The 144,179-nt window shown below is 38.8% G+C and overlaps 1 protein-coding gene and 1 long non-coding RNA gene across 2 annotated transcripts in view; both read right to left on the bottom strand.

The window, feature by feature from the left end:
* LOC128662772 (uncharacterized) overlaps window positions 1-8,651 on the bottom strand; it is a 22,482-nt gene extending 13,831 nt beyond the window's left edge. Inside the window, exon 1 of the long non-coding RNA XR_008402810.1 lies at window positions 8,582-8,651. This is a non-coding gene — a long non-coding RNA (uncharacterized LOC128662772). The remainder of the gene's footprint in view (window positions 1-8,581) is intronic.
* A 35,992-nt stretch (window positions 8,652-44,643) lies between these two features.
* Window positions 44,644-105,238, bottom strand: LOC128665000 (uncharacterized). The gene is made up of 5 exons (XM_053719777.1): window positions 105,120-105,238; window positions 74,341-74,983; window positions 69,033-69,175; window positions 47,715-47,923; window positions 44,644-44,749 (listed from the first exon to the last, which is right to left on the bottom strand). Exons 2-4 carry the CDS (start codon window positions 74,617-74,619, stop codon window positions 47,911-47,913), a joined length of 435 nt encoding a protein of 144 aa, XP_053575752.1. The 5' UTR covers window positions 74,620-74,983; window positions 105,120-105,238; the 3' UTR covers window positions 44,644-44,749; window positions 47,715-47,910.
* Between the last annotated feature and the right edge of the window lie 38,941 nt (window positions 105,239-144,179).

Here is a 144,179-nt window from a genome sequence, read left to right as displayed (position 1 = left end):
CCTTGCCACAGCTCCCAGAATTTTCTCAAAGGTTCTGGGATCCCTGTTAGCGGTGCTCCGATTACGGGCATTGCAGTGGCGCCCTATCTGGACGATATCCTGGTCCAAGCGGCATCCTTTCAACAAGCAAGATCCCACACGGAAATGTTATCTTTCCTGCGATCTCACGGATGGAAGGTAAATTTGGAAAAGAGCTCTTTAGTTCCAAATACAAGGGTAATTTTCCCTATCAATTAAATTCTTTTTGACAGATGCCAGGAAATCAAAGATTTTCTATTCTTGTCTAGCGCTTTAGTCCTCTCCTCGGCCATCAATGGTTCAGTGCATGGAGGTAATCATTCTGGTGGTAGCAGCTATGGACATCATACCGTTCGCCCGGTTCCACCTCAGACCTCTGCAGTTAAACATGCTCAGTCAGTGGAACGGAGATTATGCGGACCTGTCTCTGCAAATACAGCTGGTGGTTGTCTCAGGATCATCTCTCCCAGGGAACCTGCTTTCACAGACCCTTTTGGGTGATTGTGACAACAGACACCAGCCTTCTGGGATGGGGAGAAGTCTGGGGCTCTCTAAAGGCTCAGGGAACTTGGACTCGGTCGGAGTCTGTTCTGCCCATAAACATTCTGCAGATGAGAGCAATCCTCAATGCTCTTCTGGCCTGGCCCCAGTTGGCCTCGGCCCGGTTCATCAGGTTCCAGTCAGACAACATTACTTCAGTGACTTACATCAACCATCAGGGAGGAACGCGGAGTTCCTTAGCCATGACAGAGGTAGCCAAGATAATTTGTTGGACGGAGACCCACAATTACTGTCTATCGGCAAACCACATCCCAGGGGTGGACAACTGGGAGGCTGATTTCCGTAGCAGGCAGACCTTTCACCCAGGGGAGTGGGAACTTCATCCGGAAGTGTTTTCCAGCCTGATTCTCAAATAGTGTCAGCCAGAATTGGATCTCATGGCATCTTGGCAGAATGCCAAGCTTCCGAAGTATGGGTCAAGGTCAAGGGACCCTCAGGCTGTACTGATAGACGCCCTGGCGGTACCTTGGACCTTCAGTCTTGCATACATATTTCCTCTGTTCGCTCTTCTGCCTCGGGTCATTGCTCGAATCAAGCAGGAGAGGGCGTTGGTGATCCTCATTGCACCGTCGTGGCCTTGCAGGATTTGGTATGCAGACCTGGTGGACATGTCATCTCTTCCACCATTGAGGAAGGACCTTCTACTTCAAGGGCCCTTCCTTCATCCAAATCTAGTTTCTCTGAAGCTGACTGCTTGAAAATTGAACACTTAATTTTATCCAAGCGGGTATTTTCAGAATCGGTCATAGAGACCATGATTCAGGCTCGTAAACCTGTGACTAGAAAGATTTACCACAAGATATGGCGTAAATATCTATATTGGTGTGAATCCAAGGGCTACTCTTGGAGTAGAGTTCGTATTCCTAGAATTCTGTCCTTCCTCCAAGAAGGTTTGGAGAAGGGATTATCAGCCAGTTCCCTAAAGGGTCAAATATCTGCCTTGTCTACTTTGTTACACAAACATCTGGCGGACGTACCAGATGTGCAATCGTTTTGTCAGGCCTTGGTCAGGATCAGGCCTGTGTTCATATCAGTTACTCCTCCCTGGAGTCTTAATTTAGTTCATAAGGTTCTTCAAGGGGCTCCGTTTGAGCCTATGCATTCCTTAGATATTAAGTTGTTATCTTGGAAAGTTTTGTTTCTTGTTGCTATTTCATCTGCTCATAGAGTGTCAGAGCTCTCTGCATTACAGTATGAGTCTCCTTACTTTATTTTTTATTCGGATATGTTAGTTTTACGTACAAAGTTAGGGTTTCTCCCTAAAGTAGTTTCTGACCGCAACATTAATCAGGAGATTGTTGTTCCTTCCTTGTGTCCTAATCCTTCTTCTCAGAAGGAACGGCTTCTGCACAATTTGGACGTGGTACGTGGTCTAAAATTCTGTTTACAGGCGACTAAGGATTTTCGTAAGTCTTCTGCCTTATTTGTGGTTTTCTCTGGAAAACGTAAGGGACAGAAAGCTACGGCTACTACTCTTCCTTTGTGGTTGATGAGTATCATACGTTTTGCCTATGAAACTGCTGGACAGCAACCTCCAGAGAGGGTTACGGCTCATTCCACGAGGGCTGTTTCTTTCTCATGGGCATTCAAAAATGAAGCTTTGGTAGAACAGATTTGCAAGGCTGCAACTTGGTCCTCTCTTCACACTTTTTCAAAATTCTATAAATTTGATTCTTTTGCCTCTGAGGCCGCTTTTGGGAGAAAGGTTCGTCAAGCAGTGGTGCCTTCCATTTAGGTTACCTGTCTTATCCCTCCCTTATCATCTGTGTACTCTAGCTTGGGTATTGAATCCCATTAGTAATTAGATGATCCGTGGACTCATCGTGTTATTAGAAAGAAAACAAAATTTATGCTTACCTGATAGATTTCTTTCTTTCTTGACACAATGAGTCCACGGCCCGCCCTGTTTTTTAGACAGGTTGTTAGTATGTTATAAACTTTAGACTCCTCTGCACCTTGTTACTTCCTTTCTCTCCTTTACTTTGGTCAAATGACTGGGGTGGGAGGGAAGGGAGGTGATATTTAACAGCTTTGCTGTGGTGCTCTTTGCCGCCTCCTTTTAGGCAGGAGTGATATATCCCATTAGTAATTAGGTGATCCGTGGACTCATCGGGGGGTAGTTATCAACGTGTCAACTTTCCTGCCTTCGCCGGCCCAATACGCCCGCCTAAGCTCGGCTCACATCGCCGCCGCGGACCTGAAAAAATTCACCTAAGTTATCAAGTAAAGCTGTCAAAAAGCCGCGGGGCGATGAGCAGCGGACTGTGAGAGTTATCACTCATCCGATCTCGCTGCTCTTCGGCTGTTTGACCGCTTTCTTGCTAGCCTGTCACTAAGCACTCACACTAAACTACACTGTTCTACCCCCTATACCGGCGCCTCCGGAGCCCCCCGCAACTAAATAAAGTTACTAACCCCTAAACTGCCGCTCCTAGACCCCTCGCCGCAAGTCTTATAAATGTATTAACCCCTAAACCGCCGCTCCCGGACACCGCTGCCACCTACATTATACCTAGTAACCCCTATCCTGCCCCCCCCCCCATACCGCTGCCCTCTATAATAAAGTTATTAACCCCTATCCTGCTGATCCCGCACCTTGCCGCAAATAAATAGTTTAACCCCTAAACCGCCGCTCCCTGAACCCGCCGCAACCTATATTAAATTTATTAACCCCTATCCTGCCCCCCCTACACCGTCTCCACCTATAATACATTTATTAACCCTTATCCTGCCCCCACTACACCGCCGCCACTGTAATAAAATTATTAACCCCTAAACCTAAGTCTAACACTAACCCTAACACCCCTCTAACTTAAATATTAATTAAATAAATCTAAATAATATTTCTATTATTAACTAAGTTAATCCTATTTAAAACTAAATACTTACCTATAAAATAAACCCTAATATAGCTACAATATAAATAATAATTATATTGTAGCTATCTTAGGATTTATTTTTATTTTACAGGTACCTTTCAATTTATTTTAACTAGGTACAATAGCTATTAAATAGTTATTAACTATTTAATAGCTTACCTAGCTAAAATAAAGAGAAATGTACCTGTAAACTAAAAACTAACCTAAGTTACAATTACACCTAACACTACACTATACTTTAATAAATTATTCCTATTTAAAACTAAATACTTACCTGTAAAATAAACCCTAAGATAGCTACAATATAATTAATAATTACATTGTAGCTATCTTAGGATTTATATTTATTTTACAGGTAACTTTGTATTTATTTTAGCTAGTTAGAATAGTTATTAAATAGCTATTAACTATTTAATAACTACCTAGCTAAAAGAAATACAAAATTACCTGTAAAATAAATCCTAACCTAAGTTACAATTAAACCTAACACTACACTATCATTACATTAATTAAATAAATTAACTACAAATAACTACAATTAAATACAATTACATAAACTAACTAAAGTACAAAAAATAAAAAAAGCTAAGTTACAAAAAATAAAAAAAATAAGTTACAAACATTTAAAAAAATATTACAACAATTTTAAGCTACTTACACCTAATCTAAGACCCCTAATAAAATAACAAACCCCCCCAAAATAAAAAAATGCCCTACCCTATTCTACATTTAAAAAGTTCAAAGCTCTTTTAACTTACCAGCCCTTAAAAGGGCCTTTTGTGGGGGCATGCCCCAAAGAATTCAGCTCTTTTGCCTGTAAAAGAAAAATACAACCCCCCCAACATTAAAACCCACCACCCACATACCCCTAATCTAACCCAAACCCCCCTTAAAATAACCTAACACTAATCCCCTGAAGATCATCCTACCTTTAGTTGTCTTCACTCAGCTGAGCCACCGATGGAACTGAAGAGGCGACCCAGACCGGCAGAAGTGATCCTCCAAGCGGAGCTGAAGAAATCTTCAATCCGATGAAGTGATCCTCCAAGCGGCGCTGAAGAACTCTTCCATCCGGGCGATGTCATCTTCCAAGAGGCGCTGAAGAAGTCTTCTATCCGGGCGAGGTCATCTTCTAAGCCGGGTCTTGAATCTTCATCCCGCCGACGCGGAACATCCTTCTTTCCCGACGGACTACCGACGAATGAAGGCTCCTTTAAGGGACGTCATCCAAGATGGCGTCCCTTCAATTCTGAGTGGCTGAAAGGATTCTATCAGCCAATCGGAATTAAGTAGGAATAATCTGATTGGCTGATTGAATCAGCCAATCAGATTCAAGTTCAATCCGATTGGCTGATCCAGTCAGCCAATCAGATTGAGCTCGCATTCTATTGGCTGTTCCGATCAGTATTTAGTTTTAAATAGGATTAATTTAGTTCATAATAGAAATATGATTTAGATTTATTTAATTCATATTTAAGTTAGAGGGGTGTTAGGGTTAGTGTTAGACTTAGGATTAGGGGTTAATAATTTTATTACAGTGGCGGCGGTGTAGTGAGGGGCAGGATAGGGGTTAATAAATGTATTATAGGTGGCGACGGTGTAGGGGGGCAGATTAGGGGTTAATAAATTTAATATAGGTTGCGGCAGGGTCAGGGAGCGTCGATTTAGGGGTTAAACTATTTATTTATTTGCGGCGAGGTGCGGGATCGGCAGGATAGGGGTTAATAACTATTATAGAGGGCGGCGGTATAGGGGGGGCGGGATAAGGGGTTACTAGGTATAATGTAGGTGGCGGTGGGCTCCGGGAGCGGCGGTTTAGGGGTTAATAACTTTAGTTGCGGCGGTGTAGGGGGGACAGATTAGAGGTGTTTAGACTCGGGGTACATGTTAGGGTGTTAGGTGTAGACAGCTCCCATAGGAAAGAATGGGATGTCTGGCAGCAGCGAACTTGTACTTTCACTATGGTCAGACTCCCATTGATTCCTATGGGATCCGCCGCCTCCAGGGTGGCGGTTTGAAAACCAGGTACGCTGGGCCGTAAAAGTGCCGAGCGTACCTGCTAGTTTTTTGATAACTAGCAAAAGTAGTCAGATTGTGCCGCACTTGTGTGCGGAACATCTGGAGTGACGTAAGAATCGATCTGTGTCGGACTGAGTTCGGCGGATCGAAGTTTACGTCACAAAATTCTACTTTTGCCGGTCTCTAGCCTTTGATAACTAAGGCGAATCAGCCTCGCCACAAATACGCTGCGGAATTCCAGCGTATTTGAGGTTGACGGCTTGATAACTACGATAACTAAGATAACTAAGAAATACATTTATCAGGTCAGCATAAATTTTGTTTTTTCTGCATACCATGCATGCTTGGCCAAATGGTTTTTGTTTGTCATTTTGATTAACTCTGCAATACTGGTCTATGTTCCATTATGCATTCTCAATTTTCTAGGTCTCTATGACCTAGGAGACTCGGAGAGGCCATTGTTAACTTCTCAGGTGGAGTTACTATTTTTCCTTAGAATTTAACAAATAAAAAAAATTATCTTTAAACTCTGCTATACAGCCTTCATCTATTCATAGATGTAAGCATGATTTTTTCAGTTCAGGGGAGGTAGCTGGGACAGTTTCCGCCACTGCAGCTATAAACCACTTCAGATATTTGATTCTGTTGCTTCTTCCTTTCTGAAGATGATTTGTCTTTCTTACTTTTGAAGACCTGTGTCCTGCTGAGGATGAGGTTTAAAGGCAATTAGATGTTCGCTTGAAATTTAATCCATATAATTTTTAAGGAATCAAGGTAAATTGGGCAAATTCGTTTTGCTCCAGTCACCAATCTAGGATAAAACTTTTTTCTTCTTTTCAAATCCAGATTCTTCAGGATCTACCTGGTACTTATTCCATAATTGAATCAGTCCAAGCAAAATAAAATGTCTACCTCCAGTGCTAAATCTGATCATGGTCAGGTTATGCGTTTTCAGAATGCCTGTTATCCTTACAAGGGGTCTTTTTTGGGGGTAGTCATATATTCAATCTCCATGTGATTGTTCCTGTGAGACCAATTGTATTGCCAGAGTTTTCAATCTCTATCTCTAGTTACCATATCTCAGTGTATAGCATCAGCTGCTCTTACATTTACTGGGTTTTATTTGTGTCTACTGCAACTATGCATGCAGTGGCAGTGGTATGGAACCACATAAACCTATTCCAGTACAAGCTTCTGTTCTGTTAATCGGACAGTCTTTCCCTTGGTGGATATTTCTTATTCCGTTGTTTCAGGGGATGGCTTTTGGTCTTTTTAGGAGGTGAGACTACCTATAACTGCTTTTGAAACTCCATGCAATGTTCAGAGCTCTTCATACCTGGCCTGTTCTCAAATGTATTCCTTCAGTCGCTTCCAGTTAGTCTACGTCATGGTGGTTACTTACTTCAATTATGAGAGTGGTAACCACAGTGCTCTGGAGATGACAGAAGTTTCTTGTAGAAAGAGTTGGGCAGAGTTTTTTTCCCTCAGCGTTCCATCTTGGTGAATTACGTTTTTTCTGGTATCCTCATCTGGGAAGGGTCTTTTATGAGTGGTCAGTCTTTACAGCAATCCTTTGGACTTTTCATTTACTTTACCTTTCCCAATATTGTGCTTCTACTGGTGGTACAGGCTTGTCTCCAACAGGAATCAATCTCTACATGATAATATCTCCAGCCTATCCCTTTTTTTATCATTCTCAGTTTCTCTCTTGACTTCTTCGAGATTGATTGTTTAGTTCTTCTTCAGAATATTTTTCTTCTGATTCTGTAAAAGTGTCCACTTCAGGTTTGTAAGCCTTTTGCTAGAGGATTTACTGCAAGGTGCGGAAAGTGTCTTTCCTAACTATTTTTTGATCAAGGTAGTATGGTATGGTCTATCATTTAACTATCCGAAGGTGGCACATTTCAGCTCTTTCTGAGTTGTTTAGGCAGTTTTGTCTGTCTTCCAGATATTTTCAGACTGGCTAAAGTAAGACCGGTTCTCAGTCCTATCTCTTCTCCATGGATTTTTATATCTGATTCTAGGTTTCATTAACTTCCTCTTTGGAACCTATACAGTCTTTGGATGTTCAGTATCTTTCTGTAAGTGTTATTTTTGTTAACAATTTCTTCGGCTAGGAGAGTTTCTGCTCTCTTTGCAATTTGCAGTTTCTGGTGTTTTCCTCAGGACAAAGCAGTTTTTCTGTATTTGTCTGATTTACTAAAGTGGTTTTCAGAACATTAGTAAGAATCTTCTGAAGGGAGATTTTTGCACAATTTGGACGTGGTCAGGGCGTTAAAAATTTTTTTTGCAAGACTACTAAAAAAAATGTGTTAGGCTACTGCCTTGCTTGTTGCCTTTTCTGGTTAATGTAAGTGCCAGGAGGCAGCTTCTGTTTCTTTAGATTTTTTATTTTGGAGTTTGATTCTCAAAGTTTTCTTTGAGGACGGTAGTCGACTTTGCATATTCTTTTCAGTTTGCTGTTTTTACAACAGTTGTGACAGTTTTGGAAGGAAGGTTCTTCAGTTGGTGGTTCCTGGTAAATAGGTGCCTGCCTTTCCCCTTTTTTTTTCACCCGCTTTCTTTGTGAACTTCACAGCTTGGGTATTAGTTCCCAAAAGTAAGGATTTTTGTGGACTATCACCACCTCAGAAAGAAAACAATTTATTCTTACCTGATAAATTACTTTCTTTCTAAGTGGTGATAGTTCACGAACCCACCCATTTTTTGCTAGTTGGCGGCAGTCTTGTTTGCACCTCTTTACATTACTATCTTTCTTATTTCTTCCTCCTTTCCTTGGCTAATTGTACTACTGGGAGAGAGTGGGAAGTAGGAGGGATACGCCTCCTCCTGGTGGCCAGGAGATGAATTCCCACAATTAAGGATATACGTGAACTATCACCACTAAGAAAAAAAAGAATGTTTCAGGTGAAGAATTAAATTGTTGTTTTTTTTTTTTACTAAAAACATATTGCTAAAGCATGGTTTGTTAGTAATATTCTCAGTGGTCCAAAATAGTCCAGACCTATATACCTTGCATAGAAGAAGTGGGTTAGTTGCACAAGAATTTAATTGTTATTGTGCTTTTAGTCTAAAAGGCAAATTTCATAAATGAAGATGGGTACCTTGGCATGACCACTGAATGAAGGCTGAAGAAGGTGGGTAAGCTTTGAGTTTCGGTATGGCACGTGCATGGAGTTAGTCTTCAAAGCCATGAAAACCTGTGAACATAAAAATTATGTGTTTAACCAGGAACAGGGAGGGTGCAGACCACTAAGCTTAAATATTTATTTTACATTAAAGAAAAGTAATTAAGGGTAAATATACTGTTACAAGTTTTAACTAATTATAATAAATATATATGATCAAAATTGTTGTTTTTGAAGTGGCTATTCTTATCATAAAGCAAACCCCAAAAAAAGTGCAAAATACCAAAATATGAGACATCTTACTTAGCATGATTAAAACAAAAAAAAATCACATAATTACAAAATAGTATAATTAATCATAACAGATGAGAACTAGTGTTACCCATGAGATTCAATAAAAACCAGAGAGAAAAAAAGGACTAACTACAGTCTACTAGAAGGATTTATAGATGATATAAAAAATAATCTACAAAAAAAGTCCTATTATCTGAGCATAAAGCTTTGCCAGTCTACAAGGGGAAAGTGTTGTATAAGCTAATATTTAAAGCCAAAAAAAATGTTTTCACACACATCTGTTATTTGCCAGTAAAACAGTGGCTTTCAGAGTAAAGCCAGCAGAGGGATTTATTACTATACAATGAGATGTCCAAAAAGGCTTTCTACCAATAAGCCAATTGGTAAAAGGATATCACAAAAAAAATATTGATAAATATAAACCAAGAAAAAAAATAGTAGCAATAACAAAATGGTGTATCTAGGATGCATGACTAGAGTTTAACCCCTTAAGGACCAGCGACCTGTATGTCGCTGGCCTTTTTTTGGGACTTGATTGTTTTATAGCACGGTCTTGCCACCAGCGTTGAGACTGCTCTATTCCACAAAGCCTGCTGGAGGGAGTGCATTAATAGTGTGTTCTTGCTAGACTTGTGCTTTTATGTCCTGAAAAAACCCTTAACGACCAGTGACATACAGGGTACATTGTGGTCATTAAGGGGTTAAAGTGGTATCTTAGGGTTAAAAACATTGTGGTAATCTGTTTGCTACAAATGCATTACATTTCCAGCTAAGCCAATTTGTTTATTTTTTATGATCGATTACAAAACCTTCTAAGCGGACTTAAGATTTTTCATATTCCGTATACAAATATATTTTTCCCTTAGGCGTATATGCATGGCAGCTTATGATGAGATCAAGTATTGTACTATTCTCTTGAATTCAGACTTTTTTTTTTTTTTAACAGCATTACACCTGCAGTATATGAATAATTTACCAGCATATACGTTTGAATTAAGGTATCCATCTGTTTCATTTTTTGTAAGACCTAAAATGAACCTGCTACTGCAACTGAATGTTATAAACTAGGTAACTATACGTGAATACTTAGGTTCTTTATTTATTTAGTATTTCTTCTTATGGAAATTTCAAACGAGATACATTGTATAAAAACTAGTTATTAGCTCATTAAAAACATAGAAATCAATGGCAATGCATATCCAACAACTTATTAAATGACTATAAGGAATACTTATTATATTGTTTGAGTATTCGAGGTAACTTACAAATAATTAGGTGTCCTTAAAGGGACATGCCACCCACATTTTTTCTTTTATGATTTAGAAAGAGAATGCAATTTTAAACATCTTTCTAATTTACTTATATTATCTAATTTGTTTTATTCTCTTGATATTCTTTGATTAAAAGCATATCTAGATATGCTCACTAGCTGCTGATTGGTTGCTGCCCATAGAAGCCTTGTGTGATTAGCTCACCATGTGCATTGCTTTTTCTTCAACTAAGGATATTTAAAAAATGAAGCAAAATAAATAATGGAAGTAAATTGTAATGTTTTTTAAATTTCTGTTCTCTATCTGAATCATGAAAGAAAGATTTTGGGTTTAGTGGCCCTTTAACAATTGGTAAGTCTATAAGCACTATGGCTAAAGAGACAAAGGTATGAGCAGTGCATTTTAGAATTTGTTTTTAAGTGTTTTTTTTATAGCTGGGTGGATATTCTGAATCATTTTTTTTGTGTGTACATCTTATTATATATTAAGATGTACAAAGATTTTAAAAGTGGGTAAGAGACCTATTAAGAAAACGTTGCAACTGAAAATATCTAAACACGTTGTAAATATTTCTTCATCGATATCTGTGACTACAAGTTTGTTTGCCCTGAGATAATAAGAGATAATATAGGCATAGAGGTTTGAGCTATGGATAAGATGGGAAAGTATTGCGGTTTTTAAAAGCAAAATGCTTTAAAAAAGAATCCAGAAGAGAATATGGTATATATACCAGAAGACTGATGAATTGTTTTGTTTCAGGATGGTGGCTTAATGATAAATGTGGAACCATAAAATGCATGTTTTGAATATTTAGGGAATAATTATTCCAATGCTGCTATTTCAATTTCCACTTTTTTATACGTAGGTATGGTCAGCATTTAAAGGGACAGTATAAACCAATTTGTATATAACTGCGTGTAATAGACACTACTATAAAGAATAATATGCACAGATAATCTAAACAGCCAGTATAAAACATTTTAAAAACTTACTTAGAAGCTCCCAGTTTAGCACTGTTGATGAGGTTAGGCTGGGACACCCACTGAGAAAGCAGGAAGAGCAGACATTCCCCCCTCCCCTGCATATGAAAAGACCCATTACACAAACCGGAGCAATCAGGAATCTGTACACTTCAGTCTGCATCTGATGCTTTGGGGCTTGGTTAGGAGTAAAAAATATGGGCTATATAAATAGATCTACAAAACATTTATGCAAAGAAAAATCTACTGTACTGCAATGCGATAGACAATAAATCAAACTAGAGGCATAGCCCCTGCAACCCCTTTATGCAAGCAAAATTCCCAAATGAAACCTCATATAAGACCTGCAGCCCCATATAGTCTGCTGCATTTTACAGCAGTATTGATCTGTGTGCTGTATGCCGATTAATGTGACAGATGAGCTATAATGGTAAGGAAGTAGGAAGCGCAATGGTTAGGAACACTGATGGAAGAGGGAGTGGAACTGAAAGCCCAGACAAGCCTTGTAACACCCAGCACTGCCCATTTTTCCATTGCTGCATTTCCCTATATACACCACAACTTATACCAAAAAGTAAAATATTGCACTCTCAAAAGATCTATGTTCACCTCACTAGAGGAGCAGAAAATAAGCACTTTATTCTGAGATAAATTACAGGAAAAAACTATTCACATAAATAATGAATGTACATTGCATTGTGTTTTTACTCTGTTTAATTAAAATCCTAGATTACAAGTGGAACTCACACATCAGCCCTATTGTGCATTAAAGGGACAGTCTACTCCAGAATTGTTATTGTTTAAAAAGATAGATAATCCCTTTATTACCCATTCCTCTGTTCTGCATAACCAAAATGGTTATAATAATATACTTTTTACCTGTGTGATTATCTTGTATCTAAGCCTCTGCAAACAGCCCCCTTATTTCTGTTCTTTTGACAGACTTGCATCTTAGCCCATCAGTGCCCTCTCATAAGTAACTTCAAGTTTGTGAGCACAGTGTTATCTATATGGCACACATGAACTAACTCCCTCTAGCTGTGAAAGACTGTCAAATGCATTCTGATAAGAGGCGCCCTTCAAGGGTTTAGAAATTAGCATATAAGCCTACCTAGGTTTAGCTTTCAAGTAAGAATACCAAGAGAACAATTATGATGATAAAAGTAAATTGGAAAGTTGTTTAAAATGACATGCCCTATCTGAATCATGAAAGTTTCATTTTGACTAGACTGTCCCTTTTACATCACTCGAGTGTCATCAATAGCTATTCTAGTTTTGCATTAATTTCACAAATCCAACGTTATTTTTTATCGCTCGAGCTATAGTATATGGCACGCTAACATCTGCATGTCGGATTGTGCAAGTGCGCCAGATCCCTCACACAATAGACTTCTATAGGGGCCTGCAGTAAAATTAATGATAGATATCGCTCACTTAGCCGAGGGTACACTAAGATGATGCAGCACAAGTAGTGAAATTCTTCAGGTATTTCTATTTTGTACTTAATAATACTTTTTAAACATCGGCTTGCAATACCAGATTGTGCGTTATTCTTAGTGCAAGATCAGTTGCAAGATAATGCACCCTGTGGAATCAATGGTGTAGTTCTAGATCTGTAGATTATTCCCAGAAAAATCAATGCAAGAAGAAAAAAAACTCTCAGAGCTTTAATGATTCATTATAATATGTTAAGTAATCTGCCCTTAATCGTACATTGCTCTTGTGTAAAATTTGGGCTTTATCCCACGTTCCCTAAAGAGGTCAAAAAGCAAAATCTGTAACCTAGGTTTTCAAAAAGTTGCAACAGTGATTAGACTTGCTGTATTTGGTTTTTGCCTTCTAGGGAGCGTGGGACAAGCACAATTTTTGTCACAAAAGCAAGAAATGTTCAATGGGATTTTTTACATGAGGAAAACATACAGAGCAACTCTTCAGCCCTGGAAATACATTTAGCTTGAGAAATGTATAAAACTTATTCTACAGCCAGGTCTCAAGCAAGTGTCTTGTCTTCCTTTCTAATGGAAAATAAAATACACCTTTTTAGAAAGACAAGAATGAAAGTACATTTAATGTCATAAGCATTAGACTTTGGGAACTGGCTTCACAGAGGGGGGGAAAAAAAGACTTACTGCAATATTTTATGGTGATGCAAGTTATTTACTGTGTTACTAGGTGGTGCTATTCCTTAAGATAAATTAAATCACATTGATATGTCATGCAGTGCAGTATATGTTTTGAAGAAATAAAATGTAACTAAGCAGTAAATATAAACAAAAATTCTTTATAAATGATGTATTTACATGTTATTTAACAATGTAATAAGAATAGCACACATCCTATGTCACTAAAGAGAAACATTACCAATTATTAGCTATTACATAAGAGACAGCTACTTAGCCCACATAGGCTGTTACTTTTAAATTGATCTTCATTAATATTTCTAGGAGACTGAAAATATCTACTTAGATATGTCTGTCCTTACTTCAGAATATAGCAAGAGGAAATACAGTAGCTTCTATTTATATTTAACCCCTTTCACAGCTTAGTCATTTCTCGCGCCTGTGCTAAAGCTATTTTTAGCTATTTGTACTTACTGCATTTAAACCTAGAAAATAAATTTAGTTTACAGAAATACTAAGCAATGACAAAAAGGTGTAGCACATTTTTTGTGTGGTTTTCTACAGCAGCATGATTGTTATTATTTACTAAATAATTCAGACATATTTTATGGTTCTGGATTTAGCATGATTTCATCTTCCCAAAACAATACATTTTAGGATTTTATATTTGCATTATTCAATTAAAAATTAGAATACATTTATGTGGCATTGCAATTTTTTGCAACTTATGCAGAAAATAAGTAGAAATAAAATCTCTAAGCATTAAAATATGATATATTTTGAATGAAGCAGCAGCACTTGTGGAGAGCTCTGTGTTATATACTCCATTAAACTGATAAAAAGTGCTTTTTGAGACCTAATAAAGCCTTAAAAGGATAAGGAGCAACATCCCCAAGCAGAGGATTATCAATACAAGGAGCCTTTTTTAAGATTGGGAAAAACTGAACTCAATCCGGTTTTGAGAACCAGAACAAAACCAGGAAACCCCCCGGCTTCGGCCTGCACCGGATCGAAAGGCCTCACAAAAAGTTCTTTAAAGATCACCAAACTACCTAAGGTCAGTGTAACAGATGTGGTCAAGCACTAGTGGGGCTAATTGACATCATAGCTAAGAGAAAGGGGCACTTTATAAAGCAGAGAAAGGGCCCTGGGCCTATTCACATTTTCGGCCGAAGCTGGGTGGGGGAGAGACATTCAAGACCCTGCATCATAACTCTTTAATAACTGGAGAGGTGTCCCAAGGTGGGCCTTCCATTACAGGAAGATCTGCTCAATTGAAAAAGAGAAAAAGCCCATTGTGATTTAGCCATTTTAAAGACACTTTTTCTCTTCTTTTTTTTTTTTTTCTTTTTTTTTCTTCATTACCACTTTTCTCTCCTTTTGCATTTTTTATGGAGTGGAAAAGGTGGGGTTGGCACATTATATATTGAGGGGGCCAGAGAGGTTTAGTGCAGCTAGAGCCATTAATAACAGCACAGCATCCTAATTACAAGTGTGGAGAAAGACTTTTGAACTAGGTGCATTTCCATGCTGCAGCACAATAATATCACAGCTACCATCCCCCACTCAGGCTTTCATTTAAAGAGTATTTGCAACTTTGCTCCCCAACTTTATCAGGCAGACACATCTAGAGACTATAAGGAGAGACACTGAATTAATCAGTCCTGGAGAGTTGAAGCGGTCAGAAACTGCTTTGTTTGGCTACTACTGATTGACAGTTTTGGAGAAATATCTACAGCAGACACTAGCACTCTCTCCCCACCCCTTTCCTGCCAGTCCCAGTACTGGTGGGTCATATCCAAGATTCCCTCTCCGTGATGGTCCTGTGAGGACAGCTTCCCTGGGGAGTTGAGTGCTTTATTTTTGCAACTGCTCATATTTTGGACTAAAGTGAAGCATAATTACCATCCTACATGACGATCATCTAACAGATGGTCCACAGATAGGGTAATACAGTACTTACAGGGGCTTTTTCCACTCGCTGATCTCTCATCCTCTAGCCTAAAGGCCTTTGGGCAACAAGGAATACAGGAGAGGTATATTTAGCCGGCCCTGACACACAATACCCTATTCAGACCCTCTCCATCAGTCCAGATAATTCGCCCACTATTGCAAGTTTTTGCAGAGGAAGACATGATGTGGGACTAAATGGTTAATGGATGAACCTTTCGGACATGACTGAGTAGATAATAATATAGGTGGATATCTAAAAAAGATTTCGGGCTGTGAGGCTGCTATATTGGCAACAAAGTGGTATTGTTCTATGCAACAGAAGCTACAAAACCACTAAGCAGGTTCTATACAGAATAAATTTCAGTTTTTCTGTTTGTTTCTCTCTTCTCTCTATTAATACATCATTCCTAACAGTGCCCTCAATATGAAAAGCCGTACGCAGTCAGTCAAAGAGTGTTTATCAAAATCACAACAGAAAAAGAAACTAGCTATGTTAGATTCCTCTCAACAGATGGAACCAGTTGAAGATATAGCGGATTCCTCTCCGTCTCCGCCCAAGTCAAATACCTCAAACGAGGCCCTTTTAAAGCAAATAAAACAAATGTTTCATGAGGAAATGAGATCAGCCTTATCAGAACTAAAGCAAGATATCGCAGACATAGGTGAAAGAACTTCGGCTATAGAAGATAAAGTTGATGAAATAGTAGAAGAAATCCCGGAACTACAGGCCACAGTAAGCTCCCAACAAGCTCAAATACAGAAATTGGAAGATCATCTGGAGGATCTGGAAAACAGATCGCGCAGATCCAACATCCGCATACGCAATTTACCAGAAAAATATAACAATCTCTCTGATACTGTAACTCAGATCTTCCAACAGTTATTGCCGGATGAGGAGACATCATTTCTCCTTATGGACAGAGTACATCGGGCTCTAACCAAGCCTCCAACTCCGGGAGCTCACAGAGATGTTATAACAAAACTCCATTATTATCACATCAAAGATAGAATCATGCAAGTTGTCCGAGGAGTTCAAGAAATCACCTATGAAGGCCACAAAATACAAATTTTTGCTGATTTATCGCCTATTACTTTGAGGAAAAGGAGAGAATTCAAACCAATAGTAGCAGCCCTAGCCAATGCCCAAATCAAATATAGATGGGGATTTCCTTTTCGATTGTCCTTCACAGTAGACAAAACATCTTTTTCCTGTGCCACAGTTGAGGAAGGACAGTCGATTTTGAACAAACTTCACATCGGTAGAGGAACGCCCCCTCCAGCACAATCGCCCAAACCTCAGCGAAAAGCTCTGACACGTACCTGGACACCAGTTCTCAAAAATGGGAAAACTCCAAGGAGAAATCATGATTCGGAAAGCCCAACCTGAGTCAAAGAGACAACTTATAAGTATTCTTTCATGTCCCCAAACGGGGGAGTCAGAGACCTCATTGGATTTTTCTTATGGGGGTTAACTCAAGAATCTTGTCACAATTGATGAGATCTGACGCAGAACTCCTGTGTGTCATTGTTTAAATAGTTAGTAAGGATTAGTCAGAAAGAGATCCACCTTTCATTCATTCATTCACTCATGCATTTGGGTCATTCCAATGATTCAAATGTTGGACATTTCTGAGACATGTATCTAATGTGCTGATATTATATGTCCAAAGTTCATATTGTTTTTCATGTTCTTTATTATTTTTCATGATGTTTTGTTCTTTATCTTTAACTTTACAGGATTCCTATTGCTAGTTATGACCAATACTGGTTCTTTGTTGTTTGTTTTCTTGTTGTTTGAACTAATTGACAAATGTTTTTCCACCTCGACTACTTGTGCACTACAAGCAGGTAAACCTATGCCTTCACGTACATTGCAAAAAGTGGCTGATAGATCTGTATTTGCCGGGGGAGGGAGACCCAGCCGTACTGCAGTTGGTGAGTCTTTCAACATGTGTAATAAGAACATCTTTCACATGACTAAGAAATGTCTATAAATATAGTCTCTCACAATGTTAGAGGGTTACACTCAAATGTTAAGAGACGTAAGGCTCTAGACACATATAAATCCCTGAAGGCCCACATAATCTTATTACAGGAAACCCATTTTACAAAAGTGAAAACCCCGAAGTATTGGGATAGAGGTTTCCCCACCCAATTCCATGCCACATGCCAATCTAAAAAATGCGGAGTGTCCATCTTAATCCACTCAGACCTAAATTTCAAAGAGGATGAGGTAATAATAGATAAGTCAGGCAGATTTATTATTGTTAAGGGCAGAATACATGACTCACATGTAATTCTTGGCAACATATATGCTCCAAATGAGTCTCAAGCCCTTTTTATGTCTAAGATAGGTAAATTGCTTACTACTTGGAAGAAATCAAGGCTAATCATAGGGGGAGATTTTAATTTGGTACTTAATTCAGAATTAGATAAATCATCGATCCCACACAAACCTTCTTCCCAAAACTCTAAAAAACTCATGTATGACTTTCTATTAGATCATAATTTGGTGGACAGCTGGAGATACATCAACCCGAAAACCAGAGATTACTCATTTTACTCTAGTGTACACAATGTGTATTCTAGAATTGATTATATTCTACTTAGCCAGATCATGACTCCTTTGATAATGGCTTCGGATATTTTGCCTGCAACATGGTCAGACCATAATATAGTGTTGACAAGAATATCTGGCTTGATTGACCCTTACAGGGGCAGAAGCTGGACAATAAATCCAACTTTATTTAGAGACAAAGTTTTCACACAAAGTTTTCAGACAGAAATAGCACACTTTTTAGAGACAAACCATGACTCAGTGACTAATCCTATGCATATATGGGGGGGACTAAAGGCCTTTGCGAGAGGCATCTTGATAAAAGAATCCAATAAGCAGAATAGGGGTTATGTAGCACAGATTGAGCACTTAAAACAAGATATACAGAATCTGCAATCCCAACATCATTTAACACATGATGACAGGACACTCAGATTGTTGAAAGACAGAAAATATTCACTAGATAAGTTGCTGACAAGCGAGGCAACCAGATCCTTGAAACTTGTGGATGCTCAATATTTTATACAAGCTAATAAACCAGACAAGATGTTGGCTTTTAAATTAAAAGAAATATCTAGGATAACTTCTGTCCCACAAATTCAAACATCGAATGGACAGGTTTCTAATCACCCGCAGATCATTGCGAATACTTTTGCCCAATATTATCAAAAACTATACACTATACCGACACAAGGTAACCCACTTGATTTAGCCTTAGATACCAATAATTTTTTGCAGGCCTGTAAACTACCTAAAATTGAGGAGGGAGACTTAGATAAGTTGAACGCGCGAATAACTACTCAAGAAGTGAAACAAGCAATCCGTAGTCTAAAGATTGGAAAGGCACCTGGTCCTGATGGATACTCGGGTATTTTTTATAAAACACTTATGCAAGATATTAGCCCCATCTTAGTTACAATATTTAACCATATGCTAGAAGGTGGAGAGATCCCTAAGGAACTTCTAGAGGCTCGTATATCAGTGTTGCCTAAACCTGGAAAATGCAAGCAACTTTGTAAAAATTACAGACCTATCTCGTTAATTAACTTAGACATTAAATTGTTTACCAAAATCCTGGCAGTCAGGCTAAATGATATTCTCCCAAAACTTGTCCATCAGGACCAGGTGGGATTTATTCGCAACAGGGAGGCTCCAGATAACATTCGGAAGGTAATAGATCTCATAGATTACTCATCCAAGCAGGCTGTGCCTTCTCTGTTTCTTTCCCTGGATGCAGAGAAGGCATTTGACCGTGTAAGATGGGGCTATTTGGACTTAGTATTAAAACATATGGGCTTTACGGGAAATTTTTGTGCGGCTATTTCTACAATATATTCTAACCCTTCTGCCTTTATTAAAATAGCTGGGTATAAGTCTTCATCTATAACAATTCTTAATGGAACCAGGCAGGGCTGCCCTTTATCACCACTACTATTTGCACTGTGCATCGAACCATTAGCAGCCAGCATCAGGCAAAACGTAGATATTACAGGCATTAAAATACAAGACCAGGAACATAAGATCAGCCTGTTTGCAGATGATGTTATTCTGTCTGTCACTAAACCTATGATCTCTCTCCCCCTAATATACTCGACTATTGGCAAATTTGCCAATATCTCGGGTTACAAGATTAATAATGATAAGTGTGAGGCTATTAGTGTACATCTTCCAGAACACACTAAAAAACTTTTAACACTGAATTTTGACTTTACTTGGTCTGACAGGGGTATGAAATACCTGGGCATTAACATTCCAAGCAATCTGGATCATCTATATAAACTAAACTACATACCTTTGTTCACGCACATTAAAAATTTACTATCCAGATGGAACAAGCTTAATATCTCCCTATATGGCAGATTGACTTCGGTCAAGATGACAGTTCTGCCTAAAATTCTATATCTTTTTCGGTCATTACCTATAAATGTACCCACCTCAACACTACAGAAAATACAAAAAGACATAATAGCTTTTATATGGAAATACCAAAGATCTAGAGTAAACAAACAAACCCTTAGTAGACATAAGGTGGGAGGAGGGATGGGGCTGCCGGATTTAACATCCTATTATTACGCGGCTAGAATGGCACAATCCACCCTGTGGCATAATCATTTAGATAAAATCCAATGGGTACAGATAGAATCAGACATGATGAAGACATACCCTATTTATAAACTCTTGTGGTCTAAAAAAAAAGATAGACCCACTAATTGGAGATCCTTTATCACCATAGCACATACATTGATAATGTGGGACACCTTGACAACCAAATACCCCTTGCTTCAGAGGGGATCGAAAGCGACCCCGCTGGTAACGTTATCCACTAGTTATGACCAAGATACACAGGAGAAATGGGCAAACAAGGGACTATATCGAATTGCAGATGCTCTTGAGGGGACTAAGGTTATAACTTTCCATCAGTATGCTGAACTCAAAAGGTCGGGGGTTGCCAGTTGGTTTCACTACCTTCAGTTGAGAGCCAGGGTAGCTGAAGTTTTAGGTAACGATAAGATGTCTGCTAGTTCTTATGTAGAGAGGTTGTGCTTGGCCACCAGTAGGATTAGAGGAGCAATCTCCGACCTTTATATTCAATTCAATACACCTCCTAAGTTAAATAAATTACCATTCATGATAAAATGGGAGTCTGAATTAAATTTCACCTGGTCAGCAGAAAAGTGGTGTGACACTCTTAGGTCTGGCACTTCTTTTTCGATATGTGCCCATTTAAAAGAAAATTTCATAAAAGTGGCATTCCGATGGTACTTTCACCCCTCCAGAATACATAAGATTCAGGCTAACACAAATTGTTTACGAGGTTGCAATGAAAGAGGGACATACTCCCATATGTGGTGGCATTGTTGTCATGTAATTAATATATGGTCCCAAACGTCATCTCTTCTGAGTGAAATTTTGGAAAGACAAATTAATTTATCCCCTACTCAGGCACTGCTACATGAACCCCTACCAGGTCTGAATTCAAGAGTTAATAAATTAATAGCACTTATCTGTATGATAACTAAACTAAACATAGCTAGATACTGGAAGACATCGGTGCCATCATTTTTGTTAATCAAGAATAAGATTGATTTCTACTATCAGATGAGTAGTGCTTCTGCAGACATACTAGACAATAAGGAGCAATTTTTGAGGATATGGGAACCCTGGATAATGTACTCCGAAGCTAGAAATAGAAATAGACAGCAAAGATTCAGAACACCTGACTAAAACCAAAAGAGTTATGAAGTGGGTGCCCCCCTGCCTCTCCCGCTCCTGCCCAGCTTGTCTGGGTGGGTCACATCCCATTACCCTTCCCCTCCCTTTGGGATGTATCCAGTCTCCCCCGGGGCAGGGGGGGGGTGATAGATAGAGCACCATGGGTCTTCTTACTGGCTGGGTCCCCTCCTCCACAGGGTTTTGAAAGGTTATTACTGATAATAATATATTATGCTTAATTTGTGCTTTTGTATATGAGGTATGTGTAACCATGTTCAATGACTTAAAATTTAGCAGAGATGGAATTCTTTGTCAAATGTAAATTATACGCTGTAAAACTCAATAAAAACTTTTGTTCATTAAAAAAAATATGATATATTTTAAACAAACATAAATGTTAATTTTCAATTTAGCACAGTAAGAAATAAAAATAAAAAACACCAAATATAAAATACTTTCACCAAAAATCATCCTATTCTCAAAATATATTTTTTATACTAATTTCTCTCATTTATTTGAATTCCAGCAATTATTAAACACTAGATAAAATGATGTATTCAAAGCCAAGATTCGTCTGACAATAATATGCAGAACTGAATTTAAAAAAATCTTGAAAAATAAGTGTAAAATTCCATTGTTCATTAATCAGAGGGTACTGCAATATTGTAACCTAGGGTTCCTTCTCTTCTGAGGCAATTAGGGCCAGTTATAAATAGGTAACTAGAGAGTGCAAACGATGAATGTGTGGAATATAGCAAGGTTAAAGGGACACTAAACCCAATTTTTATTTTAAGCAACTTTCTAATTTACTCCTATTATCAATTTTCTTCGTTCTCTTGCTATCTTTATTTAAAAAGCAGGAATGTGATGTATAGGAGCCGGCCCATTTTTGGTTGAGAACCTGGCTTATGCTTGCTTATTGGTGGGTAATTGTAAGCCTCCAATAAGCAAGTGCTATCCATGGTGCTGAACCGAAAATGGGCTGGCTGCTAAGATTTACATTCCTGCTTTTAAAATAAAGATAGTAAGAGAATGAAGAAAAATTGATAATGGGACTAAATTAGAAAGTTGCTTAAAATGTCATGTTAAATCTGAATCCTGAAAGAAAAAAAATGGGTTCAGTGTCCCTTTAAGTCTGTCTGCAATTTTACTTTTATCTGAAGTTGGAAAGCCTAGAATTTTCAGAATTAAAATTATATGAAAATGGGACAGAATAAACAATGAAGGTATAACACAGTTATTTAACAACATTTAATTAAACATATTATAATAGAATCTCAAAGTATTTAATGTCCCTTTAAGAACACAACAAGTTGTAGCTAACAGTAGTTATTTTAAATGATCGGTCTTATGATAGCATTCTGTAGGCAGGGGATGGAAAATAACTTTCTTTCATGTAATTAGCAAGAGTCCATGAGCTAGTGACGTATGGGATATACACTACCAGGAGGGGCAAAGTTTCCCAAACCTCAAAATGCCTATAAATACACCCCTCACCACACCCACAAATCAGTTTTACAAACTTTGCCTCCTGTGGAGGTGGTGAAGTAAGTTTGTGCTAGATTCTACGTTGATATGCGCTCTGCAACAGGTTGGAGCCCGGTTTTCCTCTCAGCGTGCAGTGAATGTCAGAGGGATGTGAAGAGAGTATTGCCTATTTGAATTCAATGATCTCCTTCTACGGGGTCTATTTCATAGGTTCTCTGTTATCGGTCGTAGAGATTCATCTCTTACCTCCCTTTTCAGATCGACGATATACTCTTATATATACCATTACCTCTACTGATTTTCGTTTCAGTACTGGTTTGGCTTTCTACTACATGTAGATGAGTGTCCTGGGGTAAGTAAGTCTTATTTTGTGACACTCTAAGCTATGGTTGGTCACTTTTATATAAAGTTCTAAATATATGTCTTTAAACATTTATTTGCCTTGATTCAGGATGTTCAACGTTCCTTATTTCAGACAGTCAGTTTCATATTTGGGATAATGCATATGAATAAATCATTTTTCTTACCTTAAAATTTGACTTTTTTTCCTGTGGGCTGTTAGGCTCGCGGGGGCTGAAAATGCTTCATTTTATTGCGTCATTCTTGGCGCGGACTTTGTTGGCGCAAAAATTTTCTTGTCATTTCCGGCGTCATACGTGTCGCCGGAAGTTGCGTCATTTTTTTTACGTTTTTTGCGCCAAAAAATGTCGGCGTTACCGGATGTGGCGCCATTTTTGGCGCCAAAAGCATTTAGGCTCCAAATAATGTGGGCGGCTTTTTTGGCGCTAAAAAATTTGAGCGTCATTGTTGTCTCCACAATATTTAAGTCTCATTATTTATTGCTTCTGGTTGCTAGAAGCTTGTTCATTGTCATTTTTTTCCCATTCCTGAAACTGTCATTTAAAGGGACACTGTACCCAAATGTTTTCTTTTGTAATTCAGAAAGAGCATGCAATTTTAAGCAACTTTCTAATTTACTCCTATTAGCAATTTGTCTTCGTTCTCTTGCTATCATTTTTTGAAAAAGAAGTCATCTAAGCTTTTTTTTGGTTTCAGTACTCTGGACAGCACTTTTTTTATTGGTGGATGAATTTATCCACCAATCAGCAAGGACAACTCAGGTTGTTCACCAAAAATGGGCCGGCATCTAAACTTACATTCTTGCATTTCAAATAAAGATACCAAGAGAATGAAGAAAATTTGATAATAGGAGTAAATTAGAAAGTTGCTTAAAATGTCATGCTCTATCTGAATCACAAAAGAAAAATTTTGGGTACAGTGTCCCTTTAAGGAATTTGATAATTTTTGCTTTATATGTTGTTTTTTCTTTTACATATTGCAAGATGTCTCAGATTGACCTTGAATCAGAAGCCACTTCTGGGTAAACGCTTAACTGAGTTTCAGTTCTTCCAAAGCTAAGTTCATTTATTTTAAATGTTATAAATGTTTATCTTTAGCTATGGTTTGTAATAAGTTATTATGATATACTTTTACATGCAGAATCCATTAGTATTTATGCTTTATATATTTCCATTCTTACATCTTATGTACAAGAAATATTTAGAAGATTTATAAGAAATATTTTTCTGATTCTATTTTAAAGGCTTTGTCTGACTTCATGACTTCTAATAAAAATGTTTAGGTCTTTTTCACTTCTTTTTTAATTATTGAAGTTTCAAATGACCAACAACATACTGATTTATCCTTCTCTGATGATGTTTTTTCTCTTTCAGAAATTTTCTTCATCAGATATTGACACTAACAAATCTACTTTTTTATTATTTTTCTATTATTAAAGTACATTTGTTCTTTGTTGAAAAGGTGTCGATTATTTTGGATATTAAGGTAACTAGTTCTTTAAGACTAGCTGACACTATTTCTGCCTATTTATTTCTTCTGTGTTTTCAGAGGTTTTCTTTCCAATTCCGCATTCTAGGGAATGGAATAGGCTGAGAATTTTCTTTTATTCCTTCTTCGAAGGTTTTAAACTATATTCTTTGCCAGCAGTTAAATTCAATTTGGAGGGTTCTCCAATTTATTGGGGCTATCTCTACTTCTACTAATTATGCTATTGTTTCTTTAGCAAAATAGTATTTATTTTCCTTTAGATAGTTGTATCTTATTTATGGAAAATTATTTAGTTTCAGGTACTTTTCTTGGTCCTGTGATTTATTTGGATATTGCAATTGCTTCATTTTTTCTGTTTACTTTAAGATCAAGTATCAGATTATGATTTATTTTAGCATTGTTAAGGGACAACATTTACTAGACTAGGTGCTGTTGCATTTGTCTTGTTGTTTTGCATTTATTGATTATGCAAGTCCACTGTATTGACTGGTCCTTTAAACTGGACTATCATGCTAATAATTTCATTTGTGTCTTCATTTTATTGAATATTTTCGCAAATGAGGGTTAATCTATGTCTTTAGCTATTTTAGCTAGAAGAATTTTGTGATTTTTAAAAAAAAAATAAAAAAAAATCCATATTTCTTTTGTTCTAAGATAATCAATTATTTGTTTTATAATTGGATTCAATTCTTAACTGTTACTCTGGGCTTCAAGATTGAGTTCTAAGACTAAAAATTTAAGCTTATACTAGTTTGGTTGTTCTTATTAAGGAACGAATTCCTGAGTTCTTTCCCAAGTAACATGTTTATAATTGGGGTTCGAAATCAGCTCCCTATTGCGATGTACGTGCCGTATTCCAGCTTGGCTGGTAAGGGGCAGGTTAAGACTTCTTTGAAATTTATTTGGTTCTATTTTGTCCAAATTTCTTTGATTTTATTCCAGTAAGGCTAACACTTTCTTTAAGTGTGTTTCTGTCCTATATATTTTGGGTACTGTTGAAGCATGGCTGGGCTCCCATGGGGTTCAAGCGCTGCTCAGACCTGGAATCTTCTGGGGTATTTCTTCCAGTTCCTTTTTTAGGAACCGGGTTTGGAGTTTTATTCAAACTATTTTGCCTTTTTATGGTCATTGATAGCATTATTTGTTTTCATTAGATACAATAAATGCATATTTTCATTTTTCTGTTTTCATTCAGATTATTTTATGAGGATGCGGAATCTCATATGATTCACTTGCTCTTCAGGACATAGTTAGAGGATCTTTTTTTCGAAAGCTCTTGATTCCTCACACAAGGGTCACCTTTTTTAGGTTTCCAGATAGTTTGTGTCACTGTCTTTGTCTCTATCAGACAAGGGATAATTCTATTGGGTTCCGTCTGTCGGTACCTTTAGTCTCTATTATTTCCTTCAGTTGCTATATATGCACAGAAGTTTTAGGTCTTATGGCCACAGCATTGGATTCAATTCCCTTTGCTCATTTTCACTAGAAAGAACCTTTCCAGTCTTTCCAGGTTTCCTGATAGATTCAGTGTCCTTGACTCTGTCTCTGACAGACAAGAGACGTCTGAAATTGGTTTCAGCTTGTCGAAACCTTCAGTCTCAATCTTTCCCTTCGGTAGCCTTATGCATGGAAATTCTAGGTCTTATGACTGCTGCATTGGACGCGGTCCCCTTTGCTCGTTTTCACATGCAACCTCTTCAGCTCTGTATGCTGAACCAGTGGTGCAGGGATTATACAAAGATATCTCAATTAATATCTTTAAAACCGATTGTACGATACTCTCTGACGTGGTGGACAGACCACCATCGTCTAGTTCAGGGGGCTTCTTTTTGTTCTTCCAACCTGGACTGTGATTTCAACAGATGCAAGTCTGACAGGTTGGGGAGCTGTTTGGGGGTCTGTGACAGCACAAGGGGTTTGGGAATCTCAGGAGGTGAGATTACCAATCAATATTTTGGAACTCCGTGCAATTTTCAGAGCTCTTCAGTCATGGCCTCTTCTAAAGAGAGAGTCGTTCATTTGTTTTCAGACGGACAATGTCACAACTGGGGCATATGTCAATCATCAAGGAGGGACTCACAGTCCTCTGGCTATGAAAGAAGTATCTCGAATTCTGGTATGGGCGGAATCCAGCTCCTGTCTAATTTCTGCGGTTCATATCCCAGGTATAGACAATTGGGAAGCGGATTATCTCAGTTGCCAAACGTTACATCTGGGCGAATGGTCTCTTCACCCAGAGGTATTTCTTCAGATTGTTCAACTGTGGGGACTTCCAGAAATAGATCTGATGGCTTCTCATCTAAACAAGAAGCTTCCCAGGTATCTGTCCAGATCCAGGGATCCTCAGGCGGAGGCAGTGGATGCATTGTCACTTCCTTGGAAGTATCATCCTGCCTATATCTTTCCGCCTCTAGTTCTTCTTCCAAGAGTAATTTCCAAGATTCTAAGGAGTGCTTGTTTGTTCTGCTGGTGGCTCCAGCATGGCCTCACAGGTTTTGGTATCCGGATCTTGTCCGGATGGCCACTTGCTAACCGTGGACTCTTCCGTTGAGACCAGACCTTCTATCACAAGGTCCTTTTTTCCATCAGGATCTCAAATCCTTAAATTTGAAGGTATGGAGATTGAACGCTTGATTCTCAGTCATAGAGGTTTCTCTGACTCTCTGATTAATACTATGTTACAGGCTCGTAAATCTGTATCTAGGAAGATATATTATCGAGTCTGGAAGATTTACATTTCTTGGTGTTTTTCTCATCATTTTTCTTGGCATTCTTTTAGAATTCCTAGAATTTTTCAGTTTCTTCAGGATGGTTTGGATAAAGGTTTGTCTGCAAGTTCCTTGAAAGGACAAATCTCTGCTCTTTCTGTTCTTTTTCACAGAAAGATTGCTAGTCTTCCTGATATTTATTGCTTTGTACAAGCTTTGGTTCGTATATAACCTGTTATTAAGTCAATTTCTCCTCCTTGGAGTTTGAATTTGGTTCTGGGGGCTCTTCAAGTTCCTCCGTTTGAACCTATGCATTCGCTGGACATTAAATTACTTTCTTGGAAAGTTTTGTTTCTTTTGGCCATCTCTTCTGCTAGAAGAGTTTCTGATTTATCTGCTCTTTCTTGTGAGTCTCCTTTTCTGATTTTTCATCAGGATAAGGCGGTGTTGCGAACGTCTTTTAATTTTTACCTAAGGTTGTGAATTCTAACAACATTAGTAGAGAAATTGTGGTTCCTTCATTGTGTCCTAATCCTAAGAATTCTAAGGAAAGATCGTTGCATTCTTTGGATGTAGTTAGAGCTTTGAAATATTATGTTGAAGCTACTAAAAATTTCCGAAAGACTTCTAGTCTATTTGTTATCTTTTCCGGTTCTAGGAAAGGTCAGAAGGCCTCTGCCATTTCTTTGGCGTCTTGGTTAAAGTCTTTGATTCATCATGCTTATGTCGAGTCGGGTAAAACTCCGCCTCAAAGGATTACAGCTGATTCTACTAGGTCAGTTTCTACTTCCTGGGCATTTAGGAATGAAGCTTCGGTTGATCAGATTTGCAAAGCAGCAACTTGGTCTTCTTTGCATACTTTTACTAAATTCTACCATTTTGATGTGTTTTCTTCTTCTGAAGCAGTTTTTGGTAGAAAAGTACTTCAGGCAGCTGTTTCAGTTTGATTCTTCTGCTTATAATTTCAGTTTTTTTCATTATAAGATTTAAACTTTATTTTGGGTGTGGATTATTTTCAGCGGAATTGGCTGTCTTTATTTTATCCCTCCCTCTCTAGTGACTCTTACGTGGAAGATCCACATCTTGGGTATTCATTATCCCATACGTCACTAGCTCATGGACTCTTGCTAATTACATGAAAGAAAACATAATTTATGTAAGAACTTACCTGATAAATTCATTTCTTTCATATTAGCAAGAGTCCATGAGGCCCACCCTTTTTTGTGGTGGTTATGATTCTTTTGTATAAAGCACAATTATTCCAATTCCTTATTTTTTATGCTTTCGCACTTTTGTCTTATCACCCCACTTCTTGGCTATGCGTTAAACTGATTTGTGGGTGTGGTGAGGGGTGTATTTATAGGCATTTTGAGGTTTGGGAAACTTTGCCCCTCCTGGTAGGAATGTATATCCCATACGTCACTAGCTCATGGACTCTTGCTAATATGAAAGAAATGAATTTATCAGGTAAGTTCTTACATAAATTATGTTTTTTCAGTCACCAGACCTGACAAAGGAGGATAAACACTGTGAGCTGAACAGGCACAAGACCACTCATTTGAAACATGAGGATTACCTCTTTCCATGGGACCTCACAAGCATTGATGCTCCCTAGCAGGAAACCACTAATGAGCCAATCAAGAGCAGTAGTTGTACATGTTCTCAAATGACTGATGGTCTGGTAGACTCTGAGACTGGAGTATGTGCCCTCTTGTCTCAACGTCCTACGCCTGACGGTTCCTTGCATCCGTGTGGTTTCTGCTCTAAGAAATTGTCTCCAGCAGAGTGCAATTATGAAATTGGCGACAGGGAATTACTGGCCATAATTTTGTCACTCAAGGAATGGAGGCATCTTCTCAAGGGTACTAGCGTGCCAGTGCTCATTCTTACTGACCACAAGAATTTAACTTATCTATCTGAAGCAAAACGTTTGTCGCCCCTACAGGCCAGATGGGTGCTATTTTTGTCTTTTAATTATGTGGTCTCCTACCTGCCTGGTAGTAAGAATGTTAGGGCTGATGCCCTCTCTCGACAATTTTTGCCTCTGTCCAAGGAGGAGTCTGTACCTACTCCTGTTATAACTCCTGACCATATTTTTGCTACCTTACGTACTAATTTGACTTCTCCCTTGGGGGAGGAGATCTTGGCTGCACAAACCAATGCACCTCCTGAGAAACCTAGTGGTAAGTGTTTTGTTCCTTAGAATCTTCAAACTAAACTTTTGCACACTTACCACTATCCTAAAGCCGCAGGTCACCCAGGCAAGAACCAAATGATTTGGTCTGTCACTCGACAATTCTGGTGGCCAGGTCTTCGTTCTGATGTTGCTGCGTATGTTGCCTCCTGCTCAGTTTGTGCACAGAATAAGACTCCTCAAGGTCTTCCTGTGGGTCTTCTTCAACCTATTGCTAATGGTGAGCGTCCTTGGACACATCTTTCCATGGACTTCATTGTCGAGCTCCCTGTTTCCAATGGCAATACTGTTATCCTTATGGTGGTTGACCGTTTTTCTAAAATGTCACATTGCATTCCCTTGATGAAGCTGCCTACCGCTCAGGAGCTTGCTTCAATTTTTGCCCGGGAGGTCTTCCGTTTACACGGGTTACCCAAGGAGATAGTGTCGGACCCGGGTAGCCAGTTTGTCTCAAGATTTTGGCGTTCCTTTTGTGCTCAAATGGGGATCCAGCTTTCCTTCTCCTCGGCATAGCACCCTCAATCCAATGGGGCTGCGGAACGGACTAATCAAGCTCTGGAACAGTTCCTCCGTTGCTATGTCTCAGATCACCACAATAATTGGTCTGAACTGTTACCTTGGGCAGAGTTTGCTCGTAATAGTGCTATTAATGCTTCCTCCAAGTTATCCCCGTTCATGGCAAATTATGGGTTTCAAACATCCTTGTTGCCCGATTCATTCATGTCTCAGGATATTCCGGCTTTGGAGGAGCATCTCGGGCAACTCCGTTCCATGTGGGTGCAGATTCAGGATTGCCTTCATCGTTCTATTCAGCGCCAAAAGTTCCAGGCTGATCATAGGCGTCTGCCCGCACCTTTTTACCAGGTTGGTGAGAAAGTTTGGCTGTCCTCCCACAACTTGAACCTTCGTGTGCCTTCCAATAAATTGGCTCCCCGTTATTTTGGTCCTTTTCGAATACTCCGACGGGTTTAACCTGTGGCCTATGCTCTTGACCTTCCTCCTGCTATGCGCATCTCCAATGTTTTTCATGTCTCCTTCATGAAACCATTGGTTTGTAATCGGTTTACCACTGTGTTGCCTCGTTCCCGTCCTATCTTTGTTGACAACCATGAGCAGTATGAGGTTAGCAGCATTATTGACTCTCGTATGTCCAGGGGCCATGTACAGTATTTGATTCACTGGAGGGGCTACGGTCCGAAGGAGCGTTCTTGGGTTCCCTCCTCTGATGTTCATGCTCCCGCCCTCCTCCGTGCCTTCCATGTCCGTTTCCCCAATAAGCCTTTTGTCCTCCCGTGGGGGAGGGGTCGTTGAGGGGAGGGTACTGTCAGGGTTTTTTCCCTGTTGTGTTTGCCATGTGCTGCTGGCAGCCATTTTACTCACCTCTCTTCCTGACTATGGTACATTGTGGGGGATGCTGCTCATTTCCTGCACTTCCTTTTATGGCCAGACTGGTTTGCATCATCCATGTGAGACAGGATGCAGTCTCAGACTTGTGATGTCATCACTTATTATTTAAAGGGCCTCTGTTCAGTATGCTTTGCCTTTGCATTGTCTCAGACCTGTTTGTAAGAGTTCCTGTGTATTACCTGGCTGCCTGACGTCCTTCCTGGTTCCTGATCCCTGGCTTGTTCCTGACTCTGCTGTTTTCCTTGTTCCTGATTCCGGGTCGTCTGACTATTCACTTGTGCTCCTGACTCGGCTCGTCTGACTACCAGCTCTGGTTTTGACTCCTGGTTTGTTATTTGACTTGTGGACTTTTTTTTATTATTTTTTGCTATTAATAAAGGTGTTATTTTTGCACTTCTCGTCTCAGTCTGATTACAGGCACCCTGACAGCCAAGAGAGGTTTCTCTGATAGTGTCATTGATACTCTTATTCAAGCTCGTAAGCCTGTTATTTGGCGTACCTACCACAAGGTTTAGAGGTCCTACTTATTCTGGTGTGAAGAGCTTGGTATTTCCTGGCACAGAGTTAAGGTTGCCAGGATCTTATCTTTTCTTCAGGATGGGGTGGAGAATGGCCTTTCTGGTAGTTCCCTGAGGAGACAGATTTTGGCCTTGTCAGTTTTTTTGCATAAGAGACTGGCTGAGCTTCCAGACGTGCAGTCCTTTGTTAAGGCTCTGATTAGGATTGGACCTGTGTTTAGATCTGGGGCTCCTCGGAGCTTAAATCTTGTTATTTGGGTTTTACAACAGTTTTAGATTAAGCCTTTGCATTCTGTTGATATTAAAATGTTATCTTGGAAGGTTCTCTTTTTATTGGCTTTTGTCTCTGTGCGCTAAATTAGGTTTTCTTCCTAAGGTTGTGCCAGATCGCAACATCAATCAGGAGATTGTGGTTCCTTCCTTGTGTCCTAATCCTTCATCGAAGGAACGCTTACTTCACAATTTGGATGTGGTTCGCGCCTTGAAGTTCTATCTTAAGGCTACTAAGGAGTTAAGACAATCTTCCTCTTTGTTTGTTGTCTATTCGGGAAAGTGTAAGGGGCAGAAGGCTACTTCGACTTCCCTATCTTTTTGGTTAAGGAGTGTCATTCGCTTAGTTTACCAGGCAGCCTGACATCGTCCTCCTGAGAGGATAATGGCTCATTCCACTAGAGCAGTGGCTTCCTCTTGGGCCTTTAAGAACGAGGTCTCTATGGATCAGATTTGTAAGGAGTCTACCTGTTCCTCCTTACATACTTTTTCAAAATTTTACAAGTTTGAGTTTCGGGAGAAAAGTTTTGCAGGCTACGGTGCCCTCATAATAGGCTCTGCCTCTTCCTTTTTGTTCCCTCCTGTTATTCATTCAGTCTCCTCTGGAGCTTGCGTATAGTTTTCCCAACAGTAAGGAATGAAGTCGTGGACTCTCCCTATCTTAGGAAGAAAAACATAATTTATGCTTACCAGATAAATTTCTTTTCTTCCAGATAGGGAGAGTCCACGGCCCCCGCACGTTTTTTTCTTGTCTATGCGCTGTCCACTATTTATTTTATTCTTCTGGCACTATTTATACCCTAATGTTTCTCCTACTTTTCCTTGTTCCCATGGCAGAATGACTGGGGTAATGAGGAAGTGGGAGGGATATTTAAGCCTTTGGCTGGGGTGTCTTTGCCTCCTCCTGGTGGCCAAGTGTTGTATTTCCCAACAGTAAGTAATGAAGCCGTGGACTCCAGTAGGAAAGGAATTTATCTGGTAAGCATAAATTATAATTTTTTCGCTCGTCGGATTGCACTCATATTATGAGTTCAAGTTAACTGTTTTTGTTTACGCACTAACCTGACGAGGGCAAAAATCCGAAATTACAATATTGTGTGCCGTTGAAAAAAATCACCCCACTCTCGCTCAAATCCGATCACATATTCTCATATGCACTAACCCTACATGAGACTATGAATATCTCACATTCCAATGTTCTTTATATATATATATATATATATATATATATATATACACATGATTATATATAGGTATAGATATATACAGATATATATAGGATTATCTTTTTCAAAATACTTAGAACATATTTTGCTATGCGCAGAACATTGTAATGTCAAATATTTAAAGTAAATACATAGTTAAAGGGACAGTCTACAAAATAATCCCATCCACCAGTTTTGCATAACTAACACAGTTATATTAATATACGTTTTACCTCTGTGATTACCTTGTATCTAAGAACCTTCTGACAGCCCTTATCACATGACTGTGACTATATAAAATCTATTGACTTACATTTAGCATTGTGTTGTGCTAACTCTTAAATAACTCCCTGTGCCTGAACACAGTGTTATCTATATGGCCCACAGTCTCTTGTTGTGAAAAGCAATTTAAAAAACGTGATAAGAGGCAGCCCTCAAGGGCTTAAAAATTAGCATATGAGCCTACCTAGGTTTAGTTTAAACTAAGAATAACAAAAAAACAAAGCAAATTTGATAATAAAAGTAAGTTGGAAAGTTGATTAAAATTACCAGTCCTATCTGAATAATGAAAGTTTAATTTTGACTAGACTGTCCCTTTAAAACCTTTATTAAAAATGAATATTGCATAAATATGCTTTCTTTCCTAAGGCATGGAGAGTCCACAACGTCATTCCAATTACTAGTGGGATATTCACTCCTGGCCAGCAGGAGGAGGCAAAGAGCACCCCAGCAAAGCAGTTAAGTGTCAGTTCCCTTACCCATTACCCCCAGTCATTCTCTTTGCCTCTGTCAATGGAGGACTTGAAGTTGATGTCTGAAGATATTTATTCCTTTTTCTGATACTTTTCCCTGCAAGCAAGGATTTGGGTTTAGCTGTGTCCACATCAATCTCTTGAGTAAGAGTAGTGGTGGCTTTTAAGCAGTTAGAAAGTGGCGGGGTGGTCCTTGCTTTATTTTCTAACATATTTTCTGCCTTCAGTATAGAAAGCCAGAGTTGGTTACTCTGTTCTTTCTTTTTCTACAGGTCTCTGTAAGTAGTATGTGTCATTTTACACCTTATGAGCTGTCTTCTTGCCTGACAGCTAGATTTGCAGGTAAGTGCTTTTGTCGTCTAGGTACAGGAGACTTGCACTATCTATTTTAATTCTGCATTCATTTCATGGGACATTATAATCGTTTAGTAAGGATTGTGTGGGGCAGTTTGCAGGCACTATTTGTATGTGAAAAGAGACTATAGGGTTAACCGCCTTCCTTATAGGTTTGAGAGGGCCTCTAACCTTACGTCTATATGATTCTAATTTCATAACATTTTATGTGGGGAATGTTTTAAACGGTTACTTCGTTTTTCACTTCAGAGCATGAAACACACTCTTTTTTTCTTATTGCGCAGTTTCTTTTATGCCGCTCATGTGACCTCCCGATCTTCCGCTTCTGAGAGCGGAGCAGTGTCATTTCTGTGAGTTTCTCTTCGTTGCGGCTGTGAAATATCGTTTGGTCGACTGGAGAGTCCTTAGTTTGTTCAGTCTCTGAAGGTTACGGTAGGGCACCTCAGCTTCTGAGGTGTAGAGGTGTATTTTTTATTTATTTGCCTTGCGTTTTGAAGAAAAAACTTTTTTTCTTAAAGTGACATACTTTACTTTTTGGACCTTTATCAGCTATAGATAATGAACAGGAGTCTGTTCCTTTTGATAAATGCTTATTATGTTTGGAGGCTCAAATTGTCTTACCTATGCCATTTTGTTCCTCATGTTTAGAAAAAGCTTTAAAATGTAAAGACAAATTACTTGTTTCTGAGCCTAATGTCTCTCAGGATGATGCTGTTCAGGCAGTGCCACAGCTTTCTCCTTACACGTCCCAAGCCTCAACAGCTTCACATACAGGGCCCTGCAGTTCCTCTAAGTCTTCTGGAGGAGTTTATTTGCCGATAGATTTTGCAGTATCTGCGGCTTTATCTGTTTTTCCATGATGGGGAAGCGCAAGAGGAAATCTAAACATTTTTTTGAGTGTAAGGTGTCTGTGCCGTCTGCTGCTGCGCAGGTTGACCTCCCTCATAAGTCTGATGCGGAGGATATCTCAGTAGCTTCTGAGGGTGAAATTTCAGATTCAAACAGTATAAATCCTTTGACTTAAATCTGAACAAGTAAACTTCAGATTTAAGCTTGAACACTTTTGTTTACTGCTAAAGGAGGTACTGGCTACTTTGGACGACTCTGATTGCTCTGTCGCTGTCAACCCTAAGAAATCTAGTGAGCTTAACAAATAGTATGATGTTCCTTCATCTTTGGAAGTGTTTCCTGTTCCAGATCGTGTTTCTGAGATCATTGCACAGGAATGGGATAAGTCAGGGATACCTTTCTCCCAGTCTCCCGTTTTTAAAAAGATGTTTCCTGTTGCTGACTCCATTCGAGACTCATTGCACACGGTGCCTAAAGTAGAAGGGGCTATTTCTACTCTGGCTAAGAGAACCACAATTCCTATTGAGGATTGCTGTTCTTTTAAGGATCCCATGGACAAAAAGCTGGAGGCTTATTTAAAGAAAATGTATGTTCATCAGGGTCTACAATGGCAACCTGCAGTTTGCATTGCCACAGTAACAAGTGCCCAACTCCAAAGTCAGACCAGCACTATTCAATGGAAGCTAGTAACAGCCGTGAGCCACTGCCAAGCCCACAGAAAATACAGCAAACAACAGAAAGGCTGTGTCCATAGCATTAAAAATCCATTTATTGTTAAAACATGAGGATCATCATCAAACACTCAGTTTTGGGGTGCTCCCCTTAATCATGTGATGCTAGTGTGTCATACATTGCCTTAATTTATAGCACTCTCAATAGGTTAATTGTAACAATTAATCAATTACATCATTATTTGTTAATCTCAATATGGAGCAAAAAGTATACAAAATCATGTTACAAAACCACACAGATTATATACAATATTAAAAAATTAAAAACAATATTGCCAAACATCATAAATAATACAGTGCAACCAGATGAGTATATTAGAATTCATACCTAAAGACCATATAAATTCATTCTAATTGTAAATTGTTAAGTGAATCTACTCTTAAATTGTAAAGTGTCAATTTAGTAAAAAAAACTAACCAATTAATTTCCTTGTTCATTCCTTTAGGTTCCATGGTATCTAAGCTAAAGTTCCAAAAGACCTCACGTTGCCCGGTGAAATTCTGTGATTTTTTTCAGCTGCAACAGGACTTACATACATTCTTTAGGTCCATAAGACTAAAACATTGGCACACTAAATTTGGGAGACCTATTAATGACCAGGAAATCAACAGGAGGGTACCCAGTATGACACAGATGTACTTGAATATTAAAAAATGGGGACTTTACAATAAAATAATTTTTTTTCCAAGTGCAACGTATTATGGTATAGAAACCTTTGAGAATTTTTATTTTGAGTTATATTTCTAAATTAAAGCAGAAAACCCAAAGAGCTCATACTCAGGTATATGGTAGTTTTGTTAACTTCACCTCAGTGGAGCGTCAGGCCCTTAATGAACTAAAAGATAAGAAGGAGTTAAACCTTAACGCTGCGCATAAGGATGGTGCTACTGTGGTGATGAATAATCATGACTTATTTATGAATTTATTCTCAGCCCAATGTGGGTCAGGTCTATGCCTTAATTGAATATAATCCTGTCTTTAATATTTCTAAGGAGATTTTGAGAATTGTTCAGTTTGCACAAGTGAATAATATTATTGAGAGGATATGGCTAAATTTTTGGTAGTGCAGAATCCCAGAACACCGGTGTTCTATGCACTACCCAAAATTCACAAGTAACTTACAAACCCCCCCTGGTCTCCCAATTGTGGCTGTTACCAATTCTATTTTCACTCATATAGCTGTCTTCCTTGACAAGATTTTGTGCCCACATGTGGAACAGTCCAATACCTTTATTAGGGACACAGGTGATTTCTTGAAGAAGTTACATAATCTACAAATGTTTACTGAAAAGTTTATACTCTACACCTTAGATGTTACTAGCCTCTACACAACCATTACACATGAGAGTGGTTTAGAAGCTGTTAGATCTGTATTATACACTTGTGGTCTGTACAGTGAAGGACAAATATATTTTCTTTTGCAACTTTTGGAGATTGCTTTGTACAATAATTATTTTCTTCTTGAAGATTCCATCTTTCAGCAGTTGCAAGGGACAACCATGGGTTCCAATGTAGCACCCAATTACACCAACATTTATATAAATTCCTTTGAGGAAAAATTTGTTTTTGAAAATATTCTGTTTTGTCAATGTCACTTGGTGGCGCTACATTGACAATATATTTGATGTGTGGGTAGGCGACATTGGAACCCTGGTACAATTTGTGGATAAACTAAATTTTTCCCCAAATCTCATTAAGTAGATTCACTTAACAATTTACAGTTAGAATGAATTGATATGGTCTTTAGTTATGAATTCTAATATATTCATCTGGTTGCACTGTATTATTTATTATGTTTGGCAATATTGTTTTTAATATTGTATATAATCTGTGTGGCTTTGTAACATGATTTTGTATACTTTTTCCCCATATTGAGATTAACAAGTAATGATGTAATTGATTAATTGTTACAATTAACCTATTGAGAGTGCTATAAATTAGGGCATTGTATGAAACACTAGCATCACATGATTAAGGAAAATGCCCCAAAACTTTGTGTTTGATGATGATCCCCATGTTTTAACAATAAAGGGATTTTTAACAGCCTTTCTGTTCTCTACAGGAACAAGTGCAGCATATTATTGGTGCGATGCTTTGTCCGAATTGATTTTAGAGGAGACTCCGTTGGAGGAGATCCAAGATAGGATTAAGGCTCTCAAACTAGCCAATTCCTTTATCTTTGATGCTAACATGCAAATCATTAAACTAGTAGCCAAGATGTCTGGCTTCACTGTCCTAGCCCGCAGGGCTCTGTGACTGAAATCTTGGTCAGCTGATGTTATCTCCAAGTTCCAGCTCCTGTTGTTACCTTACAAAGGTAAGACCCTGTTTGGTCCTGGTCTGGCGGAGATTATTTCTGAAATTTCGGGTGGAAAGGGGTCCTTTCTACCACAAGACAAGAAGAATAGACCTAAGGGACGTCAGAGTTCTAATTTTCGTTCCTTTCGTAACTTCAAAAGTCTTCCTCTCCCTCCTCTAAGCAGGAGTAGTCCAAGTCCTCTTGGAGACCCAATCATCTGAGACTAAGTCAGCATGAATGGTCTGCCCCTGGTCCAGGATTGGATCAAGTGGGGGGCAGACTTTCCTTGTTTTGTCAACCGTGGATATTAGATGTCCCAGATCCTTGGGCTGTGGACATAGTATCTCAGAGTTACAAAATAGAATTCCAATCTCCCAGGGGCAAATGTCTCCTCTCAAAGTTTTCTGCGGATCAGGTAAAAATAGAGGCATTCTTAAGCTTTGAGGATCTTTCCTCCCTGGGAGTGATTGTTCCAGTTCCAGTGATGGAACAGGGTCTAGGATTCTATTCAAATCTGTTTGTGGTTCCCAAAAAAGAGGGAACTTTTCGACCCATTTTAGACCTAAAGTGTCTCAACAAGTTTCTCAGGGTACCGTCCTTCAAAATGGAAACCATTCCTTCCATTCCTCCTTTGGTCCAAGAGGGTCAGTTCATGACGACCATAGACCTGAAGGATGCGTATCTTCATGTTCCCATCCACAGGGATTATCACCAGTTCCTGAGATTTGCTTTTCTAGACAAGCACTTTCAGTTTGTTGCTCTTCCGTTTGGCCTTGCCTACTCCCAGAATTTTCTCAAAGGTTCTAGGGGCTCTCTTGGCAGTTGTCAGGTCTCAGGGAATTGCGGTGGCGCCTTACCTGGTCAACATATTGGTTCAGGCGCCATCTTTTTAACAAGCAAACTCTCATACAGAGATCTTGTTGTCTTTTCTACATTCCCACGGATGGAAACTGAATCTGGAGAAGAGTCTCCTTGTTTCAGCCACAACGGTGTGTTTCTTAGGGACCATGATAGATTCCCTATCTTTGAAGATTTTTCTGACTGAGGTCAGAAAATCCAAACTTCTCTCTTCTTGCCTCTCGCTACAGTCTACTGTTCGGTCATCAGTGGCTCAATGCATGGAGGTAGTTGGTCTGTTGGTCGCTTCCATGGACATCATTCCCTTTGCTCGATTCCATTTAAGAGCTCTGCAGTTATGCATGCTCAGATAATGGAACGGAGACCATTCAGATCTATTTTAGAGAATAGATCTGGACCAGTTGACAAGAGACTCTATCTCGTGGTAGATTTCTCAGGATCATCTGTCTCAGGGCAAATGTTTCTGGAAACCCTCCTCTGTGATTGTGACCACGGACGCCAGCCTGCTAGGCTGGGGAGCAGTCTGGGACTTGTTAAAGGCTCAGGGTCTATGGACTCAAGAGGAGTCTTCTCTCGTCCATAAGCATCTTGGATTTGAGAGTGATCTTCAATGCTCTGATGGCTTGGCCTCAATTGTCCTTAGCCCGGTTTATCAGGTTTCAGTCGGACAACATCATCTCAGTTGCTTTCATCAACCACCAGGGAGGAACTCAGAGTTCCTTGGCCATAAAAGAGGTGGCTCAAATTATTCAGTGGGTGGTAGCTCACAATTGTCTTCTATCTGCCATCCACATTCCAGGAGTGGACAACTGGGAGGCGGATTTTCTGAGCAGACAGAGTGGGAGTGGGCTCTCCATCTGAAGATGTTCTCCAGGTTAACCCTCAAGTGGGGGGGGGGTGCCGGAGTTGGATCTGATGGCTTCTCATCAGAACGCTAAGCTTCCAAGGTACGGTTCAAGGTCAAGAGATCGTCAGGCCACCCTGATAGATGCTCTGGCGGTTCCTTGGGATTTCGGTCTAGCTTACCGGTTTCCTCCGTTTGCGCTCCTTCCACGAGTCATTGCTCGTATCAAGCAGGAGAGAGCGTCTGTAATTCTAATAGCTCCTACATGGCATTGCAGTATCTGGTTTGCAGACCTAGTGAAGATGTCATCTCTTCCTCCTTGGAGGTTACCTCTGAGGAAAGACCTTCTAACTTAGGGTCCTTTCCTCCATTCAAATCTTTCTCTGAAGCTAACTGCATGGAGATTAAACGCTTAGTTCTGGCTAAGCATGAGTTTTCTGAGTCAGTCATTGATACCATGCTTCAGGCTTGCAAGCCTGTTACTCGTAAAATTTACCATAAGGTATAGCGTAAATACCTTTTATTGGTGTGAATTAAAGGGCTACTCTTGGAGTAGGGTCAGATTACTAGAATTTTGTCTTTTCTCCAGGATGGTCTGGAGAAAGTGTTGTCAGTCAGTTCTCTGAAAGGTCAGATTTCGGCATTATCTATTATTTTACAAATGCATCTGGCAGATGTGCCAGATGTTCAATCTTTTTGTCAGGCCCTGGTCAGAATTAGGCCTGTGTTTAAACCTGTTGCTCCTCCTTGGAGCCTTAACCTCGTTCTTAGAGTTTTGCAGCAGGCTCCGTTTGAGCCAATGCATTCCATAGATATAAAGCTGTTATCTTGGAAGGTTTTGTTTTTTATCGCTATTTCTTCTCCTCAGAGAGTTTCTGAACTCTTGGCTTTGCAGTGGGATTTGCCTTACCTTATTTTGCATGCGGATAAGGCGGTCCTTCGTACTAAATTTGGATTTCTCCCTAAGGTGGTTTTGGATAGAAATATTAATCAGGAAATTTTTGTTCCTTCTCTCTGTCCTAATCCTTCTTCTCATAAGGAACGTCTGTTGCATAACTTGGATGTTGTGTGTGCTCTCAAATTTTACCTACAGGCTACTAAGGATTTTCACCAGTCTTATGCCCTGTTTGTTTGTTTCTCTGGAAAGCTTAAGGGTCAGAAGACTACTTCTCTTTCCCTTTGGTTGAGAAGTATGATTCATTTTGCTTATGAGACTGCTGGACAACAGCCTCCTGAGAGAATTACAGCTCATTCCACTAGGGCTGTCTCCTCTTCTTGGGCTTTCAGAAATGAAGCTTCTGTGGAACAGATTTGCAAGGCGGCAAAATGGTCCTCTCTGCATACTTTTTCCAAATTTTACAAATGTGATACTTTTGCCTCGGCTGAGGCCTCTTTTGGGAGAAAGGTTCTTCAAGTGGTGGTGCCTTCTGTTTAGGTCTACCTGTCTTGTTCCTCCTCCCTGTTCATTCCGTGTCCTCTAGCTTGGGTATTGATTCCCACTAGTAATTGGAATGACGTCATGGACTCTCCATGTCTTAGGAAAGAAAATAAAATTTATGCTTACCTGACAAATTTCTTTCTTTCCGGACATGGAGAGTCCACGACCCCACCCTTCAGATTAGACAGTAATTTTTTACTAAACCTCAGGCACCTCTACACCTTTGTGTTATCTTCTTTTTTCATTTCCCTTCGGTTGAATGACTGGGGGTTATGGGTAAGGGAGGTGACACTTAACAGCTTTGCTCGGGTGCTTCCTCCTGCTTGCCAGGATGAATATCCCACTAGTAATTGGAATGATGTTGTGGACTCTCCATGTCCGGAAAGAAAGAGATTTATCAGGTAAGCATAAATTTTATTTTTACATGTTTTCATCTACTTAACTGCAAAGGGCTCCAATGCACTTGTATATATATATATGTACATATGTATTTATGTGTATATATGTCTGTAAATACATATATACACATATAAATACATATGAAAACACATATAAATATATATACTGTATATATTTATATAAGCACATAAATATACATATTTAGACATGTATGTATCTCAATGTTAAAGCCCTCTGTCTGCCTTTTTTTCTAACGCCTCATATGTTTGAGCCCTTATAACTTTCTTAAATAATTTGTATTAGATAGTGTGATTATTAGTATAACTTTACTTTGTAATGTATTTTTGATGTGTTTTGTTTCACAAAACAGTTAAGCAAAGCTCTGAGGACACCGTAATTATTCTAGCGTAAATCACGTAAAGCGATCGCGTTTATTTTAAACTTGTAATACCAGCTGTAGACCCGACAAGTGCAAACACCTATGATAAATCCCTTATTGTTTGTTCATAGCTTTTAGTGCTCCACACATAATCTTGCTCAAACTGGTTTATCACAATCCTTTAGAAACATTTATCTGAATAATCCACAAGCATCATTAGATAAACTTTTCTTAAGGTTTGTGATAGACCCCATGGTAAACTAGATACTCTAATTTAGCATCAGAACATCCCTATGTCTATGTATTTAATCCTTTTGAGGGGCTAAACACAGTGAAAAGGGAAGATTACAAATCAACATTTGATTTTTACCCATTTATGTCCCTGTAAGTCAGTTGGATAAAACCCTTTACTGCTTGTAGGGAATTTAAAATTCCAGTATATTTTTTGTCTCTTTAAAACAGTATTTAAGCTCTGTTGATACAAAACAATAAAAACACATGAAATTAATAATTTTTTCTCTGTCTCCAGCTATTTAAAGGGAAAGTAAATCCTAGCATTTTACAAATGCTAGGATTTACTATTGAAACAAATAAAGGGGACTTTCATTCATGAAGAATAAGATACTTCATGTAGAACGCTCCTTTATTTGATCCAATCGATCGCCGTGTTTACCTTGTACAGCAGCCCACAGCAAAAAAAAATTTGGACGCTCCCATGGGCGCCAAGCCGGATTTACCGCACGGCTATTGGCTAAGAGGTGAAAACGTCACCTCTTAGCCAAATGTTATACTTCATGAATGAAAGTTCCCTTTATTTGTTTTAATAGTAAATCCTAGAGTTTGTAAAATGCTAGGATTTACTTTCACTTTAAGAAACATTGCAAGTGGTCTGGTCACATCACAAGGAAGGTAGATTAAAGGGACACTGAACCCATTTTTTTTTTTCTTTCATGATTCAGATAGAGCATGACATTTTAAGCAACTTTCTAATTTACTCCTATTATCAATTTTTCTTTGTTCTCTTGCTATCTTTATTTTAAAAGCTGGAATGTAAATCTTAGCAGCCAGCCCATTTTAGGTTCAGCACCATGGATAGCGCTTGCTTATTTGATGCTTTCATTTACCCTCCAATAAGCAAGCATAACCCAGGTTCTCAACCAAAAATGGGCCGGCTTCTATGCATCATATTCCTGCTTTTTAAATAAAGATAGCAAGAGAACGAAGAACATTTTATAATAGGAGTAAATTAGAAAGTTGCTTAAAATTGCATGCTCTATCTGAATCATGAAAGAACAATTTTGGGTTTAGTGTCCCTTTAATTACTACAATCTGTAACATAAGCATGTACAAAAGGGAAGTACTTTGTAAATTTATTGTTGCTTAAAGTGAATGTAAAGTTTAAAGGGACAGGAAACCCCAACATTTTTATTTCATAATTTGAATAGAACACACAATTTAAAAAAAAACTTTCCAATTTACTTATATTATCAAATGTGCTTCATTATCTTGTTATCCTTTGCTGGAGGAACAGTATTGAGGTACTGGCAGCTAGCTGAACACATCTAGATAACCATCACAAGAGACAAATGAGTGCAGGCACCAATCAGCAGCTAGCTCCCACTAGTGTAGGATATGTGCTTATTCTTTTTCAATAAAGGATTCCAAGAGAATGAAGCACATTTGAAAATAGACGTGAATTTAAAATTGTCTTAAAATTACATGCTCTATCTGAATCATGCAAGTTTAATTTTTACTTTCCTAAACCTTTAATGAATAAGCGGCACTTTCATTCCGTAAACTTTACAAACACGCTTAATTTTTAAAAATACCTTTCTTTATGTAGTTAGCACAGTGATGACGAATCCGGCTTCTTCCAATCATTGTGTGTCCCATTTGGCGTCCAGCTCATGGGGTCACACAACGATAGGGGGAAGCCGGATTCGCCATCACTGGGCTAACTACAGCAGTTTTCAAGATTTGTTTTAGATACTGGGCACTTATTCATTAAACTTTACAATGTTGTGCCATACAACAAATCTGTTGCCAATTTTAACATTTTCTGCTAACAAAATGTATTTTTAGTAAATAAGTATATCTACTGATACGTTATTAAAATTAGTATTATTTTGCTTATAAGTGTGATACCCCATCAAAAATGCCATCTATATTACGCACCACACACTTTTTTCTCATGCATAAGCAATTGTTTAGATTTTTGTTGGCAAAAATGTATATTAATTTATTGTGCTGATCTTGCACCACAAATCCTATGTTATCTAACGGATCTATTGCTTTAAAGATACACAGATTGATGGATTAGACCATAATTATTGTGAAAGAGGTACCTGTTACATCAGTTTTTTCTTTTATCAAAAATGGATTAGATTTTAAAATTATATTCTAAATTTAGCATTAACTAAATTGATCTCAATGATCAATGTATTTATTTTGTATTCTGGGCTCCAGCCATGTGATCAGGGTGTATAACGTATAAGGAATTACCTAGAAACGTTCACTGTAGACAGAGAAACGCTGGGAAATTTTTATATATTTTACATCTGTTGTCATGTGATGACTGGTTGAATTTGCCAAAACACGAACATGAAGACTTTGGGGCCGATTTATCAAGCTCCGTATGTTTCCCTGTTTCCGCGCGATCCTTCAGGCTTGCCGGAAACAGCCGTTATGAAGCTCGATAACTTGTCCGCCTGCTCTGAGGCTGCGGACAGAAATCAACCAGATCGAATATGATCTGCTGGTGCAATGATAAATGCCGAAAGAGTATGCTGTCGGCATTTATCGATGTGCAGCGGACATGATACGCTGCATTGTATTATGTCCGCTCGCACTATGATAAATATACCCCCTTGTGTTGTCAATTAATGATAAAGATTATTATAGTTATTATTCTATTAAAAAACAATAGCTTTGTTTTGAACCTTTTAAAATTACACACTGAAACAGTAGAATGTTAGTTTTCTCTTTGATAAAATTGGAGTCTTTTTTTTTTTCTTTAAGATTTAATACCTGTCCTAATGCAGTCAGCGACTTGTTGATTGCAGCAGCCTCCACCAACCTCTGCCCTGTCGCTTCAGTCTTAGAAATTCGTTCAGATCCAGCTAAGTCGCATAAGGTGAGCGTAGACGCAGATATCACTCCAGAGATGCTATCGACACCATTAACTCGCAAGATCACCATGAGATGAGAACGTGAACTTAGAGAGCACAAAATAAAAATGCAGTGCCATGTAAAGGAAAAAGATCTACATTAATTATCATGAAAAATAGTATTAATGATTCCTTTAACACTAGGGATTTGTATTTGGATCCTTCGCTAGGATCCGAAGACGGAAGAAGGTGGCCACTTGTGGCATTCAGCTCTTTTTGCAGCGGGATTTCTTCTTCTGAAAGTGCAACACACTAAGATCTGGATTTGCACAGCCGAATGCCGAGTGGCCACCTTCCTTCGCATTAGTATCCTAACAAAGGATCCAAATACATATCCCTATTTAACACCAAAGTAACTGAAACATCTAATTGAAGGGACATGAAGCCCAAACATTTTCTTTCATGATTTAGGTAGACATTCAATTTTAAACAACTTACCAGTTTACTTCTATTATCAAATGTCCTTCATTCTCTTGTTATCATTTGTTGAATGAGCAGCATTGCACTACTGGTTTCTAACTGAACACATGGGTGAGCCAATGACGGTTTATATATGCAGCCACCAATCAGCAGCTAGAACCTAGGTTCTTTGTTGCTCCTGAACTTTCCTAGATAAACCTTTTAACAAAGGATAACAAGAGAAGGAAGCCAATTAAATAGTAGAAGTAACTTTGAAAGTTGTTTAAAATTGTATGCTCTTTCTAAATCATGAATGTCTAATTATGACTTTTCTGTCCCTTTGAGTGGTATCAGTATGAATCTTCCAACCAAATCATTTGGTAATCATTTGTTGTGTGTGCTATGCTTTTTAAGTTCAGCTTTTTCCTATCAATTTACTATAAAGGGACTTAAAGCATTTTTTTTAAAAAAACAGGTGTCGTGGACTCAATGCAACAGTATTTCAGTAGTGTGTCCCACAAAATTTAAAAAGAAATATTGGACACTTTTAAATATTGGACACATTTTTTAAAGGGACAGTCTACTTGAAAATTGATATTGTTTAAAAATATGGATAATCCCTTTATTGCCCATTCCCCAGTTTTTTATAACCCCTTTACTACCGGGAATTTCAGAGAAGAACTTGGTCAAAATACCTGAGAATTTTTAGCATTTTTGCTGCCACTCCATTTAAACAGAAATAAAGCAGTGTTTTTTTTTTTTCATTTTCCTGTCAAACTACTGTATATATATTTTTTAAGTAGACAACCCAAGGTATTGATCTATATTTCATGCCACCATTTCACTGCCAAATGTGATTATATAAAAAATGAACATTTTCACAAATTTTGGGTTTCCCACTTAAATTATTTACATACTGCTTGTGCAATTATAGCACAAATGGTTGTAAAAGCTTCTCTGGGATCCTATTTCTTCAGAAATAGTAGACATACATGGCTCTGCCATTGGTTTTTGTTAATTAGAATGCTGCTAATTGCAGCTGCACAACACACTTCTATTATTCTCGGCAGTTAATGGGTTGATCAGGTAGCTTGTAAGGTTAATTGTAGCAGTCGTGTAAAGATTACTCTCACACCTGACACCTCCCAACCCCTGATTCCTACCTGATCCCTCCTAAACAGCTATCTTCCCTCACTCACCCCCCACTGGTCACCACCATCTTAAGTATTCTCCCCTTATTTTATTTTCTGCAGTGTAGGGCCATCCCACTCCCTCCACTGCTGGGCCACCCACCCATCTCCCGGTTTGTCTAGCACACCTCCTGCCGGCACCAGAAGATGATCATTACAGACGTCTGTAACAATCAGTCATCTACCTTCATATGGAACTGGAGCACCGATCATGCTTTGGTTCCATATGCAAGCAGATCCCTGGAGTTTAGGAACTCCTGCTCTCGGCTGTAACTTAACAGCTGAGACTGCTGGAGCTTCTTGCAGCTCTGACGTACATATCAAAGTACCGCATGACCTATATATACCTCATTTTGGGAATAAGGGGTTAATATACTTTTTAACTCTATGATTACCTTTATCTAAGCCACTGCAGTCTGCCCTTTATCTCAGTGCTTTTTATACGCATGTATTTTTAGCCAGTCAGTGCTGGTTCTTGTATAACCACTACCATTTTCCACGGGAGCGAGCACAATGTTATCTATATAGCACACATGAAATAGTACTTTCTGGCTGTCTGGATTTAAAAAGAGGGGCGGCCTGCAGGGGCTAACAAACAGGCAAACGCAGAGTTTATGAAGTATATTAATTTAACAATCTGTGGAATGGGTAGTAAAGACTTTCTCTATCTTCTTAAACAATAAAAAAAAATCAAGTAGACTGTCCCTTTAAGTCGCCTTAGTGGCAGCTAGCCTTAAAGTCCTCCTGTGCCTCTATGCAATAGAAATATCGCCAAGAAAGAAATGACACTACACATGTACCACTCTAGGTCAGTGTTTTTCAACTCCAGTCCTCAGGACACACTAACTGGCCAGTTTTTTTTATGAAACGAGCAGAAGTGAAATAATCAGCTGATGGGTGACATCAAGTTAGTAACCATGGTTACTGCTCCACTGATAGCTCAGATAACACGAAAATCTGGCCTGTTAGAGTACCCTGACGAAAAACATTGCTCTAGGTGTTATAAATGTGAAATATTCAGTGACTTATATGTGACCATCAGTCATGGAAAGTGTTAAAACACTGCTCAGTGTGTGTTACATAGAGTCACTTAGGTACATTTTTTTTTACTCTCAACCATATGTAAACACACACATACATACAGAAATATGCATCTTTCATTGCAAAGCTATGTGACTTTAAAAATTGAAAACTTATCATAGCTGCACTACCATATTACCTAGGGGTAGATGCTCAGATAAGCTATCGGGTGTCAGGGATAATCCTCCAACAGGATAAAAACACACAGTTTTATTAAAGAGGATAGGAAAACATAGAAAAAGAAATACAATAAAATAAATGTAAATAGAAATAGAACCAAGAAATAAGATGACTTTAATGTTTTTTAGTATTCAGTTACAAGTTATTTACCGACCAAACATACCTTTCTATGTTCATCTTAGTAGAAGCTACTGTCCTATTCTTTTCACCAAATGCCATTGCATGTTTTATATCTTCTTCTGTCACAACTTCTGTCTCTGTTAACCCAGGTACTGTCACAGATTTTCCTTGTGATCTGATTTCCAACTGGCTGTTCCCGTTTTGTGAAAGAAGATCACGTAGGGTTTCATTGTATATCTCTAACATTGAAATCTAATTGAATAAAAAAAAATACATATTTCATATGTGTGGCAATTGCTTTTGAGTAAGAGAAAACAAATTAAGCCAGTTCTTAATATACACTAAACCAGAAGTCTCAGTTTGTTAAAGCAGCTTATAATCTAGTAGAATTGCATAATAAACAAGTGCATAATAAAAGGACAATGTAAAATCACTTGGTCTGAATTTCAAATGAGTAGTAGATTTTTTTCTGACAAATTTCCAAGTTAGTTCCACTTTCCTTCCCCTGTTTCATGTGACAGCCATCAGCCAATCACAAAAAAACATGCATATATATTGTAAATGCTTTCATATGTTCAGGAGGAACTGGTGCCCCAGAAAGTGTGCATATAAAAAGATTCTGTACATTTTGATAATAGAAGTAAATTGGAAAGTTGTTTAAAATTGTGTGCTCTATCTGAATCATTAAAGTATAATTTTGACTACAATTTTAATTGTGTTCCTTTAAAGGATAATATAGTAAATCAAATACATTACCTTTGTGGTATATTTGACTCTTTTCCTTTCTTGACATATACGTAGGAGCTCCTTGATGGATCTGGCGTTATTGCAAATAAAATGGATAGCAATTGTGAATTGTTCATTTATTGGTTATTAAAATTTTCTTAGGGTAACGTTTATTTTTTTTAAAAAATGCTGCAAATATATGAAATATATGAAACCCAATAGTCATTTGGATTTCATTCACTGACGGTTATTTAAACAGGAATGTTTTCTCATTTCAGAATCATAGTGTAGTGCAATGATAATAACTTTCATATATTTTTACAGTATTGTTTATTGTAATATAATTTATATTAATCTAAGAATTTACTTTTAAAATTTTACGACAATTTTCCTAAAGGAAAAGTTAAAAAAATTCACATGCATGTGCATTCTCCAGACTACTATCCGGTATGACCTCCTGATTTGGTTATAAACAAACCTCATAAACCTCTATCCAAACAGAATCACATTCTCTTCCAAATAATGTTAAATAGTGCCAGAGTCCTTATTGCCAAAAACTGGAAAAGTAAAGATATCCCCTCCCCAACAATGTGGAGACACAAGGTCTTGGAATTATTAGAATTGGAAGAGTATAGCAACTACAAAAAGGGAAATAGAGATATTTTTATTGAAGCTCAAGTCCTATGAGAACAATACCTTAAAACCTGCCCCACTAAAACACCCAGTGAATCCACAAAAGAGTCTCATCCATAGACTTGTGTAATACATTATTGTGGAAAGGATCGGATAACCGGGGGGGGGGGGGGGGGGGTTAGGCAGCCAGGCCTAATTTCCCCATTACTCAAACAGCCACCACTCTTATATGATAATTTGCCCCACAACAGAGAAAATCTCACGAGATTACTTGAATATCACAGGACCCCACAAGTACAAATTCAAATGAATTTCAACAAAGTTTGTTACTAAAAATGTAAAATCTAAAGAAGCAGTATAAGGTCACTTGAAAAGTACATTTATAACATTGTAACGAAAATTTTGACTGTTCAATAAAGACGGATTCTTTTAATAAAAAATAAAAAAAGTGCCAGATTGTTGTTGTATAGGCACCCTACAACCCAATTGCATCCATTAATCTCCCTTTTAAATTGTAGCTCTCCAGCCCAGCAGCTGCAGCCCACCGGGAAATTTACCGGTAGGCCAATCCGGCCTTCAAAGTGGTTTGTGAGATATTTAAAAAGGTATAGTCCAGTTTTTGTACAATATGATATACGCTAAAGCGCTCCATATTATTATAGTCCTTCAGTTATTTCTTAACCCAAGATGCTTGAGTAGCCCTATAGGTCTAATACTTGATATGTCTCCCCTATTGCTCCCTTTTTAAAGTATATGCTAATGTTATTGGTCCAAGAGAGGCCATTGTTTCCAATATGCAGATTTTCTCTTTTTTTTAAGATTTGACATTTGATTATAGGGGTTAACTATATGTATGTTTAAAATAAAAAAAAAAAAAAATGAGGTTTATCATTAGAGATCCAAAAGTGGTCTCCAGTGTTGGCAACAACCTCCTATAGCTGATTCGTTTATTTGGGGAGGTCTAAAAGTGGCCTCATATAGCATTTGGGAGGTATATAGAACATTAGGCAATCATTTGACATAATAGATGTTTACTTTGCAGGAATATATTTTGAAAATGTAAACTGATATACCATATTCTGTCTGTATTTTCATATTTTTATTATGCTACACTCTTAAATGTATGCCTTATTTCAAACCTCAAATAAAAAATTATAAAAAAAAAGGTACATTCCAGTTAATTGCAAGAGACATACAAAAAGCCTACGATTTTTTTTCTTGTAATTGTTTGCCTCTTTACTCAATTAGTGTGTAAGAAAACCTGATGTTCTGGTTATATTGCATGTATAATTCAAGAGGCTGAACTAGTTCACATGGCCTTGCATCTAACGGAATTAAAATAATACCAAAAAACACCCAAGATTAATTTATTCACACAGCAAATTAAAAAAGAATTGGTATTGGGGATAAAAATGACCAAAATTAGTTTTCTTGATGTAAGACATATTAAATTAGAATATTGCAAAACAGTGGAAAATGTGTTATTTGATGGATTAAAAAAAACAACCACAAATGGGGTTTACTCATGGATTAGAAAGGGTTTGAATGTGAAACCAGGAAAACAAGCAGTTTGTGTTACAATGTGTAAAAGCTCCCCTAATCTTCTGTTTACACGGCTTTCCTTTAAAATTAAACTTTAATGTATCAGAGAGCACATGAAATTCTGAACAACTTTCTAATGTACTTCCATTACCAAACTTTATGTGTTCTCTTGGTGTCCTTTGTATTCTTTGGTATCTGTTTAATTTTGACTTTACTGTCCCTTTACATACTGTACAGTTATATAAAACACTGTGCTGCTCTCATTACTTTGTGCTCTGTTTGCAATACTTTTTATACATTTGGGAAATAAAATAGAAGATGCAGCTAACACAGATATCCCCACCTGCTCCTATATAATTTTGCAGGCTCCTAATAATTACTGGCTGGAGTAAGCTCTCAATTTGCCTAACAAGCCTCAACCTGTGTTGGTTAGATGAAGATTAGATTATTTAAGATAATATACCACAAAATAAAGCTATACGCTATGGCTATTTGCCTCATGCAAATTAATACATTCATTTTTTGTCTTTCAAACTGATTTTTTTTCAATAATAATCAGCTAGATTACAAGTTTTCAGCGCTATAGGGAAATTAACGACCGCCACAAAAGTGGCGTTATTTCACCTCCCTATAGCGCTGCTATTACAGGTTTACAAAAAGCAGGCTTGTGCGGGCGATATGGTGGCGTTGAGCTCCATACTGCACCGAAATACAAGCGCTGCTTTGACGTGCTTGTGCACGATTTCCCCATAGACATCAATGGGGAGAGTCGGCAAAAAAGAAGCCTAACACCTACGATTGCAGAAACAAAAGCTCTGTAACGCAGGGAAAGAAAAAGTTATGTTTAAACCTTACACCCTAACATAAGAACCACGTCTAAACACCCCTAATCTGCCGCCCTCGACATCGCCGCAACCTACATAATGTATTAATCCCTAATCTGCCACTCTTAACATCGTCGCCACCTAAATAAAACTATTAACCCCTAATCTGCCGCCCTTAACATCGCCGCCACCTACATTACAGTTATTAACCCCTAATCTGTCGCCGCCAATATACTAAAGTTATTAACCCCTAAACCTCTGGTCTCCAACATCACTAACACTAAATAAATATATTAACCCCTAAACATAACCCTAAGCATAACCCTAACCCTAACGTAAGCCGAAGTCTAACCCTAACCCTAGCACCCCCTAACTTAAATATAAATAAAATAAAGCTAAATAAACCTTACAATTATTACCTAAATAATTCCTATTTAGGCTTTTTTCACTTTTAATTCCTATTGGCTAATAGAAATCTTTCAGCCAATAGGAATGTAAGGGACGCCATCTTGGATGATGTCACTTAAAGGGAAACTTCATTCTACAGCGACCATCGTAAGAAGAGGATGCTCCGGGCCAAATCTCTTAAAGATGGACCCGCTTCGCGCCGGCTGGATGAAGATGGAAGAGGCCGCCCGGATGAAGACTTCTTGCCGCCTGGATGATGACTTTGCCGGCTGGATGAGGATGGATGTCCGGACTGTGAAAACTGTAAGTGGATCGTCGGGGGTTAGTGTTAGGTTTTTTAAGGGTTTTTTTGGTGGGGGTTTTTTTTTAGCTTAGGGTTTGGGCAATGTAAAAGAGCTAAATGCCCTTTTAAAGGCAATGCCCATCCAAATGCCCTTTTTAGGGCAATGGTTAGCTTAGGTTTATTTAGATAGGCTTTTATTTGGGGGGAGGGGGGTTGGTTGGTTGGTTGGGTGGTGGGTTTTACTGTTGGGGGGTGTTTGTATTTTTTTTTTACAGGTACAAGAGCTGATTTCTTTGAGGCAATGCCCCACAAAAGGCTCTTTTTAGGGCCATTGGCAGTTTAGTGTAGGCTAGGAGCGGCAGATTAGGGGTTAATAAACTTATTATAGTGTTTGCGATGCGGGAGGGTCTCGGTTTAGGGGTTAATAGGTAGTTTATGGGTGTTAGTGTACTTTTTAACACTTTAGTTACGAGTTTTATGGTACAGCTTTGTAACGTAAAACTCATAACTACTGACTTTAGATGGCGGTACAGATCTTGTCGGTTATAGGGTGTACCGCTCACTTTTTGGCCTCCCAGGCAAACTCGTAATACCGGCGCTATGGAAGTTCCATTGAAAAAGGACTTTTTTAAAAGTGCGGTACTGACCTTGTGTGATGGCCAAAAACACAATTTATGCTTACCTGATAAATTTATTTCTCTTGTGGTGTATCCAGTCCACGGATCATCCATTACTTGTGGGATATTCTCATTCCCAACAGGAAGTTGCAAGAGGACACCCACAGCAGAGCTGTAATATAGCTCCTCCCCTAACTGTCATAGCCAGTCATTCGACCGAAAACAAGCCGAGAAAGGAGGAACCATAGGGTGTAGTGGTTACTGTAGTTTAAATTTAAAAATTACCTGCCTTAAAATGACAGGGCGGGCCGTGGACTGGATACACCACAAGAGAAATAAATTTATCAGGTAAGCATAAATTGTGTTTTCTCTTGTAAGGTGTATCCAGTCCACGGATCTTCCATTACTTGTGGGATACCAATACCAAATCTAAAGTACACGGATGAAGGGAGGGACAAGGCAGGAATTTAAATGGAAGGAACCACTGCCTGTAAAACCTTTCTCCCAAATATAGCCTCCGAAGAAGCAAAAGTATCAAATTTGTAAAATTTTGAAAAAGTATGAAGCGAAGACCAAGTCGCCGCCTTGCAAATCTGTTCAACAGAAGCCTCATTTTTAAAGGCCCAAGTGGAAGCCACAGCTCTAGTGGAATGAGCTGTAATCCTTTCAGGAGGCTGCTGTCCAGCAGTCTCATAGGCTAAGCGGATTAAGCTTCTTAGCCAAAAAGAAAAAGAGGTTGCCAAAGCCTTTTGACCTCTCCTCTGTCCAGAGTAGACAACAAACAAAGCAGATGTTTGACGAAAATCTTTAGTAGCACAGACCACGTCCAGATTGTGTAACACAAGGATGGAACCACAATCTCTTGATTGATATTCTTGTTAGATACCACCTAAGGTAAGAACCCAGGTTTGGTACGCAGGACTACCTTATCCGTATGAAAAATCAGATAAGGAGAATCACATTGTAAGGCAGATAGCTCAGAGACTCTATGAGCCGAGGAAATAGCTACCAAAAAAAAAAAGAACTTTCCAAGATTCCAAGATAAAAGTTTGATATCTATGGAATGAAGAGGTTCAAACGGAACTCCTTGAAGAACCTTAAGAACCAAGTTTAAGCTCCATGGTGGAGCAACAGGTTTAAACACAGGCTTGATTCAAACTAAAGCCTGACAAAATGCCTGAACGTCTGGAACATCTGCCAGACGCTATTGCAAAAGAATAGAGAGAGCAAAAATCTGTCCCTTTAAGAAACTAGCTGACAATCCTTTTTCCAAACCTTCTTGGAGAAAAGATAAAATCCTAGGGCCTAGATTTAGAGTTCGGCGGTAAAAGGGCTGTTAACGCTCCGCGGGTTTTTTTCTGGCCGCACCATAAATTTAACTCTGGTATCGAGAGTTCAAACAAATGCTGCGTTAGGCTCCAAAAAAGGAGCGTAGAGCATTTTTACCGCAAATGCAACTCTCGATACCAGAGTTGCTTACGGACGCGGCCGGCATCAAAAACGTGCTCGTGCACGATTCTCCCATAGGAAACAATGGGGCTGTTTGAGCTGAAAAAAAACCTAACACCTGCAAAAAAGCAGCGTTCAGCTCCTAACGCAGCCCCATTGTTTCCTATGGGGAAACACCTCCTAAGTCTGCACCTAACACCCTAACATGTACCCCGAGTCTAAACACCCCTAACCTTACACTTATTAACCCCTAATCTGCCGCCCCCGCTATCGCTGACCCCTGCATTACACTTTTAACCCCTAATCTGCCGCTCCGTAAACCGCCGCCACCTACGTTATCCCTATGTACCCCTAATCTGCTGCCCTAACATCGCCGACCCCTATGTTATATTTATTAACCCCTAATCTGCCCCCCACAACGTCGCCGACACCTACCTACAATTATTAACCCCTAATCTGCCGAGCGGACCTGAGCGCTACTATAATAAAGTTATTAACCCCTAATCCGCCTCACTAACCCTATCATAAATAGTATTAACCCCTAATCTGCCCTCCCTAACATCGCCGACACCTACCTTCAATTATTAACCCCTAATCTGCCGACCGGAGCTCACCGCTATTCTAATAAATGTATTAACCCCTAAAGCTAAGTCTAACCCTAACACTAACACCCCCCTAAGTTAAATATAATTTTTATCTAACGAAATAAATTAACTCTTATTAAATAAATAATTCCTATTTAAAGCTAAATACTTACCTGTAAAATACATCCTAATATAGCTACAATATAAATTATAATTATATTATAGCTATTTTAGGATTAATATTTATTTTACAGGCAACTTTGTAATTATTTTAACCATGTACAATAGCTATTAAATAGTTAAGAACTATTTAATAGTTACCTAGTTAAAATAATTACAAATTTACCTGTAAAATAAATCCTAACCTAAGATATAATTAAACCTAACACTACCCTATCAATAAAATAATTAAATAAACTACCTACAATTACCTACAATTAACCTAACACTACACTATCAATAAATTAATTAAACACAATTGCTACAAATAAATAAAATTAAATAAACTATCTAAAGTACAAAAAATAAAAAAGAACTAAGTTACAGAAAATAATAAAATATTTACAAACATAAGAAAAATATTACAACAATTTTAAACTAATTACACCTACTCTAAGCCCCCTAATAAAATAACAAAGCCCCCCAAAATAAAAAATTCCCTACCCTATTCTAAAATACAAATATTACAAGCTCTTTTACCTTACCAGCCCTGAACAGGGCCCTTTGCGGGGCATGCCCCAAGAATTTCAGCTCTTTTGCCTGTAAAAAAAAACATACAATACCCCCCCCCCCAACATTACAACCCACCACCCACATACCCCTAATCTAACCCAAACCCCCCTTAAATAAACCTAACACTACCCCCCTGATGATCTTCCTACCTTGTCTTCACCATGCCAGGTTCACCGATCCGTCCTGGCTCCAAGATCTTCATCCAACCCAAGCGGGGGCTAGACATCCACTGAAGAAGTCCAGAAGAGGGTCCAAAGTCTTCCTCCTATCCGGCAAGAAGAGGACATCCGGACCGGCAAACATCTTCTCCAAGCGGCATCTTCTATCTTCTTCCATCCGATGACGACCGGCTCCATCTTGAAGACCTCCAGCGCGGATCCATCCTCTTCTTCCGACGACTAGACGACGAATGACGGTTCCTTTAAGGGACGTCATCCAAGATGGCGTCCCTCGAATTCCGATTGGCTGATAGGATTCTATCAGCCAATCGGAATTAAGGTAGGAATTTTCTGATTGGCTGATGGAATCAGCCAATCAGAATATAGTTCAATCCGATTGGCTGATCCAATCAGCCAATCAGATTGAGCTCGCATTCTATTGGCTGATCGGAACAGCCAATAGAATGCGAGCTCAATCTGATTGGCTGATTGGATCAGCCAATCGGATTGAACTATATTCTGATTGGCTGATTCCATCAGCCAATCAGAAAATTCCTACCTTAATTCCGATTGGCTGATAGAATCCTATCAGCCAATCGGAATTCGAGGGACGCCATCTTGGATGACGTCCCTTAAAGGAACCGTCATTCGTCGTCTAGTCGTCGGAAGAAGAGGATGGATCCGCGCTGGAGGTCTTCAAGATGGAGCCGGTCGTCATCGGATGGAAGAAGATAGAAGATGCCGCTTGGAGAAGATGTTTGCCGGTCCGGATGTCCTCTTCTTGCCGGATAGGAGGAAGACTTTGGACCCTCTTCTGGACTTCTTCAGTGGATGTCTAGCCCCCGCTTGGGTTGGATGAAGATCTTGGAGCCAGGACGGATCGGTGAACCTGGCATGGTGAAGACAAGGTAGGAAGATCATCAGGGGGGTAGTGTTAGGTTTATTTAAGGGGGGTTTGGGTTAGATTAGGGGTATGTGGGTGGTGGGTTGTAATGTTGGGGGGGGGGTATTGTATGTTTTTTTTTACAGGCAAAAGAGCTGAAATTCTTGGGGCATGCCCCGCAAAGGGCCCTGTTCAGGGCTGGTAAGGTAAAAGAGCTTGTAATATTTGTATTTTAGAATAGGGTAGGGAATTTTTTATTTTGGGGGGCTTTGTTATTTTATTAGGGGGCTTAGAGTAGGTGTAATTAGTTTAAAATTGTTGTAATATTTTTCTTATGTTTGTAAATATTTTATTATTTTCTGTAACTTAGTTCTTTTTTATTTTTTGTACTTTAGATAGTTTATTTAATTTTATTTATTTGTAGCAATTGTGTTTAATTAATTTATTGATAGTGTAGTGTTAGGTTAATTGTAGGTAATTGTAGGTAGTTTATTTAATTATTTTATTGATAGGGTAGTGTTAGGTTTAATTATATCTTAGGTTAGGATTTATTTTACAGGTAAATTTGTAATTATTTTAACTAGGTAACTATTAAATAGTTCTTAACTATTTAATAGCTATTGTACATGGTTAAAATAATTACAAAGTTGCCTGTAAAATAAATATTAATCCTAAAATAGCTATAATATAATTATAATTTATATTGTAGCTATATTAGGATGTATTTTACAGGTAAGTATTTAGCTTTAAATAGGAATTATTTATTTAATAAGAGTTAATTTATTTCGTTAGATAAAAATTATATTTAACTTAGGGGGGTGTTAGTGTTAGGGTTAGACTTAGCTTTAGGGGTTAATACATTTATTAGAATAGCGGTGAGCTCCGGTCGGCAGATTAGGGGTTAATAATTGAAGGTAGGTGTCGGCGATGTTAGGGAGGGCAGATTAGGGGTTAATACTATTTATGATAGGGTTAGTGAGGCGGATTAGGGGTTAATAACTTTATTATAGTAGCGCTCAGGTCCGCTCGGCAGATTAGGGGTTAATAAGTGTAGGTAGGTGTCGGCGACGTTGTGGGGGGCAGATTAGGGGTTAATAAATATAACATAGGGGTCGGCGATGTTAGGGGTAGCAGATTAGGGGTACATAGGGATAACGTAGGTGGCGGCGATTTGCGGTCGGAAGATTAGGGGTTAATTATTTTAAGTAGCTTGCGGCGACGTTGTGGGGGGCAAGTTAGGGGTTAATAGATATAATACAGGGGTCGGCGGTGTTAGGGGCAGCAGATTAGGGGTACATAAGTATAACGTAGGTGGCGGTCGGCAGATTAGGGGTTAAAAATTTTAATCGAGTGGCGGCGATGTGGGGGGACCTCGGTTTAGGGGTACATAGGTAGTTTATGGGTGTTAGTGTACTTTAGGGTACAGTAGTTAAGAGCTTTATAAACCGGCGTTAGCCAGAAAGCTCTTAACTCCTGCTATTTTCAGGCGGCTGGAATCTTGTCGTTAGAGCTCTAACGCTCACTGCAGAAACGACTCTAAATACCAGCGTTAGAAAGATCCCATTGAAAAGATAGGCTACGCAAATGGCGTAGGGGGATCTGCGGTATGGAAAAGTCGCGGCTGAAAAGTGAGCGTTAGACCCTTTAATCACTGACTCCAAATACCAGCGGGCGCCCAAAACCAGCGTTAGGAGCCTCTAACGCTGGTTTTGACGGCTACCGCCGAACTCTAAATCTAGGCCTAGGAATCCTGACCTTACTCCATGAGTAACCCTTGGATTCACACCAATAAAGATATCTACGCCATACCTTATGGTAAATTTTCCTGGTGACAGGCTTTCGTGCCTGTATTAAGGTATCAATAACTGACTCGGAGAAGCCACGCTTTGATAAAATCAAGCATTCAATCTCCAGGCAGTCAGCCTCAGAGAAATTAGATTTGGATGGTTGAAAGGACCCTGAAGTAGAAGGTCCTGTCTCAGAGGCAGAGACCATGGTGGAAAGGATGACATGTCCACTAGATCTGCATACCAGGTCCTGCGTGGCCACGCAGGTGCTATCAGAATCACCGATGCTCTCTCATGCTTGATCTTGGCAATCAGTCGAGGGAGCAGAGGAAACGGTGGAAACACATAAGCCAGGTTGAAAGACCAGGGTGCTGCTAGAGTATCTATCAGTGTCGCCTTGGGATCCCTGGACCTGGATCCGTAACACGGAAGCTTGGCGTTCTGGCGAGACGCCATGAGATCCAGTTCTGGTTTGCCCCAACGGAGAATCAGTTGTGCAAATACCTCCGGATGGAGATCCCACTCTCCCGGATGAAAAGGCTGACGACTTAGAAAATCTGCCTCCCAGTGCTCTACAACTGGGATATGGATAGCTGATAGGTGGCAAGAGTGAATCTCTGCCCAGTGAATTATTTTTGAAACTTCTAACATCTCTAGGGAACTTCTTGTTCCCCCTCGATGGTTGATGTAAGCTACAGTCGTGATGTTGACCGACTGAAATCTGATGTTCCTCAGAGTTGCTAACTGAGGCCAAACCTGAAGAGCCTTGAATATCGCTCTTAGTTCCAGAATATTTATTGGAAGGAGAGACTCCTCCTGAGTCCACGATCCCTGAGCCTTCAGGTAGTTCCAGACTGCACCCCAACCTAGAAGGCTGGCATTTGTTGTTACAATAGTCCAATCTGGCCTGCGAAGGTCATACCTTTGGACAGATGGACCCGAGATAGCCACCAGGGAAGAGGATCCCTGGTCTCTTGGTCCAGATTCAGTTGAGGGGCCAAATCTGTGTAATCCCCGCTCCACTGACTGAGCCTGCATAGTTGCAGCAGTCTGAGATGTAAGCATGCAAACGGCACTATGTCCATTGCCGCTACCATTAAGCGGATTACTTCCATACACTGAGCCACCAAAGGGCGCAGGAATTTAGAAGCTTTGATAACCTGGACTCCGTCAAGGTAAATTTTCATTTCTACAGAATCTATCAGAGTCCCTAGAAAGGAAACTCTTGTGAGTGGGGATAGAGAACACTTTTCCTCATTCACTTTCCACCCATGCGACCTCAGAAATGCCAGTACTACGTCCGCATGAGACTTGGCAATTTGGAAGTTTGACGCCTGTATCAGGATGTCGTCTAAATAAGGGGCTACTGCTATGCCCCGCGGCCTTAGGACCGCCAAAAGCGACCCTAGAACCTTTGTAAAGATTCTTGGGGCTGTAGCTAATCCAAAGGGAAGAGCTACAACTGGTAATGCCTGTCTTGAAAGGCAAACCTGAGAAACTGATGATGATCTTTGTGTATCGGAATGTGAAGATAAGCATACTTTAGATCCACTGTAGTCATATATTGATCCTCCTGGATCAGTGGTAGGATGGTACGAATAGTTTCCATCTTGAACGACGGAACTTTGAGGAATTTGTTTAAGATCTTTAGATCCAAAATCGGTCTGAAGGTTCCCTCTTTTTTGGGAACCACAAACAGATTTGAGTAAAAACCCTGTTCCTGTTCCTCCTTTGGAACTGGATGGATCACTCCCATAACTAGGAGGTCTCGTACACAGTGTAAGAATGCCTCACTCTTTATCTGGTTTGCAGATAATTGTGAAAGGTGAAATCTCCCTTTTGGGGGGGGGAAGCTTTGAAGTCCAGAAGATATCCCTGGGATATAATTTCCAATGCCCAGGGATCCTGAACATCTCTTGCCCACGCCTGGGCGAAGAGTGAAAGTCTGCCCCCTACTAGATCCGTTACCGGATAGGGGGTCGTTCCTTCATGCTGTCTTAGAGGCAGCAGCAGGCTTTTTGACCTGCTTACCTTTTTTCCAGGTCTGGTTTGGTCTCCAGACCGTCTTGGATTGAGCAAAAGTTCCCTCTTGTTTATTATTAGAGGAAGTTGATGCCGCACCTGCCTTGAAGTTTCGAAAGGCACGAAAATTAGACTTTTTGGCCCTAGATTTGGACCTGTCCTGAGGAAGGGCACAACCTTTTCCTCCCGTGATATCAGCAATAATCTCCTTCAAACCAGGCCCGAATAGGGTCTGCCCCTTGAAGGGAATGTTAAGTAGCTTAGATTTTAAAGTCATGTCAGCTGACCATGATTTAAGCCATAGCGCTCTGTATAGCAAAACCAGAATTCTTAGCCGTTAGTTTATTCAAATGAACAATGGCATCAGTAATAAAATAATTGGCTAGCTTAAGTGCTCTAAGTTTGCAAAGTATGTCATCCAATGGAGTCTCTACCTGTAAAGCCTCTTCCAGAGACTCAAAGCAGTACGCCGCAGCAGCAGTGACAGGGGCAATGCATGCAATGGGCTGTAGGATAAAACCTTGTTGAATAAATATTTTCTTAAGGTAACTTTCTAATTTTTTATCCATTGGCTCTAAAAAAGCACAACTGTCCTCGACAGGGATAGTAGTACGCTTTGCTAGAGTAGAAACTGCTCCCTCCACCTTAGGGACTGTCTGCCATAAGTCCCGTGTGGTGGCGTCTATTGGAAAAAAAATTCTAAAAATAGGAGGGGAAGAGAACGGCACACCTGGTCTATCCCATTCCTTATTAATAATTTCTGTAAACCTTTTAGGTATTGGAAAAACATCAGTACACACCGGCACTGCAAAGCATTTATCCAGTCTACAAAATTTCTCTGGCACTGCAATGGTATCACAGTCATTCAGAGCAGCTAAAACCTCCCTAAGTAACACGCGGAGGTGTTCAAGCTTAAATTTAAATGTAGAAATATTAGAATCAGGTATCTTTCCTGAGTCATTAACATCACCCACTGACTGAAGCTCTCCTTCCTCAGCTTCTGCATATTGTGAGGCAGTATCAGACATGGTTCTTAAAGCGTCAGTATGCTCTGCATTTTGTCTCACCCCAGAGCTATCTCGCTAACCTTCAGTTCAGGTAGTCTGGCTAATACCGCTGACAGTGTATTATCCATGACTACCACCATGTCTTGTAAAGTAAACGCTATGGGCGCCCTAGATGTACTTGGCGCCATTTGAGCGTGAGTCCCTTGGGCGGGAGTTAAAGGGTCTGACACGTGGGGAGAGTTAGTCGGCATAACTTTCCCCTCGTCAGATTCCTCTGGTGATAATTTTTTTAAAAACAGAATATGATCTTTATTGCATAAAATGAAATCAGTACATTTGGTACACATTCTAAGAGGGGGTTCCACCATGGCTTTTAAACATAATGAACAAGGAGTTTCTTCTATGTAAGACATGTTTATACAGACTAGCAATGAGACTAGCAAGCTTGGAAAACACTTTAAATCAAGTTAACAAGCAAATATAAAAAACGGTACTGTGCCTTTAAGAGAAACAAATTTTGTCAGAATTTGAAAAACAGTGGAAAAATGCAGTAAATCAAACGAAATTTTTACAGTGTATGTAATAGGCTAACAGAGCATTGCACCCACTTGCAAATGGATGATTAACCCCTTAGTTCAAAAAACGGATCAAAAAAACTAAATAGACTTTTTTTTTTTTTTTTAACAGTCACAACCAACTGCCACAGCAAGCTGTGGTCCTACCTTCCCCAATAAACGACTTTGGAAAGCCTTTGAGCCCTTTAGAGATGTCCTATAGCATACAGGGGACTCCTGAGGGAAGCTGGATGTCACAGTTTGTAATTTTAACTGCACCAACTGTAACTTTTATACTATAACAGTGGAAAGCCTCAGTAAAACTGTTTCTAGTCAAAATTTAAGCCAGCAGGTGGAAAAAACTAGGCCCCAATAAAGTTTTATCACCAATGCATATATAAAAATGATTAAACATGCCAGCAAACGTTTATATTGCAATATCATAAGGGTATTACCCCTGGGAGTAAGCATGATACCAGTCCTTATTAAATCACTGTATTCAGGCTTAACTTACATTAATCCGGTATCAGCAGCATTTTCTAGTGTTTTCCATCTCTAGAAAAAATTATAACTGCACATACCTGATAGCAGAATAAACTGCACGCCATTCTCTCGCTGAAGTTACCTCATCTGTGTAATCCCCTCAGACATATGTGAGAATAGCAATGGATCTTAGTTACAACCTGCTAAGATCATAGAAAACTCAGGCAGATTCTTCTTCTATTTACTGCCTGAGATAAAATAGCACAACTCCGGTACTATTTAAAAATAACAAACTTTTGATTGAAGAAAATAAACTAACTATATTTAACCACTCTCTCCTACAACATCCTAGCTTGTTGAGACTTGCAAGAGAATGACTGGCTATGACAGTTAGGGGAGGAGCTATATTACAGCTCTGCTGTGGGTGTCCTCTTGCAACTTCCTGTTGGGAATGAGAATATCCCACAAGTAATGGATGATCCGTGGACTGGATACACCTTACAAGAGAAAAGGTGTGCGGTACACCTATACCTACAAGACTTGTAATAGCGGCGTTAGGGAAAAAGCAGCGTTATGAAGCATAACGATGCTTTTTCACTAATAACGCCACTCATAATGCCAAACTCGTAATCTAGCTGAATAATAATAATAAAAAAGTAAAAGTTAAAAAGCCTGAAATATTTATCCATTGGGATATAAAATGGTACGTATATAGAGAGTAATAAATACTTTTGAAGGGATGAAATTGGGTCTAGGAATATTTAGATCTGATAACTAAAATATACTTTTTTTTTAAATCCTTCATGAAAATGTCATGTTTGAGTAGGTATATGACATTAAAGGGACAGTCTACTCCAGAATTTTTATTGTTTACAAAGATAGATAATCCCTTTATTACCCATTCCCCAGTTTTACATAACCAACACTGTTATATTAATATACTTTTTTTTTACCTCTGTGAATAACTTGTATCTAAGACTCTGCAGATTGCCCCCTAATTTCAGTTCTTTTGACAGACTTGCATTTTAGCCAGTCAGTGCCCCCTCACAAGTAACTCACGGGCGTGAGCACAATGTTAGCTATATGGCACACATGAACTAATGCCCTCTAGCTGTAAAAACTATCAAATGCATTCAGATAAGAGGCGGCCTTCAAGGGCTTAGAAATTATCATATGAGCCTACCTAGGTTTAGCTTTCAACTAACAATACCAAGAGAACAAAGCAAATTTGATATGATATACAGTAAATTGGAAAGTTGTTTAAAATTACATGCACAATCTGAATAATGAAAGTTTAATTTTGACTAGACTTTCCCTTTAAACACTAAGGGCCAGATTACAAGTGGAGCGCAAAGTATCGCTTTCGCTAATTAATTTTTTTAGATGGTGTTATTATGAGTGTAAGTGTACTTTGTAACGTATTTTTGATGTGTTTTGTGCAACTTTTTTTGTTTTGCAAAACAGTTAACCAGAACTCTGAAGTCACGGTAATCATTCTAGCGTAAATCGTCATTGTGCTCAAGCGATCGTGTTTGCTTTCAACTCTTAATTTGAGCAATAAGCCCAAGGAGAGCAAACACCCACGATAAACCCCTTATAACTTGAGTGCAATTGTATTACATAAATATGAGTTTTCATGTTTTCAGCTACTTGTCTGCAAAGCGCCCCAGTGCACTTGTTTCTTTTTATATATATGTACACATATGTATTTAGGTTTTTAAATATGTATATATGCCTGTGTAAATACATATATACACATATAAATAATACATAAATACATATATACACATATAAATAATACATATATACACATATAAATAATACATAAATACGTATATACACATATAAATAATACATATGTACACGCCTATAATGTATAAAAGCATATACATACCTGTACATATTTACTGGGAACACACAGTTCCCATAGACCACAATGTAAAGGCACTTTTCAATGGCGTTTTTTCTAACACCCCACAGCCCTCAACTTTAAATCCCTAAAAACTTTTTTTTTTCGCTGTTATTTTATAAATAAATAAAGATGCTGCCTTTTTTATTTTTCAATAAAATATATTACACTTAAGTTTGGGGGCATTTTGTGGACATTTACAAAATTAACCAGAGATCTGATCTCTGGTTAGTTTTATAAGCGCTAATTGCCACTTGTAATGTGGTTGTGGGTGTGCGATAAATTAAAGGGACAGTATACACTCATTTTCATATAACTGCATGTAATAGACACTACTATAAAGAATAAGATGCACAGATACTGATATAAAAATCCAGTATAAAATGGTTTAAAAACTTACTTAGAAGCTCTCAGTATAGCTCTGTTGAAAAGGTAGTTGGAAAGCCCACTGCAAGTGGGAAATAAGACACTCCCCTCCTCCCCCTTCTTTTGCATATATAAAAAGACCCTTTACACAAACAGGAGCAAGCTGGAAAAGGTAGCTGACGGTATTCAAATAAAACTTTGGGGCTTGGTTAGGAGTCTGAAAATCAGAGCAATGTTCTTTAAAAATAAGCAAAATTATACATTTTTAAAAAAAAAAAACTTTATGGGCTTTATAAATAGATCATCTACAAAACATTTATGCAAAGAAAAAATTAGTGTATAATGGCCCTTTAACGCTCCACTTGTAATCTAGAGCGATAGAGGTTGTATGTAAGAATTTCAGGAATGTCTAGGCATGTGTGTAAGGTAGCAGGAACACGTAGAAGGGTTGCAGAGATATGTTTGTAAACACAATTGTCTTCTAGTTTATAGTTAGCTCTGATAACACCTTTAATGTATGAAACCTATAAACAAAGACAATATGATAATCAGAATACTTATTGATTAGTCTAATTATGTGTTGGACACATTAAAAATGTTAATTATAAAATGATATAAAATTGTTCATTGCAAACATAAGAATTAATATTATTTGTTAAGCGAATAAACTTCCATTTAAACAGATTAGTTAACATTATTATCAATTAGATGCCATATTTTTATTGTGCAAAACTTGGGTATCGTTTGCTTCCATGAAAATATGATAAAATGTTTGTGAAAAAAAAACTTTAAATGGTTGTTTCTTATATACAGGGAGTGCAGAATTATTAGGCAAATGAGTATTTTGACCACATCATCCTCTTTATGCATGTTGTCTTACTCCAAGCTGTATAGGCTCGAAAGCCTACTACCAATTAAGCATATTAGGTGATGTGCATCTCTGTAATGAGAAGGGGTGTGGTCTAATGACATCAACACCCTATATCAGGTGTGCATAATTATTAGGCAACTTCCTTTCCTTTGGCAAAATGGGTCAAAAGAAGGACTTGACAGGCTCAGAAAAGTAAAAAATAGTGAGATATCTTGCAGAGGGATGCAGCACTCTTAAAATTGCAAAGCTTCTGAAGCGTGATCATCGAACAATCAAGCGTTTCCTTCAAAATAGTCAACAGGGTCGCAAGAAGCGTGTGGTAAAACCAAGGCGCAAAATAACTGCCCATGAACTGAGAAAAGTCAAGCGTGCAGCTGCCAAGATGCCACTTGCCACCAGTTTGGCCATATTTCAGAGCTGCAACATCACTGGAGTGCCCAAAAGCACAAGGTGTGCAATACTCAGAGACATGGCCAAGGTAAGAAAGGCTGAAAGACGACCACCACTGAACAAGACACACAAGCTGAAACGTCAAGACTGGGCCAAGAAATATCTCAAGACTGATTTTTCTAAGGTTTTATGGACTGATGAAATGAGAGTGAGTCTTGATGGGCCAGATGGATGGGCCCGTGGCTGGATTGGTAAAGGGCAGAGAGCTCCAGTCCGACTCAGACGCCAGCAAGGTGGAGGTGGAGTACTGGTTTGGGCTGGTATCATCAAAGATGAGCTTGTGGGGCCTTTTCGGGTTGAGGATGGAGTCAAGCTCAACTCCCAGTCCTACTGCCAGTTTCTGGAAGACACCTTCTTCAAGCAGTGGTACAGGAAGAAGTCTGCATCCTTCAAGAAAAACATGATTTTCATGCAGGACAATGCTCCATCACACGCGTCCAAGTACTCCACAGCGTGGCTGGCAAGAAAGGGTATAAAAGAAGAAAATCTAATGACATGGCCTCCTTGTTCACCTGATCTGAACCCCATTGAGAACCTGTGGTCCATCATCAAATATGAGATTTACAAGGAGGGAAAACAGTACACCTCTCTGAACAGTGTCTGGGAGGCTGTGGTTGCTGCTGCACGCAATGTTGATGGTGAACAGATCAAAACACTGACAGAATCCATGGATGGCAGGCTTTTGAGTGTCCTTGCAAAGAAAGGTGGCTATATTGGTCACTGATTTGTTTTTGAATGTCAGAAATGTATATTTGTGAATGTTGAGATGTTATATTGGTTTCACTGGTAAAAATAAATAATTGAAATGGGTATATATTTGTTTTTTGTTAAGTTGCCTAATAATTATGCACAGTAATAGTCACCTGCACACACAGATATCCCCCTAAAATAGCTATAACTAAAAACAAACTAAAAACTACTTCCAAAACTATTCAGCTTTGATATTAATGATATTTTTGGGTTCATTGAGAACATGGTTGTTGTTCAATAATAAAATTAATCCTCAAAAATACAACTTGCCTAATAATTCTGCACTCCCTGTATATTCATGGGTTTAGCTTGATTTCCAAATGTATTGTAGCCTTAATTTAAATGGTTTTATTAACCCCTTAATTACCACAACGTACTCTATACGTTGCATGTCGTTAAGGTTTTTTTTGGTTATAATAGTGCGGGTCACACCGCCAGCTGGCGGCGAGACTGCGCTAATACAAATGCAAGCCCCAAAGAAGGACCAGTGACGTACAGGGTACGTTGCTAGTAGTTAAGGGGTTAAAGGGACACTGCACAATAAACTTTGCTTCCCTTGATTGTGTTTACATTGACTAATTTATGTTTATTTTTGTATTTGAAATAATTAATTTCGCTCTTTTCAACCACCACCCATTGATCTCAAGAACATGCCTGTTCAGATTGAGCCTTCTGGATGAGCTAATCTGCATATTTTATCTCGATGTCATACACACATGTCGATACTCAGGTTTTGCCATTTTCATTATGGATCGTGGTTTGCAAGAACAAACATAAATGAACAATTTTTCAATACAATTAATGCTATGCAGCTGTTATGACAAGTCAAGGGGAACACATTAACAGAAAAATGTACAGTACAGTGCCCCTTTAATTAAAATGATTACCCTTCTAATGAAAAACTAATCCTAAATTATCCAAACTGGTGCACAATATTTTTACAAGAAAATTCTGATAGTTTGTAATGAGGGCCAGTTTTTCTATTTGTCTATTACTAAATGCATTTAATTTTTGTTATAACACCCTAATTAACAGTAGCCTTGAAGCTTCAAAGTTTTACATTATCCTGTAAAAGCTTTTTTTTAATTGTAAGAATTGTGTCTCTCCGAATAACAATAGCAACATTATAGAGGCTGCAATAACTCTGAAAACACACTACTGGGAATAAATTAGCAGATTGTGCTCTTGGCAACAGCTACGATAATGAATCCTATGACACCTTTAATATACTGGTTCACTGTTGTTCAGAGATAAATTGTTATTGACGAACTTCAAATACGCATTTAACCTCTTCTGTGCAGATGTCTTGCATATGAATTGCAATTTTAGTGCTTCTATACTATAACACACACCAATAGGAATCATGTGACCCAAAACTCATTTTATCATTGTGTGTGTGTTATGATTTCTGTTTCTTTTCAAAATCCTGTCTTTTAGGAAGAAATATAAAGCATCACACAATCCCTCGATTTGTTAATATTTGTATTCATCATATAACCAGGAATTGTGTGTTAAAAGGTCATCAAACTCAAAAGTTTTCTTTCATGATTCAGAAAATACAATTTTAAACAACTTTCTAATTTACTTCTATGATCAAATTTCCTTCATTCTCTTTGTGTCCTTTGTTGAAGGAGCAGCAATATAACATTTATATAAATTGTATAATAAAAGAAACTTGGAGAGTTGTTCCATCTGAATCATGAAAGAAATTTTTTTTATGTTTCATGTCCGTTAAAAGGGACATTAAATGATAAGTAAATGTAAGATACAATGATGTATTCAAAGCAAAGATAAACCTGAAAATAGTATGAATATTTTTATAACAAATTACATTAGTTTAAATATAAAAGTGTAAAGTTTTAGGGTCATATTTATCAAGCTTGATGCCCCTTGTTTCCAGCGAGCTTTCAGGCTCTCCGGAAACAGAAGTTATGAAGCAGCTGTCTAAAGACCACTGCTCCATAACTTGTCCGCCTGCTCTGAGGCGGTGGACAGAAATCAACCCGATCGGGTTGATTGACACCCCCTGCTAGCGGCTGATTGGCCGTGAATCTGCAGTTCACAAGAGCAGTTCACAAGAGCTTCTGGTGCAATGATAAATTCCAACAGCATATGCTGTCGGCATTTATCAATGTGCGGCGGACATGATCCGCTACTTCGTATCATGTCCACTCGCTTTTGTCATGAAGCAGTGAATCACTTTTTGTCTTGGAGCAGACATTATCATTAATTATCATATAAATGTAGTTATATTGGTGTTACCATATTGCAATTAAATGACTTGATTTAAAACAATGACATGCTTTATGAAGCAACAACCTACCTGATATTAACTCCTGGACTTTGTTCAGGCCCCATCATAGTAAATGTTTTCCCAGAACCGGTCTGCCCATAAGCCATAATGCAAACGTTATAACCATCCACACAAGATTTTATGATAGGGAGAGTTTCTTCAAAGACTTCTTCCTACCAAATAACAGAGAGATAAATATATGTATGTGTGCTATGGTATTGTCAGCCAATATGTAATAGCCTTCCTAAAACACAGAGATATGTTGCTGAATCAACAGAACCTGGTCCATATCAAGAACAAACAACAATAAACACTTGTTGCTTTTGTGTAAAACATTTTGCTTTTTTCCACGATCCCTAGAAAGGCCAAAATGCAAAAGCTGTAACCTAGGTTTTCAAAATGCTGCCAATTGCATAACTAGTTATTTGCAGCATTTACAAATTGCATTTGGCCTCCTAGAGAGCGTGGAACAAGCATCATTTTGACAGAAAAATTATAATATGCCGCCCCCGACATCGCCGACACCTACATTATACTTATTAACCCCTAATCTGCCGCTCCCGACATCGCTGCCACTATAATAAACATATTAACCCCTAATCCGCCGCACTCCCGCCTCGCAAACATTAGTTAAATATTATTAACCCCTAATCTACTGTCCCTAACATCGCCACCAACTACCTACATTTATTAACCCCTAATCTGCCGCCCCCAATGTCGCCGCCACTATATTAAATGTATTAACCCCTAAATCTAAGCCTAACCCTAACACCCCCTAACTTAAATATAGTTTAAATATATCTAAATAAAAATTACTATTATCACCTAAATTATTCCTATTTAAATACTAATAGTTACATTATAGCTAGCTTAGGGTTTATTTTTATTTTACAGGTAAGTTTGTATTTATTTTAACTAGGTAGAATAGTTATTAAATAGTTATTAACTATTTAATAACTACCTAGCTAAAATAAATACAAATTTACCTGTAAAATAAAACCTAACCTAAGTTACACTAACACCTAACCTAACCCTACAATTAAATAAATTACCTCAATTAAATACAATTAAATAAAAATAGCTAAATTACAAAAAAAACTAAATTACAGAAAATAAAAAACAAATTACAAGATCTTTAAACTAATTACATTTAATCTAAGAGCCCTATAAAAATAAAAAAGCCCACCCAAAATAAAAAAACCCTAGCCTAAACTAAACTATCAATAGCCCTTAAAAGGGACTTTTGCGGGGCATTGCCCCAAAGAAATCAGCTCTTTTACCTGAAAAAGAAATACAAACAATCCCCCCAACAGTAAAACCCACCACCCACACAACCAACCCCCCAAATAAAACCCTAACTAAAAGAACCTAAGCTCCCCATTGCCCTGAAAATGGCATTTGGATGGGCATTGCCCTTAAAAGGGCATTTAGCTCTATTGCTGCCAAAAGCCCTAACCTAAAAATAAAACCCACCCAATACACCCTTAAAAAATCCTAACACTAACCCCCGAAGATTCAGTTACCAGGAGAAGTCTTCATCAAAGCGGCAAGATGTTCTCAACGAAGCCGGCAGAAGTGGTCTTCCAGACGGGCAGAAGTGGTCCTCCAGATGGGCAGAAGTCTTCATCCAGACTGCATCTTCTATCTTCATCCTTCCGAAGCGGAGCGGGTCCATCTTCAAGACATCCGGCGCAGAGCATCCTCTTCTTCCGATGGACTAACAACGAATGAAGGTGCCTTTAAATGACGTCATCCAAGATGGCATCCCTTAGATTCCGATTAGCTGATAGAATTCTATCAGCCAATCGGAATTAAGGTTGAAAAAATCCAATTGGCTGATTGGATCAGCCAATAGGATTGAGCTCACATTCCATTGGCTGATTGGAACAGCCAATAGAATGCAAGCTCAATCCTATTGGCGTATTGGCTCAGCCAATAGGATTGCACTTCAATCCTATTGGCTGATCAAATCAGCCAATAGGATTTTTTCAACCTTAATTCCGATTGGCTGATAGAATTCTATCAGCCAATCGGAATCTAAGGGACGCCATCTTGGATGACGTCATTTAAAGGAACCTTCATTTGTCGTTAGTCCGTCGGAAGAAGAGGATGCTCCGTGCCGGATGTCTTGAAGATGGACCCGCTCCGCGTCGGAAGGATGAAGATAGAAGATGCCGTCTGGATGAAGACTTCTGCCCATCTGGAGGACCACTTGTGCCCGTCTGGAGGACCACTTCTGCCGGCTTAGTTGAGGACATCTTACCTTTACAAGTTAAAGAGCTGATTTCTTAGGGGCAATGCCCCGCAAAAAGCCCTTTTGAGGGCTATTGGTAGTTTAGTTTAGGCTAGGGTTTTTTTTTTATTTTGGGTGGGCTTTTTTATTTTGATAGGTCTATTAGATTAGGTGTAATTAGTTTAAAGATCTTGTAATTTGTTTTTTATTTTCTGTAATTTAGTGTTTGTTTGTTTTTTTGTAATTTAGCTAATTTTATTTAATTGTATTTAATGTAGGGAATTTATTTAATTGTAGTGTAGTGTTAGGTGTTATTGTAACATAGGTTAGGTTTTATTTTACAGGTAAATTTGTATTTATTCTAGCTAGGTAGTTATTAAATAGTTAATAACTATTTAGTAACTATTCTACCTAGTTAAAATAAATACAAACTTGCCTGTAAAATAAAAATAAACCCTAAGCTAGCTACAGTGTAACTATTAGTTATATTGTAGCTAGCTTAGGGTTTATTTTACAGGTAAGTATTTAGTTTTAAATAGGAATAATTTAGTTAATGATAGTAATTTTATTTAGATTTATTTAAATTATATTTAAGTTAGGGGGTGTTAGGGTTAGACTTAGGTTTAAAGGGTTAATAAATTTAGAATAGTGGCGGCGATGTTGGGGGCGCCAGATTAGGGGTTAATAACTGTAATGTAGGTGGCGGCGAGGTTAGGGACAGCATATTAGGGGTTAATAATATTTAACTAGTGTTTGCGGGGCTGTAGTGGGGCGGTTTAGGGGTTAATATGTTTATTATAGTGGCGGCGATGTCCGGAGCGGCAGATTAGGGGTTCAAAATTTTATTATAGTGTTTGCGATGCGGGAGGGCCTCGGTCTATGGGTTAATAGGTAGTTTATGGGTGTTAGTGTACTTTTTAGCACTTTAGTTATGAGTTTTATGTTACAGCGTTGTAGTGTAAAACTCATAACTACTGACTTTAAAATGCGTTACGAATCTTGGCAGTAGAGGCTGTAACACTCACTTTTTGGCCTCCCAGGACAAACTCGTAATACCGGCGCTATGGAAGTCCCATAGAAAAAAGCCTTTACGAAATTTACGTAAGTAGGTTTGCGGTAAGGCCAAAAAAGTGTGCGGTACACCTATACCTGCAAGACTCGTAATAGCAGCGGGCTTAAAAAAGCAGCGTTAGGACCTAAAAACGCTGCTTTTTTCCCTTATCGCACAACTTGTAATCTAGCCGAATGTTTGCACTGCCGTGTGAATGATGTAAAAAGTTTAGTGTTCCATAAGCCTATGGTTTGTCAGATGACCACTGTTGCCATGGTGATTAGCTAATAACCACTTGTGCGTGTGACTCATTTGCCTTGCAGTGCTTATTTGGGTAGCTATGGTTTCTTTTAAAGCCCAGAACATCATAAAAAGCACCCATTAGACAGGTGATTTTTATAGCAATCACCAGCTACACATAAACATAGATTTTGATATCAGATAGGAACCATAGGCCCCTCAAGTCTTCCACATTTCCTATGAAGTGTAAGCTTTATTAATTTGTAAAATAGTATTTTGCTTTTAACAGGCATTCTTGAGTTTCCCCATACTGTTTGTCTTTACCACCTGTAATGGTAGTTTATTCCATGATTTAACTAAAGGGACATGAATCCCCTCTTGCCATTTCTATATGTCATAAATACTAATTTCATTGTTTAGCTCACATCACAATTTTAAACTATAATGTTTATACACCAGTAATACAGTATAATCTGGGATTGCAGGGTTTTTATGCATAAAAAAAGTTTCTTATAAAACTGCTCAAAATTATATAAAATCTAACTGCACAGATGTCATAAAATGTATTGTTAAAACATCAGGCAGTGATTATCACTGTACTGAATCAATTACTCACAATTTTTAAATTTCCTTTTGGCCATGAACTCAATACATTAAAAATGCGTATAGTATTTCCATTTGCACTTGCTATACATTTCTATTAAAGTGGTGGTGGGGGGTTCCTGATATTGCTCTCAAATTACAATAACTGTCCAAAAGTTATGTGTATTGTACCTACAGTATCTCTACCTAAATACAGGTTAGTACAGTTAAAGAGACATAAAATACATTGGGATTGTAATGTATCATTTTTAATTATGCATAATAAATCAACTTTGCAATTTACTTTAATTAATTATTTGTCAACTTTCTCCTGTAATCTGAAAATCAAGAGTTTTCCCAGTTTTGAGAATTGGAAGTGCACACAGCAGACTTCACAAGCCTAACCCTGCTACGTTTCAGTCCTAAAAACAATGACAGTTTTGTTAAAAGATAAAAGTGGCTCCTCCACAATATAGAAGGTGTGTGAGGAGATTGGCTATTAAAAAATAATTGCAGCAAACAAGATGTGTAATGCAATAAAAAATTAGACTCACCTAGTATGTTAAAGGGACAGTCTAGGCCAAAATAAACTTTCATGATTCAGATAGAACATGTAATTTTAAACAATTTTCCAATTTACTTTTATCACCAATTTTGCTTTGTTCTCTTGGTATTCTTAGTTGAAAGCTTAACCTAGGAGGTTCATATGCTAATTTCTTAGACCTTGAAGCCCACCTCTTTCAGATTGCATTTTAACAGTTTTTCACCACTAGAGGGTGTTAGTTCACGTATTTCATATAGATAACACTGTGCATGTGCACGAGAAGTTATCTGGGAGCAGGCACTGATTGGCTAGACTGCAAGTCTGTCAAAAGAACTGAAAAAAGGGGCAGTTTGCAGAGGCTTAGATACAAGATAATCACAGAGGTTTAAAGTATATTAATATAACTGTGTTGGTTATGCAAAACTGGGAAATGGGTAATAAAGGGATTATCTATCTTTTAAAACAATAAAAATTCTGGTGTAGACTGTCCCTTTAAGTAATTGCTAAAGATCAGATAAATCGTTACAGGTTAAGATTACTATCACTTTTCTTTTTAAAATTAGGCTAAGATGTATACAGCCAATCAGAGGCAAAGCTATTATCTTGCAAAGGTCATTCACAAGTACTTGTAGCATTAGGGATGATACAAGCCCTCTGCCATTCATAAAGGCCAACTTTTGTATTTTACCTGAGTGCACTGTGGCAGAAACACTTGGTCAAATCTAAATTTCTTCTTGCTTCCATTATGATTAAGTATGATGTCTTCACTGGAAAGAAATTCTAGGTGATCCCCTTTCCCATCTTCCCTTCTGCATCTACAAAACACCCGAATGTTTCCTCTAAGTTCTTGAAGTTGGTTATAAAGTAACTTGCGCTCTAGGGACTCACGCTGATACAGCGCACGGATTTCTTCTGTTTCTTTGCAGGAATGTTTCATGATCTCAGTTGTGTTTCTCAACTGGTTCATGTAAAGTCCAATATCTGATAGGTCTTTTTTAAGAAAATCTCGTAGCTGACGGTTACATGTAGCAAGCTCACGGGCTTCTCTTAAAATTTTAATGATCTCTTCTTGCTTTTTAGGTGAAAGACATTCCACATGAGTAGTATTTTGAACATTTGTGTTTTGTATTTCATTTATTTCAAGAAGACATTTTTCATGCTCAGTTTGTAATTCAGATACTCTGTCATATAAGGTCTCAGTCCGACTAATAAGCTGATCTTTTTCATCTTCTAGATATTTACACCTCAAACGCAGAGTTTCAAGCTCTTTATTACACTCTTGTAGTTGTTTATTTAAGTTTTGGATTATGACTTCTTTTTCGTAGATATCACTTAAAAAAAAAAAAAAAAAAGGAGTTTAGATAAATGCAATACAAAATCTACTGCTAATCAAATTATCCCTTCTTTCAATGTCTAAATATGTCTATATCCAATATATAACATAAAACTTAACCGAGGCATGGTTTCTCAGCTAGTTTATAGTTTTGTGGGTGTACGAGAAAGGTAATGCAAGGTAATTAACTAAATAATGCATATTAATTAACTAGACACCATGTACTAATGAAGTTATCCATGATTTCAGAAATAATTTCTAGTTCATATCATATCATATAAATAAAATATATTTCCAGACAAATAGCTCCAACATTTTAATCACTTTGCCTAAAGACAGAATATGCAAAAAACATTATGAACAAATGACTTAAACCATCACCACAGCTAACTGGAAATATTTTGAGCAAACATGTAATGAAGAAGTATCCAATGTGGGAGAGGGGCTCTTATGAAGTTCATATCTTGGCTCTCACACCCTTTATGTTTAAATATTTTTATTAAGTTTTTTCCAACATGAATATAACAAGTGAACTGTTACATAAGGCAAATACATCAAAACCCCAGTAAGTGGGGGGTAGCTTGTATCACATGTTCATATGAATGCCTCTCAATATAACGTAGAAAAAGAGAAAGAAAAAAAAAAAGAAAAAAAGAAGGAATGGAAAAGGGAAGGGAGTTGCCCTGAGGTTTCAAAAAAGGTTAAAATTAAATAACATATGGGCAGGATTGGACACATATCTATAAATCAAAGAGATAAAGACAAAAAAATAAAAAAAATAAAAATAAACTTCAAAAGTAGTAGGGGGGGGAGAACAGGTTTTGTACTCACATCAAAGTAATATGCAACACTATCATGTATCTCATTTTACAAAAGAAAGAAGCATTTAGAAAGTATTCTGTAGAAGCTACTTAGTTCCTCTCGAGCCAACACACTGCTGCTGTTGTACATATGTTTTCTATCGATCCAACACCCAAATCAAGCCTCCACACTATATAGTGGTTAAGTGGTAGTGGAGTTATTCAGGACCCAATAGAACCACACCTTCTCAAATGACTCTCTGGTATTCATGATCCATGAGGCAGACTCGTACATTCTAAACATGTTATTTATTTTATTCCTCACCTCCATCCATGTTGGTACCCCCGTTTTCCAGTGGTATGCTATTGCTATTCTTGTGGTCGTGCATAAAATTCTAATAAAGGCATTAATTTCTTTATTATATTTTTTAAAACTCGTGTGTAATAAAGCTTGAGAAATATCAAGCTCTATCTCTTCCTCTAGGATCGAGCTAAGTAAAGTGGAAAGGGAATGCCATATCTGTTTTACTCCATCACAGTCCCACCACATATGTCTAAAGGTGCCTATATTCCCACATCCCCTGTAGCATAGATTGGATGCCGCCTGTGACATGAGAGAGGTAATATTTGGTGTTAGATACCAGCGAAATGCAATCTTGAGGGTATTTTCATGTAAATCTGCACTGATCAACCCTCTTCTCATGGAGCTAAATATATTCTCCCATGTATGTCTATCATAAGTAACATTAATGTCATCTTCCCACCTGCGCATCAGAGTTGTTTTAGGGGCATTGTGGTCTTTCTGTATAGCTATATATAGCATAGAGATTGTATGTTTAGGTCTAGAGGTTTGTGAGTATATACTTTCCAGTGTTGTGGGGGAAGAGGCCCTAGCACTGCCCATGTATTTACGGATGGAGGTGGACAACTGTAGATATTGAAACCACCTTATCTTCATCGGGGTCAGTTTATCTTGAATATGAGTGTAGGTCATCAGTGTGTTATTAAGTAAGGCGTCCGCCACCCTATACAGCCCTTTATTGGCCCATTTATCTATAGAGGTATGAAGCTCTTGAGGCATAATTTTCCTGAGTGGAATCATCACTGATCTCGGAGGTAGTATATTGTGGTGGTCTGCTATCCATTTTTTAACTTGTTTGGTGGATTCATAAATTGGTGATCTAAATATATGTGTATTGTTTGTTTGGTCATTCCATAACACGTCGTCTGCATGTGGTAGTCCCTCTATCCCTGCTTCTATTTTGGGCCAGATAATGTCCTCTAGTCTCCTCCCCATTAGAATTGTTTGTGAAATTCTGGCTGCCTTGTAGTAGTCAATTAGGTTTGGGATACCCACCCCCCCTAAAGTTTTATGTTGTGTCAAAACCACTGAAGGGATTCTTGCTTTTTTGCTACCCCTAACATAGGCTATTAGTTCCTTTTGTAATGTAGACAGTTGCAGAATCGGAATTGGTATAGGCAGTGTGCGGAATAGGTCAAGTAAACGTGGGAAAACATTCATTTTGACTGCGGAAAGTCGGCCATACCAAGAAAAGGTATGTCTCTTCCAACTCTGGAGGTCTTTTCTTATAGTTTTAAATAACGGCGTGTAATTATATTTATATAGTTGGTGATATTGAGCTGACAGCTGGATCCCCAGGTATCTAAGTGAGTGTTTCACCCATTTAAACTCAAAATTAAGCTCTATGGTTTTCTTTGTATGAGGGGGTAAAGCTATTGGTAATGCCTCACATTTCTCAAGAGTGATTTTATATCCCGATATCTGTGAAAATTTATCGAGAAGGTTGTATAAATTCGGGAGAGACAATAGGGGTTTCGTAACTGTAACCAAAATATCATCCGCAAAGAGGGTGAGTTTGTATTCATGGTTAGCTATTGTGGCGCCTGTAATGTCTGGAGACAGTCTTATTCTAGCTGCTAGGGGCTCTATGCAAAGAGCAAATATCAGGGGAGACAGAGGGCACCCCTGTCTTGTCCCATTCCTTATGGGAAAAGGCCTAGACCTATATCCTGCCGATACTACCTGTGCAGTGGGGCTAGAATAAATCACTTGGATTGCTTTAATAAAGGGACCATCAAACCCCATATGCCGCAGTACCATCAACATGTAGCCCCAATCTACTCTATCAAACGCCTTCTCTGCATCCAAAGATAGGAGCAGAGGAGGCGTTTACTCTCTTCCCAGATGTTCTATGATATTTATCATTTTCTTATGTTATCCGGGGCCTCTCTGTTTGCTACAAAACCAACCTGGTCCGGATGGATAAGTGAGGGTAATATAGTTTTTAAGCGATTGGCCAATATTTTGGTGAATATCTTTAGATCCTGGTTTATGAGCGATATAGGGCGATAACTGGCGCAAAGTTTGGGATTTTTCCCTGCTTTAGGAATGACCACGATTTTAGCCCCTGGTAATTCCTGCGGTATTTCCCGGCCCTCTAAGAAATTATTACAAAATTTTGTGAGATGAGCCAGTAGTGTTGTACGAAATAACTTATAATAATCTCCCGGGAAGCCGTCTGGTCCCGCTGCCTTTCCCACTTTCAATTCTTTTATAACCTGTATAACCTCTATTGGAGATACGGGGGCATTTAAGATATTTTTATCCTCGTCTGAGATAAACTGAGAGCTGTGCATCAATTAAAAAGTTATGTGTGTCTTTTTCAATGGCTGGTGAGTGTTCAGTTTTGTGTCCATCATAAAGTTGGCCATAGTATCTTGCAAACTCATCTACTATCTCCTGAGGAGATGCTGTTGTATCTCCATTATCTAACTGTAAAGAGGGAATAGCCATGACCCTATTTCTCTCCTGTAATTTATGCGCCAGATATCTGGTTTATTGGCAAATATGAAATATTGTACTTTTAGTTTATGTAGTGTTTTAGTTGCATTGGTAGTCAGTAAGGCCTAGATTTAGAGTTGGGCGGTAGCCGTCAAAACCAGCGTTAGAGGCTCCTAACGCTGGTTTTTACCGCCCGCTGGTATTTGGAGTCAGTCAGGAAAGGGTCTAACGCTCACTTTGCAGCCGCGACTTTTCCATACCGCAGATTCCCCTACCCCATTTGCGTATCCTATCTTTTTAATGGGATCTTTCTAACGCCGGTATTTAGAGTCGTGGCTGAAGTGAGCGTTAGAAATCTAACGACAAAACTCCAGCCGCAGAAAAAAGTCAGTAGTTAAGAGCTTTCTGGGCTAACGACGGTTTATAAAGCTCTTAACTACTGTGCTCTAAAGTACTCTAACACCCATAAACTACCTATGTACCCCTAAACCGAGGCCCCCCCCACATCGCCGCCACTATATTAAAAATTTTTAACCCCTAATCTGCCGCTCTGTACACCGCCGCCAGCTACGTTATCCCTATGTACCCCTAATCTGCTGCCCCTAATATCGCCGACCCCTATATTATATTTATTAACCCCTAATCTGCCGTCCCCGTTATCGCTGACACCTGCATATTTTTTTAACCCCTAATCTGCCGCTCCGTACACCGCCGCAACCTACATTATCCCTATGTACCCCTAATCTGCTGCCCCTAACACAGCCGACCCCTATATTATATTTAATAACCCCTAATCTGCCGCCCCCAACGTCGCCTCCACCTACCTACAATTATTAACCCCTAATCTGCTGACCGGATCTCACCGCTACTCTAATAAATGTATTAACCCCTAAAGCTAAGTCTAACCCTAACACTAACACCCCCCTAAGTTCAATATAATTTTATTCTAACGAAATAAATTAACTCTTATTAAATAAATTATTCCTATTTAAAGCTAAATACTTACCTGAAAAATAAACCCTAATATAGCTACAATATAAATTATAATTATATTGTAGCTATTTTAGGATTAATATTTATTTTACAGGCAACTTTGTATTTATTTTAACCAGGTACAATAGCTATTAAATAGTTAATAACTATTTAATAGCTACCTAGTTAAAATAATTATAAAATTACCTGTAAAATAAATCCTAACCTAAGTTACAATTAAACCTAACACTACACTATCAATAAATTAATTAAATACAATACCTACAATTATCTACAATTAAACCTAACACTACACTATCAATAAATTAATTAAATACAATACCTACAAATAAATACAATTAAATAAACTAACTAAAGTACAAAAAATAAAAAAGAACTAAGTTACAAAAAATAAAAAAATATTTACAAACATTAGAAAAATATTACAACAATTTTAAACTAATTACACCTACTCTAAGCCCCCTAATAAAATAACAAAGCCCCCCAAAATAAAAAAAATGCCCTACCCTATTCTAAATTAAAAAAGTTCAAAGCTCTTTTACCTTACCAGCCCTGAAAAGGGCCATTTGCGGGGCATGCCCCAAAGAATTCTGCTCTTTTGCCTGTAAAAAAAAACATACAATACCCCCCCAACATTACAACCCACCACCCACATACCGCTAATCTAACCCAAACCCCCCTTAAATAAACCTAACACTAAGCCCCTGAAGATCTCCCTACCTTGTCTTCACCACACCGGGTCCCGATCTGTCCAGAAGAGCCTCCGAAATCTTCATCCAAGCCCAAGCAGGGGCTGAAGTGTGACGTCCATCCTCCGGCTGAAGTCTGGATCCAAGCGGCAAATGAAGAAGTCCATCTTCGGGAAGAAATCTTCATCCTATCCGGGCAGAAGAGGACATCCGGACTGGCAAACATCTTCATCCAAGCCGCATCTTCTATGTTGTTCCATCGAATGACGAGCGGCTGATCTTGAAGACCTCCGGCGCGGATCCATCCTCTTCGTTCGACGTCCAACTAAAGAATGAAGGTTCCTTTAAGGGACGTCATCCAAGATGGCGTCCCTCGAATTCCGATTGGCTGATAGGATTCTATCAGCCAATCGGAATTAAGGTAGGAAAATTCTGATTGGCTGATGGAATCAGCCAATAGAATGCAAGCTCAATCTGATTGGCTGATCCCATCAGCCAATCGGATTGAACTTGAATCTGATTGGCTGATTCCATCAGCCAATCAGAATTTTCCTATCTTAATTCCGATTGGCTGATAGAATCCTATCAGCCAATCGGAATTCGAGGGACGCCATCTTGGATGACGTCCCTTAAAGGAACCTTCATTCTTCAGTTGGACGTCGAACGAAGAGGATGGATCCGCGCCGGAGGTCTTCAAGATCAGCCGCTCGTCATCCAATGGAACAACATAGAAGATGCGGCTTGGATGAAGATATTTGCCGGTCCGGATGTCCTCTTCTGCCCGGATAGGATGAAGATTTCTTCCCGAAGATGGACTTCTTCATTTGCCGCTTGGATACAGACTTCAGCCGGAGGATGGACGTCACTCTTCAGCCCCTGCTTGGGCTTGGATGAAGATTTCGGAGGCTCTTCTGGACAGATCGGGACCCGGTGTGGTGAAGACAAGGTAGGGAGATCTTCAGGGGCTTAGTGTTAGGTTTATTTAAGGGGGGTTTGGGTTAGATTAGGGGTATGTGGGTGGTGGGTTGTAATGTTGGGGGGGGTATTATATGGGTTTTTTTACAGGCAAAAGAGCTGAATTCTTTGGGGCATGCCCCGCAAAGGGCCGTTTTCAGGGCTGGTAAGGTAAAAGAGCTTTTCTATTTTAATTTTAGAATAGGGTAGGGCATTTTTTTATTTTGGGGGTCTTTGTTATTTTATTAGGGGGCTTAGAGTAGGTGTAATTAGTTTAAAATTGTTGTAATATTTTTCTAATGTTTGTAAATATTTTTTTATTTTTTGTAACTTAGTTCTTTTTTATTTTTTGTACTTTAGTTAGTTTATTTCATTGTATTTATTTGTAGGTATTGTATTTAATTAATTTATTGATAGTGTAGTGTTAGGTTTAATTGTAGATAATTGTAGGTATTTTATTTAATTAATTTATTGATAGTGTAGTGTTAGGTTTAATTGTAACTTAGGTTAGGATTTATTTTACAGGTAATTTTGTAATTATTTTAACTAGGTAACTATTAAATAGTTATTAACTATTTAATAGCTATTGTACCTTGTTAAAATAATTACAAAGTTGCCTGTAAAATAAATATTAATCCTAAAATAGCTACAATATAATTATAATTTATATTGTAGCTATATTAGGGGTTATTTTACAGGTAAGTAATTAGCTTTAAATAGGAATAATTTATTTAACTTAGGGGGGTGTTAGTGTTAGGGTTAGACTTAGCTTTAGGGGTTAATACATTTATTAGAGTAGTGGTGAGATCCGGTCGGCGGATTAGGGGTTAATTATTGTAGGTAGGTGGAGGCGACGTTGGGGGCGGCATATTAGGGGTTAATAAATATAATATAGGGGTCGGCGGTGTTAGGGGCAGCAGATTAGGGGTACATAGGTATAATGTAGGTTGCGGCGGTGTACGGAGCGACAGATTAGGGGTTAATAATATAATGCAGGTGTCAGCGATAGCGGGAGCGGCAGATTAGGGGTTAATAAGTGTAAGGTTAGGGGTGTTTAGACTCGGGGTTCATGTTAGGGTGTTAGGTGCAGACTTAGGAAGTGTTTCCCCATAGGAAACAATTGGGCTGCGTTAGGAGCTGAACGCTGCTTTTTTGCAGGTGTTAGGTTTTTTTTCAGCTCAAACAGCCCCATTGTTTTCTATGGGGGAATCGTGCACGAGCACGTTTTTGAAGCTGGCCGCGTCCGTAAGCAACGCTGGAATTTAGAGTTGCAGTGGCGGTAAATATGCTCTACGCTCCCTTTTTGGAGCCTAACGCAGCCCTTCTGTGAACTCTAAATACCAGCGGTATTTAAAAGGTGCGGGGGGTAAAAAGCATGCGTAGCTCACGCACCCCTTTGGCCGCAGAACTCTAAATCTAGCCGTAAGTTAGCTAATGTGGTTCTTTTTGTCTGTAAGGTTCTCAAAGTAGTCTCATTATGTGTAAGTCTGTGTGACTTCTCTAAAGTGGCTATCTCTTGGTGGAGTGTAGATATCTGTTTTCGAAGTTGTCTGATATGTGCCGCTTTCCCTTGCATTAACATTCCCCTTAGATATGCTTTATGAGCCGCCCATGTATATAAAGGGTTGGAAGTGGTATCTACATTTATGTCCCAGTATTCTTTAAGATATTTTAGGATATGGTCCTGTGCTAGGGGCTGCTTAAAGTATTGCGGGTCATAAGACCACAATTTTTCCTGTTTATGATCTTGTACCCCATCTAATGCTAACGTCAGTATAGAGTGGTCAGACCACACGCAGGGGTGAATCTCAGAGGATAGTAGGATCGGGTGAAAGATTTGGCTGGTATAGATATAATCAATTCTTGTATAAGATTTATGCGCAGCAGAATAATAGGTAGTGTCGTTTGTAGTTCCATATAAGGCCTGCCAGGTATCTATAAGAGTGTGGGATGCCAGGTGTTCCTGAATGTCTTTTATGTCCCGATTGTGTTGCTGTTTCTTACGTGACAAAGTCTCTCGGTTGGGTGTCTGGAACAGAGACAAATTAATGTTAAAATCTCCAGCTACTATGATCCTATTTTGGGACCACTGAGTTAGAAGATATGATATATGGGCAAAGAATTCTGTCTGTTTTGTATTAGGTGCGTATACATTGCAGAATACTATGTCTGTGTTATCAATTTGACCTTTAACTATTAAATATCTTCCCTCCTCATCTGTGATTATAGATTCAAATTCAAAGTTAAGGGCCGAGTGAATCAAGATGGACACTCCTCTTTTTTTGGTAGAGGCTGTGGCATGGTAGTGTTGTTGAAAGTGTCTGGACCAATATTTAGGAACCTGATTATTAAGAAAGTGAGTCTCCTGTAGGAAGAGAATATTAGCTTTGATATTTATATATTGGTTCATTGCCACTCGTCTCTTCACATCAGTGTTCAGGCCTCTCACATTGTGAGAAATTAATTTAATTTTTGGGGCCATCTAAGTGGGTGTAAGACGTACCATAAATATATTAGAACACAGATTAAGAAGGTGTGTGCATCCGAGCCCTCCTGACCAGAGTAAGCCTCCATCCATTCTATGACTAGTTCATGTGGGCGTGTGTGGTGTGTTACAATATGTGGCTCCAAGAGGAGGGTATAGTAAGTAGTGTGAGTACAATAACAAAGTAAGAAGTTAACCACAAGAAAAAACATGATAATTCCCTCTGACGAGGGCAAGATAATAAGACAAATAACCTTAACATTTTAAATTTAAATAACTGTGCAAGTGCTATATCTATGCGATAGAGAAGAAAAACAACGGGCGTAAGCCCTGTCTCTTCTACAGGTATATGGTAACTGCAGTTCATCTCTCTCCCAACTCCCTGCTTTACCCCATTACCTGCACATATCTTCATATATAACCTGAAGGTCCATACAGGGAGTCCCGTATCATAACTATTAAACTTACAAAACTTCCATAGCAGGTTTCAAAGTTACCACCTACTCATTAGAGAGTCACATTAAAGGATGTTTCATGGTAGATAGCTATGCTCCTCCTGCTTTTGTAACACTGTGCTTTTCATTTCTTTATCCTCCAGAACAATTTTCCACCTGAAGAGAAACTGTATTTCACTTATTCTTAGAACGTTTTCTACTGACTGTTTTCCATCTAGGAATGGTGTTTGATTTCAGAGATGCCTGGGGTTCCAGTTGTAGGGCCGAGACCGGCAGATCAGGCATTTTTGGTGTTTCGAGCCCCAGTCTTTGGCATAGGTCAGGGATGTCGGCAGCTTCCTTGATAGTCACAGTCAAGTTGTCCTTCAAGATATATAGAGCGAAGGGGAACCCCTATTTGTATTGAATCTGTTGTTTTCTCAATAGCTGAGTTAAGGGACGAAAAGAATTCCATCTTTGGAGAGTTCTAAAGGATAGATCTTGATAGAATTGAACAACTGACCCCTGGAATTTGAAAGTAGGAGCATTTCTAGCTGCCGAGAGTATTAATTCTTTGTCCTGGAATAGTAACATCTTCACTATCACATCTCGCGGTGGAGCCTCCCCCTTAGGTTTAGCCCTCAGAGCTCTGTGAGCTGTTTCCATTGTAAAATCACTGTTTCCTCGATTTCCTGTTATACTTCTGAAGAGTTGTTGTAGATAAGTGGGTAGTTCTTTACCATCTACTGTCTCCGGAATACCTTTTAGTCTCAGATTGCTTCTTCTACTCCTGTTCTCTAGGTCTTCAATCTTGTCTTGCATCTCTATGAACAGTTGGTGATGTGAGGCAATGGTTTGTGAAAGTCCATTCATATCCTCAGTAATTGCTTCTGTATGTTCTTCGATTGTATCCATTCTTCCTCCTAGTTCTGCAATGTCAGACCTGATCTCTGTTAGACTAGCTGTAACTGCTGTGTGCATAGAATCAATTTTAGGCCATAGTTTATCAAAGCTAGTTGAGATGTCTTGTTTTGAAACTAAGAATTGCAAGTCTGCTTTAGTTACTGGGGTCTAATCTGTGTTTGATACTGCAGACTCTGAATCTGAGTCCATATCTTCTGGGTTCTCAGTATCTGGTTGGTCTGTCTGTTTCATTGTTTTGGAAGACTTGAAGTATGTGTTCAAGGATGTAGATTTACTTCTTTTGTCCATAGAGTGTTTCCTGGCAGACATTTTGGGAGACCTGTGAAAACCCCTAGGTTCCCTCTATGAAGTACCGTCGTGAGTCAGGGAGCAGATGTCAATAGGAGTATGATCCGTTTGGTGCAAAAAAGGAAACTTGTGAGGTTCTTAAAGGTTGGAGGGGAAGGCTCCCACCGCGCTGTCACTATCTAGAGATGCATAAGGATTATAAAGGTGGTCTTGGTGTAATATTGATGTTCTCTGCCCCGCTATGGGTACTATATTCCGGGACACATGTCCCCAGATACCTTCGTATGACTCATGTTAACAGGCTAGCAGGGTATCCGTCTACACTTGCACAGCATAAGGTCAGCAGCTTAGAGTTCAGCATATTATTAGACTTTAGTCACACCGCCTCTGTAAGAATTCACCCCGCTCCCGGCCTATCTCTACTCCCCAGGGGCACTGTCCTCACAGAACGATCACGGAAAAAGGGCTGCAGGATATGACCCACCACCACAAAGGATGGCAGGAAAAGGGAGGGGAGAGAGTAGTACCGTGCTGGTATTAATTTATTGCTGCTCAGATGAGACTTCTAGGGCTCCGGCTGTTCTGTGTCAGATTTAATGTGTAAAACCAGATTGGGGGTCAGCAGTTTCTGCTTCACACAGTCGTGTGTTTTGATAGCTGCAAATTATTTGGACAAGGAGAAAAATAAACAGCAATATAGGCTCTCAGTTCTCTGCAACTTGTTTGAAAACCAACTGAGTAAATGAAGGCTGCACTATTTAAAAGAGATTGCTGTTCTATAGCAAAGGCTGCAAGATAAGATGGCCTCCTTTCCCGCCACTGGCCGTCCTGCTAAAGTGTAGTGTGGGTCCTTCAAGTGGCCTTATAAACCCCAAAAAAGTGGTATTTCAGCAGCAAAGTGTCCCAAAGTGTAAGGTTAGCTATCTGAACGTATGCAGCTAATGTCCTCCTGTTACGTAATGGGAGATAGGCCCCGGAGTGTTTAAAACTGGTTGCTGTCAATAAATGCGTTCAATCTCACCATTAGTAGTCTCCTGGGGTCCTTCTCTATTGCATCCCTGTAATCGGGTGAGTCACTCGCTTCTTTGATCCTCTTTTCAGGACCGGAGGATCCGGAGTAGGCCGCAGCCGCGGCCTTTCCTAGAAATCTGCTGGTTCTCGTTTGCGGGTATACCGAAAATCGGCAGGGATCCACTCCAAAGTTACATCAGATAATCTCTATGAGTGCATCTATCATCTAGAGGGCTTTTTAGGGTGATATTCCGCCAGAAAAGGTGTAAAACCAGTGTTATTTGTCACTTTCTATGCAGAGCTAAACAGAAGTGCTGCTACTCTCTTTGCTGGCAAGCTCCGCCTATCGCTCTCACACCCTTTAAAGGGACATTATACACTCATTTTTTCTTTGCATAAATGTTTTGTAGATGATCTATTTATATAGCCCATACATTTTTTATTTTTTTTAAAAAATAATATTGCTCTGATTTTCAGACTCCTAACCAAGCCCAAAGTTTTATGAGAATACCGTCAGCTACCTTCTCCAGCTTGCTCCTGTTTGTGTAAAGGGTCTTTTCGTATGAAAAAGAAGGGGGAGGGGGGACAGGGGGGAGTCTTATTTCCCACTTGCAGTGGGCTTTCCAGCTACCCTTTCAACAGAGCTAAACTGAGAGCTTCTAAGTAAGTTTTTAAACGGTTTTATACTGGATTTTTATATCCGTATCTGTGCATCTTATTCTTTATAGTAATGCCCATTACATACAGTTATATGAAAATGAGTGTATACTGTCCCTTTAAAGGGTGACTACTCATTTGAAATAGCATGAGTTTGCTATTTTAAATAAGGGGCTGCATATTCTTTAAAGATGACAGTGATTATCATAATAATGACAAAGAAGAAGGGGCCCTATCCTCTCGCTTGTAAGGGACAAGTTACACCACATTTAAAAGGGCGAGAGCCTCTATCAAATGAGGAACAATATGTGCCTCTAGAATATAGGTGATTGCCATGAAGAATGGTTATCACCTGTTTCAATGGACAAATCTCCTCTGCTTTAGTGTGAGAGGCATGATATCCCTTGTTTGAAGAGAGGAATTCCTCTTATGATTAACTGGTCACATGGCTCTCTAGCATACAGGTATTCAACATTCTAATGATGATCACATGTATCACAATGAACCAGGGAACTTCCCTTACACTTTAAAAAAGAGGGAGTGCAATTCTTTTTAAAGCCATTGCAGTCTATGTGGAAATGTAACTGTAACTCATATAGGTTGTTTGGCGACAACTCTATAGTGTTATTCCAGTCTATCAAAATTTACCTTTAGAGCAGCTTTTTGCTTTCACATGATTTTCTGATTCTTCTAATTTTAGAGCAACATTTCTTGACCGTTTAATGTTAATTTTAATATTAGTTTTGTTGATGGTCAGTTCACATATTAAAAATAATAATTATGAGTGTTTCCTGGTTTGATAAAAAAAAATACAACTCATATTCACTTTAAATTCTATTATTAAATTTACTTTGTAGAGAGCTTTGAAAAGCACCAGGTTTGCTTAGCTATCAGTAGTGTATTGCTGCTCTAGAGCTGACGTTAACTATGTGTTTAACCTCTTTGCGGGGGATAAGCACCTAGGGGTCTATTCCAATTGGGGAACATACTTTTGTTTTTCATTAACAAAGTGATCAAAATCTTCAAACACAGACAAGACTTCTAACTCACATGACATTTAGGGGCGATTTATGATAGTGCGGACGGACATGATCCTGAAGGCTCGCGCGTGAACAGCTGCAGAATCGGCCCTTTGATCTCTATTTTCCTATAATGGCGCTCAGAAATGCTGATCAATGAAATTCCAAATGGGTTAATCTGAATAGTGGAGTCCGTGTGTGGGTTTTAAAATTGGTGTTTATAAGTATTAAACAATATGAATTTGTATATGGACATGATGGGTATTCCAAAATGTAAATATGTTGTGTTTTTATATTTTTTTTTTTTTTTAAAAATTCATGAAGAAAACCTACTTTTCTGTTATTGCAAGAATTTCATCTAAAATCACTAAGAATAAAGTGGCTGCAAGCAACTTATCTCATCTTCTATAAAAGGATTTTAACAGTTCTCACAATGCATGAAACTACTCTGTGACAAGGTCTAAAATATTGACAAAAGTTCCAAACTCCACTGTACAGAACAAGGTTTGCCTTATATCTATTAAAGGGAACCGTGATTCAGATAGAGCATACCATTTTAAACAAATTTACTTCTATTATCTCATTTACTTCATTCTCTTGGTTTGCTTTATTAAAGAAACGGCATTGCACATGGGTGAGCGATTAACATGAGGTGTGTATGTGCAGCCACCAATCAGCAGCTACTGAGCCTCCCTAGGTATGCTTTTGAACAAAGAATATTATGAGAATGAAACAAATTGGATAATAGAAGTATATTGTTTACTATGGCATGTTCTCTCTAAATCATGAACACATTTTTGGGGGGTTTCATATCCCTTTAATGTAAAAAAATGGGCAACTGATCTAGGTTGCCAATATACAGGACTGAATTGAAAACTGTTAAATCCCAATGTCAAATGCATGAATGCTGCTCGAACGTTTATGTCATAACAGGTCATTTTTAAAGAGAGTGAATTCTGTTCTTGCTGCAGTAAGGCCTTTTGTGCCTTTAAGGAAGCCTAGAAGATCAATTAGGGCTTAAAGGGACACTGAACCCAATTTTTTATTTTTTGTGATTCAGATAGAGCATGCACTTTTAAGCAACTTTCTAATTTACTCCTATTGTCAATTTTTCTTCGTTCTCTTGCTATCTTTATTTGAAATAAAAGCCATCTAAGCTTTTTTGGGTTAAGAACTCTGGACAGCACTTTTTGATTGGTGGATAGATTTTTTTTCCACCAATCAGCAAGGACAACCCAGGTTGTTCACCAAAATGGGCCGGCATCTAAACTTAGATTCTTGCATTTCAAATAAAGATACCAAGAGAATAAAGAAAATTTGATAATAGGAGTAAAATAGAAAGTTGCTTAAAAATTCATGCTCTATCTGAATCATGATAGAAAATTTTTGGGTTCAGTGTCCCTTTAATTATAATAGTCCTTATAAGCTGCCTCTTTCTCTGGCAATTTGTTATTTGGATCTACTGGTTTTACTTTGCTACATTTGATGTCTCTTTTGTATAAACCCCTTAGTTTGGACTGACTTTTGTTTGACTTTCGCTTGGTTTTTGGACTTTGCATTTGCTTACTAACTTCGTGCTGTTTTCCCTGTCTGGTTTAGACCTGGATGGTTTAACTTAGAATTAGACATGTGCGATTCGGTTCGATTCGAAAATTCGGCAAATTCGGAGATTCGGATCGAACCGAATCTCCGAATTAAAATAGTGCCGAATCTACCGAATAAATCTGAATAACTTTGGATTTATTCGGATTTATTCGGTAGATTCGGATGGCCATGGATTACACTAGTATTGTACAGTATATTAGGTTATATCACTCTGCTATGGGTTACACCTAATGTACAGTACATAATACTAGTCTAATCCCACCTAACACTTACCAAAATTCCGAATTTCCAAACCGAAAGGAACCGAACCGAATCCAGACGAATTTATTCGAATCTGAATGAATCCGAAACAAATCCGAACCGAATTTATTCGAATCCGAATGAATCCGAAACAAATGCGAAACAAATTGATTCAAATTTTTCCGAATTCGAATCGCTCCGAACCGAAATTTGAAAAAATCCGAATCGATCCGAACCGAACCAAATTTTTTCGCCATGCACATGTCTACTTAGAATGTTTTTATTCCCTACCTAAGCCTAGTGACTTTGTAGTTTGTTTTTGCATTTGACTTTTTCCTTCATACAATTGCTGCTGTTATCTGCATCTCCAGTGCCTTATTACCTTGAATGCCTCTGCTTTTAAAAGATCTGCATTAATGTTTCCTATGCAAGTTAGTCTTTGTCTGGATACGTCTTCCTTTGGTATTTAGATTTATAAATTTACCAATACTTTCTAGTACTTATTTATTCTTTTGCTTAATGTAATAGACAGAGTTCAGCTACTAAGTTTAGTCTCATTGCTCTCTTACCCCTAGCTCCTGCTCAGTTACTGTATTTAGCTTGCCATGTCCCAGTAAGGGTTTGTGAAGAGTTGGGCCTCTCAGCCATTAATGTCAGCTTGTTTTATTCTGGGAAAACAGTACTATATGCAAAAGGATCATTATTCTATGAGCCATGCTTGGACTTTTTCAGACTCGCCCTGTGTTAGGAGGCTGTCTTTAGCGTAGATGACAATTAATTTATGTGCAAATTTAGGTAAGTATGTCTTCTAAATAATATTTTTTTAATATATTTTTTTTCATTTATATTGTGTATTTCCGCATATAAAATGTATAGCTTTGATATGCATTAAGTCAAAATGGAATGTTTCCTGCCCCTTTACGTTTGATTTAGCATACTAATTTAAATTCCTTTTTTAAATGCTTATTACTTTTAAAGGGATATGAAACCCCAACATTTTTATTGTGATTAAGAGTACACAATTTAAAAAAAAAAAAGTTGAATATTTGCTTCTATTATCAAATTTGCTTTGTTTCCATGGTATTCTTTATTGAAGAGCTACCTAGGTAGTTGTCTGGGCATTACATGGCAGGAAATAGTGCTGCCAACTAGGGCTCTTGCAAATGGATAACATTCTTGCAAAACTGTTGCCATATAGTGCTCCAGACACCTGCACGCCCCTTAGCTTATGTCACTGCTTTTCAACAAAAGATATCAAGAGAACAAATAATATTTGATAAAATAAGTAATTTAGTCATTTGATTAAAATTGCATGCTCTATCTGAATCCTAAATTAATTTTTTGAGGGTTTTATGTCCTTTTAAATAAAGAATGAACATATTTGGCTTACATTGTGCCATTTTGTTTGATACTAGTCATACAAATGAATTGATGCCATCCAGAGTTATAAACAGCTAAAAACATGGTGTAGCACTGAACAAGCTAAAGCTGGCAGCTTCAGAATTAAAACAAAAAATGTGTTTGAATTGAGGGCAGTAGGGGAAGGGATGATGTTACACTGGTTTGTGACCTCTGACTTCTCAAATATGTAGCAGGAGGAGGTTGACCAGAACTTGTATAAATTACAGCTGCAGGGGAAAGCAATATTTACTCAGCTCTGCACATCAGCACGTACCAGCCTACCATGGAGGAAACAGTACAAAAGTCATGGAGTTTGTTTTGCTCTGGTTGGTCAGTTGCACTGCATGATAAGACAGCCTGCTTGACCATGGGCTGCTACTCAGTGCTCAGGGAGCAGGCACAGTACTAAGCTGGACAACAGAAGTGCTGTATGGGGAACAGAGCTGGGAGAGCCAGAGATATGCTGGGTACAGCGCCTAAGGCTGAGGTGAAAATAAAATGAGAAAGTGATGCTCAAGGCAAATAGGGAAGATGGATCTGAGGTGGATATAGTGACTAGATGTCAGAGTGGATGTGGTGACTAGATATTAAAATGTTTATTCAAGATAAAACTATAACAGAGGTGGAACTGTTACACATTAAAAGCAATAGTAAAACAATGGTTGACAATGAGTGTTAGTCATGGATCCATGAAACATATTAAAATTCTAATAACATACTGAATGTACAATAAAATACTGAATGTGTTATCTGAAGTACTGAATGGATGACAACTGTGGAGCAGTGACAACAGTAGATCATTCACAATTTGATGGTGGCACTATTACGTGCACAGGACAATAATCAGAAAGTATATCATTCAAACAATCCTATAGATGTGTATAAGGTGAATGTTTGTAAGTGTGAAAAAATTTTTTGTGAAAAATACGTTGAAAAATCCACGTAATAGTGTATTAAAAATTGTCTCATCAATTGGAATAAAGCAATGAACAAGTGAAGAGTGTGTGAAATAAGTCCATGAAACAATAAAACAATAGGTGAACGTGAGTCAATGAAATATTAAAGTGACTTATGCATAAGAAACCTCAAATATATATATAAGAAACCTTCAAAAAATATATTAAAAAATGAAAACATTGATTAATGAAAAAATAAAAAAATAAAAATTAAAACATGAAAAAATCAATCCACTGAGAGTAGAAAAAATAGAAAAATAGATGTAACCCAAATGTTAATAAAAGTGACAAACTTGTGTATTTGATAGGAGTTGTTATCAGGGGGTCCTGGGGGTTTCTTTAAATGTTCGTTATCCAATTTGTTATATTGTCCTTGAAATTGTCCCTATAAAAAGTAATATAATAGTGTAGATTGTCCAACAATTAAAATGGAAAAAAGAATAGTGCTTACCAGCTGGGTCAACGCGTTTCGGCCCTTAACTCAGGCCTTTATCAAGACCAGTCACACATACACATCTATAGGATTGTTTGATTGATATCCTTTCTGATTATTGTCCTGTGCATGTAATAGTGCCACCATCAAATTGTGGATGATCTACTGTTGTCACTGCTCCACAGTTGTTATCCATTCAGTACTTCAGATAACACATTCAGTATTTTATTGTACATTCAGTATGTTATTAGAATTTTAATATGTTTCATGGATCCATGACTAACACTCATTGTCAACCATTGTTTTACTATTGCTTTTAATGTGTAACAGTTACACCTCTGTTATAGTTTTATCTTGAATAAACATTTTAATATCTATTCACCACATCCACTCTGACATCTAGTCACTATATCCACCTCAGATCCATCTTCCCTATTTGCCTTGAGCATCACTTTCTCATTTTATTATGATTTTATTTTCACCTCGGCCTTAGGCGCTTTACACACCCCAATTTACTCCAATTTTCCTTTTGGCCAGTTAGGAGGCCTTCTTGTGTACAGCAAGGGGTTCACATCTGAGCGCTTGGTCACTATCTCTTCTTTCTCACATTAGAGCCATAGATATGCGTCCTAAGGCATTGCCTTGCTTTATATCTCAGTTGTGACTGGGCTGAGGGGGTCGAAGCCCATATAATAATCTTCTCCTTTATCATCTCCACTTGTACCCCCCTTAGTACATAAGGATACAAGCTCCCCTGTTCTGTATACCACCTTTTAAACAATCAACTACAATGAGTGCAGCTCATAGGCAGGGCCTACTACACCTTCAGTTTTTAGGAAACTTGTGTTATGGGAAGACCAGGTTGTGGGTGAGGCCAAAGCATGCATGGTGGGTGGCAGAAGTTACCAGTACTGCACAGGCTCTGGCTGAGAAGCTGCGGGCATGCTAAAATATTTTTGCCATAAAAATGTTAAATTACACTGTTTAGCTACTGTCATAGGAGCACCTTTTCATATTAGGTTAAATAATATATTTCAGGGTGTGCACCATATGAACAATTAGATAATATACTAGCTATTCTTACTATCCTATATTGGGCCAGATTACAAGTGGAGTGGTATTTAACGCTTACGCTTGAGTGCTAATACTGCTGAAAGTAAACTTGTAACACGTGTGAGAGAAACCTCACACAGGTATGTAACTTGATTAATTAACTGCCACTCTGGTCTCTTAGGAATGCAATAAGGCACATTGGCAGATACTCTGAGCTCACAGATATGATTCTTGGCACACGAGCTGACATACTAGACTCATGTAGCAGATGAGCTGATATCCTGTATATCAGACATGTTTTCAACTTGTTAGGTGTATTGACACTTTGGATAAACAGGTATGCAACTTGGCAGATGAGATGACATGCTGGATACACAGCTAGACTGTGAAACACAGGAGCTCAGGAGAAAGATGTATTGCTGCTTTTTTAAAAATAAATTTGTTGAGAGAAAGAAAGAGAATCCTTCTGATCTGACAATCAAACCTCAGCTCCTATTGTTCCAAGCGTCTATTCCTCAGAACGACCCTTTTCTCCCAGAACCTATTGGACTCTCGCCCCTCCACCAAGTCAAACCCTACCTTCCCTAAGGTTCGCTTTATTCCTGGCATTTATCTATTACAATGTTCCTAACCATAATCCCTAATAAATAAAGACTTTGGGGCCGATTTATCAATCTCTGTCCAACATGATACGCTGTAGCGTATCATGTCCGACAGACATCGCTGAATGCCGACAGCATACGCTGTCAGCATTTAATGTTGCACAAGCAGTTCTGGTGAACTGCTTGTGCAATGCCACCCCTGCAGAGCAGGGGGTGTCAATCAACCCGATCGTATAGTATCGGGCGGATTGATGTCACCAGCCTCAGAGGCAGCGGACCAGTTAAGGAGCTGCTTCATAACTGCTGTTTCCGGCGAGCCTGAAGGCTCGTGCAGAAACAGAGGCATCAGGGGCCATTCAGCCCTTGATAAATCAGCCTCAAAAGCTGAATATTAATCAAGTTATCTCTTTTATTTAGTAAAGTCCATTCCAGTTCATCGGAATTCCTGTACAAAGTGCTTTTAATATTTTGGCTATTTTGCACAGATTTTATTTATTTTTATTATTTTCTTGTGCATGTGAATTCTAATATTTATAAACCTCATTGTTTTTGGAAGTTTAAACAACTCATTGTAAATTACATCAAATATACATTACACACATCAAAGAATTTACATTAATAGTTAAAATGACATTAAATGTCCCTTGCTTTTGTGTAGAAATTATGCTTGTTCTATACTCCATAGGAGGCCAAAAAGCAAAATCTGTAAAAGGCAAATGCTGCAAATCATAAAGCTGGTTTAAGCAATTTGCAGCATTTTGAAAACTTAGCTTACAGATTTTGCTTTTTAGCCTCTCTTGGCAAAATAAGACAAAGCATAATTTTAACACAAAAGCCAGAGGTGCTTAATGTCCCTATAAGTTAAACCAACTTCAATTTAAACAAATAAGCAGTCATTATAAATATTGAATAAGCTTGCTGTGGTCTGTGAAAATCAATATGAAAATCCATTTGAAGAGCCTAAAATATGGCTGGGTTTGTTTTTTTATTGTTCACTATTGTTATATGGTTTACTAATTTATATAATTTTACTAATACAAATGGTCGCTTTTCTAATTCATTGAAAGGATTTTGAAAGGGGGGCAAAAGGCACCTAGCTGTCATACAATATTTTTACATTGTAATTCTTATGGATTGAAATGGGGGCCATTGTTAACTGCAACAGTACAATAAAAAGCATTTCTATAACCATATAAATATAACATCTTTAGTTGAACAAATTCTTAAAATTACTTTAACCCAGCCAAGGATACCCTTGAGGAGTTTGACCTCTACTCCACACATAATACGCATTCAATTCAATGGGATTCTGAGCCCTAAGAGCTGACCAATCAAGTCTTTCCTATCCCACTCATTAAAACCTAAACTTACCACTTCATCAAATGGCCCTGCAAAGAAGAAAAGGGCAGGCCCAAAATAAATACCTTATGCTTATGCCATTTAAATGCTCCCCTTCACTCAAATAGTATGGGCCAAGAAAAAGAAAATAACCCAAATTGAACTACAAGATCAAAATGCTCACAAGAGATGGAGGACCCAATCAGCAAATAATGATCTATATAAAAATGCCCTCCAGCAGGCAATATCAAATAGAGCGTCATTAGCCATTGTAAGACCAGATGATGTCTCTCTATATTGTTCTGCAGTAGCTATTGTCTGCATTGTAGTATGGCCTTCTAATCCATGTCAACTTTATAATGCACAAGAGGGAGCTGAGGCACTAGCACCCACTTGTGGGACCTTAGCATGCTTAGCTTGCCCAATACCTCTAGAAATCTACCTAGCTACAGCCAGCGTGTTGCTGATGAAAAGCCCTCCAACTTCATGACCAGTGCCTTCATGATTAAAACAAACCACTCAGGAAACTTGACAATGGTTTTATTCTATTACTCTATCTAATCTATAGAATTGATGAAATATTTAAAGGGATGCGATGTTGCAATAAGAAAATGTTCTAATGCATTAGATACTTTTCTTTTTGCACTATTGATTACTCATCGATAACATCTTGCCTAATAAATCAGCCATTTTTGTAAAACTGAGAAACACGTATTAAAGTTTTAAAACTCACTGGATAGAGTGTGATAGTGATAACCTGGAGTTCAGCTTTATGACCGTTGAGAGTGTCAGCATGCATGCTTTGTACTACATCTGTTGCACCGATGTAGCCTTGAGTTGGGTTTAACAATACTTCATTATGTGGTGCCCCTTGTTTTATGTTTGATTTTTAGATTACACAGAACATGTTTAATCCCCCCCCCCCAAAAAAAAAAAAAAAGATTAAAATATAGTTAAAGTCAGCTCCAGGCTGGTAATGTGCATTGCTGGTCCAAAAATGACTTTAACTATGTAGTTAATCCCTTAATGAGTGTTGAGAACTCATAGGTATAGACAATAAGTAGTGCAATAAGAAAGTGTTCTGACATAGAGCATTTTGTAGCAGTATGTTCCTGTAAAGTTCATTTGTAGTGTAGACATTCAAAACACATTGGGCCAGATTACGAGTGGTGGGTTAACAGTTAAGCGCAAGCGAAAAGGGGTTTATTATGTCGGTTTGCACCCATCGGGTTAATCGCTTATATTACAAGTTGAAAGTAAAAATGAATGCGTGAGCTCAATTGCAATTCACACTAGAATGATTACCGCATCCTCAGAGCTCTGATTAAATATTTTGAAAAACAAAAAAGTGTCACAAGACACATGAAAAATACATTATAAACTACAGTTACACTCATAATAACAGTACCTAATAAAATTATGCGCACCCTTGGTAAATATGAGCAAATAAGGCTGTGAAAAATTGTCTTTATTGTTTAACCTTTTGATCTTTTGTTCAAAACAATACACAAAAATACTCTGCTCTCATGGATATCAAACAATTACGAACACAAGACAGGTTTATCCCCCCCACAAATATCTTTGTTAAATATATCTGTGCCACAATTATTGGCACCCCTGTGAATTCATATGAGAAAAATATATTTGAAGTATAATCCCATTGATATTTTACATTTTAAAGTAAAAAGTAGGAAAAGGAAATTGTTGAACCATGACTTCCTGTTTCACAGGGGTATAAATATGAGGTAACAAATAGGCTAAATTCCCTTAGTCATTCATCACAATGGGTTAGACCAAGGAATATAGCTGTGATGTGTGGGTAAAGGTTGTTGAGCTTCACAAAATGGGGAGTGGCTATAAGAAAATAGCAAAAACATTGAAAATGCACATTTCCACCATCAGGACAACAATTAAGAGGTTCCAATCAACTGGAAATGTTAGCAATAAACCTAGAAGAGGACATGTGTCTATATTGTCTCAACACACTGTGAAGAGGATGGTTTGAATGGCCAAAATATCTCCTGCGGGAGAATTGCAGAAGTTAGACACGTTTTGGGGTCAGAAAGTCTCCAAAACTACAATCCAACGTCACCTACATCACCACAAGTTATTTGGAAGAGTTTCAAGAAAAAAGCATTTACACTCATCCAAAAACAAACTTAAGCATCTTCAGTTTCCAGACACCACTGGAACTTTAAATGGGATCGGGTTCTATGGTCAGATTAAACTAAAATAGAGCTTTTTGGCAATAAACACCAGAGGTGGGATTGGCGCTGTCGGGGTTTTTTTCCCTGTTGTGTATGCCATGTGCTGCTGGCAGCCATTTTACTCACCTCTCTTCCTGACTATGGTGCATCTTTAGTTGAACAAATTCTTAAAATTACTTTAACCCAGCCAAGGATACCCTTGAGGAGTTTGACCTCTACTCCACACATAATACGCATTCAATTCAATGGGATTCTGAGCCCTAAGAGCTGACCAATCAAGTCTTTCCTATCCCACTCATTAAAACCTAAACTTACCACTTCATCAAATGGCCCTGCAAAGAAGAAAAGGGCAGGCCCAAAATAAATACCTTATGCTTATGCCATTTAAATGCTCCCCTTCACTCAAATAGTATGGGCCAAGAAAAAGAAAATAACCCAAATTGAACTACAAGATCAAAATGCTCACAAGAGATGGAGGACCCAATCAGCAAATAATGATCTATATAAAAATGCCCTCCAGCAGGCAATATCAAATAGAGCGTCATTAGCCATTGTAAGACCAGATGATGTCTCTCTATATTGTTCTGCAGTAGCTATTGTCTGCATTGTAGTATGGCCTTCTAATCCATGTCAACTTTATAATGCACAAGAGGGAGCTGAGACACTAGCACCCACTTGTGGGACCTTAGCATGCTTAGCTTGTCCAATACCTCTAGAAATCTACCTAGCTACAGCCAGCGTGTTGCTGATGAAAAGCCCTCCAACTTCATGACCAGTGCCTTCATGATTAAAACAAACCACTCAGGAAACTTGACAATGGTTTTATTCTATTACTCTATCTAATCTATAGAATTGATGAAATAATTAAAGGGATGCGATGTTGCAATAAGAAAATGTTCTAATGCATTAGATACTTTTCTTTTTGCACTATTGATTACTCATCGATAACATCTTGCCTAATAAATCAGCCATTTTTGTAAAACTGAGAAACACGTATTAAAGTTTTAAAACTCACTGGATAGAGTGTGATAGTGATAACCTGGAGTTCAGCTTTATGACCGTTGAGAGTGTCAGCATGCATGCTTTGTACTACATCTGTTGCACCTATGTAGCCTTGAGTTGGGTTTAACAATACTTCATTATGTGGTGCCCCTTGTTTTATGTTTGATTTTTAGATTACACAGAACATGTTCAATCCCCCCCCCCAACAAAAAAAAAAAGATTAAAATATAGTTAAAGTCAGCTCCAGGCTGGTAATGTGCATTGCTGGTCCAAAAATGACTTTAACTATGTAGTTAATCCCTTAATGAGTGTTGAGAACTCATAGGTATAGACAATAAGTAGTGCAATAAGAAAGTGTTCTGACATAGAGCATTTTGTAGCAGTATGTTCCTGTAAAGTTCATTTGTAGTGTAGACATTCAAAACACATTGGGCCAGATTACGAGTGGTGGGTTAACAGTTAAGTGCAAGCGAAAAGGGGTTTATTATGTCTGTTTGCACCCATCGGGTTAATCGCTTATATTACAAGTTGAAAGTAAAAGTGAATGCGTGAGCTCAATTGCAATTTACACTAGAATGATTACCGCATCCTCAGAGCTCTGATTAAATATTTTGAAAAACAAAAAAGTGTCACAAGACACATGAAAAATACATTATAAACTACAGTTACACTCATAATAACAGTACCTAATAAAATTATGCGCACCCTTGGTAAATATGAGCAAATAAGGCTGTGAAAAATTGTCTTTATTGTTTAACCTTTTGATCTTTTGTTCAAAACAATACACAAAAATTACTCTGCTCTCATGGATATCAAACAATTACGAACACAAGACAGGTTTATCCCCCCCACAAATATCTTTGTTAAATATATCTGTGCCACAATTATTGGCACCCCTGTGAATTCATATGAGAAAAATATATTTGAAGTATAATCCCATTGATATTTTACATTTTTAAGTAAAAAGTAGGAAAAGGAAATTGTTGAACCATGACTTCCTGTTTCACAGGGGTATAAATATGAGGTAACAAATAGGCTAAATTCCCTTAGTCATTCATCACAATGGGTTAGACCAAGGAATATAGCTGTGATGTGTGGGTAAAGGTTGTTGAGCTTCACAAAATGGGGAGTGGCTATAAGAAAATAGCAAAAACATTGAAAATGCACATTTCCACCATCAGGACAACAATTAAGAGGTTCCAATCAACTGGAAATGTTAGCAATAAACCTAGAAGAGGACATGTGTCTATATTGTCTCAACACACTGTGAAGAGGATGGTTTGAATGGCCAAAATATCTCCTGCGGGAGAATTGCAGAAGTTAGACACGTTTTGGGGTCAGAAAGTCTCCAAAACTACAATCCAACGTCACCTACATCACCACAAGTTATTTGGAAGAGTTTCAAGAAAAAAGCCTTTACACTCATCCAAAAACAAACTTAAGCACTGTCGGGGGCAGACCTTGGGTGGTTTATCCTCGTCCCCGGAACCGCTTAAGGAGAAACCTTTGGTCATGTTTGTCCTTTCCTAGGTGGACTCCTACATATTCACCCATTCTCTTGTTGACTCCGGTGCTGCGGGCTATTTCATTGACAGTGCTTTTGTATCAAAGCACTCCATTCCTGTTTTGCCTTGGTCCGTTCCGCTTGCTATTGAGGCCATTGATGGCAGGCTCCTTCAGCCCGCACTCGTTACTCACGAAACTGCTCCGTTGTCCATGGCTGTTGCGGCTCTCCATTTTGAAACTCTCCAGTTCCAGGTGATAAACTCTCCGCATTTTCTGGTTGTTCTGGGTTATCCCTGGCTCCAAAAGCACAATCCCAGTCTCGACTGGCGCAGGTCCGAAATGTTGTTGTGGTCCCCGCAATGTATTTCCACTTGTCTTCGGAAACCAGTTAAAGTCTTGTGCACTTCTTCGGTTTCTAAATTGCCAGAGGAGTACCGAGAGTTCCTAGACGTGTTTGACAAGGTGCGTTCTGGTACGTTGACTCCTCACCGGTCTTACAATTGTGCCATAGACCTGTCACGGGGGATCATCCGCAAATCCTGCTCTCCTGCAGGGGCTGGCTTCTTCTTTGTGAAGAAAAAGGGTGGCGAGTTAAGACCATGTATCGGTTATAGGGGTCTTAATCATCTTACCATTAAGAATGCTTACCCTATTCCGCTTATTATGGAACTCTTTGACCGCCTCAAGGGAGCTACGGTTTTTACTAAACTTGATTTCAGAGGAGCGTACAATCTCGTTACGATTAAGGAGGGCCACGAATGGAAAACAGCATTTAACACCAGGAGTGGGCATTATGAGTATCTTGTAATGCCTTTTGGCCTATGTAATGCTCCTGCTGTTTTTCAGGAATTTATTAATGATGTCCTACGAGATATGTTGCAACAGTGTGTTGTGGTGTACTTAGACGACATCCTCATACACTCACCCACACTTGAGGCTCATCGTTCTGATGTTACACGGGTTCTTCAGAGACTACGTGAGAATGGCCTGTTTTGTAAACTCGAGAAATGTGAGTTCCATCAGACTCAAGTAACCTCCCTAGGTTATGTTATCTCCGTTGCAGGGTTCTCCATGGATCCTGACAAGTTATCTGCAATTCTGCAGTGGCCTCGCCCAGTTGGTCTTTGGTCTATTCAACGTTTTTTGGGGTTCGCCAATTACTATAGAAAGTTTATTAAAAACTTTTCTTCCTTGGTCAAACCTATCACAGACATGACCCGTAAAGAGAATGATTCACTCCATTGGTCACCTACTGCCATTAAGGCCTTTGATAGTCTTAAGACTGCCTTTGCTGCCACTCCAGTTCTGGCTCATCCTAACCCTGTCCTGCCTTTCATTCTTGAGGTCAATGCGTCTGAGACTGGAGTAGGTGCCCACTTGTCTCAACGTCATACGCCTTAAGGTTCCTTGCATCCGTGTGGTTTCTTCTCTAAGAAATTGTCTCCAGCGGAGTGCAATTATGAAATTGGCGACAGGGAATTACTGGCCATAATTTTGGCACTTAAGGAATGGAGGCATCTTCTCAAGGGTACTAGCGTGCCAGTGCTCATTCTTACTGACCACAAGAATTTAACTTAACTATCCGAAGCAAAACGTTTGTCACCCCGACAGGCCAGATGGGCGCTATTTTTGTCTCGGTTTAATTATGTGGTCTCCTACCTGCCTGGTAGTAAGAATGTTAGGGCTGATGCCCTCTCTCGACAATTTTCGCCTCTGTCCAAGGAGGAGTCTGTACCTACTCCTGTTATACCTCCTGACCATTTTTTGGCTGCCATACGTACTAATTTGACTTCTCCCTTGGGGGAGGAGATCCTGGCTGCACAAACCAATGCGCCTCCTGAGAAACCTAGTGGTGTTTTGTTCCTGAGAATCTTCGAACTAAACTTTTGCACACTTACCACTATCCTAAAGCCGCAGGTCACCCAGGCAAGAACCAAATGATTTAGTCTGTCACTCAACAATTCTGGTGGCCAGGTCTTCGTTCTGATGTTGGGTATTCCGGCTTTGGAGGAGCATCTCCAGCAACTCCGTTCCACGTGAGTGCAGATTCAGGATTGCCTTCATCGTTCTATGCAGCGCCAAAAGTTCCAGGCTGATCGTAGGCGTCTGCCCGCACCTTCCTACCAGGTTGATGAGAGAGTTTGGCTGTCCTCCCGCAACTTGAACCTTCGTGTGCCTTCCAATAAATTGGCTCCCCATTATGTTGGTCCTTTTCGAATACTCCGACGGGTTAATCCTGTGGCCTACGCTCTTGACCTTCCTCTTGCTATGCCCATCTCCAATGTTTTTCATGTCTCCCTCTTAAAACCATTGGTTTGTAATCGGTTTACCACTGTGTTGCCTCGTCCCCGTCCTATCTTTGTTGACAACCATGAGGAGTATGAGGTCAGCAGCATTATTGACTCTCGTATGTCCAGGGGCCGTGTACAGTATTTGGTTCACTGGAGAGGCTACGGTCCGGAGGAGCGTCCTTGGGTTCCCTCCTCTGATGTTCATGCTCCCGCCCTCCTCCGTGCCTTCCATGCCCCTTTCCCCAATAAGCCTTTTGTCCTCCCGCGGGGGAAGGGTCATTGAGGCGATGTTTGCCATGTGCTGCTGGCATCCATTTTACTCACCTCTCTTCCTGACTATGGTGCATTGTGGGGGATGCTGCTCAATTCCTGCACTTCCTTTTATGGCCAGACTAGTGTGCATCATCCATGTAAGACAGGATGCAGTCTCAGAATTGTGATGTTATCACTTATTATTTAAAGGGCCTCTGTTCAGTATGCTTTGCCTTTGCGTTGTCTCAGACCTGTTTGTGAGAGTTCCTGTGTATTACCTGGCTGCCTGACATCCTTCCTGGTTCCTGATCCCTGGCTTGTTCCTGACTCTGCTGTTTTCCTTGTTCCTGATTCCGGCTCGTCTGACTATTCGCTTTGGCTCCTGACTCGGCTTGTCTGACTACCAGCTCTGGTTTTGATTCCTGGCTTGTTATTTGACTTGTGGACTTTTTATTATTTTTTGCTATTAATAAAGGTGTGATTATTTTTGCATTTCTCGTCTCAGTCTGATTCCTGGCACCCTGACAGGCGCACACAGATAGGTAGCCATATGGAAAAGTACCTCATGCCCACGATTAAATATGGTGGTGGTTCTTCAGGAGAAATTTGAGGAAGCATTTTTTTACAGAAAGGGTGGTAGATTCATGGAATAAACTTCCATTTGAGGTGGTAAACACAAAGACTGTAAAGGAATTAAAAAATGCCTGGGACATGAATAAGGCTATCCTAAGGAAAAAGTAACATGTAATATGGGTAGACTTGATGGGCCTTTTTAGTTCTTATCTACCGTCAAATTCTATGTTTCTATGTTTAATGTTTTGGGGCTGTTTTTCTGCCAGAGGACCTGGACATTTTGTTAGGATACATGGCATCATTGCCTCTATCAAATATCAACAGATATTAAGGGAACAACTGACTGCCTCTGCCAGAAATCTCAACATGGGCCGTGGTTGGATCTTCCAGCAGGACAATGATTCAAAACATACATTAAAAAAATAACACCAAAATCGTTTACTGACCACAAAATCAAGGTCCTGCCTTGGCCATCAAAGTCCCCTGACTTGAACCCTATAGAAAACCTGTGAGGTGAACTGAAGAGGAGAGTCCACCAGCGTCAACCTCAAAATTTGAAGGATCTGGAGAGATTCTTTTTGGAGGAATGGTCTCAGATCCCTTGCCATGCATTCTCCAAACTCATCAGGCATTATAGGTAGACTCAGAGCTGTTATCTTGGCAAAGGGAGGTAGCACAAAGTATTGACTAAAAGGGTGCCAATAATTGTGGCACACATATATTTAAAGGGACAGTCAACACCAGAATATTTGTTGTTTGCATAACCAACACAGTTATAATAATACACGTTTTACCTCTGTAATTAGCTTGTATCTAAGCCTCTGCCGACTGTCCCCTTATTTCAGTTTATTTCACAGACTAAGAAATTAGCATATGAACCTCCTAGGTTTGCTTTAGAGAACAAAGCAAAATTGGTGATAAAAGTAAATTGGAAATGTTTAAAATTACATGCCCTATTTGAATTATGAAAGGTTTTTTTGGACTTGACTGTCCCTTTAATAAAGATTTTTATTTTTGGATAAACCGGAGTTGTGTTTTGCATTTGTTTGATATCCATGAGAGCAGAGTATTTTTGTGTACTTTTTTTTAAAAAAAGATCAAAAGGTTAAAAAATAAAGTCAATTTTCACATGCTTCTTTGCTCATGTTTGCCAAGGGTGCCAATATTAGTGTAAGGGCATTGGTACCCTTTGCAGTTAAGTAGATGAAAACATGTAAAATCATATTTATGCAATATTCATATTTAATAAAGTGTTATACTGTATATTTACTGTAAAAATGTCATTCCTATGTTTGCGTCTATATTAAAACGTATTTATTCTCATACACAAAATGTATTATGAACTATAACATATTATAAACTAAAACGATATTACAACCTGTTTCATTTGTTTTTATTGTATTTATTGATTTTACTGTTGAAATTGTTCTAATTATATTTGAACTTACTGTGCCGCATGGATCCATGTTGTAATATCGTTTTAGTTTATAATATTGTCAGGTTAGGAAATATCCAGAAGTAGACCCAAATGCAAGGGCGAATTTAAACAACACCCTTGCACTCTGAGTTTAATCCAGGACGTGACCCCATGACAACCTCCAAAAAACAAAGTACTCACGATATGGAGCAGGGTTAGCCTGTGCCAAAGTAATTCATGATATCAGCCAGATAGACTTCTGAATAAGGAACTGGTTTCAGGAAATGCCTTCCACAGAATCAGGAGAGCAGGGAAAGTCACTTATACTCAGACAGAAGAAGGGTAAAACAGGAAACAGTTAATAATGCAGGATTAGGTCTTTTGTTATCAGGCAGTCTGAAGGTTAACACTGTGTAGACAGTCTTTGCAGAGTATGCAACAGGTAATCAGGCAGTTTGAGGGTTAACTCTGAGTAGACAGTCTTTGCAGAGTATGCAACAGGTAATCAGGCAGTTTGAGAGTTAACACTGTGTAGACAGTCTTTGCAGAGTATGCAACAGGTAATCAGGCAGTTTGAGGGTAAACACTGTGTAGTCAGAACTTGCAGAATTAACAACATGTAATCAGGTAGTTTGAAGGTTAACACTGTGTTGTCAGAACTTGCAGTGATAGCAACAGGTAAGCTGGTAGTTTGAAGGTTAACACAGATTAATCGTATTTGCAGAGTTTGGAAACAGGTAAACATGCAGATTGAAGGATTCACAGAAATAACAGTATTTGAATAGTTTGCACTACACAGAGTAGTCTGAATATGCAGGGATTGCAGCAGGTAAACAGGAAGTTTGAAAGTTTCACAAAACAAACAGTACTTGCATTGTTTGGAGACAGGTATTCAGGAGGTTGAAGGTTAATCCAGCATAGTAAGTCCTTGAAGATATTGGCAACAGAAAAGCAGCAATTAGAGAGATTCCTCAGCGAAATCCTAACAGAAGCCTCAAAGTTAACAAACAAACGGACACTGGAGAAACAGGAAGCCAGAATAAAAAGCCTGGTTGTGACATCATCAGGAAGGGGTGGCTCAGACACCTGTCAATCAAGCACACAGAGAGGACTGCAGAGCTTCCCAGCAGCTGAGCGTGACAGTGCCCCCTCCTCAAGGACCCCTCCGGGGGACCCGACCGGGCCTGGCAGGGTATTTCTTGTGAAAAGACTTGACAAGAGCTGGAGCATGAACATGAGAAGCCAGTTCCCAAGATCGTTCAGAGATAGGATAACCCTTCCAATGGACCAGGTAGTACAGCCGATTGCCCCATAGCTTGGAATCGAGAATCTGGCTGACTTCAAACTCAGAAGTTCCCTCTACGGAAAGTGGAGGAGGTGGTTTACTCTTGATAGGGTACCGATTGTAGATGACTGGCTTGAGTAGGGAGACATGAAACACTGGATGGATCTTGAGAGTCTTGGGTAAGGCCAGGCGGTATGCAGAAGAACAAACTCTGGAAACAATTCGAAAAGGTCCAATGTACTTAGGACCCAACTTGGTACAAGGTTGTTTTAGACGTATGAATCTGGTGGATAAAAATACTCTGTCTCCAGTACGAAGTAAAGGAGCCTTGCACCTTCTGCGATCAGCATATTTCTTATGTCTTAAGGAAGAAGAGAGTAGATTTTGACGAATGAGTTGCCAGTGATTACTGAGATTTTTCACTATACGATCTGCTCCAGGGACTTCAGTAGAACTGGTAATCATAGGAAAGGTTCTAGGTTCAAATCCATAAGCTGCCTTAAAGGGAGAGGTCTGTAATGAGGCGTTATAACGTGAGTTGTGAGCTTATTCCGCCAAAGGCAGTGGTGATGGTCTACATAATGTCTTAGAAAAGATTCCAAGGCTTGATTTACACGCTCAGTCTGTCCGTTGGATTGAGGATGGTATGCAGTAGAAAGTGATATGTTGATTCTGAAGTGTTTACAAAAAGACCTCCAAAATTTGGAAACAAATTGGACTCCACGATCTGAGACCATGTCAGTGGGAAAACCATGTAAACGAGATATATGTAGAACAAAGAGTTCAGAAAGTCTTTGAGCTGTAGGCAAGCCTGGAAGAGGTATGAAGTGAGCAGACTTGGAGAACCGATCCACCACTACCCAAATGGTCGTATTTCCAGCAGAAACAGGAAGATCTGTAACAAAGTCCATGGATAAGTGAGACCAAGGGTAATGAGGAATAGGAAGAGGGTGTAATAGACCAAACGGTCGATGAGAAGATTGTTTGTTCGAAGCACAAGAACTACAAGCAGCAATATAATCCTTAACATCCCTCCTCATAGTGGACCACCAAACATGCTGCTTCAGTTTCCACAACGTATTGGTTATTCCCGGATGACCTGCTGAAATGTTGTCATGAGCCCAACGTAGAAGCTTAAGACGTAATCCTTTGGGTACATACAGGATACCAGAAGGTAGTTTGCAAGAAGATGGTACCCGGACTTGAGCAGCATGTAAAGCCTGTACTGGAAAAGAGGATACTTGAGCCAAAACTTTGACTGGACGTAGTATAGGTTCTGAATCCAATGGAGAAGGTTCAGAAGATTGGAACTGCCTAGATAAAGCATCTGCCTTGGAATTTTTTGAACCAGGAACATAGGAAAGTACAAAATTAAACCTGGAGAAGAACAAGGCCCACCGAGCCTGACGAGGATTGAGACGTGTAGCTGTTTGGAGGTATAAAAGATTCTTGTGATCTGTCAGAATGAAAAAAGGTTGACTGGTACCCTCTAACCAATGCCTCCATTCATCCAAAGCTAATTTTATAGCCAAAAGCTCCTTATTGCCCACATCATAATTTAACTCGGCAGGATTGAATTTTTTCGAAAAGAACGCCACAGGATGTATCTTGCTGGTAGTCGGATCACGTTGGGAGAGAACAGCTCCAGCTGCTATAGAGGAAGCGTCAACCTCCAAAATAAACTGGAAATCAGGAATTGGATGACTGAGAAGAGGTGCAGAAGAAAATGCTGATTTTAGCGTTTCAAAAGCCTGTGCTGCCGAAGAGGACCAGTTCTTATAATTTTGCCCTTTCTTAGTAAGAGAAGTGAGTGGAGACGTGATGTCAGCAAAGTTCTTTATAAACTTTCTATAGTAATTGGCAAAGCCAAGAAACCTCTGCAGGGATTTGAGAGTAGTTGGTCTGGGCCAGTCCTTGATAGCCGACAGTTTAGCAGGATCCATCTCAAAACCTGATTCAGAAATGATATACCCCAAAAAGGGGATGGAACTCTGATGAAAAGAGCATTTCTCCAATTCAGCGAACAGGGAATTGTCTTGTAACCTCTGAAGAACCAGTCTTACATGATGTACATGTTCCTGTAATGTTTTTGAATAGATTAGAATGTCATCGAGGTAAATGATAACAAATTGATTTAGATAATCTCTGAAGATTTCGTTAACAAAGTGCTGAAATACTGCTGGTGCATTGCACAATCCAAATGGCATTACTAGATACTCATAGTGACCAAATCTAGTGTTAAATGCTGTCTTCCATTCGTCTCCTTTACGGATTCTGACCAGATTGTAGGCCCCACGGAGATCTAACTTGGAAAAAATAGAATCACCTTGAAGACGATCGAATAACTCATAAATGAGCGGCAAAGGATAACTGTTTTTGACAGTAATCTGATTCAAGGCTCGATAATCAATACAGGGACGAAGACCTCCATCTTTTTTCCCAATGAAGAAAAAACCTGCACCCACAGGTGAAGAGGAAGGACGAATGAATCCTCTGGCTAAGTTGTCCTTTATGTATTCCTCAAGAGAGACATTTTCTTGATGAGAGAGGGGATAGGTCCTTCCCTTAGGTAGAGGAGCCCCTGAATACAATTCGATAGGACAGTCAAATATCCGGTGTGGAGGTAACGTCTCAGCCTCTTTTTTTTGAAAACACATCACTAAAGGCATGATAGTAATTGGGCAATGATTCAGGAACTTCCACCATAGCTACGACAGGACTGGATGGTTTAGAGGGATTTTGCAGGCAATGTTTGAAACAGGTAGTTCCCCAGGAAATAAGTTCTCCTTTAGACCATGAGAAAACTGGATCATGAAGCTGCAACCAAGGTAACCCCAGAATCAATGGTATGTGGGGAGAAGAGATGACATCTAAACGAATAATTTCAGAATGAAGTATGCCCACAGTCAAAAGAAGAGGAATGGTAGAATGCTTTATGATACCAGTACCTAGAGGCTGTCCACTGACAGTAGTTACCTTAATTAACTGTTTCTTGGCTTGAAGAGGAATCCTGAGAGAGTCAGCAAAGTTAGAATCAATGAATACTCCAGCAGCTCCAGAATCGATGAGAGCTTGAGCTCGAAACTTGGTGTTTCCAAAAGAGATAGTTACAGGAACAAAAAGTTTAGAATTGAGGGAAGACATGGGATTCTGGCTTAACTCTGTCCCTCTATCAAAAGTTAAGCCTTGGCTTTTACTGGCCGGATAGGACAGTCCTTCAGTAAATGTCCTTTGGTACCACAATACAGACATAACCCAAGAGTACGCCTTCTATGGCGTTCAGCTTTTGACAATTTAATAGCTCCTATTTCCATGGGTTCCACAGACTCAGGAGATTGGGAATTATTATTAGAAAGACTTGAGGTTCGATTAGGAGGACGAAATGAAGATTTAACAAAGGATCTCCGATCCCTATCTCTCTCCTGAAGACGTTCAGAATGCCGGGCGTCAAGAGTAATACATAAATTGATAAGACCCTCCAATGAATCGGGGAGTTCCCGAAATACTAGTTCATCCTTAAGGCGTTCGCAAAGTCCTTTGCGAAAGGCTGCCCGTAAGGCTCCATGGTTCCAATCAGTTTCTGCGGCTAAAGTCCTGAATTCAATAGCATATTGAGCTACCGAAAGGGATCCCTGTCTCAGATCCAACAATCCTGCCTCAGCAGCTGCAGACCTCCCAGGCTTGTCAAAAACAGAAGAAAAAATGGACACAAATAATTCCACATCCTGTAGTAACGGATCATTCTTCTCTAAAAGAGGGGACACCCAGGCTAGAGCCTTACCCTTCAAGAGAGAAATAATAAAGGTGATTTTGGAAGCAGAATTGGAAAAAACTTGAGGATTGTTTCTGAAGTGTAAACGACACTGATTAAGGAATCCCCGGCATTCTTCTGGATTACCGTCATATTTATCTGGAAGTGGGATTCGTGGTATATTCTGTCCAACAGTTTGAGGTGGATTAAAAACAGCATTGGTGCTAGTAGCAGTGGCAGCAGGAGTCACCGTCGCTTGAGAAGGAGCGGAGAGGTTATGTAGCAGAGCAGTAATCTGGTCAAGCTTGGAATCCAAAGATTGCAAATGAGCAGAATGATTTCCTAGAAGTTGCCCTTGTAGAGCCACAGCCCTGGATAACTCGTCAGGGTCTATATTATGGTCCGTTTGTACTGTCAGGTTAGGAAATATCCAGAAGTAGACCCAAATGCAAGGGCGAACTTAAACAACACCCTTGCACTCTGAGTTTAATCCAGGACGTGACCCCACGACAACCTCCAAAAAACAAAGTACTCACAATATGGAGCAGGGTTAGCCTGTGCCAAAGTAATTCATGATATCAGCCAGATAGACTTCTGAATAAGGAACTGGTTTCAGGAAATGCCTTCCACAGAATCAGGAGAGCAGGGAAAGTCACTTATACTCAGACAGAAGAAGCGTAAAACAGGAAACAGTTAATAATGCAGGATTAGGTCTTTTGTTATCAGGCAGTCTGAAGGTTAACACTTTGTAGACAGTCTTTGCAGAGTATGCAACAGGTAATCAGGCAGTTTGAGGGTTAACTCTGAGTAGACAGTCTTTGCAGAGTATGCAACAGGTAATCAGGCAGTTTGAGAGTTAACACTGTGTAGACAGTCTTTGCAGAGTATGCAACAGGTAATCAGGCAGTTTGAGGGTAAACACTGTGTAGTCAGAACTTGCAGAATTAACAACATGTAATCAGGTAGTTTGAAGGTTAACACTGTGTTGTCAGAACTTGCAGTGATAGCAACAGGTAAGCTGGTAGTTTGAAGGTTAACACAGATTAATCGTATTTGCAGAGTTTGGAAACAGGTAAACATGCAGATTGAAGGATTCACAGAAATAACAGTATTTGAATAGTTTGCACTACACAGAGTAGTCTGAATATGCAGGGATTGCAGCAGGTAAACAGGAAGTTTGAAAGTTTCACAAAACAAACAGTACTTGCATTGTTTGGAGACAGGTATTCAGGAGGTTGAAGGTTAATCCAGCATAGTAAATCCTTGAAGAGATTGGCAACAGAAAAGCAGCAGTTAGAGAGATTCCTCAGCGAAATCCTAACAGAAGCCTCAAAGTTAACAAACAAACGGACACTGGAGAAACAGGAAGCCAGAATAAAAAGCCTGGTTGTGACATCATCAGGAAGGGGTGGCTCAGACACCTGTCAATCAAGCACACAGAGAGGACTGCAGAGCTTCCCAGCAGCTGAGCGTGACAAATATGTTATAGTTCATAATACATTTTGTGTATGAGAATAAATACGTTTTAATATAGACGCTGACATATCACATATAGTTTTACTAACACATTTTATATATATCCTACCTGCCGCAGCCTTCTTTTAGGCGCTCCTAACCACACTCTATATTCATTACTTCATCTGGGGTGGCTAGGTACCCCTTTCTTGGAGCTTTTAGGCAACGATAAACTAAGCGCTGGGTTAACTATTAACTACATTCCTATTCTAAGTATTTATAGATATTCCTATATACAGTACATCTGTATATATCTACACCTATATATAATTATGTCTATATAGGTATAGATATACAGGCATAAACTGAAGGTTTTTCCAACATATACATAAATATGCATGAATGCACATACTGTATATACCCACACCACCAGCAAAAGGATTATGATTCACTAAAGGCTCAGATGATGGTTAGTATTTTTTAGCAATATTTTTTAATTAAGGTATGTACATGTTTTTTTAGACATAATGCTTTTGCACACTTAATAGACTACAGTGTAATGTAAATATAGCTTTTATATGCACTGGGAAGCAAAAAATTAGAGTGACTCACTTTATTGCTATAGTCGCTTTATTGTGGTGGCTCCGAACCCGCAATATCTCCAAGGTATGCCTCTATATTGTACCAAAAAAACATTATATATATATATATATATATATACATACATATACAGTATATATATATATATATATATAGATATATATATATACATATACAGTATATATATATATATATATATATATATATATATATTATATATGTGTGTATGTATGAATAAATAGAACATATTCTTCTATGTGAAGAACATTGGAATGTGAAATATTCATATTTTCATACTAAGTTAGTGCACTTGAGAATATACATGCACAACCCGACACACGCAAAAAGCTTACTTCTAGCACATTAATGCTCGAGCAGGAGCATTAATTAGTCCTCCACTAGTACTCTGGCCCTTAATAAAGTGTTATACTGTGTATTTGCTGTAAATATTTCATAGTCCAATGTTCTGCACATGGGGGAATATGTTCTAAGTATATTTAAATAGATATTCCAATATATAGTTGTATATATCTATACCTATATATAATTAACTATATATATAGGTATAGATATATATTTTACCAAAAAAAACATCATATATATGTAGAACTATGTATTTATGAATAAATAGAATATATTCTTCTATGTGAAGAACATTTAAATGTGAAATATTCATATTTTCATACAGGTTAGCGCACTTTAGAATATGCGATCAGGTTTGCGCACGAGTAGGGTGTTTTCCCCCCACTTTTTGGAGTCTATTGACTTCTATGGGGGAATACGTTATCACATAGCTTTTTACGAACATCGGGTTAGCATGCAAGCGAAAACTTTTTATTTTCAACTTGTAATACAAGTGCTACCCGACGAGCCAAAAAAAGTTAATTAAATACTGCTCCACTTGTAATCTGGCCCATAATGCATGTGTCATCTTATAAGAATTTCATACAATGCATTATTAGATCGCCCAATTAAGGGAGTATGTAGCTCCCAAAACATTGTCAATTTTATAGATATTCATCAATCAATACATTTTGATAAATTACCTTTTCCCCCTAATAAAGCATTGTGCTGAAGTCTATATTTGGTTGAAGCATAAACTGGCTGGTGAGGCCCACATATAATTCCAGCACCTCCCCCCATTGTTGTTACTATTGTTGTGCATGTGCTATTAAACCAAATATTCCACTAATATGGGTAGACTTGATGGGTCTTTTGGTTCTTATCTGCTGTCAAATTCTATGTTTATTTATATGTTTTTATGGCTATATATATATATGTGTGTGTGTGTGTGTGTGTTGTGAATTAATATTCAATTATACATTTTTAAAAGCTGACAACCTAAACATTGTGTACCTTCTATGAGCTTTAAGAAATGCCATTAATTAAAATTAAAATTACCTCTACTACTACATCCTATCATATCTGCACTCAATTATATATATTTACATGAAAATTTGTTTTCCTAGGAATATATGTATATGTTTTATTAACTTAATGGGACCTGCGTGTCCTCCCCAATCCTATGTTTGAAATACGTTATGTTTTGTAACTCTTTATTCTCTGAATAAAACCTTTGAAAACTTAAAAAAAAAAAAAGACCTTTACTTAATTTTGTATCATTAATAGTCATTATAGTGACACTTTTAATTCTCAAACTTATTTCTTTTGGCTTTCATATAGGTATTGTTTTTCACTAATCACTATTTGTTTTTATTATCTTTGATTTTACATTGAGCTCCTTTAGATGATAATTGTTGTAACCTTTCAACTACTAACAGTATCCTGCATATAATACTGCAGAAATCATATTTAACGTCTAGATATCATCCCTCTTGAGCAATTTCCTAGGCCAGTCAAGCTGTGCTTCAGATACAGCAAGTCTGCTGCAAATAACAATAATGACCAACACTATTGCACCATAAAACAGAGAATACTATAAAAGTCAACATAAAAAAGAAGTATTACAACAACAAACCTCTTTAATATGCCATATATGGGTTAATATGCTGTTTTCATTATAGTGCCTTTTAAACACATTGCAGTTGAGATGCCATTAGAATGTACAAGGCATATTTAGAGTTTGTTGGCTTATAAAATAGTTAGTTTTGCAACTAAAGGAAATACAAAAATGCGTTTAAAAAGAGTTTACCGTTGGTGACCCATTTGATCAAAGTTTTGTGGTCCTGTAAGGGGGTTCTCCAGGCTATCGCCAAACATTGCAAAGAACATAGAAATGACTTCGTCAGAATCATAATTACACAGCCGAAGAGCAGCCATGATCTCCTTGTAATCAGTGATGGCCGGTACCGCTTCCTGTGTGTTAAAAAAAGATAAGATGTCAGAATTACCGTTAGCTTTATTGATATTTACCTAGTAGTAGAGTACAGATTTTCTTTCTTACCTTCACTTTGCGCACAGAACGTGCTGTTAAATCCACATTCATTTCCCATAGCAATGGTAATATAAGCCAGGCGCCAGAATCACTGTCAAAGTATTTGCAGACATTTGTCTTTTCCTGTAGAGTAGAAAAATATCCAGTTTTGTGAGAGAAAAAATACACCTAAAAGCCATTTAACCTCAAATAGACAGAAGGTATGCCAGGTAACAGATCTGATCTTCCCATGAGTCTTTCATCTAAATGCCAAACTAAAAACATAATATGCATGCCATCCAACTGGCTATTTTATAACTAGTATTATTTATTTGTAGTATGCTGATTACCCAAGCAAGAGACGCACAATACATGACATTTATAGTGATGCAACGTAAATCCAGGAAATATGAACAGACACTTGGCTATACAAATTGATACAGAAGCATAGCCTCAGCATACCTAACCCATATACCCTTCATAAGATCCTGTCATCACATACTGAAAAAAAAAGCTGGAACCTATATGCAATGCAACAGATATAACTAACTTTCGTGACAACATCACTATCTTAGCTAAATATGTTTTATTCACATACTTTACAACAAACAACACTGGTATAGCTTCCAACAAGTATTAATCCCCTATTCCTTTCAAAAGGGGATCCACATACTTGGAGAAAATAGAAATCCTTAATTGTGGAAATAAGTATAAAAGTATACAAGGCAATGCAAGCTCAGGAAATTCGCCCTACGTGTTTCATACCTATAGAGGCACTTCATCAGGGATAAATTGAGACCTCCCCTTGAACGTCTTTTATAGTATAAACTTAAAGGGATATTCCAGCCAAAATTAGAAACCACATGGGTGCATTTTGGTATTGAACAGAAACAATTTTGTAATATACAAATATTAGCAAAAATGTTTCTAATAAAAGCTATAGCTGTTTCAAAAGTGTATTTAAGTATGCACCGTGCACCAGCATTTTAAACCCAACACTTGATCTGAGAGACTAAGGTGTTGTACCATCTGGTAATGACTCAATTTGTTAATTGCTGACATGATACAAGCCCACTGATGATCTGAGCAGCTGCATTATTTAAAATGTGGGTGCAGTAAAAATATCTAGCTATGCTTCACTTGCACGTGCTGAGAAAAATGTTAACACTAAAACAGTGATAACTCTTAATAGAAGCATTTTTGTCAATACATGTACATTTATATTTTGACTAGAATGTTCCTTTAACTCTTTACAAACCATACAAAATTTACATACACTATATACATATTTAAAAATCAGCAAATTCTCTTCAAAGCATATGTTAGTAACGTTATCGTAGTGTGTGTGTTGCTAAGGTGCTCACATAAATATTTATTTATTATGGTATATAAACAGTATTAAAAAAAGGTATAAGTTAAAAAAAGCACCAAAATGTTTGTAACACACAATGGGGCCGATTTATGAAGCTGCAAATGCCGCATTTTCCGTACGAGCCTTCAGGCTTGCTGAAAACAAAAGTTAAGAAGCAGCGGATGTAAGACGGCTGCTCCTTAACTCATCCGCCACTTCTGACACCCCCTGCTAGCGGCCGATTGCCCGCGAATGTGCAGGGGGCGGCATTGCACAAGCATTTCATACAAAATGCGTGTGCAATGATAAATGCCGACAGCGTATCCGCTAAATCGGCCCCAATGACTCAAAACTGTATCACCTGCTATCTGTTTCCTATACTAACCAACATATTCGAAGGGTCTTTGATAATTAATACATACAAGAATGGAATTTGTTTTTCAGAATATTTTGATACTTTGTTGCGATCTACCGCATTAGCAATATCAGTTTGTTACAAACCCAGTTCAGTAAACTTTGTATAGCTATCGAACAGTTAAACCCCTAATCCCCAAAAGCAGTCTTAAAAAAGACCTGAAAATTAAAAATGGTTCAGACATAGGGCTAGATTTAATAAGCAGCGGATGCTGCTGTCTCCACTTGACGTGTTCGGCTCGCCGGAATCTGACTACTAATACTGTACAAGTGCTTATTACACATTTGTAAACCTTAAATGATTGATTTTTTATGATTTACGTGATTTCGGTCTACAATAAAAAAGGCCCATGTTGGAAATGAATATTTCCCAGATGAAAAAGATCTCTGTTTAACAATAGTGGAATTTAGAAATCTTACACAATTAATCATTCAAATCACAAACTTACGTTTGCTCCATTTAAACTTATTTATCCATTGAAACAATGAAGCTGCTTCAGTCTCACCTAAAGTTTTGAGCCTCACTGTACAGAACGAGGTTTTACTATGCAACAGGATTAAAAAAATGTAACAGGTTTGAAAAAAAAATAAACAAGTTATAAATCACACCAAAATACCACAACACCTGCTTTAACCCCTTTAGGACCACAGCACTTTTCCATTTTCTGTCCGTTTGGGACCAAGGCTATTTTTACATTTCTGCGGTGTTTGTGTTTAGCTGTAATTTTCCTCTTACTCATTTACTGTACAAACACATATTATATACCGTTTTTCTCGCCATTAAATGAACTTTCTAAAGATACCATTATTTTCATCATCCTATAATATAAAAGGCCAGAGTGTGTTTGTCCGAAGCTGTCATGCGCAGTAGAGACAGCGCGAGGACAAACACACCTGGCCTTCAACACAGTCTGACCTGGCATCTGGGCCTGGGCCGACCGTGCGTGAGGGGGACGGGGCCGGGCGTGATGTGGGCGGGGCAGACGCCAGGAGAGAGAAAGCTCAAAAGAGGGGGGATAGAGAGAGAGCAAAAGAGGGGGGAGTAGAGATGAGAGGGAGAGAGACAGCAAAAGAGAGGGGGAAGGGAGAGCAAAAGAAAGGGGGGGGAGAGAGAACAAAATAGGGGAGATAGAGAGAGCAAAAGAGAGGGAGACAGCAAAAGAGAGGGGGAGAAAGGGGAGAGAGAGAGCAAAAGAGAGGGGACAGAGTGCAAAAGAGGGGAGAGAGAGGGGGATAGAGAGAAAGCAAAAGAGGGGGATAGAGAGCAAAAGATGGGGGATAGAGAGAGCAAAAGTGGGTGGATAGAGAGAGAAAAAGAGAGGGAGACAGCAAAAGAGAGGGGGAGGGAGAGCAAAAGAAAGGGGAGAGAGAGCAAAATAGGGGAGATAGAGAGAGCAAAAGAGAGGGAGAGAGACAGCAAAAGAGAGGGGGGAGAAAGAGGAGAGAGAGAGCAAAAGAGAGGGGAGAGAGAGCAAAAGAGAGGGGGGAGAGCGCAAAAGAGAGGAGAGAGAGAGAGCAAAAGAGAGGGGGAAAGAAAGTGGGGAAAAGAGAGGAGTGAGAGAGAGCAAAAGAGAGGGGGAGAGAGAGCAAAAGAGAGGGGTGAGAGCACAAAAGAGAGGGGAGAGAGAGCACAAAAGAGAGAGGGGAAGTGGGGGGAGAGAGAGAGCGCAAAAGAGAGGGGGAGAGAGAGAGCATAAGAGAGGGGGAGAGAGAGAGCATAAGAGAGGGGGGGAGAGAGAGAGAGAACAAAAGAGAGGGGGAGAGAAAGAGCAAAAGAGAGGGGGAGAGAGACAGCAAAAGAGAGGGGGAGAAAGAGAGCAAAAGAAAGGGGAGAGAAAGCAAAAAAGGGGGGATAGAGGGAGCAAAAGAGGGGGGAGAAAGAGCATAAGAGAGGGGGGATAGAGAGAGCAAAAGAGAGGGGGAGAGAAAGAGCAAAAGAGAGGGGGAGAGAGACAGCAAAAGAGAGGGGAGAAAGAGAGCAAAAGAGGGGGTATAAAGAGAGAAAAAAAGGGGGGTAGAGAGAGCAAAAGAGAGGGGGAGAGAGAGAGCAAAAGAGAGGAGGAGAGAGCAAAAGAAAGGGGTGGAGAGAGAGAGCGCAAAAGAGGGGGTATAAAGAGAGAAAAAAGGGGGGTAGAGAGAGCAAAAGAGAGGGGGAGAGAGAGAGCAAAAGAGAGGAGGAGAGAGCAAAAGAAAGGGGTGGAGAGAGTGAGCGCAAAAGAGAGGGGGAGAGAGCAAAAGAAAGGGGTGGAAAGAGCAAAAGAGGAGGGATAAAGAGAGCAAAAGAGAGGGAGAGAGATAGCAAAAGAGAGGGGGGGAGAGCGCAAAAGAGAGGGGGAAGGAGAGAGAGACAGCAAAAGAGAGAAGGAGAGAGAGAGAGCAAAAGAGAGGGAGGAGAGCACAAAAGAGAGGGAGGAAAAGATACAGGGGAGAGAGAGAGTAAAAGAGAGGGAGAGAGAGCAATGGATAGGGGGGAGAGAGAGCAAAAGAGAGAGTGGGGGAGTGAGCAGAAGAGAGGGGGGGGAAGAAAGAGCAAAAGGGAGGGGGGATAGAGAGAGAGCAAGGGGTGGAACCACTGTACTGCAAAAAATGGCCCGTGTATACAGGCTTTAGGACTAGTATCTTATAATTTACTATAACAAAATGATAAAATATGAGGAAAAAATGAAAAAAAAAAACTTTTTCTAACTTTGACCCCAAAAATCTTTTACACATCTACAACCACCAAAAAAACACCCATGCTAAATAGTTTCTAAATTTTGTCCTGAGTTTAGAAATACCCAATGTTTACATGTTCTTTGCTTTTTTTCAAGTTATAGGGCAATAAATACAAGTAGCACTTTGCTATTTCCAAACCACTTTTTCTCCAAATTAGCACTAGTTACATTGGAACACTGATTTATGTCTGGAATCCCTGAATATCCCTTGACATGTACTGTATATATGTTTTTTAGAAGACAACCCAAAGTATTGATCTAGACACATTTTGGTATATTTTATGCCACCATTTCACCGCCAAATGCGCACCACGCGTGTATTATGCCCAGCAGTGAAGGGGTTAATTAGGGAGCTTTTATGAAGCTTGTAGGGTTAATTTTAGCTTTAATTAAATGTAGTAGACAACCCAAAGTATTGATCTAGGCCTATTTTGGTATATTTCATGCCACCATTTCACCGCCAAATGCGATCAAATAACAAAAATAGTTCACTTTTTCACAAACGTTTTCACAAACTAGGTTTCTCAATGAAATTATTTACAAACAGCTTGTGCAATTATGGCACAAATGGTTGTAAATGCTTCTCTGGGATTACCTTTGTTCAGAAATAACATACACATATGGCTTTGGCGTTGCTTTTTGGCAATTAGAAGGCTGCTAAATGCCGCTGCGTACCACACTTGTATTATGCCCAGCAGTGAAGGGGTTAATTAGGTAGCTTGTAGGGAGCTTGCAGGGTTAATTTTAGCTTTAGTGTAGAGATCAGCCTCACATCTGAAACATCCCATCCCCTGATCCCCACCAAACAGCTCTATTCCCTCCCCTACCCCACAATTGTCCCCGCCATCTTAAGTACTGGCAGAAAGTCTGCCAGTACTAAAATAAAAGGTATCTTTTATTTATTTTTTTATTTTTTTCCACATATTTACATATTCTGCTGTGTAGGATCCCCCCTTAGCCCCCAACATCCCTGATCTCCCCCACACAGCTCTTTAACCCTCCCCCTCTACCTTATTGTGCGCCATCTTGGGTACTGGCAGCTGTCTGCCAGTACCCAGTTTTCCATAAAATGTTATTTTTTGGGGCTTTTCCATATTTTTCTGTAGTGTAGATTTCCCCCCCCCACAATAAACAACCCCCACACCCTCCCAGATCCCTTAGATCAACATGCCCTCCCTCCTCTCTCCCACTTTGTGTAAAAAAATGTTTCATAGTGTAGCAGTTCCCACCTGCTCCCGCCCCCGTGCACGCGCATGCCCATGCGCGCCCCCGGCGTCCCCTTACATGATCCCGCCCCCCTCTGACTTTCAACCCACATTGATGGCCACCCATCTGCCTCCCACATCGGCTCCCACCCACCAATGATCGTTGCCATCGATGTTCGATGCAGAGAGGGCCACAGAGTTGCTCTCTCTGCATCGGATGGCTAGAAAAAGTTATTGCAGGATGCCTCAATATTGAGGAATCACTGCAATAACATGTAAGCGGCTGGAAGCGATCAGGATCGCTTCCACCGCTTGAAGACACCAACGACGTACAGGGTACATCATTGGTCGTTAAGGACATTTTTTGTAGGACGTACCCTGTACTTCGTTGGTCCTTATGGGGTTAATACAGTCTACTCTAACGTGTATATTTTTACGGCTAGATTTAGAGTTCTGCGGCCAAAGGGGTGCGTTAGCTACGCGTGCTTTTTTTCCCCCGCACCTTTTAAATACCGCTGGTATTTAGAGTTCACAGAATGGCTGCGTTAGGCTCCAAAAAAGGAGCGTAGAGCATAATTTAACGCCACTGCAAGTCTCGATACCAGCGGTGCTTACGGACGCGGCCAGCTTCAAAAACGTGCTCGTGCACGATTCCCCCATAGAAAACAATGGGGCTGTTTGAGCTGAAAAAAAACCTAACACCTGCAAAAAAGCAGCGTTCAGCTCCTAACACAGCCCCATTGTTTGCTATGGGGAAACACTTCCTATGTCTGCACCTAACACCCTAACATGCACCCCGAGTCTAAACACCCCTAATCTTACACTTATTAACCCCTAATCTGCCGCCCCCGCTATCGCTGACCCCTGCATATTATTATTAACCCCTAATCTGCCGCTCCGTACACCACCGCAAGATACATTATAGCTATGTACCCCTAATCTGCTGCCCCTAACACCGCCGACCCCTATAATATATTTATTAACCCCTAATCTGCCCCCCTCAACATCGCCTCCACCTGCCTACACTTATTAACCCCTAATCTGCCGAGCGGACCGCACCGCTACTATAATAAAGTTATTAACCCCTAATCCGCCTCACTCCCGCCTCAATAACCCTATAATAAATAGTATTAACCCCTAATCTGCCCTCCCTAACATCGCCGACACCTAACTTCAAGTATTAACCCCTAATCTGCCGATCGGAGCTCACCGCTACTCTAATACATTTTTTAACCCCTAAAGCTAATTCTAACCCTAACCCTAACACCCCCCTAAGTTAAATATAATTTTATTCTAACGAAATAAATTAACTCTTATTAAATAAATTATTCCTATTTAAATCTAAATACTTACCTGTAAAATAAACCCTAATATAGCTACAATATAAATAATAATTATATTGTAGCTATTTTAGGATTAATATTTATTTTACAGGCAACTTTGTATTTATTTTAACCAGGTACAATAGCTATTAAATAGTTAATAACTATTTAATAGTTACCTAGTTAAAATAATTACAAAATTACCTGTAAAATAAATCCTAACCTAAGTTACAATTAAACCTAACACTACACTATCAATAAATTAATTAAATAAAATACCTACAAATAAATAATAAAAAAGAACTAAGTTACAAAAAATCGGAACAGCCAATAGAATGCGAGCTCAATCTGATTGGCTGATCCAATCAGCCAATCGGATTGAACTTGATTCTGATTGGCTGATTCCATCAGCCAATCAGAATATTCCTACCTTAATTCCGATTGGCTGATAGAATCCTATCAGCCAATCGGAATTCGAGGGACGCCATCATGGATGACGTCATTTAAAGGAACCGTCATTCGGCGAGTAGGCGTCGGTTGAAGAGGATGTTCCGAGTCGGCTTGGAAGAAGATGGCTCCGCTCCAGAAGAAAGAAGATTGAAGATGCGGCTTGATAGAAGACTTCATCCCGATGATGGACTTCCAACTTCAGCCCGATGATGGAGTTCTTCAGCCGCCGCTTGGATCAAGACTTCGGACCCTCTTCTGGACCGATCGCTGAACCCGGTGAGGTGAAGACAAGGTAGGGAGATCTTCAGGGGCTTAGTGTTAGGTTTATTTAAGGGGGGTTTGGGTTAGATTAGGGGTATGTGGGTGGTGGGTTGTAATGTTGGGGGGGGGTATTGTATGTGTTTTTTTTACAGGCAAAAGAGCTGAATTCTTTGGGGCATGCCCCGCAAAGGGCCCTTTTCAGGGCTGGTAAGGTAAAAGAGCTTTGAACTTTTTTAATTTAGAATAGGGTAGGGCATTTTTTTATTTTGGGGGGCTTTGTTATTTTATTAGGGGGCTTATAGTAGGTGTAATTAGTTTAAAATTGTTGGAATATTTTTCTAATGTTTGTAAATATTTTTTTATTTTTTGTAACTTAGTTCTTTTTTATTATTTATTTGTAGGTATTTTATTTAATTAATTTATTGATAGTGTAGTGTTAGGTTTAATTGTAACTTAGGTTAGGATTTATTTTACAGGTAATTTTGTAATTATTTTAACTAGGTAACTATTAAATAGTTATTAACTATTTAATAGCTATTGTACCTGGTTAAAATAAATACAAAGTTGCCTGTAAAATAAATATTAATCCTAAAATAGCTACAATATAATTATTATTTATATTGTAGCTATATTAGGGTTTATTTTACAGGTAAGTATTTAGATTTAAATAGGAATAATTTATTTAATAAGAGTTAATTTATTTCGTTAGAATAAAATTATATTTAACTTAGGGGGGTGTTAGGGTTAGAATTAGCTTTAGGGGTTAAAAAATTTATTAGAGTAGCGGTGAGCTCCGATCGGCAGATTAGGGGTTAATACTTGAAGTTAGGTGTCGGTGATGTTATGGAGGGCAGATTAGGGGTTAATACTATTTATTATAGGGTTATTGAGGCGGGAGTGAGGCAGATTAGGGGTTAATAACTTTATTATAGTAGCAGTGCGGTCCGCTCGGCAGATTAGGGGTTAATAAGTGTAGGCAGGTGGAGGCGACGGTGAGGGGGGCAGATTAGGGGTTAATAAATATAATATAGGGGTCGGCGGTGTTAGGGGCAGCAGATTAGGGGTTCATAGGGATAACGTAGGTGGCAGCGGCGTGCGGTCGGCAGATTAGGGGTTAAAATTTTTTAATAGAGTGGCGGCGATGTGGGGGGGGCCTCGGTTTAGGGGTACATAGGTAGTTTATGGGTATTAGTGTACTTTAGAGCACAGTAGTTAAGAGCTTTATAAACCGGCGTTAGCCCAGAAAGCTCTTAACTACTGACTTTTTTCTGCGGCTGGAGTTTTGTCGTTAGATTTCTAACGCTCACTTCAGCCACGACTCTAAATACCAGCGTTAGAAAGATCCCATTGAAAAGATAGGATACGCAAATGGCGAAGGGGGATCTGCGGTATGGAAAAGTTGCGGCTGCAAAGTGAGCGTTAGACCCTTTCCTGACTGACTCCAAATACCAGAGGGCGGTAAAAACCAGCGTTAGGACCCTCTAACGCTGGTTTTGACGGCTACTGCCCAACTCTGAATCTAGCCGTTAGTTGTTTTTTTTAAAAGGAACACCATGAATTTTACAACCTCGCAAGATCTCTAATAGTGACACCAGACTGTGACATGAAACACTTCAGAAGGAAAATTGCATTTTTTTTTTTCAAAAAAATACCATGTATCTGGAATGCTAACAATCAACACAGAACTCCAGAGAATAAGATCTTGTTCTTGTGGAAGTGATTGCCAAGACAAACTGTTACTTAAACGGACAGTATATACCAATTTTCATATAACTGCATGTAATATACACTGCTATAAAGAATAATATGCACAGATACTGATCTAAAAATCCAGTATAAAATAGTTTAAAAACTTACATAGAAGCATCCAGTTTAGCTCTGTTAAATATATAGCTGGAACACCCACTGCAAGTGGGAAAAAGCAGACACTCCCCCTCCCCCTTCCTCTGCATATGAAAAGACTCTTTACACAAACAGGAACAAACTAGAGTAGATATACGTCGGTATACTCCTAAAACTTTGGGGCTTGGTTAGGAGACTGAAAATCAGAGCAATGTTATTTAAAAATAAGCAAAACTATAATTTAAATAAAAAATAAAAAACTGTATGGGCTATATAAATGGATCATCTACAAAACATTTATGCAAAGAAAAATCTAGTGTATAATGTTCCTTTAAGTCTAAACATTTTTAAAACAAATTAACATCTTGTTTTCTGCAATTGTGTTTTGATAGCCAAACTCCAATCACCACTTGCCTCATTTGGAGGAGCTAATAAGGGCTTGAGTTTGTAGATGATAAGGCTAGGCACAGTCATAATGTTAAAGTGCATTGTTTTACAGTTTTTATCTGCAGGATGCTTTTTCTGAGAATTAATTAAATTATAGGAAAAAAGGGAAAAATTAATAATGAAAGCGAATTGCAATTTTTTTTACTATTCATAACTAAACATTTTATATTACAATCTCAAGGTGTTTACTGTTTCTTTAACATGTGAATATAAACCAACTACAGGCAATTTAAGTATGTGTTTGCCAAACCAGTATTCCATTCCAAAACATCCTGAGATACATGGTAACAAGCTGAAAAGGCCAGTCTGGGATTTCTTAGAGTACTTTTAGCTGGTGAATTCAATAATTGAAAAGTGGGCCTGTAAATAGGACTATAAAGGGGCTTTTTCAGATATGATGATGGCTTATGGGTGCTCAGAAACAATGGAAAATGTTTGCTTGTGATCACGCCAACATTGAAAAGTGCTTGCTGGTGGTCATTATTCTAGTGATGATTGTAAAAATGATTGTGATTAAACCCATATGCATGCGCATGTGCAAGTACAATAAAAAATGCTCTAACACCGTAGGGCAGTTTCTTTTTGTATTTTTATGTCCCTTTAATTCTCATATTCTGCAGCATATGTAAATTAAATATCCTGCTATAGAACTAAACCTCATAACCTCCAAACCAACCTCCATAGTTATCAAAAAGACCAAACGCTGCATAGCTGCTGGCCATCCTTAGTCTATTTATCTGCCTTTTAACTTGTTCTCCAAGTAACATGGGATCACCCGAATTCCACCAACATAGACCCCTTTCCCACCAATAAAGTCCTGCTTACTACTCCCGGTCTAAGACAACAATATTTATATGTTGGGTATTATGAAAGCCTCAATAGAACTAATTCACATAGATTTCAAGAGCACACACTTCCAGAAAGCTTCCAGACTTAAAGGGACAGTCTAGTCAAAATTAAACTTTCATGATTCAGATAGGACATGCCATTTTAAACAACTTTTTAGTTTACTTTTATCATCAAATTTTCTTTGTTCCCTTGGTGGTATTTTTGAAAACCTAAAGCTAGGTAGGCTCAAACTGATTTCTAAACTGTTGAAAACCGCCTCTTAGCTCAGAGCATTTTGAAAGTTTTCAACAGTTAGACAGTGCAAGTTCATGTTTGTCATATAGATAACATTGTGCTCACTCCCGTGAAGTAATTTAGAAGTCTGCACTGACTGGCTAAACTGCATGCCCGTCAAAGCACTGAGATAAGGGGGCAGTCTGCAGAGGCTTAAGTACAAGGTAATTACAGAGGTAAAAGTATATTATTATAACTGTGCTGGTTCTGAAAAACTGGGGAATGGATAATAAAGGGATTATCTATCTTTTTAAACAATAAACATTCTGGTGTAGACTGTCCCTTTAATACACATATCTTTTACCAGACCTTCTCTCACAAACTGAAATCTCCCTCTAACCTCTTAAAAAACTTCTCATTAAGGGACTGATGATCTAAACCTTTCCGCTCTGGCGAGATGATCTAATACGTTTCTTCAGTACCGTGAGGTCACTCAAAGACTTTTAAAAAGGTAGTTTATCTTTCTATGCAGAGTGCTGGATGTGAAGAAGAGACACCTAAATTGCAAAATTATGCAAAGAAATAACACCTAAAGATTTGGCGACATTTCTCTCCATACCGACGAGTTTTTGATCATCATGCCCTAAGTATTTGTTTTGTTATTTTCTGCATTTAATCAGATCCAATTAAAGAATATGCAATTGAATAATTAATTTCAATAAAATATGCATGCCTAGTTCTTTCATTACATTACCTCAAACATATAAGTCATGACCATTCCTTTTCCAGGTATATGGGCTGAACTCGTTCTCTCATTTTGCAAATAGCTTGGAAAACCATTAGTATCGTGTTTGACGTCATCAGGCTTCTTGTCTGACTGCAAAATGAAGATGTTACTCAAAATCACCAAAAAATTATGTATAAATGATAAAAATTAGTTGTTTTTTTTTTGGTGAAAATAGTTAGTGCCTATGATTAAGAGATAATAAGAGACTAGAGGGGCGCATCATGTGTATATCAGTATGCCAAAACAGTTGAAATAAGAAAAGCCAAGTGGGTATTCACATTAGGCCAAAGTACACTTATGTACTGGTAGGTGCAGGCTGGTAACTCAGGGTGTACCAGCTAACCCCTTCAATGCAAAGAAAAAGGCTGCTCTCCTCCTCACAGATAAATCCAGAGCTGAATGAAAAACAGGAGACAAGAGGGGCACCTCATGTGTATATCAGTATGCTGAACCACAAATGATTACAAATATAGCCAAGTGGGTACTCACATTTAGCCCAAGTACACTTATGTACTGGTAGGAGCAGGCTAGTAACTTGGGGTGTACCAGCTAACCCTCTCCAGGCATAGGTAGATCAATGCAGGGGGATGCTGCTGCACTCAAAATTAGTGGAAAGTCAGTAGCAGTGATTGTGACTGCTAAAGATGAAGGTAAACCAAAGCTTGTATAAAACAAGTTAGTTTATTAAAAACAAATATTAAAAACATTAGCAAACAATGGTTTAAAATGCAACGCGTTTCTCAGCCTTAGTATGGGCTGTTTCATCAGGCATAGTGAACCTTCTAACTGACAATCCATTTAAACTAAACTTTGACCAATAGTAAACAAGGGCACACCCCTAAGGGTGTGTGTGAATGCAAACAATACTAATTGATTGATTAGCAACAACAAAATGCGGACATGATTTTCTAAACATAATCATCCTGGAAATATAATATACATTAATATTTTGCATGAACAAAATCATGTCACGCCAGAGTGAAACATACTGGATCTATTGATTCCAGTCACTTTTTCCTTCTGGACTAAACTAAGTTATAGATTTAGCAGCTTTTTGAGACTATACCACTCTTTTGAGTTTTAATTTGGTTCCTGATATTGTATAGCATATGATTTGAGGGTTCATATCATCTTTGGTCAACATATTGTCATGGTTTACAATGAATTTATATATTGTTTATTTGAATATGTTTAGTTCTGATACATACCTATCATCCCTGTAAATCCTCACATTTTATTTGGATCTCTTCTTATTTGAATTTTTAATATGAATGAGACCCCCATATATATTTTTTGATCATATATATATATATATATATATATATATATATATATATATAAAATGCACTCATCACCCCTCAGATGAGCCCCTTGTAAGTTAGTAGTCTCTTATTAGTCGGGTCTAGCGCACTATTCTGTATAGTACATTTCTGGTTCAATATTTATAGCACCATATGTAAGACCAGATCCTACAGAGTCTTTATATTCATTATATTATATCCCCTCCTTATTAGGATGAGATTTTTTGGATCACCTCACTATAGAGCCATCATACTACTGTACTCATATTATTATTCTTTCATATTCCATTATAGGGTATTCTTAAAGAATTTAGTATTCACACATTATAACACTGAATAGTTTACATTTATCACACACACTTTTAAATGTATTTTCACTTATAAATGATGATAACATCCACAGTTTATTATAGTATAGATTTATTATACACTCTATAAGGTAGTGTCACTTTTTATTTTAACATTTTCACATATTATATATACTAGAATTAGCATACTATACACTAGAGGTAACATCACACCTCAAGATATTTTCCAGTTAGGACACAGCACCTAAATATTTTTTTATATATAAAGTGGGGGAAAAAAGTATTTAGTCAGCCACCAATTGTGCAAGTTCTTCCACTTAAGAAGATGAGAGAGGCCTGTAATTTTCATCATAGGTATACCTCAACTATGAGAGACAAAATGTGGAAACAAATCCAGACAATTACATTGTCTGATTTGGAAAGAATTTATTTGCAAATTATGGTGGAAAATAAGTATTTGGTCAATATCAAAAGTTCATCTCAATACTTTGTTATATATCCTTTGTTGGCAATGACAGAGGTCAAACGTTTTCTGTAAGTCTTCACAAGGTTGTCACACACTGTTGCTGGTATGTTGGCCCATTCCTGCATGCAGATCTCCTCTAGAGCACTGATGTTTTGGGGCTGTCGCTGGGCAACACGGACTTTCAACTCTCTCCAAAGGTTTTCTATGGGGTTGAGATCTGGAGACTGGCTAGGCCACTCCAGGACCTTGAAATGCTTCTTACGAAGCCACTCCTTCATTGCCCGGGCGGTGTGTTTGGGATCATTGTCATGCTGAAAGACCCAGCCACGTTTCATCTTCAATGCCCTTGCTGATGGAAGGAGGTTTGCACTCAAAATCTCACGATACATGGCCCCATTCATTCTTTCATGTACACGGATCAGTCGTCCTGTTCCCTTTGCAGAGAAACAGCCCCAAAGCATGATGTTGCCACCCCCATGCTTCACAGTAGGTATGGTGTTCTCTCTCCTCCAAACACGACAAGTTGTGTTTCTACCAAACAGTTCTACTTTGGTTTCATTTGACCATATGACATTCTCCCAATCCACTTCTGGATCATCCAAATGCTCTCTAGCATACTTCAGACGGGCCCGGACATGTACTAGCTTAAGCAGGGGAACACGTCTGGCACTGCAGGATCTGAGTCCCTGGTGGCATAGTGTGTTACTGATGGTAGCCTTTGTTACGTTGGTCCCAGCTCTCTGCAGGTCATTCACTAGGTCCCCCGTGTGGTTCTGGGATGTTTGCTCACCGTTCTTGTGATCATTTTGACCCCACAGGTTGAGATCTTGCGTGGAGCCCCAGATCGAGGGAGATTATCAGTGGTCTTGTATGTCTTCCATTTTCTAATTATTGCTCCCACAGTTGATTTCTTCACACCAAGCTGCTTGCCTATTGCAGATTCAGTCTTCCCAGCCTGGTGCAGGTCTACAATTTTGTTTCTGGTGTCCTTCGACAGCTCTTTGGTCTTCACCATAGTGGAGTTTGGAGTGTGACTGTTTGAGGTTGTGGACAGGTGTCTTTTATACTGATAACAAGTTTAAACAGGTGCCATTAATACAGGTAATGAGTGGAGGACAGAGGAGCCTCTTAAAGAAGAATATACAGGTCTGTGAGAGCCAGAAATCTTGCTTGTTTGTAGGTGACCAAATACTTATTTTCCACCATAATTTGCAAATAAATTCTTTCCAAATCAGACAATGTGATTCTCTGGATTTGTTTCCACATTTTGTCTCTCATAGTTGAGGTATACCTATGATGAAAATTACAGGCCTCTCTCATCTTCTTAAGTGGGAGAACTTGCACAATTGGTAGCTGACTAAATACTTTTTCCCCCACTGTAAATATGGAAATCCTTTATACATCTCTATGCACTTCAGGATTTTTACTAATCTAAATAGAACACATTTAACTTAAAATACACATCTATTTAACACTTACTTAATATTCCACTTAGCCACGTTATTTAAATGTATAGCACATAATAATTTACAATTTTTATAGCATTTATCACCTATAATACATATTCGCTCATAAAGCTACTATAATATACAGGGAGTGCAGAATTATTAGGCAAGTTGTATTTTTGAGGATTAATTTTATTATTGAACAACAACCATGTTCTCAATGAACCCAAAAAAACTCATTAATATCAAAGCTGAATAGTTTTGGAAGTAGTTTTTAGTTTGTTTTAAGTTATAGCTATTTTAGGGGGATATCTGTGTGTGCAGGTGACTATTACTGTGCATAATTATTAGGCAACTTAACAAAAAACAAATATATACCCATTTCAATTATTTATTTTTACCAGTGAAACCAATATAACATCTCAACATTCACAAATATACATTTCTGACATTCAAAAACAAAACAAAAACAAATCAGTGACCAATATAGCCACCTTTCTTTGCAAGGACACTCAAAAGCCTGCCATCCATGGATTCTGTCAGTGTTTTGATCTGTTCACCATCAACATTGCGTGCAGCAGCAACCACAGCCTCCCAGACACTGTTCAGAGAGGTGTACTGTTTTCCCTCCTTGTAAATCTCACATTTGATGATGGACCACAGGTTCTCAATGGGGTTCAGATCAGGTGAACAAGGAGGCCATGTCATTAGATTTTCTTATTTTATACCCTTTCTTGCCAGCCACGCTGTGGAGTACTTGGACGCGTGTGATGGAGCATTGTCCTGCATGAAAATCATGTTTTTCTTGAAGCATGCAGACTTCTTCCTGTACCACTGCTTGAAGAAGGTGTCTTCCAGAAACTGGCAGTAGGACTGGGAGTTGAGCTTGACTCCATCCTCAACCCGAAAAGGCCCCACAAGCTCATCTTTGATGATACCAGCCCAAACCAGTACTCCACCTCCACCTTGCTGGCGTCTGAGTCGGACTGGAGCTCTCTGCCCTTTACCAATCCAGCCACGGGCCCATCCATCTGGCCCATCAAGACTCACTCTCATTTCATCAGTCCATAAAACCTTAGAAAAATCAGTCTTGAGATATTTCTTGGCCCAGTCTTGACGTTTCAGCTTGTGTGTCTTGTTCAGTGGTGGTCGTCTTTCAGCCTTTCTTACCTTGGCCATGTCTCTGAGTATTGCACACCTTGTGCTTTTGGGCACTCCAGTGATGTTGCAGCTCTGAAATATGGCCAAACTGGTGGCAAGTGGCATCTTGGCAGCTGCACGCTTGACTTTTCTCAGTTCATGGGCAGTTATTTTGCGCCTTGGTTTTTCCACACGCTTCTTGCGACCCTGTTGACTATTTTGAATGAAACGCTTGATTGTTCGATGATCACGCTTCAGAAGCTTTGCAATTTTAAGAGTGCTGCATCCCTCTGCAAGATATCTCACTATTTTTGACTTTTCTGAGCCTGTCAAGTCCTTCTTTTGACCCATTTTGCCAAAGGAAAGGAAGTTGCCTAATAATTATGCACACCTGATATAGGGTGTTGATGTCATTAGACCACACCCCTTCTCATTACAGAGATGCACATCACCAAATATGCTTAATTGGTAGTAGGCTTTCGAGCCTATACAGCTTGGAGTAAGACAACATGCATAAAGAGGATGATGTGGTCAAAATACTCATTTGCCTAATAATTCTGCACTCCCTTTATAGCCGCTATAACTCAGATAGGTGCTGTACAAGAATGGCATCAGTTCATGCATTCACTTACATGTGAATATAGCAATTACTACTTACAGTACAGTCATACATTTTGCTCTTCACACACAAACACACAGTACGGTCATACATTATGCCCCTAACACATAGTATATATATCCCACACTATTTCTTCTCTGGTTGATCTGTCATTAGCTTAGTGATTATACGCAATAAATTTCAGTTATGACAGTCCCACACGCCCGCAGTGCCTACCAAGTATTTATCAGTCTATCACGCCCCCTCCATGTGGGCAGACACAATCGGCACAACACTGCTCTAGAGAGGAAACAATTACGTCACTAGTACATGCCCCCTGTTGTACATCATGAGGGGAGGAGAGAAAGGGAAAAAAATATAGCACTTCCTATTGGTGCTTGTCGTTAATTTTTGACAATTACACCATCACCTATATGTTCCCCGCTCTAGCATTGGTCTAGTATAGGGCATATCCCAAATAACAAGACAGGATTGGCCCAATATCGCGAATGCCCATGATACTCGGCTGATAGTTTACTTATGTGCAAAACATTAAATAACCTGCGTGTAGTATGCAGTTAATTTAATTGAATGGTCTTGAAATCATTAAACTTAAACAACACGACAACGTATAATATCAATCATCTGCACAAGTCCCTGAATTTGACCGTTAATATAAATAGCAAGTTTGATCTGACAACCATGGGGATCTATTCAATCTTATTCCTCTTTTATTTAAATAATATGAGAATGTGCTAACTCAATCATATGCACAAATACATGATCCCTAATATAAACATTAAATCCGTTAAATTGTGGGTAAAGTTATAGTCAGCATATATATCTCATAAGATATGTCGTTTTGAAAAATGAGGAGGATTGCAGCATATGAGGGTATGTACCAGGTGTCATAACGTATGATAAACTGCAAATTGGATGTCTATTTGAAACTGTTGTATGGTTGTATTTAGATACATACATTGTTATTAAGTAACTAGGACCATCTAATAGTGTCTCTTTCAGATGGACTATTTTTTGTTCATGCAAAATACTAATGTATATTATATTTCCAGGATGATTATGTTTAGAAAATCATGTCCGTATTTTGTTGTTGCTAATCAATCAATTAGTATTGTTTGCATTCACACACACCCTTAGGGGTGTGACCTTGTTTACTATTGGTGAAAGTTTAGTTTAAATGGATTGTCAGTTAGAAGGTTCACTGTGCCTGATGAAACAGCCCATGCTAGGGCTGAGAAACGCGTTGCATTTTAAACCATTCTTTGCTAATGTTTTTAATATTTGTTTTTAATAAACTAACTTGTTTTATACAAGCTTTGGTTTACCTTCATCTTTAGCAGTCACAATCACTGCTACTGACTTTCCACTAACTTTTGAGTGCAGCAGGATCCCCCTGCATTGATCTACCTACACCTGGAGAGGGTTAGCTGGTACACCCCAAGTTACTAGCCTGCTCCTACCAGTACATAAGTGTACTTGGGCTAAATGTGAGTACCCACTTGGCTATATTTGTAATCATTTGTGGTTCAGCATACTGATATACACATGAGGTGCCCCTCTTGTCTCCTGTTTTAGTGCCTATGATTGACTATTAAGAGCATAAAGGGGAGTATTTGATCCCTCCTGCACCAAGCTTCTGATGCCCAAGGCTATCAACAGTGATCTCATGTTATTAAAGGGACATGAAACCTAAACATTTCTTTTGTGATTCATACAGAGGGGGATATTTATCAAAGGTCTGGCGGACCTGATCCGACAGTGCGGATCAGGTCCGACAGACCTCGCTGAATGCGGAGAGCAATAACTCTCCGTATTCAGCACTGCACCAGCAGTTCTTGTGAGCTGCTGGTGCAACGCTGCCCCCTGCAGATTCGCGGCCAGTTGCCGCCAGCAGGGAGGTGTCAATCAACCCTATCGTACTCAATGGGGTTGATATGCGGCGATGTCTGTCCACCTGCTCAGAGCAGGCGGACAGGGTTATGGAGCAGCAGTCTTTATTTGTTTCCAATTTACTTCCATTATCAAATGTGCTTTGTTCCCATAGTATTCTTGGTAAAATAATAATTAAATTAGAATACTATTTTATTTCCAAAAAAAGGAAAAAAATAGCTGTGAAAACAAAATTATAATTCTAATGCTATTATTAAAAAAGTATATATATAAAAATAATAAATTGTATAATTGTATAATAATATATATAAAAATAATAAATTGTATTCTGTGTATAATATAAATCTCTTACCTCATTTTGTGTGTTTATGAATTTTCCTTGGTTATACATGTCTTCAGGGAATGGCAAGATACCCTAATTACAAAGATACAAAGAACACATTGATTAAATACCATTTTACTATAAAAACTTACTCTTATGAGGGTTAAAATAAATAAATAAAAGAATAAAGACATCTATTGCACCTTACCTTTTCATCATCAAAGAACATTTTTGTGCCATTCTGGGTGAAACATATATAAAGAGTACCATTATTGTGTAGGAAGCTTTCAAAGGTCAATGACAAATCATCTGTTTCCAAATCACTCTGCATTCCTCCTGTCTCCTGAGAAAATAAAATGTGCAAAGTTCTATGTATCCACTGCAACAAACTGGTAAACATGGATTCAGAACATTGCTTACAGTAATTAATATATCAAATTCATTGTTATGTTCAAAACATTTTTAATATAGAAAAAATATAAAAAAAATCTTTTTTTTTGCTGGTTACCGACATAGTTCTATTTTGCACATCTACTGCTGAGGATCCTTCTTTTTTTATGACTTGTAGATTTTTGAAATCTTGTAATAGCACTGCTAAATGTATGAATATTTATTGTGCATCCCACTTGTGTGCTAATGCATATAGGACCAAATTATAAGTGGTGCGTTACAAAGTTTTTAACTTGCGCGATAGCACTGCTAATAGTAACCTTTTAATGTGGGTGGATTAGTGTTTAGCCTCTCCGTCAATGCAAAGATGTGACATAAATCTCCCCGACAATCACTTGTTTAGGGTGATTGACATGCCCTGCTCTCATGCATTTGGTTGCTCAAGAGTAGGGCTCAGCATTGAGCATGAGAACTCTTGAGCAATGCTAGATTTTGCCACACAATGCTGCTAGCAAGTGACAATTACAGGAGTACAGATTCTCTACTTAAGAACCTGTCTGTAATCTTGATAATTTTTCCCCAAACTCATTCGCCTAGATTTAGAGTTTTGTCGGTAAAGACCCGCGTAGCTAACGCTGCTTTTTTTCCAGCACACCCTTAAGACAACGCTGGTATTTAGAGTTGTCTGAGTGGCTGCGTTAGGCTCAGAAAAGGGAGCGTTGAGCATAATTTAGCTCCACTTCAACCCTCAATACCAGCGTTGCCTACAGTAGCGGTAAGCTGGAAAAACGATATCCCCATAGGAAACAATAGGGCTGAGCTGGCTGCAAAAAAACTTAGCACCTGCAAAAAAGCAGCGTTCAGCTCCTAACGCAGCCCCATTGTTTCCTATGGGGAAACACTCTCTAAGTCTGCACCTAACACCCTAACATAAACCCCGAGTCTAAACACCCCTAACCTTACACTTATTAACCCCTAATCTGCCGCCCCAGCTATCGCTGACACCTGCATTATACTATTAAACCCTAATCTGCCCTCCCTAACATCGCCGCCACCTACCTACAATTATTAACCCCTAATCTCCCGCCTGCAACGTCGCCACTACTATAATAAATGTATTAACCCCTAAACTTAAGTCTAACCCTAACACCCCCCTAACATAAATATAATTTAAAAAAACGAAATAATATTCCTAGAATTAAATAAATTAATCCTATTTAAAACTAAATACTTACCTATCAAATAAACCCTAATATAGCTACAATATAAATAATAATTACATTGTAGCTATTTTAGGATTTATGTTTATTTTACAGGCAACTTTGTATTTATTTTAACTAGGTACAATAGCTATTAAATCGTTTTTAACTATTTAATAGCTACCTAGTTAAAATAATTACAAAATTACCTGTAAAATAAATCCTAACCTAAGTTACAATTAAACCTAACACTACACTATCATTAAATTAATTAAATAAATTAACTACAATTACCTACAATTACATTTAATTAAATAAACTAATCTATAATACAAAAACAAACAAACACTAAATTACAGAAAATAAAAAAATATTACAAGAAGTTTAAACTAATTACACCTAATCTAAGCCCCCTAATAAAATAATAAAGCCCCCCAAAATAAAATAAATGCCCTACCCTATTCTAAATTACAAAGTAATCAGCTCTTTTACCAGCCCTTAAAAGGGCTTTTTGCGGGGCATTGCCCCAAAGTAATCAGCTCTTTTATCTGTAAAAAAAAATACAATCCCCCCAATATTAAAACCCACCACCCACATACCCCTACTCTAACCCACCCAATCCCCCCTTAAAAAAACCTAACACTAACCCCCTGAAGATCTCCCTACCTTGAGCCGTCTTCACCCAGCCGAGCCGAATTCTTCATCCAATCCGGGCGATGTGGTCCTCCATCGGGGCGAAGTCTTGATCCAAACAGCAAAGAAGAGGTCCTCCATCCGGGTGATGTCTTCCTCCAAGCGGCATCTTCTATCTTCTTTCTTCCGGCTCCATCTTCAGACCGCCGACGCAGAAAATACACCTTCCCAGATGGACTAACGACGAATGACGGTTCCTTTAAGGGACATCATCCAAGATGGCATCCCTCGAATTCTGATTGGCTGATAGGATTCTATCAGCCAATCGGAATTAAGGTAGGAAAAATCTGATTGGCTGATTCAATCAGCCAATCGGATTGAGCTTGCATTTTATTGGCTGATTGGATTGAATCAGCCAATCAGATTTTTCCTACCTTAATTCCGATTGGCTGATAGAATCCTATCAGCCAATCGGAATTCGAGGGATGCCATCTTGGATGATGTCCCATAAAGGAACCGTCATTCGTCGTTAGTCCATCGGGGAAGGTGGATGTTCCGCGTCGGCGGTCTGAAGATGGAGCCGGAAGAAAGAAGATAGAAGATGCCACTTGGAGGAAGATATCGCCCGGATGGAGGACCTCTTCTTTGCCGCTTGGATCAAGACTTCACCCTGATGGAGGACCACATCGCCCGGATTGGATGAAGAATTCGGCTCAGCTGGGTGAAGACGGCTCAAGATAGGGAGATCTTCAGGGGGTTAGTGTTAGGTTTTTTTAAGGGGGGATTGGGTGGGTTAGAGTAGGGGTATGTGGGTGGTGGGTTTTAATGTTGGGGGGTTGTATTTTTTTTTACAGGTAAAAGAGCTGATTACTTTGGGGCAATGCCCCGCAAAAAGCCCTTTTAAGGGCTGGTAAAAGAGCTGATTACTTTGTAATTTAGAATAGGGTAAGGCAATTTTTATTTTGGGGGGCTTTATTATTTTATTAGGGGGCTTAGATTAGATGTAATTAGTTTAAACTTCTTGTAATATTTTTTTATTTTCTGTAATTTAGTGGGGGGTTTTTTGTTTTATAGATTAGTTTATTTAATTAAATGTAATTGTAGGTAATTGTAGTTAATTTATTTAATTAATTTAATGATAGTGTAGTGTTAGGTTTAATTGTAACTTAGGTTAGGATTTATTTTACAGGTAATTTTGTAATTATTTTAGCTAGGTAGCTATTAAATAGTTAATAACTATTTAATAGCTAAAACAAATGGGGGAGGGGTGCGCTCAAATCAGAGCTGTGAGTGGGACTATCTATAGATGATAGCTAAAAATGTGGTTTCTATTCGGGAAATGTAAATATTTAATACATATTTAAAGGCTCATTACTGGTAGCCTATAATGTGTGTGGTTATCCGTGATTTTGGACAGTATATATTGTGGGAGATTCCTCAGTAGGATATGTATCAAATTGGTGTACAATGTGATGTGATACAAATTGGTGTATGTATACACTGTGATACAAGATAGTAATGCTATAATAAAGCAATATTCAAATAGCGGAGAAAAGCGATGTGTAATGTGCAGAAAAAAGACAGGTGCGTATAATGAGTAAAATATATTTTACTACAAATAGATAATAAATCTGTTGTACAGATACATCCAGGTTAGTAAAAACAAATATGCAAACAAATAAAATGAACAATTATATAGATCAAATCAAATAATGCGCTGTGCCATTAAAATTGCTTGTCAGCATAGACAGAAAGGACGCACTAGGCTGGCTGATATGTTATGGACACTCTTGTCCGTACAAATTGAGTCCTTGACAAATTATGTACTTGAAAAGATATCACAATTGCAGTTCAGCATGACATATAAAAGATTAAAAGTTTAAAAGTTGTGGCCACAACTATTTGTAGGGATCCAAGGAGCTAACTTCCTGTTTACGTGGCTTATAGTATCCCGTTAATGAAATAAAATATGCAAAGTTCTTATGATGCTCACCCCTACCGGACTACCGATATCCCTTACCTCCTCTTCCAATTCCGTGGGTTATGGGAAGGTTGTTATTGACCCGGGATGGCGTCTCCGTTCGGCGTGTTGCCGTGTAGCTGTGATAATTTGTGAGTGTGTCACCTTTGAATTTCCCGGTCAGTCCTTCCTACCCTGACGTTTACACAAAGTCGTCACGTGGTTCTCGGAGGTCCAATCGGATAGCCGGGTCGTTGGGGGAGTGGTGCAATAGTGTGGTTTTCTTGCTGGAGCCAAATTCGATCACACTAGATTATAAAATCTACGCGTTTCAGCGCTGGGTATGCGCCTTTATCAAGACTTAGGCGCATACCCAGCGCTGAAACGCGTAGATTTTATAATCTAGTGTGATCGAATTTGGCTCCAGCAAGAAAACCACACAAACCGCTATTGCACCACTCCCCCAACGACCCGGCTATCCGATTGGACCTCCGAGAACCACGTGACGACTTTGTGTAAACGTCAGGGTAGGAAGGACTGACCGGGAAATTCAAAGGTGAGACGCTCACAAATTATCACAGCTACACGGCAACACGCCGAACGGAGACGCCATCCCGGGTCAATAACAACCTTCCCATAACCCACGGAATTGGAAGAGGAGGTAAGGGATATCGGTAGTCCGGTAGGGGTGAGCATCATAAGAACTTTGCATATTTTATTTCATTAACGGGATACTATAAGCCACGTAAACAGGAAGTTAGCTCCTTGGATCCCTACAAATAGTTGTGGCCACAACTTTTAAACTTTTAATCTTTTATATGTCATGCTGAACTGCAATTGTGATATCTTTTCAAGGACATAATTTGTCAAGGACTCAATTTGTACGGACAAGAGTGTCCATAACATATCAGCCAGCCTAGTGCGTCCTTTCTGTCTATGCTGACAAGCAATTTTAATGGCACAGTGCATTATTTGATTTGATCTATATAATTGTTCATTTTATTTGTTTGCATATTTGTTTTTACTAACCTGGATGTATCTGTACAACAGATTTATTATCTATTTGTAGTAAAATATATTTTACTCATTATACGCACCTGTCTTTTTTCTGCACATTACACATTGCTTTTCTCCGCTATTTGAATATTGCTTTATTATAGCATTGCTATCTTGTATCACAGTGTATACATACACCAATTTGTATCACATCACATTGTACACCAATTTGATACATATCCTACTGAGGAATCTCCCACAATATATACTGTCCAAAATCACGGATAACCACACACATTATAGGCTACCAGTAATGAGCCTTTAAATATGTATTAAATATTTACATTTCACGAATAGAAACCACATTTTTAGCTATCAGCTATAGATAGTCCCACTCACAGCTCTGATTTGAGCGCACCCCTCCCCCATTTGTTTTAGTTTTTTATACTTTCTGATACTGGGAGCATATCAGAATTAGGGGCTGCCCAGTTGAGTTCTGCACATATATCACCACGCACCCTATTAGCATCAACTATTTAATAGCTATTGTACCTAGTTAAAATAAATACAAAGTTGCCTGTAAAATAAATATAAATCCTAAAATAGCTACAATGTAACTATTAGTTATATTGTAGCTATTTTAGGGTTTATTTGATAGGTAAGTATTTAGTTTTAAATAGGATTAATTTATTTAATTCTAGGAATATTATTTCGTTTTATTTAAATTATATTTATGTTAGGGGGGTGTTAGGGTTAGGGTTAGAATTAGGTTTAGGGGTTCATAACTTTATTATAGTAGCGGTGACGTTGCGAGCGGGAGATTAGGGGTTAATAATTGTAGGTAGGTGGCGGCGATGTTAGGGAGGGCAGATTAGGGGTTAATACAATTTATTATAGTGTTTGCGAGGCGGGAGTGCGACGGTTTAGGGGTTAATACATTTATTATAGTGGCGGCGAGGTCCGGTTGGCAGATTAGGGGTTAATAATTGTAGTTAGGTAGCGGCGACGTTGGGGGGGCAGATTAGGGGTTAATAAATATAATAGAGGTGTCGGCGATGCTAGGGGCAGCAGATTAGGGGTTCATAGATATAATGTAGGTGGCGGCGGTGTCCGGTCGGCAGATTAGGTGTTAAAAAATTTTATTAGAGGGTTTGCGATGTGGGGGGGCCTCGGTTTAGGGGTACATAGGTAGTTTATGGGTGTTAGTATACTTTATAGCACAGTAGTTAAGAGCTTTATGTTCCGGCGTTAGCCCATAAAGCTCTTAACTACTGACTTTTTTTGGATGTAGGAGTCTTGTCGGTAGAGGCTCTACCGCTCACTTCTTCCAAGACTCCAAATACCAGTGTTATGCAAATCCCATTGAAAAGATAGGATACGCAATTGACGTAAGGGGATCTGCGGTAGCCTGGAGTCGCGGAAAGAAAGTGAGTGGTAGACCCTTTCCTGGCTGACTCTAAATACCAGCGGGCAGTAAAAAGCAGCGTTTGGACCCCTTAACGCTGCTTTTGACGGCTAACGCCAAACTCTAAATCTAGGCGTATGATTGCAAACACAGTAGGTTTACTTTAGTGCCGCCACAAGCCTGTGGCATGTTTATTTCTGGCAGAAAATAGCACTGTTTCTTCTGAGCAACACACAACAAACACAGTCCTTGCTCTTCTGAGCTTTAACTAAACAAATTGAAACTAACTATTGTTGTTCAGCTTGTCTGAATACCAGCAAATAACAAACAGTGCATTTAACAACTTTACCAATTTTCAGCTGCAGAAATACAGCTTCTGCCACTTCTTCTCATTTTTTCTCTCTCTAACTTAGGTGTTTCCCAGCATTATAAAGGTGGCAAACAAGTATCAGGCAAGCCAAATCAGAATAATTACACTGTCTTAACCCAGAGAAAAACCTGTACTGGGTTCACACAGTCTACATGTTAGTGTAATGGAGAATTGTCCCACCCTTCTCTTCGGAATACTCCACCCCAGGGAACACAAGTGCACACAAAACACAGTGTACAAAAACCTCTGGTTCATTTTTTAAATGTCTCCCAATTGCCCCCAAACTTAAGTGATAGTTTTCTATTTTTTTTTTTAAAAAATGTAGAATTTTAAAAAAACAACTGCACTTAGCAGTTTTTGGGGGCTTAAGTCGGCGGCTGTGGGGTGTTAGACAAAAAGCGGCAGTGAAAAGTACCTTTACATTGTGGTCTATGGGAACTGTGTGTTATGCTGATATACATATATTTTTGCGTTAATATGTGTATATACACATATTAGCCCCTTAGTGACCAGAGCACTTTTCAATTTTCTGACCTTTTGGGATCAGGGCTATTTTTACATTTCTGCAGTGTTTGTGTTTAGCTGTGATTTTCCTCTTACTCATTTACTGTAACCACACATATTATATACAGTTTTTCTCGCCATTAAATGGACTTTCTAAAGATACCATCATTTTCATCATATCATATAATTTACTGTCAAAAAAATATAAAATATGATTAAAAAAATGGAAAAAACACACTTTTTCTAACTTTGATCCCCAAATTCTGTTACACATCTACAACCACCAAAAAACATCAATGCTAAATAGTTTCTAAATTTTGTCCTGAGTTTAGAAATACCCAATGTTTACATGTTCTTTGCTTTTTTTTTTTGCAAGTTATAGGGCAATAATTGCAAGTAGCACTTTGCTATTTCCAAACCATTTTTTTTTTTTCAAATTTAGCGAAAGTTACATTGGAACACTGATATCTGTCAAGAATCCCTGAATAACCCTTCACATGTATATATATTTTTTTAGTATTGATCTAGCCCCATTTTGGTATATTTTATGCCACCATTTCACTGTCAAATGCAATAAAATAAATAAAATCGTTCACTTTTTCACAAACTTTTTCACAAACTTTAGGTTTCTCACTGAAATTATTTACAAACAGCTTGTGCAATTATGGCACAAATGGTTGCAAATGCTTTTCTGGGATCCCCTTTGTTCAGAAATAGCAGACATATATGGCTTTCGCATTGCTTTTTGGTAATTAGAATTCAGCTAAATGCCGCTGCGCACCACACATGTGTTATGCCCAACAGTGAAGCTGTTAATTAGGGAGCTTGTAGGAAGCTTGCAGGGTTAATTTTAGCTTTAGTGTAGTAGACAACCCAAAGTATTGATCTAGGCCCATTTTAGTATATTTCATGTCACCATTTCACCGCCAAATGCGATCAGATAAAAAAAATTGTTCACTTTTTCACAAACTTTAGGTTTTTCACTGGAATTATTTACAAACAGCTTGTGCAATTATGGCACAAATAGTTGTAAATGCTTCTCTGGGATCCCCTTTGTTCAGAAATAGCAGACATATATGGCTTTGGCGTTGCTTTTTGGTAATTAGAAGGCCGCTAAATGCCGCTGCACACCACACTTGTATTATGCCCAGCAGTGAAGGGGTTAATTAGGTAGCTTGTAGGGTTAATTTTAGCTTCAGTGTAGAGATCAGCATCCCACCTGACACATCCCAAACCCTGATCCCTCCCTGCCCCCCTCAAACAGCTCTCTTCCCACCCCCACATCACAATTGTCACCGCCTTCTTAAAGGACCAGATTAGATTTGCATAATCAACAAATGCATGATAGCACTTAGTCTGAACTTCAAATGAGTAGTAGATTTTTTTAAATAAATTGCAAATTTATGTCTATTTCCACTCCCCCTGTATCATGTGACAGCCATCAGCCAATCACAAATGCATATACGTATATGCTGTGAATTATTGCACATGCTCAGTAGGAGCTGGTGACTCAAAAAGTGTAAATATAAAAAGACTGTGCCCATTTTGTTAATGGAAGTAAATTGGAAAGTTGTTTAAAATTGCATGCTCTCGTGGGCGGTTCCGGAGGAGGAGCACAGGTGTGTGGTCAGGTGCTGCACCTGTGCTGATCTAACTTTCCCCACAAGCCCTTGGCGAGATTCGCGCCCAAACCCCTTGACCCTGGGCGGCTTGGAGCAAGAAACTACCACTCCTGGAACCCCTATAGTGCCATAAAAATGCACTAATGCTGCGTGCTGCATCTACCGATAGGATCCCGACTACGGCTAAATACTACTATATCACATTGTTTACCATCTTAGCCTTTATACGGCAAGTACTGTGACTAGATGGAGCCCTGACCTGAATGGTAACTGACGGTTTCCAGGACCCTGCCGTAAATTTAACAATCTCTGTTTGTGCTCCTATCACCTGGAATCTGCTCAGACTTATCTACCTCCAGTGCTCAGCTGTCCTCGTTGGTTCTACACTGCTGAGAAAGCTGGGTGGCTCCTAAACTTGCACTTTCCATCTGTTTGGGACTGATTCCTGGCCACCCTCGTTATTTGTGCTTTGGACCGCTGTGGAGATAAAGCTGAGCTTATTTGAAGTACCTGGGGCTCAACCGACTATTACATCTCTGTCCCTGAGTATAGTGAAACATACCTGAGGAGCCTGTGTGACCTGGAACTGCTCTCTCTGCTTCCCCCTCCCACCGGTGCTGTGTGAGGGGTGAGGGCTGTCCTTGCGCCCTGGTGCGCTTCCCCGGCTCTGCGATTCTTTGGGGCTGTATTGCTTGCTACAATTCTGTGCCCGAGTACAAGGAGACATACCTGAGGAGCCCGTGTGACCTGGCTCTGTTCCTCCTGCTTCCTCCTCCCACCCAGTGGCGGCTAGTGAATTTTTAGGATGGGGGTGCACAAGACCCTGCCCCTATTAGAAAGCCACCGCCTTTGGAAAACACACGCCCCCTTTTTAAAAACCACGCCCCTTTTAACAAGCCAAATCCATTTTTAAAAGCCACACCCCTTTGCGAAAGTCACGCCCATCAAATGGCCCCACCCATTTGAAACAGCAGTGTTTTTGGTCATCGTCTTCTTGAAATGTCCAGCCCCGGCCTGGGGGTAACTTCAACTGAAGTTTGTGACTGATTCCTCAACATTATTCTCAAGTATCTGCTGATATTGAGTGGAATCCATGAAACCCTCAACAATATTTCCAGTAGTACAGGTCTTTGGAGGTGGTCTGTGGACTGTTTTTGACTGTTCTTATCCTTTGCCTATCCGATATTTTACTTGGCCTGCCACTTCTGGCCTTAACAAGAACTGTGCCTGTGGTCTTCCATATCCTCACCATGCTGACTATGTTCCTCACAGTGGACACTGACATCTTAAATCTATGTAATAGCTTTTTGTAGCCTTCCTCTAAACCATGATGTTGAACAATCTTTGTTTTTAGGTCATTTGAGAGTTGTT

The sequence above is a fragment of the Bombina bombina genome, chromosome 6 (assembly GCF_027579735.1).
Source record: "Bombina bombina isolate aBomBom1 chromosome 6, aBomBom1.pri, whole genome shotgun sequence".
NCBI lineage: Eukaryota > Metazoa > Chordata > Amphibia > Anura > Bombinatoridae > Bombina > Bombina bombina.
This window is presented reverse-complemented; position numbering and strand designations above follow the sequence as displayed.

What these genes read in the sequence shown, in the direction of transcription:
- LOC128665000 (XM_053719777.1), bottom strand. Translation starts at nt 74,619, where the DNA reads ATGAACCAGTTGAGAAACACAACTGAGATCATGAAACATTCCTGCAAA. An exon ending in TTCTGCCACAGTGCACTCAG is followed by an intron (nt 69,176 to 74,340) that starts GTAAAATACAAA and finishes GTTATTTGGTAG; the next exon opens with GAAGAAGTCTTTGAAGAAAC.